The 144,179-nt window shown below is 41.6% G+C and overlaps 1 protein-coding gene across 1 annotated transcript; it reads left to right on the forward strand.

The window, feature by feature from the left end:
• Positions 1 to 18,499: 18,499 nt before the first annotated feature.
• On the forward strand, positions 18,500 to 114,180 carry LOC128839831 (solute carrier organic anion transporter family member 4C1-like). The gene is made up of 13 exons (XM_054033140.1): positions 18,500 to 19,003; positions 29,019 to 29,282; positions 69,895 to 70,089; positions 75,874 to 75,970; positions 77,234 to 77,355; positions 78,635 to 78,750; positions 86,235 to 86,379; positions 89,189 to 89,384; positions 99,498 to 99,651; positions 102,540 to 102,727; positions 106,867 to 106,931; positions 109,423 to 109,560; positions 112,791 to 114,180. The coding sequence occupies exons 1-13, from the start codon at positions 18,778 to 18,780 to the stop codon at positions 112,913 to 112,915; spliced, it is 2,031 nt and encodes a 676-aa protein (XP_053889115.1). The 5' UTR covers positions 18,500 to 18,777; the 3' UTR covers positions 112,916 to 114,180.
• The last annotated feature ends 29,999 nt before the right edge of the window (positions 114,181 to 144,179 follow it).

Here is a 144,179-nt window from a genome sequence, read left to right on the forward strand (position 1 = left end):
TTAAGTCCCAGGCAGACTGCAAAGAGCTACAAAAGGATCTCTCAAACCAGGGTGACTGGGCAACAAAATGGCAGATGAAATTCAATGTTGATAAATGCAAAGTAATGCATGCTGGAAAACAATCCCAATTATACATATAAAATAATTGGGTCTAAATTAGCAGTTACCATTCAAGAAAGAGATCTTGGAGTCATTGTGGATAGTTCTCTGAAAAAAATTCACTTGTGCAGCGGCAGTCAAAAAAGCAAACAGAATGCTGGGAATCATTAAGAAAAGGCTAAATAAGAAGACAGAAAATTTCATATTGCCTCTATATAAATCCATGGTATGTCCACATCTTAAAAACTGTGTGCAGATGTGGTCGCCCCATCTCAAAAAAGATATATTGGAATTGGAAAAGGTTCAGAAAAGGGCAACAAAATGATTAAGGGTATGGAACAGCTGCCATATGAGGAGAGATTAATAAGACTGGGACTTTTCAGCTTGGAAAAGAGATGACTAAGGAGGGATATGATAGAGGTCTATACAATCATTACTGGTGAGGAGAAGGTAAATAAGGAAGTGTTATTTACTCCTTCTCATATCACAAGAACTAGGGCTCACCAAATGAAATTAATAGGCAGCAGGTTTAAAACAAACAAAAGGAAGTATTTTTTTCACACAACGCACAGTCAACCTATGGAATGCCTTGCCAGAGGATGTTGTGAAGGCCGAGACAATACCAGGGTTCAAAAAAAGAACTAGATAAGTTCATGGAGGATAGGTCCATAAGTGGCTATTATCCATGATGGGCAGGGATAGTTTCCCTAGCCTCTGTTTGACAGAAGCTGGGAATGGGCGAAAGGGGATGGATCACTTGATGATTACCTGTTCTGTTCATTCCCTTTGGGGCACCTGGCATTGGCCACTGATGGAAGCCAGGATACTGGGCTAGATGGACCTTTAGTCTGACCCTCTATGGCCGTTCTTATGTTCAAAGCTGATTGAACCAGAGATACTAAACTAAGCCTTTCATTACTAAATTATGACATTGCACCTTATATGGCTTAATTCTGCAGTCCTTGATTTCAATTTGAGTTTGCCTGCATAAAAAAAAGAATGCAGAGTAAGATGTGAAAGCACTGCATTCTTTCTTACCTGCTTTTCCTGGGCCATCTAAAAATAAGAGGAACTCGGTGGGTTAATATAGTTTAATCCAGATAGATCTTCTGGTTATCTATTTTACCTGAATTTAATTACTTTCTTTTTTTTTAAAGAAAAACTTGTCACTTATTTCAAGAAGTAAGAGAGAATACATCAGTTTTGAGAGAATAAGTATATTGTTTAGAAAAACAGTTTATTAATGATTTTTTGTAACCTCATTTGATGTAGTCCATCTTCCTTCAAGTAGATAATCAAATGGAGTCTTGTAATCAGGTGCAGAAACAAAACACAGCAACAGAGTGTCGGGTCTGTGTTGATAGAATCTTTATAAACATAAACCAAGGTTATATAGAATCAAAAGGAATAAAAAGATTTTTAAACCTGGGGGTCACCCTAACACTCGGAGCTTGAGTAGGAAGCCCTGCCTTCCCACAGCATTTTCCTTTTCCCACCAACCCTTTCTTACAGCCCTTCCCCTGATCCCTTGTATATTAGGAAGAACAAGGGAAGCTGCAGTTAGCTCTTGTGTAATGGGGGCAACATAATGCCCTTGCACTCTGTCAAAATACAGTAGTAAATCAGTTAGTTTCACTTTCTTCCTTTATCCTTGCCAACTATATTTCTATTGTGGCTCTCCCATCTCCAATGCACAGCAATATTCACAACAGCTTGCTAAGAAAGGCAGCTGGAAAAAGACCACAGAGGCCCAGTTTTTAAAAAACATGTTTCTAATAAGACAAAATTGCTTATTAGAGATTTCCTGTTATTTTATATATCCTGACATTTGTGCTCTTAGTGCCAACATTTATCTAAATTTTAATTTTGTTATTTTTCTGCCTGAAATATTTTCATGGAAAAAACAGCAGAACAGCCCTCTTTTCAGATTCTCATAATTTCTGATATCAGAAATGTGATGTATTGCATGGAAATAGATTGTTGTGCGATATATGCTTGCATTTTGTTAATGAAATGCTTTGTGATGTTCTTGAAAAAATTGCATGACACCAAATGTTTAAACAGATTGAACCTAAACACAAAAATATTGGGCCGGTCCAGCTCTCACTGAAGTGAATGGGAGTTGTGCCATTGATTTAGATGGGATCTGAAATAGGCCTATTCCTTTGTTTTTCCTCTCTCTGTTGTGGGAAGGAGTTAAATATGAATAGCTAAATATTTAAGCTTTAAATGGCTTCAAATTCAACATGCAAAAGATTTTAAACTATTAATTTGTTCAGAATTAAACTATTTTGTGAATTATTTTTATTATTTACTTTTACTGCAACCCTTATATTGAGTGGCATTTACTCCTTGAATGGGACTTCTTGCTTGAGCAGTGGGAGAGTAGGCATTGTAGACCTGGAACAGATTCTCAGGAATATATTTTCTTGGTCATAGTCTCATTCCTATTTCCATTCCCTTTACACTGCAGTGCAATGGCAAATGAAATCCCCAGCAGAGGGGACTTCTCAAGTGGCTTAAAGGTGGTAGAGCTAGCTCCTACACAAACCACTCCCACCCCACCCATCCACACATGTACTTTCTCCCTGCCATCAGCATAGAAGATGCATCAGGGAAGTTAAAGGGAATATGGAGGTGGAATGGAGCTCACCTTGGTAATTATCAGCTGATGTGCTTCTTTAGGGACGACAGCTAGCTGGACTAAGAGTTATTCTAACTTACCCCAATGCTAGGTCTTCAGTAGCTTGAGAATCAAAGATAGCTCTATTTGGTCAGTTTCACTCCAAAATAGTTTCCAAAAATTCATTTGCTGCTGCTGGTGCTGTGTTGTTAACTCTCTCCAGTAATAGGATTTTGGCCCCTCCTACCATCATGGAGAATCATGGAAAATCCCAGGCCTTCACAAAGTTCAGACCTGCTCCAGGGAAATCTCCTGTGATTGGCTGCCTTCCTCATTTTCTTGGCACCTGGGGAAGAACAGCCACTCCCATTTGTAGCAGATGGTGGGCAGAGTTCTCTCTCACCTCAAGAGCTGAGGGAGGTTTTTGGGTAAGGGAGAAGGAGTATCCAATGTCATTTTCACAGAGAGGAGGAAGCAGAAAGAGCCCATCAGCTCAGAGCAGTCAGTCCCTCCATTCCTCCATTGAAAAATGGGTCAACTCCTCTCTATCTATGTAACACCAGGTCAAGGAAGGAGGAGAATTGCCCCCTTCTGCTAAGTGTGAAAGAGTGGATGGTGAAGAATTCCTGGAGTCCCACCTCACCAGACCTGGTACAGAAGGGTGAGGAGGCCCTGAACGTACACCCCACAATCCTGAAAGAAGGATGAAGGACCTCCACAACTGCAGGAGGAGCAGAGGTGTGCTGGGAGTCAAGGGGTAGTGGTGGGACTGCAGGAGTGCAGAACTGATGCTTTGCTTAATGGTCAGCATTGATATGGAGCTGGACTGCACAAGATTAGTTGATTTGGAGCTGGGGTGCAGAGTTAACATGGGGCTACTAGCATGTTTCATAGATAACTTATGTGGGTCTGTGAGACAGGAAGATGTTGGTCTTTGGTGGCACATCATTAATTGGCATTTTGGGAGAAGCTGAGAGACCTCTGCACCATTAGGGAGCACTTTATGTATATTTTGTGTCACAAGAGGTTGGAAGGTATGGGCTTTGATCTGTGTTCCAATTTTGGAACTCCACACACGGGGGGAATTCAAAAAGCAGAAGAGAGATAAAAAATGCTCTGATTTGACCCAATCACATGATTTTTTTTTTAAACTCTTGGCATTCATAATACTGCTGGTGATCTGTTAGATTATGACAGTTGGCTGACAGAACTTTGCAAATGAAAATGCACTTTTTGGCGCATATATGAGCATTGGTTGGATATAGGATTTAAATTCTGTCCTTGACGTGCATCATCCAATAGTGCCAACACTTTATTACCTTTTAAAAATGTCACTTGTAGTTGAAGCTTTAGACAGATTAGACAAAGTCACCTGACAATATTGCTTAATCACTATCTGCTTTGCTTTCAAATTAAGGGCCTGATCCCAAGAGATTCTGAGCATCTGCAATTTACATTGGCATCAATGTGAGGTGTGGGTGCTCAGCACTTCTCAGAATCTGGCCTTCAATCAACTTTGTTCAAGCAAGATGTTCATGGTTGGTTTTCTAAATCCTCAGGTTTGTTAGTTACACACCATGTATTTTAAGGTCATACTACCAACTCAGCCCTTACCAGGTAGCAATATTTCTTTCTTTTCTGTACTTTATTTCACTCCCTCACAACCTGGGTCACTCTGCATCTGACCATTTCGAATGACCAATGTCTTACTAACTAGTTGTATAACAATTACATGGATTTAATATTGTAGTCTAAATTCATAAGAAAAAGCAGACTTGAGCCTGGGTCTGCCAAATCCCACGAGTGACCTAATCACTGAGCTATTGGCTATTCTGGGCTGAAAAGGTGTGTGTCTCTGCTTTTTCATGAATTTTTTTTAAAGGTTTGGGTTTTGTTCCACATCAGAACAGAACAAAATATCAAAACTGAGTTTGTTGTGAAACTGAGCCAAATTCAAGGCCATTAGCTATTCTTTTTGAACCACAAAACACTTTAATTTCTGAAAAATTAATACCTGGCATTTACCTTATTCTTTGTTTAGACATTTTAAATGGTGATTTTTAAGACTCAGAGACTTTAAGGCCAGAAGGAACCATCATGATCATCTAGTTTGAGCGCCTGCACATTGCAGGCCACAGAACCTCACCCACCTGCTCCTATAGACTATTCACTAATACATCACTTCCTTCTCATCTTTCAGAACTGTTATTATTTTCCAATCCTCTTGACTAGTTTATAATACAAAGCTTGCTTGAGACTTCCTTGTCTCCATTCCAAGATAACTAGGGTTTTTTAATCTCAGAACTCAATATTATGATTTCAACTCCTTTAAAAAGAATCTTTCTATACTTGCAATTCATTATGGATGTTTCAGTTCTTATTTGCATTTGGTAAGTTTGTCAGCATGCATTTCTACATCTGTATACAGAAAGTGGTGGGAAAGTGGTGACAATGTTTCAAAACTATATATTTTTAACAGGTTTATACTCCACATTTATGGAATACTTTTTAAATGCAAGAATTTGTACATTCTTGATGGTGACTAGAAGTATCTTGACTAATGCTGTAATTAGGTCTGGGAGGAAAGCAAGAATTCCAGTTTGCAAAAAAATTGCAGTTTTGATATTTGTTTTCAATCCACATCAGAACAAAACTAGAACCTTTCAAAAATTTTCATGAAATCAACCTATTTCAAAATAGCCTCTCACCTTGAAGGTGGGAGACCCAGGTTCCAGTCCCTGTTCTAAATCAGGAAAAGGGACTTGAAGCTGCATCTCCCACATCTCAGGCCCTAACTACTTTGGTATGGGCCCCTCTCCCTGGATTTGACGAGAAATTCCATCCCAGACCATCAAAACAAATAGATTTCCACAAAGTTTTGGTTTTGATATGCTGGATTTTTTGGATGAAAAAATGTTAAAATATTTCCACTGGCTCTATTGTAATCTGTTTCTGCTTCCCTAATCTTCTCTGTATAGTCATCTATATATCTCTCCTGCCTGTTATTGCTTTTCAGGCGTATACTGTTGGTGATATTCCTTTTGAGCCAGACCATTGAGCCCTAACCTGGATAGTTCTATTGAAAAGTACTATCTGAGCTCAGAGTCATTGTGCTCAAAGATTGTTTGTTTAAGAGTGAAATCCTGGCTCGGTAATGTCAATGGCAGAACTGCCAAGAATATCAGTAGGGCTAGGATTGCACCCTAAGTACGTTCTAAGCTTTGTTTTAATTCCCTGTCTTTTTAAATAAGTTCCTTCAATGGTATTTAGTTCTGCCTTATTTAAAGTGAGGATCACTGTTCGTAATTGTACCCAAGAACCTAGATAGCCCTCTTCACCCTCTTGTTTTTGCATATTTGGATTGTCTCATTTCAACCCTGCTCTGGGAGCACAGTATGTCCTAAGTCTTAAGTAAATATAACTGTACATTTTCAGATTCAGGACTCTGACGAGAAGTGGATTTTGATTTTTTTCTTTTGCTTCATATATACGTGGCTTCCCAGACACATCATCTATATGCAGCAGAATTTGATTTAAATTTCTCTGATGCCTTCAAAAAGTTGGATGAATGGTCTATGGAAAATTTGTGTTGCCACATTATTCCAAATGGCAGTTGAAGTTGAAATGTATAAACATTTTTGAAATTGTCACTTAATATCAGCGGCCAAATTCATGAGCTCACAGCAAGGAAGCATAAAATAACCCTGGAACGTTTGTTAGTAATTTCCTCAGCCAGTCATGTTGTCTTTGCAAAGCAGAAGATTGACCTGTGGGATTTAAACTGACCTTCACATTTCTTGCATCCCATTAGTGACAAGCCCATTTTATGAGATGTTGTGTATCTTGGATCCCTTTCCAAGCTTCTTCCACTTATTTAGAATGCTTTCTGTTCTGTTTAGTTCCTTTTCAAACTTTCCCTCAGAATGACTAGTAATTTTCCATGGGAAATATACTCTGGCTGGAATTGATTTGTCATTTCTTCTGTCTAGGGACCTAATACTATGGAAAATCTTTCCATTTAGGCTTAAATACACCCTTGTTCAGAGGGCTAGGACAAAAGTCTTCTGTCCCAGTCTTAAACTGGACACAACTCTTCCCCTGGACTCTGATCAGTCTTTGGCTTTTCCTTGTTTTCTGGGTAGCTGTGTTCCCTCACAGAGAGAAAGTTGAGCCTGTTCAACACCTAGCACCATGTGGGGCTTCTCCCTAGCTCCAAAGCAGCGCTGCCATGCCCAGTCTTTACAAGGAGGCTTGTTTCCTTGACTGAGGTAAGCATACAAAAAGCAAAACAGTTTTAACTCATTCCTTAGCCTCAGGCTTCTGGGCCACCCCTCTCAGAATCTCTGGCACTACAGCTCCTAGTCTCAGTCAGCTCTGCTTCCCTTCTTGGAGCAATAGCCCCAGGACTGTTTCCCTGAGCCCCTTGCTCCAGAGACCCACCACAGGAGCTAGCGCCACTCCTCTATAGTTATCCCTCCCCACGGCACAGCCTATGTCAGCCCCTCCCTCAACTGCCCATTAACAGCTCTTTAATTGGCTGGATTGGATTCACCTGCTCTGATCCAGAAGAGCTGGGTTCAGTGTATCCACAGGGACCAATTATCCTGTGACATACTCTCCTCTCACATACTCTCCACCTCACTTTTATGAGGTGCCTCCCAAGGCTACACTCATCCCCCCTTGGTGTAAAACATAATATCATTTTCCACAAGTCCCACCCAGTCACCCAATTCTCTGAGTCCTAGAGACCATAGCCAGGGTCCCCTCAAGTGCAAACTCTTGGTCCCAGTCACCTTGCATTTTATGCAGTGGGGGCCAGGGTCACACACTCAGGAGTCAGGCACAACAGATACAGTCCCTGCATAGACTTATTGCCATCTTCTGGACTTCAGGTTCGCTGCACAGCTATGCTTTTCTGTCACTGCATGCTGAGTCTCTACTTCAGTTTCAAGTTTTTGAACCATGAGGAATAAATTATCTCTTTCCTGGTCCGTGAATTGGAGATCTGTGACCAGTTCTTTCTGGAAACTGAGGTTCTGCAATTTGCTTTCTGCTAAATCCAGTGGTTCCATAAATTCATCAGCCCGTGGGGAGGAGTGGGGGGGGGGGGAGGAGAGAGGATAAAACAGGTTCATGGTATCCCTTTTGCTGCACTGGGTCCTGTTTCCAGCCCTGACCCACTATTTGGGCCTCTGCTTGCTGGAGGGGTCCTTCCTGAGTCCCCATGCTAGTTTAACAGGTAGTTCCACCTGGGTTCCCATGTTACCTTTTTGAATTTGGGATTCTGTTTGGGTCCCCATCATATCCTGTGGAGCTTGAGATTTCATTTCAGCCTGCCCAGTGTCCCACCAAGTCAGGGACTCCATCTGGGTCTCTATAGTACCCTCAGGGCCGGCACCAGCTCAGCAAGCAGGTGCTTGGGGCAGCCAACGGAGAGGGCGGCACGTCCGGCTCTTCAGCGGCGGGTCCCTCACTCCCTCTCGGAGCGAAGGACCTGCCTCTGAATTGCCGCCCAAGAATAAAGTGGCGGTGGTAGAGCTGCTGCCAAAGTACTGCAGATCGCGATCGCGGCTTTTTTTTTTTTTTTTGGCTGCTTGGAGCAGCAAAAACTCTGGGGCCAGCCCTGGGTACCCTGTTGAGTTTTCTCTATCTGGAGCTGGGCCAATTCTTCCTGTAGGGACAAGTATTGTTGTTTCTTCCCACCCCCCCCCCGCCCAGCCCTCCCCTGAACCCAGGCCAACTCTTGTTCTACCATGACCAACTGCTTGACGATTTCCCCCTGTGAAATGGTTATGTTGGCCAACTCTTGTTCAACCTTCAGTCCTTGTGAAAGATTGTAATTTCCCTCTTGGCATCCCTTTGCCATTCTTACTCTGGTCTCTACCCCTCTCACTTCCTTTCCTAGTCAGTCCCAGACCGCCTCTGGTTTTGGGTTTCAGAGTAGCAGCCGTGTTAGTCTGTATCCACAAAAAGAACAGGAGTACTTGTGGCACCTTAGAGACTAACAAATTTATTTGAGCATAAGCTTTCACGGGCTACAGCCCACTTCATCGGATGCATAGACTGGAACAAACAGCAAGAAGATATTTATATGTACAGAGAACATGAAAAGGTGGAAGTAGCCGTACCAACTGTAAGAGGCCAATCAATTGAGATGCGCTATTATCAGCAGGAGGAAAAAAAAAGTTTTGAAGTGGTAATAAAGTTGGCCCATAGAAGGTGTGAGGATACTTAACATGGGAAAATAGATTCAATTAGTGTAATGACCCAACCATTCCCAGTCTCTGTTCAAACCTAAGTTAATGGTATCTAATTTGCATATTAATTCAAGTTCAGCAATCTCTCTTTGGAGTCTTTTTGAAGCTTTTCTGTTGCAAAATTGCCACCTTCAAGTCTGTCACCGAGTGGTTAGAGAGGTTGAAGTGTTCTACTGGTTTTTGAATGTTATGATTCCTGATGTCAGATTTGTGTCCATTTATTCTTTTGCGTAGAGACTGTCCAGTTTGGCCAATGTACTTGGCAGAGGGGCATTGCTGGCACATATCACATTGGTAGATGTGCGGATGAACGAGCTGCTGATGGCGTGGCTGATTTGATTAGGTCCTATGATGGTGTCACTTGAATAGATATGTGGACAGAGTTGGCATCGGGCTTTGTTGCAAGGATGGGTTCCTGGGTTAGTGTTTATGTTGTATGGTGTGCGGTTGCTGGTGAGTATTTGCTTCAGGTTGGGGGGCTGTCTGTAAGCAAGGACTGGTCACTCTCCCAAGATCTGTGAGAGTTTTGGGTTGTTGTTCTAGCCCCTTTTGTATGAGGGCTGAGGAACCCACCCCAATTTCTCCCCAGAATTATGGGCCAAGGCAGACCGTTGACCACCCCGACTACAGTCGAGCTCTTCGACCCTGAACCTCCAGCTCAGCTTCTGCAATGGGTAGACTTGGGTCTGACCTTGGATACAGGAGATGTACTGGAAGATGTTACGCTATTTCACTCACCTGAGCTTCCTGAACTGGAGTGCACCCACAGCCTGAGTCTACAAGAGCCTGAACTATGTTCTGCCCACCCTAACTGCTACTACCAACAACAGGACACCCCCGACTTTTGGAGTTGGCCCCAATTGCCTGATCCCACTGTAGTAACAGATTAGGTAATCCCATTCCATAACCTGGGAAATCCTTTTAATATGTCTGGACTGGCCATACCGAAATTATGAAGCAAACCACAAGGCCCTTGATTGCCTACCACCAATATCTCCACTGAACTGCAGGACTACCCAGGACCCTTGTAGGTCCTGTGTATCCCCTGAGTTTTGGCCATTCAAGGTCTTTCCCCGTCGAGAGCTTCCCTGGGTTATGCCCTGGGGAGCTCCTCTCTGTTAACTGTACTGCCCTGGCTGCTCATGTCCTTCAGCCTCAAAGAAGTCTTCATCCAATTCCATAGCTTCTCCCACTGAGGCTGTCTAAAAGCAGCTTACCTAGCTCTGCACCCCTCTGGGTAGAACCTTCAGGCACTACTCCAGGATGGCTTGATACAGGACTTTCTCGATTGAACTGGTCTCTGGGCAGAGCCACTGCCAGGCAAAGTCACATAATTTCTGGGTCACTACCCACGCTTGGGCCTCTCACAGGAATGGTTCTACCTGAAATCTGTGTCTATATGACTCAGGAATCAGCCCTAAAAGGCCAGAATGGTGGCCTTTACACTGGATAAGAGGTGTCTGTTCATTACTTACTTTCTAGTAAGTTGTCTGCGCCTCGCCCAACAGTGCAATGCGAACTGTCCAAGTTGACTCCTCCCAGTCTGCTGCCTTTGCCACCCTCTCAAATGTATGGAGGAAGGCCATGGGATCATCTTCTGGTCAAAGCTTCGCCAGGCCTGGAGCCAACCGGCCTCCAATCCGGTCACCAATCACATTACCAGGCACGGCTCAGCTCAACTGCTTCTGTATCCACTCCTGTTGTTTGGAGTGGACTTCTTGCTATTTCTGTTGTGCAACAACGGGGCCTCCTGATGGTTTTTGTTGATTTTCCATCAGGTGGGTCTGGATCTGCTGCTGGTGCTCTTGTTGGTGCTGTATAGCAGCCACCTGCTGGTGCTGTCCTGCTACTAACAGGCACATCATCTCCTCCATCCTTCCCCTTATTCTGGAAGTTCAGAATCCTACTTCTGGTACCCCATGTCACCAGCATGAGCGTCTCCCCAGCTCCAAAGTATCACTGCTATTTCCAGTCTTTTGCATGGAGGTTTATTTTCTTAACAGAGGTTAATAAACAAACAGAAAACAGCTATTTAACTTGTTCCTTATTCTCAGGGGTCAGGCCACCTGTCCTAGGACTCTCCTGCTCATGGCAGTTTCCCAGTCATCTTTGCTCCCTTCCTGGAGCAACAGCCCCAAGGCTGCTTCCATGAGCCCCTTGTTCAAGGAACCCACCATGGGAGCTAGCTCCACTCCAGTGTGGGCCTTTCCTCCCCAGGGCACCACCTGTCTCAGTCCTCCTCTTAACTGTCCATTAACAGCCCAGTATAGGCCTATGTTCAGCCTAGCCCTCTTTTGTTGGCTGGATTGGGCTCACCTGCAGTGGTCCAGAGGAGCTGGGCTTAGTCTGTTCACAGGGACCAGCTACCCTGTGACAACACCTTACACACATGCTCCTCTTATTTTCTCCACATGGGGTGGTGAGCTAAGTGTGGCACAAGTGCAGTTGAGCCCCAACATTCTTTAAGGGCCAGGTCCCCATCTGACAGAGCCAAATAGTAAGCCTGTAGAAGTCACTAGCAGAGTTTGGACACACGTATCTAGCATCTACTATAATGACATGAAGTTTTGCCACATAGAAAGTTTTTTGTAATATTGATAATTATTCAGATCTGTAATATCTTAACTTCATTGTGAAAAATATGGATGCAATGTCCTCTATAGAAGACCATCAGGTTTGGCTCATTTCTGCTGCATCAGGACCTCTGTTTCCACATTGGAGGCATCTTCCTTAGGTTAACAGGATAATCCCAGTGCTTCGGCCTCCTAAACAAAGCAGAAGTCCTTCCCTCCTAGTGCAAAACAAGAATCTAAACAACACAAATCCAAACCATAAATGAAACTACATAACTTTAAAAACATTATTAATGTTGCAAAGTCAATCATTCAAAAAATAAGAAATGCCCATGCAACTTTCTCATATATCAAGCCCTTTATTTTGTGATACTGTGCATTAAATAAGAGTTATATAAATTCATACATTCTAGGTCTCCTGCTAGGGTAATTTTCTTCATAGTTTCTTATTAAAGGTAGACTCTAGGTTATAAACAATCTGTTTCTTTACCTACCTTATAAACATCTCCTTAAACATTAAGGACTTTTCCAAAAAATTCCCATTGTTGCTAACATAGTTCACCTACACCAGTTTAAGCAATGTTGATAGCTGTAGTGCATACGGTTTTCTCTGTCTTTGACAGGTTCTGGAAGCCAAAATTCTCCCATACAAACATGGCGTTTCTAACTGATTTTGTTTCACACACATGCAGCACCATGACTCAGCAGGAGCAAAAGTTATCCAAGGAACTTAAGTGGAAGCAAATGATTTTTTTGGACAGGGAGGGTAACAGTTAGTTAAAGTCAGACTTACTTCACCTAGAAAAATACTAGATTTGCATGTATTAGGAAAGCTGGAAAACCCCTCAAAAATCCCAGTTACTCCTACAATGATGAAAAGTAAGAACCGTTGTGAATTTCATCTTTAGTTAGCTATAGGGCAGCAAATTAACTCTAAAAGCCTGAACATTTTGAGTGAAAAACATCTAATATGGGAATGAAGTTGCAGTTGGAACTGGTCAAACGATACATCTTCTCAAAGAAACCCAGCACAAACCCAGCAATAAATTCAGTTTTTTCAATTTTATCAGAATAAATTTCCATGTACACTAAACATTCAGCATATGACAGCTATAAATGTGAATATATACAACTATCCAGAATATCCTGGAGCATGCTAAGGAAATAAGAAGCCAGGTAACTTGCAGGATTGGTACAGAAATCACTATATAATCTTTGCATTCTTAGATTTGGTCTACACTTAACATTTACATCAACCTAGTTGTGTCATTCAGGAGTGTGAAAAATTCACGCTCCTGAATGCCATAGTTAAGCTGACTTAACCGCTGGTGTAGACACAGCAAGGTTGATGGAAGCATGCTTCCATCGATCTCACTACCTACAGCAATGGAAAAATCCATTCTGTTGCTGTAGAAAGTATCTATATGATGGTGATACAGCCGCACAGCTACAGAGCTGTAGCTATGCTGCTGTGATGATAGGTGATCACTTGTTACCGAGGATGATCATCTTCCATGGGAGTTATGGGTCCTTGGGCGGCTAATAAGGCCCATCCTTGAACCACAAGTTCTATTACAATGAGGGAAGATGTTTTCAGGGTCAGCAGGAGGCTGTTGATCATGACTGGAAGCCAGTCTCTCCTTCCTCCTGCGCCTCTTGTCCTCTTCAGCTTGTCGGCGAGCAAGTTCAAAATGCAGGGAACCATTACATAGGACTTCTCTCCATTTTAAGCGATCCTGGGCAAGTGTCTCCCAAGTGTCAATGTCAATATTAATATTATTATTATTATTATTGCTTCATGATAACATGAAAGTGACTGTTCTGAGCAGCACTGGCTCCCAGAGTGAACCTTTTAAAGTTCACACTGGAGTCAAACAGGGCTGTATCATCACTCCAACCAAAAAAAAAAAAAAAGTGCTGCTGTAGCATTTATAGTATAGATGTAGCTTTAGTTTAACTGCTTTTCTTCTATTTTGAAATTAATTTTTTTCCAAAATCACCAAGCAAATGCTCTGCTTTGCAGGGCCCAGGTCTGTAAATTAAAAGAAACCTATTCATAGGTCCTGTAATTCTGAAGGTAGCAATTATAATATAGCCACATTCTTAGGTCCATGCTTCTGTCTAATGAGGATTGGAATGCTCCATAGCATAGAATTCTACAGCTGTTTCACAGTCAACCACTAGATGTCAGGTATCTGCAGGTGAAACAAATTACTATTGCCCTCAATCATCAGTTACTGTTTGGTCAGACTATGAACAGAAAGAAATAAACAAAATAATAAATACTCCCCACCTCTAGTGAAGAGAGTGAGTGTGTATCGGAGTAACTAGCACCTTCAAGAAGAAGTGAAGGTAATTAGCTCTTCTCTACAGACTTGTTTAATAGATTCACAATCTCAAAGACAAATATGCTGTTGAACTGTTTTATAAATGAAAAATCAAGGACTATATTAAATGAATTTGGTTCTGTGTAGTTAGCAATGAACTGGCATATAGATCACAGAAAAGACCACCATACTTTCCATAAATGAAAATGCTGGCAGACTCGGCTGAGAAGCTAAAAGCTGAATGAGCATGGGGCTGTGCTCAAGGTCAGAGTGAGGCACATTAGTGAGGAAGCTTGTACACCCACTACTCATGCTGTACCTGTTCTGTGAATAAATGCAAGACTTCATTTTTCAGGGGTGCCAACGTGGCACCTTTTGTAAGTACTACATTTCACACATAAAAAGCAAACAAGTAAATGTTGTGGTAGCAGGAAGTATGCTATTTTGAAGAGCAACCAATGTTTCCTACACAGATGGGAAGAGCACATAAAAAGAAAGAAGGGAGTATTCACCACTACTATCTTGAAATAGAAGGATAAACTAAAAATAATTACATCGGCCTGGTTAACCATTGAAAAAACATAACATTTACCCTACTGTGCATACAGAGCCAGATTCAGCACCGCTGCTTCGGATCAGCATAGCTCGCACAATTAGGTTGCAGGGCAGTGTAAGGCCCTCACAACCCTGGTGAATAGCCTGGGTACAGGAGACCTCTACACTAGACATGCAGCCATCTCTGTGCACCTGGTGCAGGGATTGTTCTGAGGTGGGAAGGATAGAGAAGGGAGGAGGCATATCTGGAACCCTCATACCTGGTGATCCCCTGCTGCCACGAGATCCATCTGGTCCCCAGCAGGACTTAAAAAGGGGACGCACAAGATACCTGTCCTCAGTCTTTGACTTAGTGCAGTTTGACTGACAGTTTTTAATTACTGTGAAAGACTCAGACCAGTGGGGTACAGGAATCTGGTAGAGGGCAAATATACTGGTCATTAGATGAGTAGTTTTCTGTTCCCTGAGTGACCAGAGAAGGGGTTGCACTAGAGTAATCAGGAACCTGCTAGAACCAGTTAAGGCAGGCAGGCTAATTAGAACACCTGGAGCCAATTAAGAAGAAGCTGCTAGAATCAATTAAGGCAGGCTAATCAGGGCACCTGGGTTTTAAAAGGAGCTCACTTCAGTGTGTGGTGTGAGTGTGAGGCGCTGGGAGCAAGAGGTGTAAGGAGCTGAGAGGGAGTGGGTGCGCTGCTGGAGGACTGAGGAGCACAAGCGTTATCAGACACCAAGAGGCAGGTCCTGTGGTGAGAATAAGGAAGGTGTTTGGAGAAGGCCAGGGGGAAGTAGCCCAGGGAGTTGTAGCTGTCATGCAGCTGTTACAGGAGGCACTATAGACAGCTGCAGTCCACAGGGCCCTGGGCTAGAACCTGGAGTAGAGGGCGGGCCCGGATTCCCCCCCAAACCTCCCAATTGACCTGAACTGTGGGTTCTTCCAGAAGGGAAGGTCTCTGGGTTGTTCCCCCAACCCACCTGGTGAATCTCTGAGGCAAGAAAATCCACCAGTAAGTGCAGGACCCATCAAGATAGAGGAGGAACTTTGTCACATTACACAATCCCATACTATTTCTCAAATAGATTTTTTTTTCTAGTCTTAGATACACAGATGTAGCATCCTATAACTATAGACAGCATCCATTTATATGTAAAGTTATATGGGTTTTAAAAAAAGTAAATTAACCTTTTTTTTATATTCTAAAACCCAGGAAAAACATTTATGAAAACAAGCAACAACAATTCATTCCTGTGTAGAATTCCTGGAAAGCTATCCACAAGAAACTTATTACTCAAAACACAACAGAAAGTAAGTGTTACAAGCTTTGTTGTGTTTCCTCTATGAAAAATTTAAAAGTACATAAATAAATTTAAAGATTTATCAAAAATGTGAAACAATTCAAAACATAAGTAATAAAACAAAACAAACAAAAACAAAACAAACAAATGATATGAAGAACTAAGCAGAGGAAAAGAAAAGAAACCGAGAAGGAAGAGAATAATTGTGACAGGATAAGTGGAAGAATATGGGAGTAAAGCAAAGGCATGACTGACGTTACTAAGTTGAATGCAGTGCTGTTGTAGTCCTGTTGGTCCCAGGATAAGAGAAACAAGGTGGGTGAGGTAATCTCACTAAGTTGCCAGTACTGCAAAGCAATCCAGGCAGACCAATGTCTGCTCCCGTGAGGAGTTCTATTGAAACCAATGGGACTCCCCACACATGCGAGTGTAGACATCCAGTTCCATTTGCAAGATCAGGCAGTACTTTGGAAGAGGCAGCAGTAGCTGTGTAATATCTTGTACGAGATTCCAGGTAAAATAGAATAAATTCAGGATATCATTTCTAGCTGATGTAACTTTTTCTATTGTAAACATTATGTGATCCAATATTTCCATTCACTGTGAGAAGAGCAGTGACAAAGGAGGATTCTTTTTAAAAGAGGTAGCACTGTTAAAAATGGCTTTGAAAGATAATTTGGAATGGGTGTATGCACATCTCAATCCAGAAACTGAAAATGATGTAGAGAAATGTACTGCAGTAGATATAAGATTACATAGCTTCTCTGCCGATAGAGATGTTCTATTTTATCATAGTGCCAAAGTATAAGAGATAAATACATAGAGGAATGTTGACATTTGAAACCCAGCAGAAATTGAAAGGCTGCCTGAAAAGTGTCTTGCAGGAATCCAGTAATATCTTTTCAGGATCTTATTTTGTAGTGGATGAAGATGGTGTTAATAATAAATTGTGCCAAATGCTTAGTCAGCTTCAGGGTAGGGTGAGATTGAGATCAGTATTCCATTTGACTCTAGAGGGATGAGAGAGTGGTATAGAGAAGAGTGTTTGTTCAGTCTGACAGGATCTCATCTAAAAAGGGTAGGTGTCTTTCCCCAAAATCCTACTTGCTAAAGGCCAATACAAAGTAGTGGTGTAGCTTCTCTGCAGTTGTCTTGTTTCCCTTAACTACTCCCTGTACTACTCAATAGTCAACCAGCTCTCAAGTAGTCACATAGGTTTCAGTCAGTCCAACTGAAATCAGAGAAACTATTCAGTGACTAAGGATAGCAGAATCGGGCCTTAAGTGATATTTAATAAACAGGCATAAATGCAGAGGAATGTTTAGCTGAGTCTGTGTGAGGCAGGTGAAGGGATTTACTTTCATAGTATCATACTCTGCCTTGGTCTGGTAATGTTATGGTGACATCATCCACCAACTGTCACTCTCAACTGCTATGGAACAGTTTGACTCCAACGTTCCATCTGACTTCTAAAAACGGCCCTTGCTCTAAAAAAGAATTTTCCTTCTGTTTCACAATCCACTGCTCTAAATGTTAGGTTGTCTTTTAAAGCAAAAAGGATTGCTCTTTTACTGCTTTGAATTGTCACAAACCTTCTCTATTTTAAATTGTCTGTCCTCTTGCTATGTGCTCCCTTGAGTTGCTGGGAGTACTTGAAACTCCAGGCTGCTTGCTTAAGGGAAAGAAATCCTGGTTGGGGAGTCAGACATATGCGCTGAGACTTAACCAAGGTCTTTTCTAACACCTGCTGTCTCGATTTTATTCTTTTCTGTGAGTCTAAACTGTTTTGGACTCATGAAAGGGGATGGAGGATCCCCTAGGACAAATTTGTACTGCCCGGTGATGGGCACCTGCTGGTATTGATATTAAATCATCCCTGGACTCCTTCCAAGTGTTCTTGTTCAGAGGGGTAAGATGATTAATTCCTATTCTTTGTAAACAAACTGGTACTACCACTAAACACTTGATGAACACCCACACTTGATGCCTCCACAAAAGTTGTAATACTTCTTCCTTGTTCTGTGTCAGGAATATATTTATAGGCTTATGAGATGCAAGTATCTATCATATCCACCACACAACCAGTCTCTGTGAGTGAACACTGGAAAAACTGTTCTCAGAAACAACAGTTGGAAAATGTTTTTTGGTCAGAAATTGGATTAGTGATTCAGAATGGGTTTCATCCGATCTAACTTTTGGGGCATGAGGAAGGACAGCACCCGGAATAACTACCCTCTAGCTTTTTCTGTCGGCAGCATTTGATGTTCTGAAAGTTTCAATTCCAGCGAGAGACTTTCAGGAGGGAATTCTTTCAGGTACTTGATTTAAAAAAAAAAAAAAAAAAAAAAAAAAATACAATGGGGTTTCTGTCTATCCAACTACAGTCTGATTTCATAGCTCTTTGCAACAATGCCAGTCGCTCACATCCACACCCGCCGGAGCTTATCAGTGGTTGTAGAGCCTACAGCAGTCATCCTAGCTGGGAGTCCAGGCTAGTCCCATCTCCACCGGCTGTTTTTTCCTGACTTCAGACACGCTTAATTACGTAAACCATTATGACTCTGGTAACATAAAGGAGAACTGGGTATTGAGGCATAACCATGAATTTGCAAAACGCTTCCAGTGGTGGTGCGGTGTCATTTTGCAGGTTCCTTGGGCGAAAAGCCCCCGTGCAGAAGAGGGGCGGGGGGCAGAAGGCAGACCGAGAAAAGGCAGCTTTAAAAAGTTTTCTTTCGAAGGCGAGAGGGCTGCTGGCGATCGGCCCGGCCTGGGGCAGGAGTAGCTCCCGAAGGCAGAGGTGCACGAGGCCCCTCCCCTGTAGTGGCCGCAGCCTCCCCGCAGCCAGGGCTGTGCTGGGCACAGCGGCAGGTGCCAGGCAGCAGCCGTAGCCGCCCCCGCTCTTCGAAACCGCCCGAGCCGGCTCCCCAGTCGCAGGGAGGCGCGGAGGCGGCCCCAAGGGAGGCAGCAGCCACCTACCCCGAGTATTTAGAGAGGCCGGTCCCGGCTGAGGCTGCCTCGGGCAGGATCTGAGCGCGGACTGTATCGCTATGAAGCGGGGAGGCATCGCGAACCCGGCTTTCGAGCCCTCCAGCCCCGACCTCCGTCTCAAGCCCAGGGCCAGCGTCAGCCGCCCACGCTCGCCCCCCGGCCGCCCCCCGCCGGAGTGTGAGGAGGGGCCGTGCGGATGGGGCAGCTTCACCCCTAGGGCTCTGCAGCTGTGCAACAACCCCGAGGGCTACCTGAGCGCCTACAGCCTGCTGGCCGTCTTCCAAGGTAACTCTCGCATGAGGGGGGCGATCCCTGGGGAAAGGGCAGCCCTACCGTGCCCCTTGTGGGGAAGGTGGAGGAGAAGGGTGGGATGGGCCAGGGAGGCTGTGGCGGGGACTTTGACTCTTGGGATAAGAGAGGAACAACCGGGGTGTGAGCTCAAGCAGGGTTAGTGTCAGCCTAAAATGTGGCAATCTTGTGACTTCGTCAGGCTCCATGTTATGCATATTCAGGCTCCTAACTAAAGTGACCTAGATAATGCTAGACTGCTTTCCTTCTACCCCTCCCACCCTTTTCTTTACTTATTCTTAAACTTGTCTGAATCCCTGAGTACCTCTCTGGTCAATCGGTTTCACACCCTTTCTTGTGCTACTTATAATATAAGGAAAATGCTCCCACCATTTTTTTAAACATGGCACATAAAAGGGGTATAACTTTTACTTTATATGACTTTACAAAGAAATCAAATGTTAACACAACAATAAGCATGTGTTGGTTAGGCTATGGATAATGTGACTAGCTGTGTTCCAAGCAAGTCAGCCACTGTCTTTCATCAGATTGGTTAGTTTATCTACAAAATTAAAGTATATTTTCAGACCCTGGTATTTGTTGTTCCAACAATGCCTTAGTACTGAAAACCTCCAGCAGTCAAACCTGAGAGTCCAGTGCATCAGTGGGTGTGCAGTCATGACTACACACAGGCCCTGATCCTGGAAACTCTTAAGCACGTACTTACCTTTATGCATCGAAGTTATGCATATGTGTAAATTTCTGCAGAGTTGGGACCATAGTCAGGATAACTTAACTTTTTTTTTTTTTTTTTAAACAAATGTTTTCTAGGTGTCACTGATTCCAGTGGAACAATTTTTCCTGGTGCTTGAGTCAAGTGCTTGAGTCTAGTAATCACTGAGTTCTAGGACTAAATCATAAAACAAAGAAATAGCTGAAAAACTTGCAACATGCAAGCTTATTTTGCTTGTAATGTTCAGTGCAGTTCTAGAGATCAAGAATCACCTTTGGGGGTGGCACCAGCCTCTTCCTAATTGGGGTGAGGGGGCTGAGGAGGGATAGCCAGGAAATTGGTGTGCGTGCAATACATCTTGTGGGCACTGGTCACCCTTACTTCTGCAATTCTCTGCCACCAGCAGCAGCGCATAAGTAAGGGTAGCAATACCATACCATGCCACCCTTACTTCTGTGTAATTTTGGACCTTTGGCTGGGACAGATATTTTCAGTCAGGATTACATTTCCTTAAAACACATTTGTGGAATTAATGATAATTTCACCTTGATCCTGCAAAGAGCCATGCCAGGTAGCTGCCTGAATAAAGCCCCTTTCACTTCATTGGCATGCTTACCAGATTGCACTCTCTCCTGTCCACCAAAAAGAAAGCAGGAGGGGACACTAGCCTCTTGCCCAATATTTCAGTGGTTCTCAACTGGTACGCAGAGGTCTTCCAGGGGATACGGCAACTCATCTAGATATTTGCCTAGTTTTATAACCGGCTATGTGAAAAGCACTAGCAAAGTCAGTACCAACTAAAATTTCATACAGACAATGACACGTATACTCTATATACTTTAGTATATAGAGTATATAGACTCTATATACTAAAGCAGTGTTTTTCAACCCTGGGGCTCATGACTTATTTTAGACTTGTATGGTAAACATGAGAAAGTAAGCAATTTTTCAGTAATAGTGTGCTGTGACACTTCATATTTTTACGTCTGATTTTGTAAGCAAGTAGTTTTTAAGTGAGGTGAAACTTGGGGTTATGCAAGACAAATTACCCTCCTGAAAGGCTGGAAAGGTTGAGAACCATTGGGTTAGAACACTCATAGGACGGTGGTTTTCCACCTGTGGTCTGCAGACTCCTTGGGGGCCGCAGACAATGTCAAAGATTTCCAAAGGGGTCTGCACTTCCACTCAGAATTTTTTAGGGGTCTGCAAATGGGAAAAAAGGTTGGAAAACCACTGTCATGAGGGATATGAAAGGCCTGGGTTAAAATCTATGGTCTTCATAATGTGGAATAGGTCTTTCATATCCCAGGTGAGTGTCCTAAACACTGGGCTATAGAGTCTCTTTCTGGCCTGATGAATTATCAATTATTTTATACAAAGTGGAACAGCTTCAACAGGAGTAGTCAAGAGAAACCCACTCCAAAATACTCCTACATCTTCAGTGAGTGCTTTAGTCACTGGGCTTCTGGGTAAAAAGGCATCTAAGCGCAGTGGTTCTAACTCTAGGAGAGGGTTTCTGCCTGAATCCTGAGTGGAGGGAGGTGTCTCTTTGCCTGGACTTGGGCACTTACCTTCCTCTTCTCAACATTTCCTACTGGCTAGCTTCAGCAGGACCCCCTCAGTGTGCTGGCATCAGTGAATTCCTTTTTTAGGTGTCCAGCTCTCCCTATGCATTGTACAGGGTGTCTAGGCCAGGAGTTCTCAAATTGGGGGTTGGGACCCCCAGGGGGTCACGAGGTTATTACGGGGGAGGGGGAAGCAATCAACCTCCACCCCAAGTCCCGCTTTGCCTCTAGCATTTATAATGGTGTTAAATATATAAAAAAGTTTTTAATTTATAAGGGGGGGGTTGCACTCAGAGGCTTGCTGTATGAAAGGAGTCACCAGTTTAAAAAAAAAAAAAAAAAAAAAAAAAGTTTGAGAACCACTGGTCTAGGTGCTGAACTTGAGGATTGTGAATGTCGCTTGGCAGCATGGCACCTGAAAGTTCAGCACTACAATGCTGAGCCTTAGTGCCCCCTATGAATCCAACCCCAACTGCTCAAAATAGTTTGTTTTTTGAAAAAAGAATAGTCAAGGTTCACAAATACAGTAATAGATAAGGAGGTTTTAGTACAAACACTTTACACTAGATTTTAACACGTCTTACTAAATGTATCACTATGGTATTTGTTTACTTGCATTTCTCTCATCTTGGACTATGAATTCAGTGGCATGTGTTCATAATCCATTTCATACTGCTTTTATGGTTTGTTTTTATTTATTTTTAAACACTGCAAAGGTATGCATAAAATGTCTTCCATTTGAATTGTAAAGAGTAGAAAAATTTTCTGTTCACAAAGGCTTAACATTTTCTAAATCAGGCCAAACTTAAGTTGATAGTGGGTCTTTCAAATGAAAATTGGCAATGGATACGTTTTGCTGAACATCAGAAAATAAACATGTAAATACAGAATAACAGGGAGGAACATTTCAACAATTTCTAATTGTATATTAAACTTGTATCTATGAACTGAGGTCATGCTCTAGCAAATAATTTAAGCGCATATTTAAAATTAAGCATATATTTAAGTGTTGCTTGTTGGGGCCTGAGGTAGTTCTATAACGAAGGCACTGGACTAGGACTCGGAAGTTTTCTCGCTTTGCAACAGACCACCTTGGGTAATTCATTAAGGTCTTGATCTTGGTATCAGAGGTCCAGATTGGTGGAAGGGTGCAGAGCTGTTTTGAAGCTTGCCTACACCAATCTGACTGCATGATTGGGCCTTTATCTTGCAGGCTATGGTTACACTAGGAGAAGCACCTAAATTTGCCAATATTGCAGGCTGGGAATACTGATGTAGATAAGCTTTTCTGTGTTCTCAGTAGTTCTTTAATCTTGTATCCGTTTGACTGCACAAGTAAATGACTATGTGAATTTCTGCAATATGAAACCTTGGGATCCCTCGTGTAAACAATGTAGCTAACACAAATGGAAGCTCTTTAGAAAACTTCCCTTATGTAGACAAAATTATGTGGCTTGGACCCCCATATGTAAAATAGGGATAACATTTCCCTATCTTTACAGGGGTATTGTGAGGATACACCCATTAATATCTGTGAAATGCTTAGGTACTACAGTGACTTTCATAGTAACTCAAATAAATTATGCATAATCAGATACAGTATCTCAATGAGACTTAGACTGCATTTTGAATGGTTCCCTCTTTTTTATAGTAGTGGGATGCTAAGTGTCTTAATTAGAATAGGCCTCCTTCTATCTTCAGCTGTTAATGACATGTCAAAGGCAGGAAGGTCATGATGTCCTCTTTGAAATTGGATGAGGGTGGAAAGGGAGGGAAGAGGAGACTAATCTAGATAAAAGGTGCATCTTGAAAGTTAGATTGTAAAGTTATTGTTTGGTATGAATGTTTGTGTGTCGGGGAAGGAATGGCCCACACTTCCAAGAATACTGTAGTTCTAAGGAGTATCAGAGCCAGGAAATTAAAATGCAGATTGTATTTAACAAATAATACTCCCCCACAGATTAGGAATATGTAGATGCTGAGTTATGGCAGTCCAAACTACTGTAACTCTACTTTGCCCCATTCCACTATGGGAACAATTACTTTAATGTAGTTACAGTTAAGTATTTCAGTTTTCAAATTTCAGAAACCTCAAAGAAGGTAATTCATTGTAGACATGCCACCCCTTCCCTCCCCCCCCCCCCCCAAATACTAAAGTACCTGCCTAATCATTCAACATAGTTTTATATCTTCTGTGGAACTTGTGACTAATTGGTGATGAGCATTGCTGCTCTAAACCTTCTAGATACAGTAATCCTCAACTTTCATCTCATCTAAGCATATAACATTTTTACATAAAGAATAAAACCAAAAATAAATAGCAATTTGTAAAGGACTGGTGTGCATATGTATCACTGCTTTAACTGAAGGCAACGTTGGGCACACTTAGGACTCCAATTTACAAAGATTTTTGTAGTCAAATAGCTGGACTTAAAAAGATGATATTGCAATAGTTAGCAATGGATAGAAAAATGGACAATTTTTTTTTTACCTGCTGTCATTTCAAGTTCAGATGAGGCCTATATTTCTATAGTATAGTAATTTAACTATATACTATACATAATGATTAACTTAATATCTGATTTATGTGGCCTTTGATCAATATAAAAGTGCATAATTGCATCCTAGGATGCATGTCTGAGTCACCATAAATTATAACCACAAGAGTTGCTGCAGTTCACAACTGTGGGAGGGACTAGTAATAGCTCTTCAAAGTGAGTGACAGAATGTGAAAACAATGTCTTCATTGTTTCCAAATAAACTGCTGCCACTCTTGAGTCACTTCTTTCCCTGGACAAATGGAGGGAGGGCTATTTTCACACTTTGGGTAGGACTATTATTGACACCAGGAGTAAGCTGAGAAGAATAAAATTGATACAGCCAATCCACATGTGGCTTCGACAAGCTTTGTGACCAGACATAACTTAATAAAAATATTATACTGCGTTGTTTGTAAATTGTTTTCCGGTACTTGGATGAGTGATTAATAAAACTATTATCCTGAAATTTAAACTCTGGCTGGTCACAAAAATTGTCAAAGCCACATACCAATTGTAAAGGTTCAAGCAGACAGTGACATGACACCAATGCACATCTGAAACACTTAGTGGGAAAGAGGAAGGAAAAAAAAAACCTTTGGCCACTTAGTTATACAAATGGGTAAAAAGTAGGGCCGTTGCGCGATTAAAAAAAAAAAAATTGCACAATTAATTTGTTTAAACATTTTTGGATGTTTTCTACATTTCATATGTATTGATTTCAATTACAACACAGAATACAAAGTGTACAGTGCTCACTTTATATTTTTGATTTTAGAAATATTTGCAAGGTAAAAAACAAAAGAAATATTTTTCAATTCACCTAATATAAGTACCGTAGAGCAATCTTTTTATTATGAAAGTTGAACTTACAAATGTAGAATGATGTACAAAAAACCCTGCATTCAAAAATAAAACAATGTAAAACTTTAGAGCCTACAAGTCCACTCAGTCCTACTTCTTGTTCAGCCAATTTCTCAGAAAAACAAGTTTGTCTACATTTGCAGAAGATAATCATAGAATATTAGGGCTGGAAGACCTCAGGAGGTCATCTATCCCATTCCCCTGCTCAAAGCAGGACAAACACCATCTAAATCATCCCAGTCAGGGCTTTGTCAAGCCAAGTCTGAAAAACCTCTGAGAATGGAGATTCCACCACCTCCCTTGATAACCCATTCCAGTGCTTCACCACCCTCTTAGTGAAATAGTGTTTCCTAATATCCAACCTAGACCTCCCCCACTGCAACTTGAGACCATTGCTTCTTGTTCTGTCATCTGCCACCACTGAGAACAGCCTAGCTCCATCCTCTTTGGAACCCCCCTTCAGGTAGTTGAAGGCTGCTATCAAATCCCCTCTCGGTCTTCTCTTCTTCAGACTAAATAACCCCATTTCCCTCAGCCTCTCCTTGTAAGTCATGTTTCCCAGCCTCCTAATCATTTTTGTTGCCCTCCACTGGACCTCTCCAATTTGTCCACATCCCTTCCATAGTGGGGGGGACCAAAAACGGACACACTACTCCAGGTGTGGCCTCACCAGTGCCGAAGAGAGGGCAATAATCACTTCCCTGGATCTGCTGGCAATGCTCCTACTAATATAGCCCAATATGCCGTTGGCCTTCTTGTCAACAAGGGCACACTGCTGACTCATATCCAGCTTCTTGTCCACTGTAATCTCTAGGTCCTTTTCTGCAGAACTGCTGCTTAGCCAGTCAGTCCTCAGCCTGTAGGGATTCTTCCTTCCTAAGTGCAGGACTCTGCACTTGTTGAACCGCACCAGATTTCTTTTGGCCCAATCCTCCAGTTTGTCTAGGTCACTCTGGACCCTATAATGCTGCCTGCTTCTTGTTTACAATGTCACCTGAAAGTGAGAACAGGCATTTGTATGGCATTGTTGTAGCTGGCGTTGCAAGATATTTGCATGCCAGATGTGCTAAAAATTCATATATCCCTTGATGCTTCAACCACCATTCCAGAGGACATGTGTCCTTGCAGATGTCAGGTTCTGCTCAATAACTATCCAAAGCAGTGCAGACTGACGCATGTTCATTTTCATCATCCAAGTCAGATGCCACCAGCAGAAGGTTGGTGTGTGGTTGGTGTGTGTGTTTTTTTTTTTTTTTTTTTTTTTTTTTTTTTGCATGTGGTGGTGGTTTGGGTTCTGTAGTTTCAGTGTCAGTGTTGCTCTTTTAAGACTTCTGAAAGTATGATCCATACCTCATCCCTGTCAGATTTTGGAAGGCATTTCAGATTCTTCAATCTTGGGTCGAGTGCTGTAGCTATCTTTAGAAATTTTCCATTAGTATATCTTTTTATTTTGTCAAATTTGTAGTGAAAGTGTTCTTAAAATGAACAACGTGTGCTGGGTCATCATCCGAGACAACTATAACATGAAATATATGGCAGAATGTTGGTAAAACAGAGCAGGAAACATAGAATTCTCCCCCAAGGAGTTCAGTCACAAATTTAATTAACGCATTATGTTTTTAACTAACGTCATCAGCATGGAAGCATGTCCTCTGGAATGATGGCCGAAGCATGAAGGGGCTTATGAATGTTTAGCAAATCTGGCATATAAATACCTTGCAATGCCAGCTCCAAAAGTGCCATGTGAATGCCTATTCTTACTTTCTGGTGATCTTGTAAATAAGAAGCAGGCAGCATTATCTCACATAAATGTAAACAAACTTGTTTCTCTTTGCGATTGGCTGAACAAGAAGTAGGACTGAGTGGACTTGTAGGCTCAAGTTTTGCATTGTTTTGTTTTGGAGTGCTGTTTAGTAACAAAACTACATTTGTAAGTTGCACTTTCATGACAGATTGCACTACAGTACTTGTATGAGGTAAATTGAAAAATACTACTACTTTGATCATTTTTACAGTGCAAATATTTGTAAAAAATAATATAAAGTGAGCACTGTACACTTTGTATTCTATGTTGTAATTGAAATCAATATATTTGAAAACATCCAAAAATATAATAAATTTCAATTGGTATGCTATTGTTTAACATTGCGATTAATTGCATGAGTTAACTGTGATTAATCGACAGTCCTAGTAAAAAGTTAAAATAGTAATGACTAGTTTTAATAAAGTAAGTCAAAGATTAATGACTTGCAATTAACATCCTAGTTCTTTGGTGCAGTACCTCTTGTGGACCACACTGTGGACTAGCCTTCACATACTGTAGAAATGCAAGTAGTTGAAACACTGTTCTTTAGCTAATATTTACTCGGGTGCTAAGAACTCTTAGAGTAAGACCTGGGAGTTACCAACAGTATAGTGTCTGGATCAACAGGCTTCCATCTCTGCTAAAGCAACTGTTTTGCTCCTTTAGTAATGAGGAGCCATTAACCATTATTTTACCAGCAATTACATTTAGCACTAAATTATTATCTAAACTCTTATAAATGAATTTGCTTGTTGTTTTAGTCTGTGATTGAACATGGGTAACTAAACCAATGACCAATTACAATAAGAACGTTTAACAGTTTTTTGTAATCAGTTACTGACCTACTTCACTTTTATGGTGTACAGGTATCTAACTCTTGTGAGCCAGTTTCCCATCTTTAAAATATAAAGACGCTTACCTACTTCATATGAGTGCTCAGGGACCTAAGTAGATGTTTGAAGTGCTATACATATGCCAAAAAAATGACAGAAGCAGAAAACCAGCTTGATATTTGCTCATTCCTTTAGGTCATTAAGGCCTCTAGTCACCACTGTGTTTGGTGTACTCCTCTCTTCCCCCCCCCCCCCCCCAGTAAAAAACCCATCACACCAACAGTCTGTCATAGTGGCCTTGAATACTGGAATTCTTCTCCCCTTCCCCCCCAGGACTCCAACATATGAATTAAGTGTAGTAGCTTGGATATTACAGTTCATAGGGTGAGCCCTTCTCCAGTCCTTTTATGCTAGGTGTGGCAATTAAGTCATTCTCCCTGGCCCAATACTGGGCTTTAAGGATTTCCCTCAGTGCAGGAACTATGGAGGCAAGCTGTAAGACTGACTGAGGACCCCTCAGAAGCCTTGCAGAAACGGTTATGCTGGGCGTGGGGCTAGCAGCAAGAAGGGTGTGCTGCAGATGGTCTGAGTAGTGTTTCTGCCTATAGGGCATCCTTGAGAGGCTGCTATATAAGTTTGTGTCTATGCTTATAGCTGTGTGTAAAGTACAGACACTGCATGTCTAGCTAGTACAGGTATATATCGCATGTAGAAGGTGAAGCACTGTTTAGGCAAGTAGAGTACAAGCACTCCTGAACCTTGTGAGTACATACTGGGTAAATACCATGGGTATATAATCACCGAAGCAGTATCTCCTCACCTACACTGCTATTTTTAGCAGTGTAGTATCCTGCTACAGGAGTTTTTCCCTGCCACAGGGAAAGGCTTCTGTAGCTCCCTGCAGTGGGGAAAGGCTCTGGCAGCTCCCTGCTGCCCAGCCTTTCCCTGCTGCCTCTCCCCTGCCAGAGCCTTTCACTGACTTGTGTAGCTACACACAACAGTGTGGATTCAGCCTGCTTTTCAAACAATATATGCCGTCGCAAGAGGTGTGCACTATAGATGTAACCTTAGGACATATACCCTGTATGGCTCTCTACACACCAGAGCAGTACCTCCTCTGTCTATGCTGCTATTTTTAGCAGTGTTACTGTCCTGCTGGAGCCCTTCACTGCCACGTGTAGCTACACAACACAGTGGGGATGCAGCCTGCCTTTCACTGAAACATGTAGCTACACATAACTATGTGCTGCTGCAAGTAGAGACAAGACTTTAAGCGGTCCTGAGAGTCTCTGCAGCTCCAGATCAAGAGGGCCCAATGGTGCCTTGAACCTGAATCTGGATCTCCCACATCCTGGATGAGTGCCCTAACAACTAGGCTAAACGCTAGATGGAGGGTGGCAAAATCTCCTCTCACTAATAGTTTCAGGTCAATCAAAACCTTTCTGTAAACTGTTCATCTGGAAAAAAAAATTGCCCAGTGCTAAGGTCTGAATTAAGTTCTTTGCTGTCATGATCACTAAACTCTCTTTCAAAAGAGCTGAGCGATTGAATGGCAAGATTGAATTTGAACTTGCACGTGATCCAGTGATAAGATTACACAGTAGTTTTTTCAAGAAAATAATACTTATTTGGTTTGTCTAATTGTCTCTCTCTCTCTCTTTCTTTTTTTTTAATAGGTATTGTGGTGAATGGCCTAGTAAATGTTAGTATTTCCACTATTGAAAAACGTTTTGAGCTGAACAGTTCCCTCACTGGTGTCATCTCTGCAAGCTATGACATTGCTTTTTGTGTATTGTCGCTGTTTGTAGCTTTCTTTGGAGAAAGAGGGCACAAACCAAGATGGCTTGCCTTTTCATCATTTATGATAGGATTGGGATCACTTGTGTTTGCCTTGCCACACTTTGCTGCTGGAATATACCAATATGGATCTAAACTTGAAGGTAAGCTCATTTTTGTATTTTTGGAATTTTTCTAACAAAATGCATAGGATAACTGAAAATGCACAGAGTTGTGTTGAATAGAGCCCTATATATTTGGATAGGAAAGCGTATATCTAGATTAGGGTATCAAGTGCAGAGGAACATGTGGGATATGTTCCTTTTTTTGTTTTTTATATCCACATAGTATTGCTTACTGAGGCTTTGGGTGTGCTTACAGTTGTACCCATCTCATAGTTTTTTGTGTGGCTTATTAAGGTCTCTGGGCAGACTGGGCTCCCTACTGATGTAGAGCAATGCCTTCTTTATGTGCTGCAAAGTACCAGGCACTATTAAATTACTGGTGGTGTCTTCTCCATTAAGGTTAAATCTTGATGTTAAACTTCACTAACTGCTACCTTATCTCAATTTTCTGTCTTTAGTAGGGCTGTTGATTAATTGAAGTTAACTCGTGCGATTAACTAAAAAAATTAATCACTATTAAGTAATTGCAATTAATTGCACTGTTAAACAATAGAATACCAACTGAAACTTTTAAATATTTTTGGATGTTCTTCTAAATTTTCAAAGGTATTGATTTCAGTTACAACACAGAATACAAAGCGTACATTGCTCACTTTTATATTTTTGATGAGAGTATTTCAGTTCACCTCAGACAAGTACTATAGTGCAATCTCTTTATTGTGAAAATGCAACTTACAAATATAGATTTATTTTTTTGTTACATAACTGCACTCCAAAACAAAACAATGCAAAACTTGAGCCTACAAGTCCACTCAGTCCTACTTCTTGTTCCGCCAATCACAAAGAGAAACAAGTTTGTTTACATTGATGTGAGATAATGCTGCCTGCTTCTTATTTACAACGTCACCAGACAGTGAGAACAGGTGTTTGCATGGCACTTTTGGAGCTGGCATTGCAAGGTATTTGTGCCAGATATGCAACACTTATTCAGCCTGTTTGGGAGTACTTAAATTGCAATCTCTCTGGGGCAGGACTATCTCTGTTCTGTGTCTTTACAGCACCTAGCACAACAGGGTCCTGGACCGTGGCCAGGTGCTGTGTTAATAGAACCAAAGTCTAGGAAAATTTGGCTTCTAACGAAGTATTGGAAATGGACTTCTGATGTGGGTTGACCGTACAATGTTGAGGAGGGAAAAAGGCAAAGTGTTTTTTGTGCATGTGTGGATTTGTAATTGGATCTACCTCTGACACTACTGCACTGGAGATGGTATTGATCTTTTCTGCGTGTGATTTTATCCCTTCAGAAACTCTGCTCTTTGCTTCTAGCAGGTAATGCTGGGGAAACTTCTTTCAAAGTGTCCATCAGTGTTGAAGTTCCTGTTCTGTGTATATGTGATACACTTCTGTCACCTCATTAAATCAAGATTCTACACTTGATGCTTTCTCAGTGCTTGCTGGATATACACATGACACTTTGTCAGAATACCTAGCACTGTGAAGGGTCAGGAAAACCTTCATGTCATGTTTCTAGGCTGACATGCATTGTGGCTCTGCCATTTTTTTTTTTTTTTTTTTTAATAAAGTGAACATATCCAACAAAGTGATTAAATCTTTCCAACCACCACATCCTATCATGTATTCTCCATCATAAAACTGATTTGGCTGAATTCCAACTTCCTTCAATTCTTACTTCTTTGTAGTGGGGTCTAGTGGGCTTGCTGGACTATACTGGTGCTTCCTTTAAAATATGCTGTAGGCCTAGTTTTTTCACTGAAAAAAAATTCTATACTAAGTTACCATTTATAATTCCGTGCTGTTGTCTAGCATGTCATATCTTGCAAGGTGAAATGGCTGCAGATGCTGTGCACAGGCTATGAAGAATTTCTTAATTCAGGATAAGCAAATGTTTTGCAAATTCTGTATTTCTATTTCATGGTGCATGTGTCCTTAAACTCTACACCCCCCGCCCCCCGTTAGTAACAAAGGGCTGAAGTCCCCCATTATTTGCCTAGTACTCTGGAAACACGGCTTAAGCACATCTAAGCCGATACTTATCAGGCAAAAATGTTCTGTGTAGTAACAAATGATGCTTCTTGCCTTCAGGGCTGAGCATACTTCCTCCACAGTGTCCCCCTCATCTATTGGCTTTGAGAGAGATGTTTGAAGGGACATGTGCTGGCATGGCTTTACTCTAAATGATTTGACTCAGGAAAGCGAAGTACTAAGGTAAACATAAGTGAGATTAACATCAAAGTGTGGTTATGCAAAGTTGTTGAAAAACTTTCACTGATGGTGGCATTCATCATGATTCATAGGTAAGACTAGAGGCTATTGCACATTAGGAAGAAATCTAAGACTGCAATCACACTAGCATGAAATTGTAGACCTATTTTTAAACAACTGTATTTAGAAGATCTTGTTGCCAAAAATATAAGCACAGCACCTCTCCTCTCTGACTTGACTTTTTTTTCCCCCATGCTACATTTCTAATAACCCACCTCCGTCTTTGGTGTGCCCTACTCAAAGCTAGAGAACCTAGAATATGAGGCCCCTGAAGCCAAAAGTCAACTACCTCTGTGGGTAGATCAGCCCCAGAAATAGTTGTTCATCATTAGTCTGTGCACGCTTACTACTGACTTATACCGTCTCCTATTGATATTTTGGAAGGGAGAAAGATAGTAGAAAAGTGGTATTTATTTTTTTTCTTGAAAAATCTTTTGTTTTCCATCTTTCTAAGATTTTTTCCTATGCATGCCTTCACTTGTGTGCACCAGAACTGTTGACGTCCTGATGGCCTTTTTGTTTCAAGGAAAAAATTCAATGTTTGTTTCTAATAATTCAGTTATATATTTGTTTTATTAATCATTTGGAATTTTTACTGTACATTAATTTGTATATCTATACTACTGCTAATTATTCATACCAGGTTGAGTGAACATTGTTAATGAATTACTTAATACCCTTTAGAAGTTTCATTAAGTTCCTCTGAAATGTTGATTAGAAATGTGGTTTGTACAAAGAGGAAACATAACTTCTTCTTTCTTAGAGTACGCGGTGCTAAGAACTCTCAAAGTGAGTATTTAGCTCTGTCAGCATTTAACTTGGTGCTCTTCAGTATGAAGCACAAGGCTAACCACTTGGGGGTGGAGGGGGGCAAGTAGGGGCATAGAGCTTCTCTGGCCCTGGGGTCACAGAGGCAGGGAAGGGAAACCTCCTGCTGGGGCAGGGGAGGGGAGGGGGCAGCAAGCTTCTTCCCAGGTTGGGGGGGGGCAGTGAGCTTCTTGGGGGAGGAGCCACATTTAAATTCCTGCATATGCCCTTTCTAACCACTATACTTACAGTGAATACTTACAATATGCAGTGTGATGTGTAGTTAGTTGTAAGGCCATGAATACAACTGTCTGTCAAACTGTTTGATCTTTGAGGGCCATCTTAGCTTTTATTACAGTATTTCATAAACCATACATATGTCAGGTGTGATGGGTTGGGTCACAGAGACCCCCTTGGGACTCTCACATGGTGTGCTGAGACTACCTCTGAGCCTGTTTTCTCTGCCAGTTTGGGCCCCCAGAACCCTGCATTGTTGAGCCAGACATGCATGCCTGCTGCAACACAGACCCAGGGTCTGAAAACCCCACCCCGCAAAGCTGCAGACTTAACTGAAAACAGCTTAGCAAGTGCTCCTGTATCCAGCACCCAGACACCTAGCTCCCAATCGGATCCAAACCCCAAATAAATCCATTTTAATCTATATAAAGCTTATACAGGGTAAACTCATAAATTGTCTGCCCTCTGTAACACTGATTGAGAAATATGCACAGCTGTTTGCTCCCCCAGATATTAATCACTTACTCTGGGTTCACTAATAAGTGATTTTATTAAGAATAAAAAAGTAGGATTTAAGTGGTTCTAAGTAATAATAGACAGAATAAAGTAAGTCACCAAGTGAAAGAAAGCAAAACCACACACGTCTAAGCCGTCTTAATTACATTAAGAAATTGAATACAGGTAAATCTCACCTTCAGAGATTTTTCACAGCTTAGACTCCTCCTTAGTCTGGGCCCAATCCTTTCCTCTGGTACAGTTCTTGTTAGTTCCAGCTGAGGTGGCAACTAGGGGATTTCTCATGACTGCAGTCCCCATTGTTCTGTTCCACCCCCTCTTTAATAGCTTTGGCACAAGGCGGGAATCCTTTGTCTCTCTCTGGGTTCCCACCCCTCCTTCTAAATGGAAAAGCACCAGGTTAAAGATGGATTCCAGTTCAGGTGACATGGTCACATGTCCTGTGAGACTTCATTACCCACTCGCTGGCGTACATATGTATACAGGAAGTCTTACAAGTAAACAGCCATTTACAGCCAGTTGTCTTGGTTAATGGGAGCCATCAAGATTCCAAACCACCATTAACGGCCCACAATTTGCATAATTACAATGGGACCTCGGTTATATTTCATATTCCTAGTTTCAGATACAAGAATGATACATTCATACAAAGAGGATTACCACACTCAGTAGATTATAAGCTTTGTAATGATACCTTACAAAAGACCTTTTGCATAAAGCATATTCCAGTTACATCATCTCCACGCTTATAAACATATTTTTATAAAAATAGGGAGTGCAATGTCACATCAAGTATGGATAAATAGGTTGTTGCCTTAAAGTGAGCATATTAAATGACTTCTCTAAAACCTAAATTATTAGCTAAAAGCAATTTGAAACATTCCTAATCCCCCTGGACTCAGTAGGAGCGTCTCACAATATAATGGCTTGCATTACAATATTGATCACGTAACATTTTTCAAAGCATGGTAGAGACACTGACTAATCCTTAAATATCTTTGCGAAGATGTTATCCCCACTTACCATGTGGGGAATCTGAGACAAATTAAGTGAATTGCCAAGGCCAAAGAGCAAGGCAGTGCCAAAGTTTGGACTAGACTATTAATTGCCCCCTGAGCTCACTAGATCATGCTGCTTTTAGAAATATAAGGGAGTGAAGAGGGAGGTCAAGGCAGGAGGATAAAGCATCTGAAAAGCTGAATTTTTAGGAGTGCTTCAGAAATCACTCAGTCAGATCTAACTTGCTGAAAAGCATGAGTACAATTTGCTTTGCAGCTATAGATACACAGCAGCATTTTTTTCCAGCAATTTGTCAGATTTCCTCAAGTGTCCTACTTGGAATAGAAAAAATAAGGTACGGGGGCTGGGAGGAACAGATGACATGTTGAGGTAGTTTCCACCTCTTCCATAATACTTGAATGTCATTGTCACAACCATGTATACATCTATAATGACCTTACAATGGGGGCACCTGATAGCACACAGTAGTTAAAGTTGCATACTAAAATGGGGGCAGATACTTGCTTCCCTCTCCATCCCTGTCAGTGTCAGATTACCTGTCAGTGTAAAACTTCATACAGCAACACCTGGACCCAAGTTTTACAGGCAAGTTAAATCTAATTTGTACACTGCTTAACACAGATGGTCTAATGCAGAAGACTAACAAAAATGACTCATTCAAATGTGATATTGTTTTTGTAGTTAGTGTGACAAATTTTCAGGTTTTTTAGTCAGTCAATATTTACCTGAAAAAATTTGCTCTTGAAGTTGGAAGTCAGATGGGATGCCCAGAAGAATGAACATGTTAAGCCTTGCCTCAGTGTTCTAAAGTGTTTAATGCAGAAAAAGGGATAATTGGAATGCATACAAAACTTTGAGGATGCTCCAGACTATTGGGTTTGTGACAAGAAGAAATACTACTTGAAAGAAAGGACATCACTCTAAGGAAGCAAACTTTGTGTAATATAGGGATAACTTGCATAAGAGGAGCTTTCTGGGTATTATATGTGTGCATAGTGGAGTCACCATTCCTTGGTCAGCAAATAGTTGTGAAATCATGTGGCAAAGTGTCATCCCCCTTCTGGTCTACAGCAAGGCTACTACTGCGCTAATTTGCTTTATTACCTCAAGTGCCAGAGGTGGTAGTAGATACAAAACGTTCCTACACTGCCAATGAACCATGTGAGTGTCAGTATACCCTATGATGGAATTTGTTTGCTCCTTTTTAAAAACAACTAGGAAATCACACACACACACACAAAATATATCTAAAGAACATTAAGGCTGAAAAGTAAAACACAAAGTTGAAAAATACTAATATGCGCTTGCTTGGGCAACCTAATTCAGTTACCTTGTGCTTAAAGGCTGTTTCATAAGGTATACACATGTGATAACACTGGGGTCCTCTTCCCCCTGAACTTTTCAGTATATGGGATGAATGGTGTTCACTCCTTGTTTTCTTCTGGTTCAGTGTTTGGTCCCATACCTAATTTACAGCACACTATTCAAACCCTGCTCTGACTACAATATTAACTTCTTTATGGGGTTTTCTGGGCTCCTCCCCGTAGTTCGAACTAACTTTTGTAACATCCTTGTGACATGAGGATGTATTACCTCTCTTTTACAGATGGGGAAGCAAGGCTTGAGATTAAAAGCAGAAGTATCAACTAATTCTCACAGTGCCTAATCTGAAATGGCTAGCATTATATAGCACTTTATATGTTCAAATCACAACTTCCATTGACTTCAGGTGCAGCTCACCCTACAGTCTCATTTGAAGATGTGCTATCACAATAGTCACTAACTTGAAAATGAGGAATGGACGATCTCTTCTGGTCTTCAGAGGTGCATTTATCTGCCCTGCTCGTGAGACATTATTTCTTTTCCTGTACTCCCCTGCCTATTCACTGAAGACCTTCTAACTTCTGCAACAAATGAGGTAGTGGTCCTTCAGCCAATAGCCTCCCTTATTACACAAGTCTGATTTCACCCCAGAGCAGGGTGAGCCTGTGCACTGAATGAAGCAGAGGCTCCTGTGATGATCATGTAATTAAAGACTGTAGCATAATGCATATGGAAAAAGGAGCCAAACTAAAACTGGTCTTGCATTTCCTAACTTTTGAGTGTTTGACTTTGCAACTGTAATGATTTCTTAATGTAGCTTTTTTGCATGTGTAATTCACCTACTGCCCAGAGCACATCGGTCTGATATGAAAAATAAAAAGAAAATGGATTAATTAATTTGCATAATTTTTAAGTATTCTTCATGTATGCATACCTATATACAAAGAATACTGCTTATTGTGCTATAGTCCTACTTACATTTACCCTTATACTTTCAGAGTGATTGTAACTGCACTTTGGGTTTTAATGGACTTGTGGGGACTATGAGCACAAACACTTACCCTGTTTCCCCGAAAATAAGACATCCTCCGAAAATAAGGCCTACTTACAGTTTTGCCTCTCGTTGTAATATAAGGCATCCCCCCGATAATAAGACCTCCCCGATAATAAGGCATCCACCGATAATAAGGCATTTTTCATTTCTGAAAAATAAGACATCCCCTGAAAATAAGACCTAGCGCATCTTTGGGAGCAAAAATTAATATAAGACACTGTCTTATTTTCGGGGAAACAGGGTAGGTGCTGACATAGAATCATAGAAATGTAGGGCTGGCGGGGACCTCATGAAGTTATCAAGTCCAGCCCCCTGTACTGAGGCAGGACTAAGTAAACTTAGACCATCCCTTACAGGCTGTTTGTCTGATCTGTTTTTAAAAGCCACCAATAATGGGGGTTGCACAACTTTCCCTGGACCCCTTTTCCAGATCTTAACTACCTTTTCAGTTAGAAAGTTTTTCCTAAACTCCCTTGCTGCAGATTAAGCCTATTACTTTTTGTCCTCCCCCCGCCCCCCACATCAGAGGGGAGAACAATTGATCACAATCCTCTTTGTAACAGCTCTTAATAATTAAGACCCCCTCAGTTCCTCTTTTTCTCAAGACTAAACATACCTAGTTCTTTTGACCTTTCCTCCTAGGTCAGGTGTTCTAAACCTTTTATCATTTTTGTTGCTTTCCTTTGGACTCTCCAGAACTGGACACAGTATTCCAGCTGAGGCCTCACCAGGGCCGAATAGAGTGGAACAGTTACCTTTCATTCTGTCAGGTTTCAGAGTGGTAGCTGTGTTAGTTTGTATCAGCAAAAACAACGAGGAGTCCTTGTGGTGCCTTCGAAACTAACATATTTATTTGGGCATAAGCTTTCATGAGCTAAAACCCACTTAATCAGATGCATGGAGTGAAAAATACAGTAAGCAGTGTGTGTGTGTGTGTGTGTGTATGTATGTATGTATATATATATATATATATATATATATATATATATAGCACATGAAAAGATGGGGGTTGCCTTACCGGGGGGGGGGGGGGGGGAGGGGGCAGTGAGGCCAATTCAATTACGGTGGAAGTGGCCTATTTTCAACAGTTGACAAGAAGGGGTAAATAGCAAGAGAGAAAATTACTTTTGTAGTGCTAACGAGGCCAATGCAATCAAGGTGGACATCGGCCATTTCCAATAGTTGACAAAAAGGTGTGATTATCAGCAGGGTGAAAAGTAATTTTCCCTTTGCTTCTACCACATGAGCTAAAAGTCAACTAGCTGTTAGCTAAGGCTGTAGAGCAGAGCGCGTACACACACACACACACATGCTCGCTCGCTCTCTCTTCCCGCCCCTCCCCCCTGCCAGCCACAAGATGGGACAGAATACCACAGCCAGGAGGTGTGTGGGTTACATAAGCACCTAGATTCACTGAACACCTAAATTTTCAGGATAAAAGTAGCTGCTGTGCCTAAGTTTTTGCCTCTGGGCATGTGCACTACTGCCTCTAGATATCATTTTCAGCCTAAGCCCCTGGATGATTTCATGAACCAGGGGAAGATAGGTGTTAGTCTGCCTAAATCATGGGTAGGGCCAATTAGATAGGCATGCTCAGAGGTTGCCTACTGGAGCAGATCCTATTCAAAATCAGTCCAGAGGAGAAGGTAGTGTGCACTGGGCTATGGGATAGTCTGATATGATGCTCCCTTAGTCTCTCCTATTGAAGCTGTTCCACTGAGGATAACTAGCAGAAGAGTGGATTGGAGCAAGGGGACTGGACCCTAGGTCTCTAAACCACTGGGCTATTGAGTCAGTCTTTCTCTCTAACTATGAATATGTAATAGTCGTTGGATGATTGCAGGAACTCTGCATCAGACTATATGATAACTTAGTGGTTAGAGCATGCTCCTGAGAAATGGGAGGTCATTGTTCAAATCCTTCCCATTGTAGCTAGGGGAATTGAACTCAATGTCTTCCACATCCCAAGTGTGTGTGTTAACCACCAGGCTAAGTGTTGTAAGGAGGCAGCTATACCAGCTAGTTTACCTCTAGCTGTTTTGTGTGGTGCAAGGCATACCTAATTTCAGGCCTGGTCTGCACTAGGAATTTACTTCAGCATAGGTACATCTTTCAGGGGTGTGAAAAATCAATACCCTTGTGAGATATAGCCATACTGACCTAATCCCCGGTGTAGACAGTGCTAGGTCGATAAAAGAATTCTTCTGTCAACCTCGCTACTGCCTCTTGGGGAGGTAGATTATCTATACTGTTGGGAAAATCCCTCCTATTTGCATATTTATTGTCTACACTGAAGTGCTACAGAGGTGCTGCTGTAGTGTTTTAAGTGTAGACAAGCCCTCATTCCTGTAAGAAACACCTTAGGTACCTAAGCCACTTGACTCCAGGAGATGAGTTCTTATTTGTGGATTGCTAAGCAAAGATAGGTGTCTTCTTGCTGTCTGACATGTGCTGTATCCATACTGATCATGAGTACTTTCACACCCTTGGTAGACTTTTGAGGGTCTATTGTGCACATTACTCTCTGCCTTCAGCCTCTGTCCTGAAGCAGAATGCAAAGGGGCTCCATCTGGAAGTTTTGCCCCAAGGGCAGAGCTTTTTCTTGAAGGAATAATATTTGAAAGGGCTCCACTATGCATCTGAATATTTGAATTGTCTCAAATTTCTATGCCATATCAGGGCCACTGATAGAGTTACTGGGTCTGTAGCTAAGAAACCTATTGATTATAGGACCTCAACTGTGTACCACCAAGGAACTGCTTTTAACTTTAAAAGTGATCTAAAATCCATCTGTATTGGGAGTTTGTCCTGAAAATTGGGGTGCCACAACAAGATTTCTGTAGATTTGGGTGAGAACACTCATTGATGAATGGGGTAATGAACACCTCTCTGATCCTCCTATGCAGATCCTTTTCCTAAAGTGGAGTGGGGAGTCTAGGGCCCCTTCTACTCTGGTGTTGTATCTACCAGGCAAAGTATTAACAACTTCAACAGAACTTTATTTACAGTGCAAGTCTCTTCTCCAAGCTGTAGCTGCACACTCTGTAACTCTCAGCCTCCTCAACTCCTCCCCGCTCCTTCCTGTTTCCTGTCCTTTCAGACTCCCAACAGCCAGTGCTCCCAGTTCTAATAATTACAAGCAGCATCTAAACATCACATTCCCTCCTCTCTTAAGAAACTTTCCAAATTAAAATAAACATTGTTGTTCTAACCCCAGGAACAAATATGAAACAAGACACTATACTGTTGGCAGGAATATTACACTGAAAACACTGTAGATACTACATAACATAGTCTTTAGTCCAGGCAGGTGGTCGTCTGAGTCTGACAGGCCGTCTCTCAAGCCCCGGTTTCAGTGCAATGTCTTGTTGTGTTGGTTCTACAGTGAAGTCATCCAATGCAGACTGGGTATTGGCATAATCTCCTCTTGGTGCATAGGCAGGTGCAAGATAAGAGGCATTCCATACCTGCCCATCAGAAAGTCAATAGGTGTAAGGTCCCTTCTTCTCTATGATTTTAAGAGGAGCTGTGAATTTATGGTCCCCTTTGCGTAAGATTCCAGGTTTTCGTATTCTAACAAAGGAACCACACTCAAACTTTGGTTCGTTAGCACCCCGCTGTTTGTCTGTGAAAGCCTTAGACTTTGCTTGGCTCTGTTCAACTGTCTTTCTCACATCATCCTTGTTTGGAGCATCAGGTCGTGCCTTTAACAATCCAGCAATGTTCAGTTTAGTAGTCATCTGTTTCCCATGAAGTAACTCTGCGGGTGATCTTTGCGTTGTGGCATGTCGTGTAGCCTGGTATGCTTGCAAGAAATCAGTAGTGAAGGGTATCCACAATCACCCTTCCAGTTTAGCTGTTTGCGAACTCTCTTTCAAACTTCTGTTAAACCGTTCGATTTCTCCATTGGCTTGAGGGTAATATAGGGATGACCTCCTGTGTAAAATGTTCCTCTCTGCTAGAAAAGTTTCAAACTCCAGGAAAGTAAATTGACTACCATTATCTGAAACCAGTTCTTTGGGGTTACCTTCCTGGCTAAAAACTGAAGAGAGAAACTTAATTACTTTAGCAGAAGAAATTTGCGGTGTAAACGCTACCTCAGGCCATTTGTTGAAATAGTCTATTAAGTGATGGTATAACGACAGTCAATTGGAGCAGTATCAAAGGGTCCTACAATGTCAATTGCCACTTTTTCCCATGCAGATTCAGGAAGAGGAACAGGCTGTATTGGAGGGTTACATGTCACTGCTGTCTTATCAAGCATTTGGCAAGTGACACAGGATTTTATGAGTGCTTCAGTTTAAGAGTCCATCCCTGGCCACCAATACAGACCCCGTAGTCGTTGTTTGGTTCTGACAATTCCTTGATGAGTATCGTGTGCCAGGTGTATGAATTTTGACTGTAATTCTTCTGGCACAAGTAGCTGGTGTGTACCTCATAGCACACAGCCATCGAGCAAAGGAAGTTCATCCCAAACTCTAAAATAAGGCAGCAAAACTGGGTCAAGGTTTTTAGGGTTACTGGGCCATCTCTTTGTCAGAAATTACCATAGTTTTCGTTGAATTGGACACGCTGAACAAGCAGCTTGAAATTGTTCTCTTGTAACTGCAGTAAGAGTGCTTGTAATAAGCGCAACTACTATATCCTCATCCTCTGGTGGACCATCTGGTGAAGGCAAAGGCAGGCGAGAGAGGCAATCAGCTACCACATTTTCGTTTCCAGGCTTATATTCCAGTTCATAATTGAAAGACAGTAGTCTTGCAGACCGTCTAACAATATGATATCCTGCTCTTCCCAGCCCTTTCGTGGTGAGCAACGTCGTCAAAGGGCTGTGGTCTGTGCGCAACTTGAACGTGCGGCCCCACAGGTAAGTTCTCCATTTTTCAGTAGCCCAGACACAAGCAAGTGCTTCTTTTTCAACTGAGGAATATTTTCTCTCAGCATTACTTAGTGTCCTTGAAGCAAATGCAACAGTCCTCTCAGTGTTGTCCTCATGAAGTTGTGTGAGGACAGCCCCAAGTCCATAATCAGAAGCATCAGTAGTTACAATTGTGGGCAATGCGGCACTGAATAATGCAAGTACTGGACTATGTACAATCAAGTCTTTCACCCTTTCAAAACTAATTTGTGCATCCATTGTCCACACTAAGGTTGAACTTCTCCGTAGTAATTCTCGTAACGGTTCAATGACAGAAGCATAATTGGGAATGAATTTTGCATACCAGGAGGTAAGACCCAAGAAGGAACGTAAGGTTTGCAAATCTGTTGGAGGAGGAGCATTTGAAATTGCCAGGATATGATCTGGATCAGGTTTTAGTCCAGCCTGTGAAATTGTATGCCCCAGAAAGGAGAGTTCAGTTTGTCTAAATTTGCATTTGGACCTATTGAGCTTGAGGCCTGCTTTGCTGATGCAGTTTAGTACAGACTGCAGGTTATTGTCATGCTCCTCAGTACTATTTCCAAACACAATAATATCATCCAAATAGCACTGAACTCCATGTTGATTCTTCAGAATCAATGACATCATTTTTTGAAAGGCACTTGGGGCTGATGCGAGACAGTATGGAACACGTTTAAAACGAAATAGTCCCTCATGTGTAATAAATGCTGTGAGGTCTCTGCTATCTTCATGCAACATAACCTGGTGGTATGCGCTCTGCAAATCAAGAGTAGAAAACATCTTTGCCCCACGGAGTTCTGCAAATACTTTCTCTATGTGAGGAAGAGGATGGCTGTCAATCACAATAGCTTTATTTGGCTCCCTTAAGTCCACACAAAGGCCAATGTCTCCACCCTTCTTCTGCGTCACTACTATAGGTGAAACCCATTCCGAGGAGTTAATCTCTTCAATAATGTCCTTTTGAACAAGTTTTCTAAGTTCCTCTGAAACAGCTTCCCTGACTGAAAATGGTAAGCACCGTAATTTCTGTCGTACAGGCAACACATTATTCCGCATTTTAACTTTATGCAGAAACCCATAAGCACAGCCGAGTTTCTCCTCAACCTGGAGTTGGGTCTGTGACGGGTTGGATCATAGAAACCCCCTTGGGAGTTGCCGCCTGATGTGCAAAGACTACCTCTGCTCCTGTTTTCCCTACCAGCTCAGGACTCCAGCACCCTGTCTTGCTGGGCTAGACACTCCCGTATGCTCCAACAAAGACCCAGGGTCTGAATCACTTGCCCCAAAGCTGCAAGTTTACCTGAAAACAGCTCACAGAAGTGTGCTTGTCTCTAGCACTCATATGCTCAACTCCCAATGGGGTCTAAACCCAAATAAATCCGTTTTACCCTGCATAAAGCTTATGCAGGGCAAACTCATAAATTGTTTGCCCTCTATAACAATGATAGAGAGAGATGCACAGTTGTTTGCTCCCCCAGGTATTAATACATACTCTGAGTAAATTACTAAATAAAAAGTGATTTTATTAAATACCGAAAATAGGATTTAAGTGGTTCCAAGTAGTAACAGACAGAACAAAGTAAGTCACCAAGCAAAATAAAATAAAATGTGCAAATCTATGCCTAATCAAACTGAATACAGATAATCTCACCCTCAAAGATGCTTCAGTAAGTTTTTTCTCAGACTGGATACCTTCCAGGCCTGGGCACAATTCTTTCCCCTGGTACAGCTCTTGTTCCAGCTTAGGTGTTAGCTAGGGGATTCTTCATGATGGCTCCTCTCTCTCCTTTGTTCTCTTCCACCCCTTTATATATCTTTTGCATAAGGCGGGAACCCTTTGTCCCTCTGGGTTTCCACCCCCCCCTCACTGGAAAAGCACCAGGTTAAAGATGGATTCCAGTTCAGGTGACATGATCACATGTTGTTATACCAATAGAATAAAAACCAGCAGGATCTTATTAAGAGGGATAAGGCAAAGATGCCACATTTATTGTAAATATACTGATAAAGCAAAAGATAAAAGTAAACAACGTTGTTTGACTACTTATTTCTTATACATACATACACACATACATATATATAAAGAGAGTGAGAGAGAGAGAGATTCATTCACACAATCATTCATTCAAGTTCTGTATAGGTGTTATAGTTACCAGCCTAGAAGTTGCTCATGCCAAGTTACTGGCCAGGTATCTTGGTCATGAGGATGGAGCCGAGTCTGTGTCAGGTGCACCTGATGCTCCTGGAGGCTGGCAGCAGAACCAGAGACTCAAAGTCATCAGTCTTTAGAGTCCCTTCTTATAGGAATTAATTCCTATGTTAGTCTATGGGAGCTGTTTCATCCTGCTGTTGCTGACTCAATCAGCAGATGGCACACATTCCTGTCCATGTGGCACATTCCTGGTGGCTCCACACTGTCCAAAGTTTGTGTTTCTCATCCTTCCAGGTGATGGGGTGGGTCCCAGTTTACCCTCCGGGGGTTTCTGGTCATCCACTTGACACATTCTTCGGCCGATGGATACTCCTTTTCTAGGCTGGCACCTCCCTAACCATCCATGTATATCAAGCATTCATCAGCATACATTCCATCCCTTAACCATATTTTAATTTACTGTCTCCACCACTTTGAGTGTGTGCTAATTCATTTGAGACTCCCGGCCCTTTAATCACAGAGGGTGGGGATCTGTCCTAGGAGCAGTTGAATGAAGTGAAAGACACTTAACAGCTTATATGTTTGTTTACATTGTATAACAAAGTCAGTTAACTTGTTTGTAAGTTTTACATAGTAGTAAAATATCTTTCACAGGATAGATATAATCAATGGTTTCTACAGACAGCTTACAAGTTTTAACAGAAGACCCAAGAGATTTTTGTACTTGGTGAAACTGTTGGATTTTAAAGTATGGGGGCCAAATTATGAGGGGGTCACTGTCACTTGGGGGAATCACTGTTAGTACCTTCTTTAATATCCCTACAATGTCACTGCAAGACTTCATTACTCACTTGCCAGCACACACATATACAGGAAGACTCACAGGTAAACACAGCCATCTGCAGACAATGGGAGTCATCAAGATTCCAAACCATCATTAATGGCCCACACTTTACATAATTACAATAGGGCCTCAGAGTTATATTTTATATTTCTAGTTTTAGATACAAGAGTGGTACATTTATACAAATCGGATGATCACACTCAGTAGATTATAAGCTTTGTAATGATACCTTACAAGAGAGCTTTTGCATGAAGCATATCCCAGTTACGTTATATACACTTTTTACCATATTTTTCTAAAACTATCCCAGTTACATTATATTCACTTATTATCATGTTTTTATAAAACCATATAGACTGCACAACGTCACAGGGTCCCAGCTGAAACTGGGGTATGTACCGCAAGAGTGCTTTGCTGAGGAAGATCAATTCGTCCATTAACTACCCTGAGATTTAAAGCAGCTAATAAATCTCTGCCAAGGATAGCAGTGCCTTTGTGGACAATGTAGAACTCCGCAGTTACACAGCGATCACCAAAAGTAACTATTGCTGGCAGGCAGCCATGTACTGGAATATGTTTTTTCAAATAGCATACCAAGTGAAGTTTGGGTTCAGTAAGAGGCACATCTTTAAAGTAATGCAAATAGATGGATTCAGGTAGTATAGATACTGCTGAGCCAGTGTCCAACATTAGCTGAATAGAGTGTGAGTTGCCTGAGGGTATGGCAGAAACATTTACAGTGCACTTTATCTGTTCTGGAATATGTGCAGTAGTGATTTTGTCTGCACTCAGCACAGTAACATCTGGTATTGTAACTGCATGCACCTGTTGATTGAACTGGCTACTGCGACATACTTTAGCAAAATGCCCAATATTTTTGCAATGATTGCACTGAGCTACTTTTGCTGGACATCCTGTGTGGCTTGCAAGATGTTGTGGGGATCCACAGTGAAAGCATGCTTTTACTGTATTTTGCATTCGCTGATTCAGTGCCTTTTCATTAGTTTTCCTTTTGCAATTGTTTGTCTGCAGTGATAGTGAACTTTTCTGCAAAGGAGTCACAGCCTGGACTGAGCCTCTTGTACCCTGGCTCATTATTTTGGCTTCAGCTGTAGCTGACTCAATCTGAGTAGCAATGGTTATTGCTTTTTCTAGTGTAAGTTGTGGTTCTAGAAGTAAGCGTTCTCTTACATGAAGCATTGTTGTTTTCTCAATGAGCTGTTCTCTAATCATCTCATCTGCCATATTCCCAAAGTCACAAGTTACAATCAGACTCCTCAGGGAAGCCATATACTGCATTATAGTCTCCCCTGGTTTCTGCTCACGCTGGCGAAATCTGTAGTGATTAGCTACTGCATTCACTTTTGGCACAAAAAAGTTCTTTAATGCAGTGAGTGCAGTCTCATATTTATCATCTGCAAGGGGAAAAGTGTAAAATATACTGTCTTTTTAAAGGCAGTGGATTAGCAGAGCACGCTTTCTTACTTCAGAAATCTCTGTAGCACTGATTGCAAGCAGATAAGTCTCAAACATACGGATCCAGGCAGTAAAAGCAATTGGAGGCTCACCTCGGCTTTGCAGAAAGGGTGCAGGTGGATTCAGAGGCAGAAGATCCATCCTCGTCGCCAAAATGTTGTATCCACCAGGCAAAGTATTAACAACTTCAACAGAACGTTATTTACAGTGCAAGTCTCTCTTCTCCAAGCTGTAGCTGCACACTCTGTAACTCTCCCAGCCTCCTCAACTCCTCCCCGCTCCTTCCTGTTTCCTGTCCTTTCAGACTCCCAACAGCCAGTGCTCCCAGTTCTAATAATTACAAGCAGCATCTAAACACCACAACTGGCAAGTTTGTGCCCAGTAAAGTAGCTTTGAGTGCTGTAACTCCTGAGGTGTATGCATTACCAAGCCACTTAGTGTGCAGAAACTGCACAGATGTAGCGCTCTAAAAAAAAACCACCTCGACAAGAGGCGTAGAGTTTTCTGCGCCTTGGCTACAGTGCCAGTGTAGACACCATGGTGATTACAGCACTGCGATTGGCCTCCAGGAGGTGTCCCACAATACCTGTTCTCACCTCTCTGGCCATCGGTTCGAACTCTACTGCTCTGCCCTCAGTTGACCAACCGTCACCCCTACCCCGTACATTCCTTTGCAAATTTGAAAGTTCCCTTACTGTTTGCTCGGTGATGCATGCAGTGGTCTCAATGCATCTTTCCAGGTGGCCATGCTTGTTCCACGCACCAGGTGATCCCCTGCTTGGAGCAATGCAGAGCTGCTGGACCTCATCGGCATTTGGGGAGAGGAGGCAGTGCAGTCACAGCTGCACTCCAGCCATCAGAATTATGATACCTATGGACAGATTTCTAGATGCATGATAGAAAAGGGCCACGACCGGGACACATTGCAGTGCAGGGTCAAAGTGAAGGAGCTGCGGAATGCCTACCACAAGGCGTGGGCAGCAAACCACCACTCCGGTGCTGCATCCACGAGCTGCCGGTTCTACAAAGAGCTGGATGCGATACTTGGTGGTGAACCCACCTCCACTGTGAAGTCGCCTGTGGATACTTCGTTGGCTTCATTGCCAGTCGAGAGTGCACCGAGCCAGGAGGAGGCAATCTTGGATGAAGAGGGGAAACCAGAGGCAGAGGATGACTCGGAGGCCAGAGATGCATGCAGCCAGGAGCTCTTTTCTACCCCAGTGGAGCCTAACCAGTCACAGCAATTGGATCTTGGCAAAGCACAAACAGGAGAGGAGGCCCCTGGTAAGTGGATCTGATTTTTGGGAATTGCTGAAGCGAGTTGTTGGGGGCAGCAGGATTGTAGAAAGCAGGCTTGTCTCCCACCTCATGCCTAGTTTGAGCGGCAGAACAGGCTGTTCATACACTCCCTCACTTCATGTGAATCTCCCTCAGAGATCTCCAGGAAACTCTTGTGGAAATACAGGGAAATCCGCTCCCGCAGGTTCCTCAGCAGAGCTGCTTTGTTTCTTGCCCCATTAACGGTAACTTTCCTGCGCCACTGTGCTGTCATGGGGGGAGAGGGGGCAAGACCATAGCTGCACACAGACTAGCTGCATAGGGGCCAGGGTGGAAGCTGCAGGCTTGGAGAAGACCCTCCCTTGATTCCCTGCTCACCCTCAGCAGCAAGATATCTTCCATAATGATCACCACCTGTGGAAAGTGTGGGGATAGGAATGATTATCAGGCACCCCCTACAGTGCTGGCTCTCCCCAAGTGCCCAAGAGCCACATGCCCAGTGTACAGCAGGGTCCGGAAAGAATGATTTACCCTGCCCCTGTGTCTACGCACCATTTTGGGGGTCTTGTGGCTTATTCAGCCAGTTAGTGACAGGTGTGTGAGTACTGGCTGTGTTTTAAAGCATTGAAACAGTGTTGTCTGTGTTGCAAACAATACTGCTTCTGTAAAATGTTGCACTTAAACTTCAAAGAGATGACCTTGGAAGCACAGCCTCCCTCCTTGTTATCGGTGGCAGAACAGTTTAGAAGAATTAGAAAGCGTCCAAGAAGAACTAAGGAGGACTTTATGTGTGAGGTTATGATGCACCCCGCCGCTGAGAAAAAGGAATTGAAGCAGTGGCGGGACAGTGAGAAGAAGGAACGAAAGGAGAACGCGGCACACCAGAAAGAAGCCATGGAGTGGCTTTTAATAGTTATGGAGTGCCAAGCGGACACTCTCCAGGCAATACTAGCTCTTCAAACCGAGCAGCTCTGCGTCCGCCCTCCCCTGAAGCCACTGTCGCAAAACTCTTTCCCATGCGCTCCTCCCCCATCGCCAATACACTCTTATCAGCCTCTTGGCTCCACTCTCTACCCGCAGCATTCCACTCCTCCGTCCTCACATTCCAGCACTGTGGACTCCCAATGCCCACTGCACTCAACACCCATCCATCTGCAGTTTGGCCCTGCTGAAGTATAGCATCCGCTGCATCGTACTCCAGAGGAGAAGATTGGGTATGATCCCTGGACATACACAAACCTGTAGCCATCCTAGGACCCCTCCTCCTCTTGAGACCTTCCATTCCCCCATTCCCCTCTCTGCTGATGAATTTTTTCATTTGACTCTCTCCTCTGGTGGTTGTCTTTCAATAAAAAAATTGTTTCTTTGAAAGCAATCTTTATTTTATTAAGTGAAAGCAAAAGGAACACTGCAAAGCAACATATAATTATGTTAAGGCCCCTTCTTGCATCATGTGCACCAATCACCTCCTAGCATTACAAGCACTGCAATCACAAGCATAGCAACAAATATTACTGGCTTTCAGCTTGAAATTGCTGCCTTAAAGCATCCCTGATCCTTCTGGCCCTGCACTGTGCCTCTCTAATAGCCCTGGTCTCCGGCTGTTCAAACTTAGCCTCCAGGCACCGAGCCTCTGTGGTCCAGCCCTGAGTGAAGCTTTCACCCTTCCCTTCACAAATATTATGGAGCGTACAGCACGCGGCTATAAGCATAGGAATATACGTCCAGCTTCCCATACAGGCATCGCTAGCAGGCTTTTAAACAGCTGAATGCACACGTCACAGTCATTCTGCACTTGCTCAGCCTGTATTTAAACCATTCCTTGCTGTAGCCAGAAAGAGGCAGGGCAGGGCACACAGTACACAAATCATTGAAAGATGGCGCCAAATGCGGATGGAAGCACAGGGATTGTTGGGATGCAAAGCAATGCATCACAGGGCATTGGGACAGGACCCAGGATGCCCCACGACCCCTTCCGTCTTCCCACAAGTTTTACTGGCAAAAGAGAAAGAGGTGCTCTGTGGGATAGCTGCCCAGAGTGCACCACTCTGAATAGCGCCACAAGTGTGAACATGCTATTGCGCAGTGTGAACACACAACAGCGGGTTTCTTTTGGCGCTCTCTGAGCAGCACTCTAACTGCTGGCGCTGTAACTTTCCCAGTGTAGACATGCCCTAAGGTTTCCCTGTCCTGCCCCTGGGTGCCTCAAGCTGATTGTGAGGAGCACTCCTGTTATCACTTTACCTCTTTTTTTTCCCCATGGCTGCTGCAGCCCTACTGGGGTTATCAAGGGTCAGGAGGAGGGCAAAGGTCATAATAGAGTGGCATTGGGATCTTCACAAGAATATTCCCTCAATCATGCTCAATCACTACCACCATATCCTAAAAAACAAAAAATAAAGCAAAAAGAAAAGGGAAATTCACTATACCGAACTCCATTAATAGAGACAAAGAGTCCTGTGGCACCTTATAGACTAACAGACATATTGGAGCATAAGTTTTTGTGGGTGAATACGCTCCAATACGTCTGTTAGTCTGTAAGGTGCCACAGGATTCTTTGTCGCTTTTTACAGATCCAGACTAACACGGCTACCCCTCTGATACTTGACTCTATTAATAGAGTTAAAGTTTGCTGACAGTGCTTTGTATCCTTCCAAAATGTCAAATGCATTTACCCTTGGTGTTCCTCCCCACCTGCAATTAATAGTAGGCTGGGGCAAAATCAATCTTGATTTATCAGTAACAAAATCTACCATCTTCTGTGGTGTGACAAGCAAAATGCTACACCATGTTTCTGCTTCATACATGCTTATTGACCCTGTCTGTATCAGGAGAAGCTACATTGATCATGGGGTTAGCTGCAGCAAGATGCTAGAGCTTGCAATGTCATCTGATGAGAGATGCAGCTTTAAATAGAAGATTTAGAGATCTCTCTGGGCTATGACAGGCAGGAGCTCCAAGTAAATGATCACAGTGGCCTTCTTGACTCCAAAATCCAGAAGTATGAAAGGCTTTTCAAAATGCCTGTGGAGTTTTAAGCCTGCTAGAAAGCCTCTGGAAATAGCAGCCAGACATTCCACTAGGTATGTCAGGAAGATGGGAAAATACACGTTTCATCCTCTCCTAACACTTGCATAATCTCAGTGTCCTTCAGAACTCCTCTGCACCAGCATACACACAGTGCTATGTACCCTCTATCTGCTGGGTTGAACCACTGCCCTGATGAGTTCTATTAGTGTGGTGCCACACATCGCTGTGCAACCAAGGCTAAGTTGGGGCTAACAGAAGGTGACACCCCAGAGGAAATTCTTAGGACATGGATGTGAATAGATGTTAGTACAGGGGTGGGCAAACTTTTTGGGCCAAGGGCCACATCTGGGTGGGGAAATAGTATGCAGGGCTGGGCAGAGGGTTGGGGTGTGGGAGGGGGTGCGGTGTGCAGGAAGGGGCTCAGGGCAAGGGATTGGGGCAGAGGAGGGGTGTGGGGTGTACGAGGGGGCTCAGGGAAGGGGGTTGGGGTGCAGGAGGGGTGTGGAGTGCAGGAGGGGGCTCAGGGCAGGGAGTTGGGGTGTGGAGTGCAGGAGGGGGCTCAGGGCAGGGGGTTGGGGTGCAGGAGGAGTGAGGACTGTGGGAGGGGGCTCAAGGCAGGGGGTTGGGGTGCAGAGGGGTGCAGGATGCAGCAGGGAGCTCAGGGCAGGGGGTTGGGGTGCAGGAGGGGTGTGGGGGTGTACAAGGGGCTCAGGACTGGGAGTTGGGGTGTGAGGTGCAGGCAGGGGCTTAGGGCAGGGAGTTGGGGGGCGGGGTACAGGAGGGGTTCGGGCTGAAGCCCCGCTTACCTCAAGAGGCTCTGGGGTGGCAGCAGTGCACACCGGGGCCAGGGCAGACTCCCTGCACGCCTGCCCTGTCCCTGGCCCTGCACTGCTCTAGGAAGTGCTGCGGCCCCATGTGGAGGGCTCTGCGTACACTGCCCTTGCCGCGCTTCCAGGTACCTCCCCCGAAGCTCCCACTGGCCGCGGTTCCCCATTCCTGGGCAATGGGAGCTGTGGCAGGTGGTGCCTGGAGGCAAGGGCAACGCATGGGGGCTCAGGGCTTTGGATCTGGCCCGCGGGCCATAGTTTGCCCACCCCTGTGTTAGTATCTAGCAACTCTTTGGCCTGTCTACTGTAGATAAAGTGGTTGTGTATAGGTTGTGTGTAGCTAAATCCTGTTTGCTATGGCTGATGTCAATTCTATCTTTATTCTAGTAAAGACAAGGCCTAAGAGTAGTGGATGTGTGTAGGCACTCTTGTACAATTTTCACACTGCCCTCCAATTCCTTGAGGGTACAGATGTCTCTCATGGGCTCAGGGCTTCACTCAGAGAAGTCAGAGTTAAGATTTTCTGGGGATGTAGAATGAACATTACCTTAGCTCTATTTCTTAGTTTTCAGAAAATTGAATACAGGTACATTTGAGATTCCAAAGGATACAAGGCACCGACTGTCAACTTTAACTCTATGTTAATGAAGTTTTTGGGTAATGAATTGTATTTGCACTATCCCTGAATTTGGAGGATGAGGTTAGGACCTCAGATTTTTACTGAATCCGTTCCCACACCCATTTGTGGTGAGTTATTTTAACCCCAGGGAGCTCTTGTTATACTACAGTAAAATATGTTCTCAGTACTACATGAGTTAGTACTTGCAGTTAAAGGTACCTGTTCTCTCTGGGGGATGGCATTTAGCTGCCATGAGGAAGTTTATGATTAGTAAACTTTGTGTTCAATGAGATCTGCTTGAAAGCTTTTGTGAACATTGGTCTCTGTGGGAATGTATTTGAATGGTTGAAGGTACCTGTTCTCTCTGGGGGATGGCATTTAGCTGCCATGAGGAAGTTTGATTAGTAAACTTCGTGTTCAATGAGATCTGCTTGAAAGCTTTTGTGAACATTGGTCTCTGTGGTCATTGGTCTCTGTGTATTTGAATGGTTTTCACTATATGCCAGCTTTTACTTTTCTTAGTGATGATAGGGGTGAGGTAATTTGGTCAATTCTGGTCAATTATTTGAAGTCAGTGAATTCTGCTTTTGAACTGAAACTCCAGTTTATTGTAAAAGAGCTATATAGTGAGAGAAAAATATTCTAATAAGCCAGTAATGGGTATTTTTTAAAAATGAGCCTATTATGGGGTTCAGGAGAGGAAACTTCTACACCAGATTCTGAGAGGAGAACAATTGACCCTTCTTATCTCTATGCCTACCCTCTTCCTTCTTAAGGTCAATTTTCTTGTTACGCTGCAATAGTTGTCAAATAACTCTTTCCCCCATCTCAGAAAGTCCTCCCCAGATTCTGCACATGTTGTGGGGAGATAAGAGAAGAGGTGCTCGATTTTTGGGACCTTTAACCATTCCAGCTCCTACAGTGCATGCAGGTGTTGTGTAAATCTGTTTTTGATTTATTGAATTGACACAGAGGCAGGGATTTTGTGTAGCCCTAGCTGTGAAGGATGCAGTCATGTGAAGCCTTATACAAAAAAGGTGTGTGAACATGCCAAATCGAACCGTTAATGAATAACTTTCCCTGGTACTTGCCCAGTTCTGGTGGGCTTTCAGAGAGTGAAGAAATATAATTAGTTTTGAAATGATATATATGCGTTTGGAGGTTACTCCATCTCCATGAAAGCCTTTCACCTGCTCAGTGTTTCATTTCACAGTAAGGGTTAATGAGGAAATGTAGTCAGGAAAGCATTGAAGTTAGAGTATGCAGCATTATGCAAAATTTTAATTCGTTTTAATTTTAATAAAATTTTAAAAATAGTAATCTTTTCATGGGTTTTCTAATTCAGAGAAGTAAATACAAAACCCAAATTATCAAAAGAATTTTGTTTAGAATACACCCGCATTTTTATTTGCAGAACATGTATTTGTGTGACTATATCCAGTGGTTAGGTTCAAAATTATTTCAAAGTAGATCTGCTGACTCTAGTCTATAAGAAAATGGGAGAATATACCAACTGTGAAGATGGATCCCTTTTAAAAAAGACCCTTTAAAAAAAATGGAGGCCTTTTAAAAAACCCTTAAGTGTCCCGAGTGAAATCTCTACATGTTTCTTCCAGAGCTACTGATTTTTGTGACTGTAACTTTCCTGGAAAACTGGCATAGGAAAGGAATGGAAAAGTGAAGACTAAACAATGAAGAGATGGCAGTGCAAAAATTAAGGGAGCATTAAAGATGGTCAGACAAAAACTAAGCATATAACCTATTATCTTATATGATATACTTTTTTAAACATTTCTTAGCTTTGAAACCAACCAGAAAGAATGTAGCTGTGTGTCTAAACACCCACATCCATAAGATGTTATGTCTGACACATCTCTCACCCTTGAACAGGCAATATCCATTCTTACTTATATTCTTAGTCCAATCCAGACCACAACATACACTAACAGTGGGGAAACTAGAATTTCCTACCCTTGTGCTTTCAAAATACTAGTCATGCTGATGTATTTACAATGAACTAAACTTACATGTTCAAATAAGTATAGAATGTATTTCTTTTTTTTAGTTGCTTGCATGTGTCAGAATACTATATTGTATGCATTTCCAAATCGTATGTGTTTGATATACCTACTAATAAATATACCTAATACTGCCTCATGAAGTAAACCCATACTATGCTCCCTATCCCAAAATAAAGAACAGAGAAATTTTGAATGATGCTAGAGAAATTGTAATGGGAGTTTTGAGAGGTAGTTCTCCAGATGAAAGAGGAGTCACTACTTGACCCTTCAACTATCCCCATATTGAGTGGTATAAGTCATCTCTGCCTCCTGTTTTGAGGTAAAATTTCTAGACACCATTAATTGCTTCTTGGAGCAGCTAGTCCTAGAACCCACTATGGGAGAGGCAATTCTTAGTTTAGTCCTAAGTGATACACAAGATCTGGTTCAAGAGATAAATATAACTGAACCACTTGGTAATAGCCACCATAATGTACCGTATATACTTGTTCATAAGCCAAATATTTTTGGTAAAAAAGTGAAGCATCAGAGAGCGGGGGTCGGCTTATCAATAGGTCTACACCAAAATTTGATGATTTAAGTTCTATGGAATTATTGAATTGAATATCTAATGGTGTTTCCCAAACTTGGGATGCCGCTTGTGTAGGGAAAGCCCCTGGTGGGCCGGGCGGTTTGTTTACCTGCCCCGTCTGCAGGTTCGGCCGATCGCGGCTCCCACTGGCCGCGCTTTGCTGCTCAAGGCCAATGGGAGCTGCTGGAAGTGGCGCGGGCTGAGGGACGTACTGGACGCTGCTTCCAGCTACTGTCCAGGATGCCTGTGTATGGCTTCATGAGCCATGGGAGCAAGGGGTAGACTGGGTCTCCAAGGATAACTATTGGCATTTCAACATCCCCAACAGTAAGTTTTCTGGTCTGGGAAGTAAGTCCCTTCTTGCAGCTGCTCAAACAGCCCAGAGTTCCTAAATATGCGAGTGTCATGCACCTTTCCCGGCCATCCCATGTTGATGTCGGTGAAACGTCCCTTGTGATCCACCAGTGCTTGCAGTACCATTGAGAAGTACCCCTTGAGGTTTATGTACTGGTTGGCAAGGTGGTCCGGTGCCATGATAGGGATGTGCGTTCCGTCTATCGCCGCACCACAGTTAGGGAGTCCCATTGCAGCAAAGCCATCCACTATGACCTGCACATTTCCCATAGTCACTACCCTTGATAATAGAACATCAGTGAATGCATTGGCTACTTGAATCACAGCAGTCCCCACAGTAGTTTTGCCCACTCCAAATTAATTCCCGACTGACCGGTAGCAGTCAGGCATTGCAAGCTTCCACAGGGCTATCACCACTCGCTTCTCAACTGTCAGGGCAGCTCTCATCTTGGTATTTCTGCACTTCAGGGCAGGGGAAAGCAACTCAGAGTTCCAGGAAAGTGGCCTTACACGTGCGAAAGTTTTGCAGCCACTGGGAATCATCCCATACCTATAACACTAAGTGGTCCCACCAGTCTGTGCTTGTTTGCCGGACCCAGAATCGGTGATCTACTGTATCAACCAGACCCACTGCTTCCATGATGTCCCAATTGCCACACCCGTGCTTTCAGGAATGTCTGTGTCCATGTCCTCCTCACAATCGTCCTCGTGCTGCCGTCTCTTTGCCAGGTTCTGCACATACTGCAGTATAATGCGCGAGGTGTTTACAATGCTCGTAACAGCAGCGGTGAGCTGAGCGGGCTCCATGCTTGCTGTGCTATGGTGTCTGCATGGGAAACCCAGGAAATGATTGTCTGCAATTGCTTTCAGGGAGGGAGGGAGGGGAGACTGACAACATGTACCCAAAACCACCTGCGACAATGTTTTTGCCCCATCAGGCATTGGGAGTTTAACCCAGAATTCCAATGGGCAGTGGAGACTGTGGGAACTGTGGAATAGCTTCCCACAGTGCACCGCTCTGTGAGTTGATGCTAGCCATGGTAGTGAGGATACACTCCGCCGACTTAATGCGCTTAGTGGGGATGTACACAATTGACTGTATAAAATTTATTTCTAAAAATTGACTTCTATAAAATTGATCTAATTTCATAGTGTAGACATACCCTAAGTAATTGCCCTGTTTTGTTCACTCCCTCTGAAGCATCTGGTAGTGGCCATTGTCAGAAGACAGGACACTGGGCTAGATGGACCATTGGTCTGACCCAGTATTCTTATGTTCTTATAAGAAAATAGGATTCTTATATAAAATCTTGTAAAGCAGAGGTTACTAAAATGTAATGTAATATGGTGCATATCTAATAGCTGACAAAAAAACAATCCAACCAAATCACCTGAAGCTACTTGTGTAAATGAAGAACAGGAGTACTTGTGGCACCTTAGAGACTAACAAATTTATTAGAGCATAAGCTTTCGTGGACTACAGCCCACTTCTTCGGATGCATATAGAATGGAACATATATTGAGGAGATATATATACACACATACAGAGAGCATAAACAGGTGGGAGTTGTCTTACCAACTCTGAGAGGCCAATTAATTAAGAGGAAAAAAAACTTTTGAAGTGATAATCAAGCTAGCCCAGTACAGACAGTTTGATAATAAGTGTGAGAGTACTTACAAGGGGAGATAGATTCAATGTTTGTAATGGCTCAGCCATTCCCAGTCCTTATTCAAACCGGAGTTGATTGTGTCTAGTTTGCATATCAATTCTAGCTCAGCAGTCTCTCGTTGGAGTCTGTTTTTGAAGTTTTTCTGTTGTAATATAGCCACCCGCAGGTCTGTCACTGAATGACCAGACAGGTTAAAGTGTTCTCCCACTGGTTTTTGAGTATTTTGATTCCTGATGTCAGATTTGTGTCCATTAATTCTTTTGCGTAGAGACTGTCCGGTTTGGCCAATGTACATGGCAGAGGGGCATTGCTGGCACATTATGGCATATATCACATTGGTAGATGTGCAGGTGAACGAGCCCTTGATGGTATGGCTGATGTGATTAGGTCCTATGATGATGTCACTTGAATAGATATGTGGACAGAGTTGGCATCGGGCTTTGTTACAAGGATAGGTTCCTGGGTTAGTGGTTTTGTTCAGTGATGTGTGGTTGCTGGTGAGTATTTGCTTTAGGTTGGGGGGTTGTCTGTAAGCGAGGATAGGTCTGTCTCCCAAGATCTGTGAGAGTAAAGGATCATCTTTCAGGATAGGTTGTAGATCTCTGATGATGCGCTGGAAAGGTTTTAGTTGGGGGCTGAAGGTGACAGCTAGTGGTGGTCTGTTATTTTCTTTGTTGGACCTGTCTTGTAGGAGGTGACTTCTGGGTACTCGTCTGGCTCTGAGCTAGAATTGATATGCAAACTAGACACAAACTAGACACAATCAACTCCGGTTTGAATAAGGACTGGGAATGGCTGAGCCATTACAAACATTGACTCTATCTCCCCTTGTAAGTATTCTCACACTTATTATCAAACTGTCTGTACTGGGCTAGCTTGATTATCACTTCAAAAGTTTTTTTTCTCTTAATTGGCCTCTCAGAGTTGGTAAGACAACTCCCACCTGTTTATGCTCTCTGTATGTGTGTATATATATCTCCTCAATATATGTTCCATTCTATATGCATCCGAAGAAGTGGGCTGTAGTCCACGAAAGCTTATGCTCTAATAAATTTGTTAGTCTCTCAGGTGCCACAAGTACTCCTGTTCTTCTTTTTGTGGATACAGACTAACACGGCCGTTACTCTGAAACTTGTGTAAATGAGACTCTCAATTCTATTTTCAACTGCATTGAAATTGTATATGCAGAGTGTGAGGCTAGGTCTACACTACGTGGGAGGGGGTTGGACCTAAGATAAGCAACTTCAGCTACGTGAATAGTGTAGCGGAAGTTGCGTATTTTAGGTCGACTTACCTGGCTGTGAGGACGGCAGCGAGTTGACCGCTACCGCTTCTGCTGTCGACTCCGCTTCCGCCGTCGACTCCGCTTCAGCCTCTTGCCGCGTTGGATTTCCGGAGTCGACGGCAGAGTGATCAGGGATCAATTTTATCGCGTCTTCACTAGACGCGATAAGTCGATCCCCAATAGATTGATTGCTACCCGCTGATCCGGCGGGTAGTGAAGATGTGCCCTGAGATCCAAATAGGGTCTTAACTCTCATTCCTTTCTCCATCTGTCAGTTCTTATTAAAAGTGAAGCTTCTTATTCTTAGTGGTTCTGGAAAAAGCAAATACAATCCCATTTTTCTTTACCACAAGGAGTTGGGGAGGGAAGAAGGAATAGTCCATGTTTACAGTGGTCTCATAGGCTGTTCAAATATGCACTTTACAAATGGTATTTTTAATGACTGCAATCCTGTAACACCTTGGGAAGATGTTATTTTGGGCTTAGTAACAGGAAACATTGTCATCTAATGTTTAAAGCAAAAGAGTTGGAAGATTTGGACTCTATTTCCAGCTTGGTCCCAGTCTTTCACTGATCTTGTGCACATAATTTGGGTCTCCATTTTCCCCTACCCCCCCCCCCCAAATGATGAGTACTAGCAACTCCAAATAAAGAGAATGGAGCAGCTGGTGCCCAGAATACCTTGGAAGAGAAAGCCCTTAGTTTCTCCATCTGTGGTTATTTTGACTTGCAAAACAGCGCTATTAACACAGTATCTCACAGTAGAAATGCAAATTGTTGTGTGGTATATACAGGGTGGTATTTCCAGAAGCATTTAGCATTGACCTAATTTTGTTAGTATTAAAATCAATGGGAAAATGCCTATTGACTTTAATGGGAGCAAAGTTAGGCCAACATGGAATATTCTGGGAAAATCTCTTCCCCATTCCCTCCCACCAGTGTATTATTCATCCTCTGAGCAAATCCCCCGGCTGATTCCTGAAGATTCCAAAAATGTGACACTCCCCAACACAGACACACTTCTCCCATGTTCTGCACAAGGTGTCTCAATTTAAAAATTATTGGATTATGAAACCTGAACCACAAATTCTTCTGACCATCTAATAGCCTAGTCTACCTGCTGCAGCACAGGAGGAGGCAGATGTCTGAAACAAAAAATCAAACAAATTTTCTGTTCTTTCCAAGTCATGCTAAATAATATAATATATATGGAGATATACCTATCTCATAGAACTGGAAGGGACCCTGAAAGGTCATTGAGTCCAGCCCCCTGCCTTCACTAGCAGGACCAAGTACTGATTTTTTGCCCCAGATCTGAAATCTGCCACCATGAACATATCACACCAGTCTGTTGGTGCTTCCCAACTTCTGAATTTGATATATAATTCACCATTTTATGTAAATAATCAAATGCTGACAAACTCCTAAAATAAAGTACCCCTACAGACAACTAGGCCTCTTTCCTCCCTACCTCTAACACTAAGAAAATAACATCACTGGGAGTTCTTCTGGAATTTTAGGGGGCAGGTAAATGGAGTTCATTTAAACTCTTTCCTCCCCAATCTGATACAGGATCACATCACCAGACTTCCATTAAAAGCATTCCTTTCTCTTGCTGTAAGCTTATGTTTTATTGCTATCTTCCAGCCAAAATTAGGAACAAACTCCCTTTCAGGAACTGGAAATTGTTTTTACCTACTCTAAATTAGCCAGAAGGGATACCATGGTAGCAACAAAACATTCTGTCAGGTGGGCTGATAATATCACCTCTGGGATTCTTCCTACTTCTTTAGGCTAGCAGAGTCAAAAGATTGATGATCAGTTCAAATTCTGATCTTGATGGTAGTGCAGTGTATAAGCTGACTTGAAGTGTGTGTGTTTATGTGTGTTAATCTTAAGTGGCTAGTAATAATGGCCATGGCCACAAACATAATATGTTTTACAGGCAGTCCTCGGACTTACGACACAATTGGTTCCTGAAAATTGCATCGTAAGTCGAAACATCATAACTCGTAACCGTAATCCACTTCATTGTGGGACCAAGCATCATAAAGTCTAAACCAATTGTCCTAAGTTGAATCAGAGTGTCAATTCAGAAATGTCATAAGTGCCATTCGTCATAAGTTAAACATTGTAAAGTCGAGGACTACCTGTATTTTCAAGTAAAAAATTATATATATTCTATGTAATGAGACTTTGCACAAATGTAAAAGCCTGGGGGCAGCTAAAATCAAAGATGCTGCAAAATGAGAAACATCATTGTTAATACTGCTTGGATCCCTGAGAATATTCACTTTATCTCAAATCCCATGGTTTGCAATAAAGGAAGCGTGCTTATGCAGCCTTCCTGAAATTGGGCTCTTCGGCACTTGCTGAGTATGTGAAGATCTGTTGTTTGGGACAAAGGGTCCAAAAAGTGTTTGGATTTTTCCCTGTATGAGAGTATTTTGTGGTGAATTTCAATTTTATCTTATTTAAAAAATGAAAGACAGCTCTTTAATTTCAGAAAGCTGGAGATCCACTGTTCTAATAAAACACTTCTCCTCCTCCTGGTTGGTGGTGGAACATTTGTTGGACTTCTTCAGTTTCCTTTGCTGAAGACCTGATGCAAAGCTCATTGGGGCTGAGTGAATTTCCATCAATTTCAGTGAATTTTGGATCTGAGAGATATACAAGCCCCATGAGACACTTCTTCAAACTTATATCCCCAGACAATGTGAGGTTTTATTTATTTAAAAAGACTTCTAATACAGCAAATTTTTGATTTATTTCTTTAAATATCTGTATATCATATTTGCATTTGTATGCTGAATTAATCTTCACACTGAAATTAAATCTGGGCATATTTCAGCCAACTGCAGAACACATTAGAGGACTTTTTAAGGTAATATGTTGTTACCGTAGCAAAACACAGCTCCTCTAATTGGCTTATCAATAATTCTTATGCTTTCTTTTGCAATAGCAATAATGTTTATACTACTGATATAAAGCTAAAGAGAAATAAAATACATAATATACTTTGCTTAAGTAAACACTTGATACAGTTTAAGTGGAATTCTAGGAATCAGGAAACAATCTATTTAGAAAAGTAGCTAAAACAAGAATCCAACACCCAGGCTAAAACTCCTGTTGCTAAGTTTGCAAACTACCTCAGAGTTGATATTAGACAATCAGAAGTTTGAGTGCTCCTTGCCCTGTGTGATTAATAGAGGGAGTGTGTGTGTGTGTGTGTGTGTGTGTGTGTGTGAGAGAGAGAGAGAAAATATAAAGCTAATACGATCCATTGGATATTCTGTCCTTCATACCTACATATTGTATATGGAAATGGATTAAAACAATTTCTTAACTCAAAGTGAAACAAAAATTATAAATTTCAGCTTTCTATAAATAGCACAAGAAAAGAATTTCTAGATAAAATCCAGAATCTGTGACCTTGTTTAGAAGTTTTCAAACAAGTAAACTTTAAAATGGTCTAGGGTAATTGCTTCTTTATTGGAATAGCGGGTTTAAGTTGCCTGGGTCTGAAGCATGCCAAAAAAAAAAGGGGAGTGGGGAGTGTGGGGGATAGAGCCGAAGTACCTGGAACAGTGTTACAGGTATTGATAGACTAAGTTAGGAGCTCCCTCTAGTGGCCTGTCTTCTTATTGTAAGTTGTTTTATTTTACAGTTAAATAGATTCCAGTGATTTGCATCATGTCATTCCCTGCTTAATGTAAACATTGCAATATAAACTATACATAAATTTAAATACAGGATTAAATATCCTTCTAAAACTCCATGTCAGATGTCTCCTTTGTCATCTGAGAAATTTAAAATATTGGAATTTTAGATATAATGTATTTAACGGTCTGTTCTGGTCAGTTAGTTTAAAAACAATCATTGATGCCAATCTTCCCAATCTCTACCCTTCCCAATTAATTATGTGTGTACTTAGTGTGATGGAGGTGTTCAATGGTGAGGGTACTAGCTAGGACCATGGGAGATGAGGGGTCATGTTCCAGCTCTGCCACAGACTTCCTCTGTGACCATGGGCAAGTCAGTTAGCCTCTCTGTGCATTAGTTCTCCATCTGTAAAATGGACAATAATGCTCCCCTACTTCATAGGAGTGTTGTGATGATAGCTAAACTTAAAAAAAATTGAGATACTCAGACACTGTGGTGATAAGGGCAATATAAGTACTTCAAAACAGTGGTTCTCAAACTCGGGCCGCTGCTTGTTCAGGGAAAGCCCCTGGCAGGCTGGGCTGGTTTGTTTACCTGCCACGTCCGCAGGTTCAGCCGATCGCAGCTCCCAGTGGCTGTGGTTCGCCACTCCAGGCCAATGGGGGCTGCAGGAAGCGGCGCCAGTACGCCTCCCGGTCCGTGGCCACTGGGAGCTGCGATTGGCCAAACCTGTGGACACGGCAGGTAAACAAACCGGCCCGGCCTGCCAGGGGCTTTCCCTGAACAAGCAGCGGCCTTAGTTTGAGAACCACTGCTTTAAAATGCTTATAATTGAAACTAGGAAATTCTAGGATGGCTTTTCTTGTCTTTGTTATTAAATATGTGCATGTTGAATCAAAGAGTATAAATTCAAATGAACTAAGTTACCCATCTTCAGCATGGCCAATTATTTAAAATAGTATTTAATTAATATTAATATTGTATGTGGCTTAAGTCAAATTTCTCAGATCTCTTCTTAGTGGACAAATGTCTTCATTCCAAAAACTACTTCCAAAACTAGCATCAATTGATTACCTTTTTAGAAAACTCAAAAAGGACTCCAGGAACTGAAGGGGAATAGAGAATGAACTATTCTCTTGCCCCTGACCTTTTCTTACCCCAGATACCATGTTAGCTGCAGTTTACAGCTGGGATACTTTGGAGTGGTGTATCTTTTCTATGGCTGTGGGACTTCAAATTTCTGTGCTCTATATTATAAATACCTTTCAAAAGCACTAAATTCACAGATGTGTAAAAAGAAAAACCTAACAAATCTACCAAATAAAAGATGGGACTGAGGAGGGATGATTTCAACTCTTCTTTCTAATCAGTGTTTTATATATAAGAAATTACTTGGAACATATTGTGGCAGGTGCTCTGTAGTCTTAATTGTTTTGTTTTTTTTTCATTTTTTGTTTAGTTTTGTAATGAAATGTTATGATAGCTCTGTTATCAGACATTGCATTTTGCATCTGTAAGCAATTTAGAACTCTGGATGACCTTCCAAGAGGATATCATGGGTTTAAACATAAAGAAAGCATATATTGAACTATTCCATGGGGCAGCACTGTAATCTCAAGAGTCTCTTCAAGATGTAGGTGTAGTGCAGTGATGATGGTGCTGCTTTTGAATTATGAGGGAGAAAAAGAGATTCTATGGAGAAAAGGCAGTAAAAACTGGCAAATAAAACTAGCTGTAGGATTTTCACAAAGGTTGGCTGATTACTTAAAATAAGTAATTTATCTTGGTTTAGTCTCAATTTTAAATTCTCTCTTCAGAATATAATCTATAATCTGTACTCATTATTAACTATTCAAGGTGTGTGTGTTAACTCAGTGATTTACTGATAAGGAGTGCCATGTGACATTCCTGACTGAATAAATATAAAAGCACTTCCAGCACACATACCCTCTTGCAGATTTTTAGTACATACATACTTGCCAGCGAGCTGAGTGAAACTTTGATGGTTGAGTCACAAATTCCTGAAAAATGACTCCTATTAGAAATGCTGATAACCTTAACTGTGAAGGTGTAAATAATATCATTATAACGTAGTCTACTCCTGTGGTTCTGAAGATACAAAACTGGAGCACTAAGACTAACAGTCAAGATAAAGCATCCTGGGGGCATGCAAGTTCAGAAGAGCCAACCGACTGTGAAGGAGATATGTTCCTAGTGAGTTCACAATCAATGACACAGACCATATGTCATTAGATTGCAGCATTTTTACTTATCAAGGATGGAGATGGAAAAAGAAACTTACATGCAGAACTCAGTCCTATGAAGAGCTCAGAATCACAATTTAAAATACAATCCTTGATTATTATACAATAATATATGCATTCTGTAATTATGCAGGTGATTCAGTGAGGTTTGTTAAAGGATGAAGGCTACTAAAAAAATTGCTAGTAATAGCTTGTCATATAGTGGCAAAATACTTATTGATTTTGTTTACATTAAGTACCTTCCAGCCATCCACACTGTTTGAATATCTCCTGATCTCTACTTATCCTCTCAGCTGATGGACTTTTTTGTGTCCTACTGTGCTTCATCAGCTTCCTACTAAGGAATCATTTGAAGCTGAAGGCCATGGGTTTAAAGATGTGAGCTTTACTTCTAAGCACTAGAAAAAAAGTATATAGAGTAGTACTTAGTTGAACGTGGTTGGTTGAACATCTATCCATAGCCTAAAAGATGTGAGCTTTACATCTAAGCACTAGAAAAAAAGTATATAGAGTAGTACTTGATTGAACATGGTTGGTTGAACATCTATCCATAGCCTTAAATATTGTATAGCTTTTTCATATTATGAAGCAACAGAATTACTTGGGACAAAATATACAGAGCATCCACCATTTACTCTAGTTAAAACCAGCAAGTGGCCCATTTATGCCATGTCCCATACTGCAGAAAAAAGTAAACCCCCATGAAGGTCCCTGCCAACCTGATCTGGGTGAAAATTCATTTTTGGATTGTTTAGTGGCCTATGTGAAATCAGTTTAGTAAGTAAACAAAACTGCTACTACATGGTTTTAAACCCCTTCGCTCATTTCTGCCTCCTCTCCATTTCTCAGCAGTGTCATTAGAAAAATCACAAATTCATAGAAGCAGGAGAAAGAACACCCTCTTAGCTTCATGATGGCCTTTCTAGAAAAGGGATGAATCCTATTGATTGAGCATTGTGGAGAAGCTTGCACTAGCTTTGCCTACTCAAAGCTGTGTGTGAAAGGGAGGGCTTCATTCTCTAGGTCTCTCAATGTTGACAATCATTAAGTTTTTTACAAAAAGAAAGAAAACAAAACCAAATGTTAGTGAAAATGACTCCCTGCTTTCCTCCCAATCACACCCCTCTTTTTCCCAGTCTTCATTCTCCCTCAATAGGAATGGCACATTCCTGCTCCTAAAGACAAGTTTCTAAATGCAATTAGATTTAGTGTCAAATTGCTAAACATTATGTAAGCCTCATTGTGTGAAATAAGTGTAGGAGTTAGTAACCTATGAAAATGGTTAATGTGCCTTAAGATATTAAAAAAGCTGCAAATTTTCTGTAAAATAGTTCCATTTTTAAAAAAAAAGTGACTTGAGGGTAAATTTATTTAAAACCAAATAACTACGGTGAACATCTTGATGTTCATTTGGGTAAATTTTCAGGATGTGCTTGGCACAAAACTATATATTTTTTTAGCAATATCCCATAAATAAAAAATGTGTGTCATTATATGGCAGATGGTTGCAAATAAAAACACAGTTTTTGATATAAGCAGAGTAATCCAAATATTTTCCTAAAAAAGCCCAGGACCTTGGCTCCCCTTTTGTAAATGTTTTAATAAATATCAATTTAGGTTTTATTGATAGATTAAATATTTTGATTGCAATAGTTAATTGGATATATTTAGAGGCAATTATTGTGCATTACCAAATAGTGAAATGTATATATTGCTTAAGCTATTGGAATCCTGGGAATTCAAATGGAAATTGTTCTTACTGTAATGAAGATCACAGCTTATGATGATGTTCTTTAAAGAATTGACCACAAAACAGCATCTGTAAAGGACAAACAAAACAATGTACTTAAGACAGAAAATTGCATTTAGATATCCCTGTTTGGCTGGGTTTGGGCTAAACTGACTACATAGACAGTTCTCCCAAAAGTAAAGAAAGCAAAGAACAGATGTGGTATACATTCCTTTGCCCTGTTCACATAGAAATATTCTGATGCTAGGAACTTTAGGCATGTGAATCTTCGAAAGGGAAGAATTTGTCTCCAAATGCTAGTTCATGGTGTAATAAAAGTTCCGTTTAAGTTTTCTCGGCCAAAATTTATGTGCACGTAATGGGAAACCGCATATGATCTGCAGTCTTTCATTTATCTCTCTTGTGCACAGCTATAAGTATTGTGCACTCTAATGTGCCTTCCAAAAATCTAAATTTAATGATTTTAGTATCCTCTCTTTTGTGTTTAATTTACTTTTTTGATGTTAATATAACTATATCCAACAATGATACCAACATCCCTTTGTGTCCTTTGCCCACTCCTGTCATTGTGGTTTTCTCCTATCTTGCCTTTGTGTGTGGAATGATCTAGTCTGTCTCAAGCCCCATTTTTTTCATTAGTCTTCCATGAGAACCTACTTCTCCATGACATTCACACATGGATGGTGGAGGTTGGGGAAAGGAGGAGTGAAAAATAGGCCAATTTTTTTTTTAACATAAGTATCTTAAGTAGTTTCCTCTTTTGGATCTCTGAGGACATCTTGTGTCTCTTAGGTCTGTCTTCTAGATTATTAGCTCTCTCTGAGTCAAGGACTGTCTTGATTATTGTTCTTGAGTAATGCCAGACACTATCTGCTGTTCATATATATAAAATAATTCAATTGGTATACCAGTGAGATTATCTTTCAATTCGCTAGAATTTAGATAAACTTTATCTATTTGATGTGTTTATCTAGCATTAATGTATAATTACAAATATATTCTGGGTCATCATATATGAGGAGATATTGCAGTACTTATGAGATGTTAATGCATACTGTAAAAGTAAAATCTTTACAATGTATCCTGCTATAAAAATAACACTTCATGTACTACAGAATGTAGTTTTAGAGACATTGTATGTATTCATTTTGTCTAAAGTTAGCCTGAAGTCAATTGACTTTAGATTGAAAAACTACATACACTTCCATAAAAAAGGCTTTGAAACGTATTGAATTGTATTCATGTGCTGTTTCTAATATCTTTTCAAATGCCAAAAGATCTTTTTTCATAGTAAAGAATACAAGATTTATTGCTTAAAAACCTGGGTTATTTTGCATTAATTAAAAGGGCTAAAAATGTTTCTAATGCTCTATTCCTGTTCAAAAATACTACTGGAGGAGAACAATAACCTAAAATATTGATTTCAGAGTAGCAACCGTGTTAGTCTGTATCAGCAAAAAGAACAGGAGTACTTGTGGCACCTTTGAGACCAACAAATTTATTTGAGCATAAGCTTTCGTGGGCTAAAACCCACTTCATTGGATGCATGCAGTGGAAAATACACTAGGAAGATATATATATATATAAAAAAACCACACAGAGAACATGAAACAATGGGTGTTACCATACACACTATAACAAGAGTGATGTGTTAAGGTGAGCTATTACCAGCAGGAGAGAGAAAAAACTTTTTGTAGTGGTAATCAAAATGGCCCATTTCCAGCAGTTGACAAGAAGGTGTGAGGAGCAGTGTGTGTGTGTGTGTGGGGGGAATAAACATGGGGAAATAGTTTTACTTTGTGTAATGACCCATCCACTTCCAGTCTTTATTCAAGCCTAATTTAATGGTGTCCAGTTTGCAAATTAATTCCAATTCATCAGTCTCTCGTTGGAGTATGTTTTTGGCCAAACCGTCTCTACGTAAAAGAATAAATGGACACAAATCAGATGTCAAGAATTATAACATTCAAAAACCAGTTGGAGAACACTTCAGTCTCCCTGGTCACTCGATTACAGACCTAAAAGTCACAATATTACAACAAAAAAACTTCAAAAACAGACTCCAACGAGAGACTGCTGAACTGGAATTAATTTGCAAACTGGACACCATTAAATTAGGCTTGAATAAAGACTGGAAGTGGATGGGTCATTACACAAAGTAAAACTATTTTCCCGTGTTTATTTTTCCCCCCTACTGCTCTTCACACCTTCTTGTCAACTACTGGAAATGTGCCATTTTGATTACCACTACAAAAAGTTTTTTTTCTCTCCTGTTGGTAATAGCTCACCTTGACACATCACTCTCATTATAGTGTGTATGGTAACACCCATTGTTTCATGTTCTCTGTGTATATATATATCTTCCTACTGTATTTTCATAGAATCATAGAATATCAGGGTTGGAAGGGATCTCAGGAGGTCATCTAATCCAACCCCCTGCTCAAAGCAGGACCAACCCCAGACAGATTTTTGCCCCAGATCCCTAAATGGCCCCCTCAAGGGCTGAACTCACAACCCTGGGTTTAGCAGGTCAATGCTCAAACCATTGAGCATGCATCCGATAAAGTGGGTTTTAGCCCACGAAAGCTTGTGCTCAAATACATTTGTTAGTCTCTAAGGTGCCACAAGTACTCCTGTTCTTTTTGCTAAAATATGGATGCTCACTGAGGCCTGGTCTACACTACGGGGGGAGATCAATCTAAGTTATGCAACTTCAGCTTTGTGAATAATGTAGCTGAAGTCAACGTACTTAGATCTATTTACCACGGGGTCCACACTATGCTACGTCGACGGGAGATCCTATCCTGTCGACTCCCCATTCAGGTGGAGCACAGGAATCAATGGGAGAGCAATCTGCAGTCGATTTAGCGGGTCTTTACTAGACCCGCTAAATTGACTGCCGATGCATTGATTGCCACGCATCGATCTCCTGGTCCATGTAGACAAGCCATTAGAGGAATTAGTGCTGAATTATTCCCTCCAAGCGCAAGGATTTGCCACTTCAAAGAGGGAAGAGCCAGTTATTCCCAGCTGCCCCTGAGGTTGCCTTCCTTTCTACAGCATGCTTTGAGGGACCATCCCCCTATGGCAGCTTCCTTAAGAGCCTTACTGCCATTGAGTACTCTACATCCTTCCACCATGCCTCTGCAGCTACCTTACTTCTATCCTAAGGAGACAGGGATGGTAATACCCATGCCATTTTTATTAGTGTTAACTTCTGCATGGGTTTCTGCTCAGAAACCTGCCATGCCCCAAGAGCTCCTGCCCCTCTCCTACAGTGTAAATTGAAAAGAGCATTGGGCACAAAGTCTGTCAACAAATTCTTTAAAAACTGAAAAATTGCTTCACCTGACTTAATGGACAATTTAGTAGGAAAATACTGCTCATTGACCAGACTAGTGTATGAAGTTTCAATCTAAAATGAATTTATATGGCATCTTAAACTCCTTTTTTTTTTTTTTTTTTTTTTTTTTTTTGAAGAAAGGAGTTTGTAATGGAAAGCATGACAGACTTCATTGTAGTAGCTTTTTCTGCCTAACTCTTCAAGAATTCATGTTAGGTTCTGAATGATCACTAGATAAATTCTCTTCTCTTCTGATGCTGAATGTATGGCTTGCTTGTTCGAGAAATACTGTGCCAGCTACATTGCTCCTTTGCTAGCACTGGTAGGGTCAAAAAGTACCCTTGGGCTTAATTCATAAAACTCCACTGTAGAAATTGGTATTTAGTCATGCTTCTGGAGGGATGATTCTGAAAGTTTGTTCTGTATTCTGTGGATAAACATAACCTACTTATATCACTTTCTCTTTACTGTAAGTAAAGTAAGTATTTTTTACAATAGCTGAGAATTACCCAGTACAGCAATTCTGTCAAATGAGTGGGATTTTTCCTCTTCAGGATTGCACATGTGTATATACAGACATTTGCAAAGAATGCTGCACATACTTTTGTTCTATTCTGTCAAATAAGATTAAGGCTGTTCGATGTCTGTGGAAAAGCAGTAATACTCCAAAGGGAAGGAAAAGGGGAGAGAATGCATTTAAGCAAGGAAAAGCTAACTATTACATATAACTAACTTTTAGGTACCTGAAAAAAGTTGTGCATTAACACAATTCCTCCTTCTGCCCTGTGTGCATGTGTAAGAGAAATCCCAGTAATGTAGTTTCCTAATTCTAGGAGTTAAATCAATGACATTTGTTGTCATGGGGAGATTGCTAGGGCGTAACCTATTAAATAGGAACACTTCCTTACAAACCTAATTCTTCTCCCTGCCCTATTCAGGGGAGGAAGAGTGGGTGGTTGAATCTTTTAAAACAGATTTTTCTTATATCCCCTACCCTCAATCTCTAAGACTTTTAGTTAAGCAGTGGAGGGCTAGAGGGTGTCTTAGTACCTATCAGTATTGCTCCATATCAGCTGGAGCACTGATTAATAAACAATAATCTCTGTTTTAAACTATACATTTTTCTAGTAGAGAAATAGCCTCATTTTTCATATGGAATATTGTGGCACAGAGATGCTCAGTGACATGTCTGATGTCTCACAAGAAATCTGTAAGAGAGCTGGGATTAGAAGACTAGGAGTTGAGCAATCCTGTGCTATTAACTACAGCACATTACATGGTGCTTCCTTACCTTTATAAGCACAAACTATATGATGAATCAGTCAACTGTACTTTATTAATGTCTCTATAAATGTGTTTTTTAGATACCTGTCAAGTATCAGGAACTAGCAATGCTAACTTCACGTGCAATACCAGCAAAGAGTCTTCACTCTCCAACTACCTCTATGTCTTCATCCTGGCGCAGCTGCTACTGGGAGTCGGAGGAACTCCCCTGTACACTTTGGGCACAGCCTTCATTGATGATAGTGTCCCAAAACACAAATCTTCTCTCTACATAGGTAATATTGTTTTAAAAATTAAATTGGTAGCAAATGATTGCTGAATGAACACTTTATAAATATTGTAATTAAAAAAATCTGCTAGTAGAAAGTGATCATAAATGTTGTAAACACAACACTTCTCATTAAGGAGCTGAAGTAACAGATTTGCTTGCTGACAACTTTTTTATATAGAAATTGTTTCTGCAGTGATTGCTGTAATGGTTGGCATGTAGATGTTTTGGAAACAGACAAGGCTATGCTTATTGTCTCGGCAGGTTGGAAATTTGCTGACTGGCTATTTTATTTGTTTAATAGGGTGGGTCAGGATGAACCCCACGGTATCTTGAACACTTCACCCAGCCTCTTATTTTCATATGTAACCAACTTGATGAGATGAGAAACTGAGGTTTTAACATAGTTTAAACTTAAGCAGTTTAATACAATCTGTAGCTAAAGTTGGCATCTGCTCTCAAATTAAAAGAGTCAGGAGCTAAAACTGTCAATTCAGCAGCCCCATCCTACCGTATCATTTAATGGCTGTATCATGTTCCCTTGTGAGTATTTGGTCAGTGTGAGAAGAAGTGCTTCACATGAACATAACACATTCTACAATTGTGTATTCAGGTGAAGGTTCTATGTGGGGATTATGGCAGAGCAGGCCTTTACTTCAGGCATAGAACAAAGAGATGGTTTACGCACACTTTCAGTATTCACCATCCTCCCTTAAAACTATCTCATGTCTAGTGTTCTGTATAGCATTTCTTATGCAGCTACTGGTTTTACTGTTTTTAGTCTTTCTCCAGATCAAGGGCAGCTTTAGCATGGGTTCGTGCTTTCAGCTGCACCCACAGAAATCATGAAACCAAGGGAGCAAACATACATTTTCCCCAGCCCAGTCTGGAGGTGAAGCCCAGGATAGGGAAGGAGACTGGAGAGCGAGACTGCCCTGCATTCACCCTGCAGTGGCTCCTGTTCCATGGGGCTGGGCCCAGCTCCCTTCTCTGGGTGCTGTGACTTGGTGCACTGAGTTGTAGCACCACTCAGGATTAGCCTGACTTCCCCCCGTTATGATCGAGGAATGGCCAGGACAAACCTGAGTGGTGCTACGACCTGTACACAAGGCCGTAATACCACTTGCTCAAATTTGGCCCAGCCACAATTCCGTCATGCTGGAGGGGTGGTTGGAGCAAACCTGAGTGGTGCTATGACCCCATATGCAGGGTTGCAATGCCCAGAGCAGGGAGCTGGGACCAGCCCTGTGGAACAGGAGCTGCTGCTGCAGGGTGAATGCATGGTAGGCTCACCTCCAGGCCCCTCATTTTTCCTCTTCATCATGATGGGATTAGGGTTGTGGTGCCAGGACGAGGGGTGCTTCTGTGGGTGGTTGGTGCCTCCTCAGCAGCTTAGTGTAATGCACCCTTTGAATCAAGAGACTACCTCTGCTCCAGACTGTACTCTATGACAAGGCAAGTCACATATTTTTCCCTCTCTACTTCACACTGGTTCAAGCCTTCCTCCACACTTTCCCAAAGAATTTCTTCATTCACCATATTTTACTTGTGCATTCAGCAATCACTTCTTTCCTCAGGTTAAAAAAGAGTACATTAATTGTGTTGAAAAATTGCCCAAGGTTCTCTTAATCTGCTACAAGACAGTTCATGTAACTAACTCTATAGTTAGATATAATTAAGGTTTCAGTTCTGTCTCCAAACTTCCATCCAGAATACTTAAATCTATAACCCCTATTCCACTGGCTCTAGGCAAGTCTTTGCAAGATTTCCTCAAAACGAATCAGTCAGTCAATTAAACTTGTACTGTACCTTGAACTTTAAAGTGAAAGTTGTTCAAAATTGTTTATGATTACATAATTATTCTAAAGAGTGGTTCTGAGTATTCTAATCTGGTCTCTTTATTTTTTGTCAGACCTGTTAAGGTCTATTGGGCTGCTCATGTGATTAAGGGGGAAAAAATGTGACCCACACTAGAATATTTAACAAGTCTCTGTAGGGCAGGAAAGTGTTGCAAAAATATTCCAGAGTAGTTTATTTTGAAATCAAAACAAAACGTACCTGCTTGTTAAATCTCATCGCTAGCTTTAAAACCAAATCTAAAGTGCCAACAGTGTGTGTGAAGAGTTGGTGACACGTGTCTAGACTTCAGATTAACATGTGAACTTGTAGAAGAAAAAAGTAGTGTCAGCTTAAAAAGCAGTCTATTTTAATAACACAACAAAACTAGAAGGGAAATATAGCAAATGGCTAAGTAACTAGGTTAATCGTTCCATGTTTGAGCTGATAATTTATTACTGTACACAGGGATGCATTAATTTATTACAGGATGCCTACAGGATATTTTTGCTTTTCCTGACAGATTTAGTGTATGTTTTATTATGTATTGTGTTTGATTTTGAATTAAGGCATCTGTTTTTAGTTAAATCTTTGTTAGGCACAAAAAGGCACTCAAGCATGATTTTTTAGGTATTTACCAAATTTATTTTAAGAGTTAAGTTACATTCTTTCTTTTCCATTTGTACATTTAAGTGCATTCCAAAACAGCAAAACCAAAGTTCTATCTGGTATGAAAAGGAAAGTAACTTGATTTCTGCTGATATTTTAGGATGTAGTCCAGCAGTTATTAGGCAGGTAAAACTCCCCACTCCACATGCTCAGAGTTTAGAATGAGTTCCAATTCATGATCATAGGTCCTTAAAATCTTATCCTAAGTCTCCTGGATCTAAGGGACCTACCAACTTGGGGAGAAATCCTGGCCCAACTGAAGTCAATGGAAGTTTTGCAGCCGACTTTAGTAGGGCCAATATTTCACCCTTGTTATCTAAGGGGATACTCAGATACTGTTGAATAGCTAAGAAACCCAGTCCTATCCCTAACAAATTCACTCCAGAAATTTCAGTCTACAAGGAAGTTGCATAGCTGGGCCAGCTCACTGATGCAGCAAAATTGAAAAAATTATAAAGAATTTTAGCAAAAATCCTTTCTATGTAATCAGCCACGAATATTTGGTTGAAAGTTAATGTGTGTCTCTGTACTCATCTGTGCCTATGATACTCTGATATTGTGGCTATTAGGCCTAAAAAGACTAAGGGTATGCTTATACTGAACAGAGAAAAAAGTGTGTTAACTCAGATTAGTTAACTTGGGTTAAAATATCAGTGAAGACATAGTAACTTGGAGACATCATAACAGCTCAAGTTAAAGTATATAGGGATGAACTTGAGCTGCTGATACAAGTTAAAAGAAGAGTTGTCGTGTCTTCACTACTATTTTAATCAAGTTGACTAATATGGGTTAGCTAACCTGAGTTAAGAAAGCATCTCTTTACAGTGTAGACCTGCCCTAAGGCAAAATCAAGAAAGCATGCTGCTTGTTCTTCTCCTCTCTAGCTTTGCAGGGAAAGAGAACTGTCTGTGTTGCTTCTCTGGGTGGACAAAAGAGCTCTCTTCAGTGAGACTAGCTACCCCTGCCTCTGCCTCCTCCCTCTTCAATGATTTAGCAAGATGTGTTGAAAGCATACAGTGCCATTGCTCTTGAATCAATCAGACCTAAAGGAAACCGGGAGCTGTAGACTTTACTGTGCTTCAAGTGTTAGGGATATTACTGCTGCCAGAGCTGCTAACACAGACACCTGACTTCTGGTCATGGTAGATTTAAAAAAATAAAGTACATTTTCATTTTACTTCTATTATGCTTTTATTTAGAATTTCCAGGCTACATGTATGTTCTCTTAATAATTTAAGCACTCAAACAGACTGGTATTTTTTTACTTTAAAACATTTATGTTTAAGGCTAAAAATAATAGACATGCTACCTAACATGGCAAGGTTCAAGTGCTTTGAAACACATAGAGAGAAGTAGCCATATAATTCAAGCACTTAGCTATTTGCTCTGCAATTCTTTCACACAGTAGGGATGCAAGCTTTCTATTCCATATAACACAAATCTCTTTGCAGGCAAAATGCATGCAGTAATATAAATCTGGCATTGTGTAAAGGCAAAACTACTTTTACAGATTTGAAACTGTTTTGAGGAAGAAGAAAGCCTTAAATAATAGGTGTGTGCAGTATAGTGTAGTTGTAGCTGTATCAGTCCCAGGATTTTAGAGAGACAAAGTGGATGAGGAAATATCTTTTACTGGATCAACTTCTGTTGGTGAGGAAGACAAGCTTTCGAGCCACACAGAGCTATTCTTCAGGTCTGGGAAAGGTACCCTGAACATCACAGCAAAAAGGCAAGGTGAAACAGATTGTTTAGCATAAATAGCTATCTCATATTGTAAGGGACAATTCAAGGAGAATGGCCCATTAACATCTCTGCAGTCCTAGAACAAAAAGAGAAAGTTAGTAAGTTACAATGGGGGCCTCATTGTAGTCCTCAACAGTGATGACTACATTAGTGAGGTCAAAAGACTACTCTTCGATACTACCTACTCTAAAGAACTCAAAGATGACTCCCACACCACAGTTTACCCAGGAACTTAAGGATATCATCAACTCCTTCCCCAACCAACTCCAAGAGAAACTATACAAACTCATCTCCCATGACGCACCCCAGGGACCTTCTACATGCTTCCCAGCATACACAAACAAGGGAACCCAGGCAGACCGATCATATCTGGCTGTGGCACTCTTACTGAAGGAATATTGGGACTCCTAGAAACCATTCTCAAACTACTCATCACACAAGGGCCAGTTTCCTCCAGGACACAACTGTCTTCCTCCACAAACTGCAATATTAACAGCCTCCCTCAGAACACCATCCTTGCCAGCATGGATGCCACTTCCCTTTACACCAATATGTCTCACAATCATGGCATAGCTGTCTGGCTCAAATATTTACAAGATAATGGACAACCCTCAGATATCACCCCAAACACATCACCAAACTCATCCATTTTATCCTCACTCCTAACCATTTTACATTTACTAACAAATACTTTACCCAAACCATGGGAATAGCCATGGGTACAGGATGGCTCCCAAATATACCAACCTCTTCATGGACCACTTTCATGAAGAATTTCTGGATAAATGCACCATGAAACCAGTGATCTACCTGAGATATATCAATGATATTTTTATCCTCTGGACAGACGGTTTAAAATCCCCCATAGATTTCCACCACAACTTCAACTACCACCATCCATTCATCAGACTTTCTCTAGAACACTCCCACACTAGCATCAACTTCCTGGACACCACAATCAGTTTCAACAGTGGAACCTACTGACTATCATATACAATAATCCCACAGGTCACCACACCTACCTTCATCGATCCAATAACCACCCCAAACACAGAAAAATATCTGTTATTTACAGCAAAGCACAGCATATGCTCTGAGGAGAAAGTCTGGGATACTCACCTTAACACACTTAAAACCGCCTTCACCAAACAAGGACACTCCACCAGAGAAATAGATTGCATCATGGAACGGGCCACCCAAATATCCAGAAGTTGATCCAATAAAAGCTATTACTTCACCCACCATGTCTCATAAATAAGAGTTGTAAAAGATCATGTTAAAGATATTAATAATATAATTGACAAGTGTATATTTTGATTTCTACAGATCTTTGATTTCTATAAATCATTACACTGAAAGTGTAACTGTGATTGTTCCCTCCCCTGAAAATGCCATGGAATTTATATTTTGTATTTTATTGTGTGTCTATGAACTTTTACTGTTCTCTACAGGCTTAATTTTTTTCTTTAACCTTACATTTTAGAACTGTATGTCCTGCTGAGACATGAAATGGAAAACATTTCTTCTTTTTCTTTCCCTTTAGGAATTGGCTATGCCATGTCATTGCTGGGTCCTGCCCTTGGCTATGTATTGGGAGGGCAGCTGCTTAATATCTATATTGATGTCCCTCTTCAAACAAGGCAAGGCAGTGTTCTAGATTTCTTCTGTTCAGCCAACAGAGTTCTATTTTTATTAATCCCTTGTTCCTAATGGTAATCTACTAAAATATTTGGGTACTTCCTATGGCTTCATTGAGGATTATGGATTTTGCCATGAGAGGGGAAATAGCTGAGCTCCTCTCCATATAATAGCTCTTTCCTTCAGAGAACATAAGATTGTTGTTCTTGTGGACTTTTTTGAAAAACCCTCTGACCTGTTAGGCAACAATCTAGTCTTCCCTAATGACTTCCAAGAAAAGAGACCTAAACTCTAACCTTTTCTATAGAGAAAAGTTACTCCTTGATAATCAGGAGCATGAGTTTAGTTCCAGCTTTTGGAGATGGTGATTACTACTTCTTTTGTTTATCAACCTTAAAATAAGCCCAAACCTGCATTCTCCGCACATGAACATTTTCTGTCCAGAGACTTCCTTTAGTGGTGATATGAGGAGTGGGATCTCACGTCTTTCATTTCAGGGATTATGTTGCAGGATTTCCACAGTAACATTAGATTTAAAAAAATCTGTATGGGGTATCATTCCTCAATGATTTAGGACATAAACCACTAACTTCTTGGGATTAGGAAGAAACCTCTCCCATGGGCATGTAATTGCATAATTTTCCATTATGGGGGGATTTCTTTGAAGAATATATTACTGAAATGCAGTAGGATACAGGAGTAGATGATCATTGGACTAATCCAATATAGCAATTCTTACAATCCTGATTTGGCTGAGTTATAGTTACTGTTTGCTTTTGCATTTTCCTGACTTTTGTGACTTAAGTTGTGCAACTTCAACATGATGAGACTAGTATCTAATTCACATTTGCCTTGTGTAAAAATCCACTGATGGTAAAGATATTCAGAATTGTTTTGAATAGTATTAAACGTATATTTAGTGATCAGTGATGTGGTGGTGACATTGCACTTTACCAAGATCTGTTTTTTCATTGCTCCCTTATTAGTCAGTCCAGTACATTCTGGTTCAAGAGTCTCCATTTTGACTTGATTATATTTATAATGTGCTGAGTGCTTTATTATACAAAAAAGTAAAACAATAGAATTTAATAGGTCCCAAAAACAATGAGGAAAAAGCATGGTACTGGGAGGCTTTCTCCTAGTGCCATGGGAGAAACTGAATGTATAGCTTTTAAAGCCATAATAATTTGTGGCAATATACTGTGTGACTAGTAAGATGTTTGTCATTATTAAATCTGCATTTTCCAAATTAATATATTTTCTAGCACAGAGATTGATCCAGATGACCCCCGGTGGCTTGGGGCTTGGTGGATAGCATTTCTCTTGTGCTGTTTTGGAACATGGCTTTTGATAATACCTTTTTCGTGTTTTCCAAAGCACTTACCAGGTAAATGTTAATTATTAATCAACCAACTATTAGGAGGGAGATTGGGCTTGTGGCTAGAGCAATGGACTGGGAATGGGCACTCTGAGGTTCTGTTCCATTCACTTGGCTTACTGTGTGATGTTGAGCAAATAATTTAATTGCTCTGTGCTTTCAGTGTACCATTTGTAAAACAGGCATAATGCCTTGTAGTTAGGGTATTAGTTAAGCCTTGTGTAACAGGTAAGCAGTGAAATCCTAGAAGGCTTGTTGGGCCAGAGGAAGACAATTGACTGTGGGAGGGTTTTTGAAAGGTTTAATGGGAAATAGGACTGGGGGAGGATTGAGGGTCTAGTTGAAATAGGCTGAGGGCAAGGGAAGTAGGGGATGTAATTATATGGAGATATACCTATCTCATAGAACTGGAAGGGACCTTGAAAGGTCATAGAGTCCAATCCCCTGCCTTCACAGTAAGACCAAGTACCATCCGTGACAGATTTTTGTCCCAGATCGTTAAATGGTCCCCTCAAGGATTGAACTCACAACCCTGGGTTTAGCAGGCCAATGCTCAATGATGTGGTGGCTAAAGTTTTCAAAAGAAAATGTGTCTCACATTAGGCTCCCAAGTCCATATTAGGTGTTTAAATAAATGACCTGACTTTGAGTGCTGAGCACCCAACAACTCCTACTGACTCAATTAGTCTTGCATTGCAGCCTTTGATTCAGATTCAACCTCCTGCCTTGCTGTATAGGTGGAGCAGTGCGGCATGGATCCAAGTATCCTAGGACAGGGTTATAGATCTCAGGAGCTTTATAAAGCCTTTTCTGTTAGTACAGCTAGTATAACAAAGAGGACAAGCTCTTCCCAAAATATTTTTTAAAAAACATTCTGTCTGTGTGGGGAATGACAGAAAAAAGGAGAGAAGGAAGAGGAGAGTTATAAGTATGGGTGCAGAAAGGTGATATGGATGGGGTAAAATGGCCAGGACAGGGTTCAATAAGTCTGAAATTTCTTTTGATGGGCCTGATAACACCAACAACTCTCATGCTTGCCGTTGACCTTTTTTCAGTGATACTCTAAGCAGAGCTCTACTTTCCATAGGAATGCATTATAGATCTGCTTTTCATTCTGCATTGTTGTAGCATCATGTAGCAAAATCATGTAGCAAAATCTACATGATGTTTCCTTTTTTGGGAAATGGAGCATTTGTTGTAATACTGCACTTTAATTAAAAATAAATTTGTTACAAGCTCTACGTTACTCATTATTTTCATTGTATAAAATAAACTTGTTTTTCTGTAGGTACAGCAAAAGTACAATCTGAAAAAATTTCTGAAGCTCATGATGATGGAAGTGAGGCATTTGTTGAAGACAGGAATATTGGGAAAAATTTTAAAGATTTTCCAGTGGCTCTTTTGGTAAGGTAAACAATAACGTCAATGCAAGATTTTTAGCTGTTCTTTGCATATTACGGTAGTTTACATAATTTTGAGATACTTTGACCTACTCACAAATGAGCGAACAGCTTCATAAACATGTAGAAAACTCACTTCCTTTTACACAGAGGCTTGCACGGGAAATATTCCAGTACTGTTTTGGGACAAGACTGTAGGAATAGATACTGGACAGTGGCAAACATATACATGTTACATTGTGATCTTCTATTTGTAGCATAGAGTATAATTTTAACCACAGTCAAGTGGTGTTCAGGAAACTTCCACCCCTTCAAAACATGGAGTTTTGAATGAGCTTCCAAGTCTGTCACTGAGCCATGTAATCAAAGTATCTTGTTTACTCTGGGAGAAGACTGGAATCTTTGAGTCATGTTTAGAAAACCTCACCCTGAAAACTTTCTTCCAGTCAAAAGAATTTTTCGGGAAGGAGGGGCAGTCAACAGTTTAAAAGAAAATCAAACTTCAGATGTTGGATACAACAGAGCTTGTATGAACTATGACATACCTCCTTCTCATGGGAGAATCAGATGTCTCATGATAATCCATGCAAAGACTTTCACAACACATACAGATAGCAAACTCCTCTGTAGTGCAAAGGCTCTTTATCTAAAGTGGGTTAAAAGAGCTGGATTAGTATTTTTTTTCCATCAGGAGTCAGGCTTATATGAACCATCCCTGTATATCTCTAGTTACTTAAGGAGACTAATTTTAACAAGACGTGACTTCTAAGGTTAGACTGACTATACTTTTTCAAAGCATTACTCTTCCATCATACATTGGGCATGAATCCAGGTTTGACCTTTCTGTTACAGATGTACAGCAACCTATAAACCTTAAATTATGGGATTTCTCTCTAAATACAACATATGTATTTTGGATGTACTATGCTTTGGAGTTTCCAAAAGAGTGTTGTTACTGTTCACTTCTGTTACTTCTGTATCATGAGGAATCTTTGCATTTAACTGATCTTTGGCTAATTCTTGACCACATTAGAGACTCATGCCTGAATCTTTTGTCCTCAAGAGTGAAGACTGCAACTAGTCTGTTTTTGGAAACAGACAACTATTAATAACTTGTTCTCTGAGGATGAAAGGTGTAATGGATCCACACTCTCCCACGCACTTTCAGTGCAGAGGTGTGGGTACAGCTTTAAAATGTTTTTAATGCTTTCCCCCTTTTGCTCAGAATAGGAACTGATAGAGTAGAGCAAGGATAGCGTGTGGTAAGAGTGGGATTTAAGCATCTTGTAAAAATAATGTTATCTGAGTTCTCACCGCCCTTGAGCCAAGCATAATCCCAAATCTGTAATTCTTTTGCAGATTAGACAACAACATTAGATATGTAATTTCTCCTTCCTGAGACTACTACCTACGTTTTACAATCTCATTCTTGCATCCTGGGAGGGGAAACATGTTAATGAGTTCTAAAGAGGTTAAATAAGAAATGGAACTAGTTAGACACCTTTTCTTCTATAATTCAAAAATGAATTTTTAAAGACAATTTCATAGAGCATGTCTCAATATTGCATTATTTGACAAGATGGTGGATTTTTAAAAAAATACCATAGATAATGCTGTTGTCTAGTTACCTTTAGTGATGTGTTTTCTTTAACAAAAAAGGTATGCCTTAGAGGAGGTTTCATTTCAATTAAAAAGTTCATTTAAAAAATTCATTTAGTGAAAAAACTTGAATTGTTCTTTGAGTTACTGCACATGTGGATCCCATTTATTGTGTCCATTGTGCCCAGCACAGCAGTTTGGAATGTTGACTCCAGCAGTATCTAGTAGGGATTGCGCATGCTTCTGCTGCAGGTCCCCCCGCTTTCCACCATTTGAAGTCATAAAGGGCACAGTGACCCCAACCACCATGCAGTTCCTTTGAACTGCCAAAGGCAGTGAGTTGGAACAACATAGTGTTAGTCTGTAGGAACCTTGTTACTTAGTGATTAAACTGATTGTTGATTATTCTTTTTTTTAATAAATAGGAGTAAGTGTTCTGGTTATTGTTTCTTTTAGCTTGTCGGTAGTTGATTAAAAATAGAGAGAGAGAAGCACACAGTTTAAAGCAGAACATATATTTCTGGGTATCAAGCCATGTCTCTTCTCTGGGGGGATTTTTCTTCTAACAGCCACAACAAATATCTTTACTGCCTGGGTAAGGAATATATCATTGCTAAGTGTGCGATTTGCAAGTCCTTCAAGAAGCACAAACCAAAGGAGAAGCAGACTGGACTGACACTTTTTCTTATAGAAAGGTCCATGATAACAGAGGCTTCTTTTTTCATAACTCATCCTTCCAGCTCTCCTATGACCGGAGATGTGACATCTGATTCAGGAGCAGTTAAGAAGACAAAAGGAATTCAGAAAAATCCATCAAAGCAGTCAGGGATCCTTGCTGCCTGAGGACTGCGTGGCTCTGACTTTATACAGAGTTGTTGTAGCTGTGTTGGTCCCAGTATATTAGAAAGACTGGGTGGGTGAGGTAATACTTTTTATTGAACCAACTTCTGTTGGTGAGTGACACCTGAAAGCTTTTGGCTCTGACTCTGTTCTTTTCCTGGTACTGAGCCCTGTCTCTGGGGTCAGGACTCAGGAGTACAGAGGTGGTCTTCTGAGGAGCCCTTGCAGCCAGTGAGAGAAGAAAGCAGGACCTAGGCAGTGGTGCCACACAGTAACAGAAGGCCAGTGCAGACACCTTCTCTATGTCTTTGGCAAGGAGATCTTTAGGGAAGAAGATCATCTACCTTATTTAGTAGTACTGGAGCGCTGGTGAGTAACCGTTCAGGCATGCAGGAACAATCCAGCTTCACTGACTTACCCTTCCAACAGAGCCTGCAGTGACTTAGCCCTCTAGCATGAGGCAGCAACCTATCCCTGAGCCAAGATGGGGTCAGATGACTCCCAGGCTCAGGTATTTCAGTTTGAGTCTCTGCATTCATTACAAGACTCGAGATCCACATTCAGATCACTTGGTTTATATACTACTATGTTTAAAAAGAAACAGTTTCATCCTCAGTCTTCAGTCTCTAGATGTAGAAACATGTAGAATCATCTTCTCCTCCTTCTCACCAGAGGCCTTCTGAGCAACTCAGAAGGAGACAGATATCAGAAAAAGAAATTAGTTCCACTTTCTTCTTCTATAACTGATCAGTTGAGTCAGGCACATCAAACAACACATTTGATGCATTGGCTAAGGATCTTGGGCTAGTCTACAAGGATCTTTACCCTTTTACTCCAGCATTTGGTTTCCATCCTTCTGATTTCCAGGAGCCTTGGGTGATGGTCATCACAGATCAATGGGTCCTGGTCATCAATGATGGTTATGTCATTCATTTTTAATCCTTTCATCCCACCATTCTAGTCCCTTTTCAGGGCCACTCTCATGAGAGTTTTGTTCCAGGAGACAGATGAACTAATTCGGTGGCACCGTCACTCTTTACTGATCATGCTATATGCACCAATGACTTCTTTGATGGCTGTTGGGTCCGATGCACAAGTGACAGTCCACAGGTAGGGCACATCCATGCACTAGCACTAGCAATGCTCTGAATCCAAGCAGCATATTCTTTCCTCCTCTGATGCCAGTCATCACAAAGCTTGATCCAGTACACCTCGCAGTGCCTCGCTCTATTTACAAGTGGACTCTGCCAACCACAGCAGCATTCTGCCCTTCTTTCCAAATCATCAACAGAGATTCCAAAGATTCTAAATCATCTTTGCAAGCATCCTGAAATCTGTGCAGCAGTCTGCCTCTCTTTCTAGACCCTTCGTGAGTGTGAGAGTACAGCACTAATTAAGTTAGGGGCAATAGAGTTAGTGCTTCAGGAATATATTGGGAGATGCTTCTATTCTCTTTATTTCCTCATACTGAAAAAGAAAGGAAGTTTGTGCCTGATTCTAGATCTCAGGAATCTCAATTAATACATTCAATGTGCCAAATTCCATATGGTAACTTTCATTTCTTGTTATCCCTGCTGTAGATCCCATGGATTGGTTCATTGCCCTCAACTTACAGGATGCTTATTATCATGTGTCAATATACTCCCCTCCCCACAGAAAGCACCTACATTTTCTGGCTCTGGAGAGTCATTACCAAATGAGAGTGTTGGAATTTTATTGGCACTGAGAGGGTATTCACAAAGTGTCTATCAGTAGTACCAGCCCATCTACTCAGCCAAGGAATCCACATTTACCCTTACATAGATGTGCAGGGGAATTCATGAACACAAGCGTAGTCGCAGGAAATAAAATTATTCATTTAATTTCATCCCTCGCCCCCCCCCCATGTATAAAGCCTCATTCAAAGACCAGGGGGTCACTATATTAATGCACACAGCAGTCAGTCATTGCAGTACCAAAAATTAAAATACTGAAAATGGATGCCCCCCTCCATCCACCGACTCTCCGCTTGCTTCCTCACCCCCCCTCCCCCCAAGTATCAGGGGCGGCCGGTTTATAGAAATTTTGGTGGTGCCCAGAACGCTCAGAGCCTGCCCCCTCCCCCAGAACTCTGCCCCCCACCTACCTAAGGCTCTATGAGGGAGTTTGGGTGGGGGGGAGGAGGTCTGGGGTGCAGGCTCTGGGTTGGGGTAGGGGATTGGGGTGAAGGACGGTTGAGAGATTGGGCTGTGGGATGAGTCTGGGGTGCGGGCTCTGGGTTGGAGTTTGGGTGCTGGGTACAGGCTCCGGGCTGGGGCACAGGGTATGGGTGCAGGATCGGTGGAGGGGGTGCAGGCTCTGGGAGGGAGTGCAGAGGGCTGGGTGCAGGCTCTGGGCGGGAGTTTGGGGACAGGAGAGGGTATGTGGGAAGAGGTGGGGGTGCAGACCCTGGGACGGAGTTTGGGTGCTGGGTGCAGGCTCTGGGCTGGGGCAGGCCCTGGAGGTGTAGGAGGGGGTGAGGGGTGCAGGCTCTGGGATGGAGTTTGGGTGCTGGTTGCAGGCTCTGGGATGGGGCAGGGTGTCTGGGTGCAGGCTCTGGGACAGAGTTTGGGTGCAGGAGGGGGTGTGTGGGAAGGGGGTGGGGATACAGGCTCTAGGACAGAGTTTGGGTTCTAGTTGCAGGCTCTGGGCTGGAGCAGGGCCTCTGGGTGCAGGAGGGGGTGAGGGGTGCAGGCTCTGGGCTGGGGCATGGGGTGGGGTGCAGGATGGGTGGAGGGGTGCAGGCTCTGGGAGGGAGTGTGGAGGGCAGGGTGCAGGCTCTGGGACAGAGTTTGGGGGCCGGAGAGGGGATATGGACTCTGGGAGGGGGTGGTGGGTGCTGGGGGTAGGGGACTGCCATTACATGTGGCTTCTTTCCTCCCATGCTGCCCCTCGCCATAGCCTCACTGGGGCTGGGGGACGCAGCTGCCCCTTGCCCAGTTTTTACAGGAGTGGTGGCGGGGGATGGGGAGGCGGATCACAGGGTCAAACACTCACTGAAGGCCCAGCAGCTGCTCAGATGAGTGAGGTCCACTGCAGATGATCCTGTCTCCCACTGGAAGCCCCCTCGGCATCTCCTCCAGGTGGGTGCTGGAGGAGGAGAGGGCTGCGAAGCACGTGTGCGCCTCCTCCCCCCCCCCTTGATGTGCAGCAGCCGGCTGCCTCAGCCTGCTGCTGGCATCTCTTGTTGCCATAGGCAGCAGCAGCTGAAAGAGCCGCGCGCAGCTTTCATTCTGGCAGGGTGTTCCAGGGCTGCGGGGGCGGGGGGGAGGGGGGAGGGACTCGCACAGTGAGCCCACCTATTCACCCCCCTGCGGGCCGCCCAGTGAGCCCACGTGGGCCACATGCGGCCCGGGGGCCATATGTTGTGCAGGCCTGCTTTACACATTAGTGTCAGAGAACTGAACGCTGCCAGAGTGGCATGCCAAGTATTTCTATTGCAGATCAGGGGAAGCAGTCTATTAGTCCTTACAGACAACAAGACAGCAATGTTCTAACTCAGCATGCAGGGGGAGCCCACTCTTCTTCACTCTGTCAAGAGGCAATGTGGGGAGCTCTGAATTGACAGCTCAATAGATCTAGAAGTAGCTTATCGGCTGGGTGTACAAAACAACCTAGCAGACCACCTGAGCTGATTGTTTATGAGTTACCATGAGTGGTCTTTTCAACCAGATGTAGCCAGATACATCTTCCAGCTGTGGCGGTTTCCACAAGTAGACATATTTATGACAAAGTCTAACAGAAACTGTCAGCAGTTGTGCTATCTATGGGGTCACAGCCTGTGTTCTGTGACAATTGCCTTTTTAACAGCTGTGGTCAGGCAGACTCATCTACAGTTTGTCACCAATCCTGCTCATTCACAGGTTATTACTAAAGATGAGAAAGGACTAGGCTAGAGTCATACTTATAGCCTCAGCATAGTCCTGTCAACACTGATTCTCCATTCTATGGTCAAGACTTATGGTTCCCCATTTGAACTGCTGGCTACCTGCTCTCTACTGCATCTGTCAATGAAGGTGGAATTTTTGATGGTCATTACCTTGGCAAAAGAGTAGGGAACTTGCATGCCTTAATGCTGGGGCCTCCATATCCAGTCTTTTTTAAGGAAAAGATTTACCTGTGTCTTCATCCAAAGTTCATCCTAAAGGTGGTTTCATCTTACCATATAAACCACCCAATTTATTTGCTCGTATTCCATTTGAAGCTTCATACAAGCAGGGAGGAAGAACATTTGCACACCTTGGATGTCAGAAGAACTCTAATGTTCTACCTCGACAGGCGCTTCTGTAAATACTCCCAGCTGTTCGTAGCAGTGGCAGACAGAATAGGAGGACAATCAGTTTCCAGCCAGATAATTTCTTCCTGGATGGCATCCTGTATATGCCAGAGTTCTCATGCTGGCAAAATAAAACCACCTACAATGAGGAGAGGTAATTTTGTCAGTGGGAGACATTCTCCTACCAACAAAGCGCTGTCCACACCGATGCTTTTTGTTGTTAAAACGGTTAGGGGTGTTTGGTTTTTCACACCCTGACCGACAAAAGTTTTAACAACAAAAGTGCAGAGTAGATATAGCCTATCTCCTTGCTTTCCCCTAATCACTCAAACTTTTGGCCCCAAAATCCCCCCCGCCCCCCCGCAAGAGAATATAGTTAGAAATAAGAGGATGCAAAATAAAGGTGAAACTTTGCTTTCTCTTGTTATTTAGCCTTCCTGGCAATATGATCTCTTCCTTTGGGAGGCTTTAGCACAGTCTAATAGATGGAAATCGTATCACTCAAACATCTTAAACTAGAATCGACAATTCATGTGTACTGGAGAAAAATAATCCTTTGAGACTAATTTATGATAAATCTATTTCAGTTGTGGAAGAGTAGAAAATCATATTCAGAATTTCAGGGCTTGTAATACTTTGGTTTAAAAGTCTTGGGTATCAGCACACATTTAAAATGTTATTTTTAAACACATTCAGTAATAGTAATACTATAGTGAAGGAATGTACAGAATACTAAATAAACTTTTCCCTCCCAGATACTGCTGAAGAATCCTGTGTTGATGTGTTTAATAGTAGCTGCTTCTACAGAAGCTTTAGTTGCCACTGGCTTTGCCACATTTCTGCCAAAATTTATAGAAAATCAGTTTGGACAGTCATCCAGTTATTCAGCTACACTAGGAGGTAAAGTGGCTTTTCAATTTTTTAAACTCTTTAAATAAAAATATCTTGTGCTATATATATTGTACTGCCTATGTTCATTAGCTGGCAGAGGAGAGAAATTAATTTGGGATTGGTATGTACTTGCAATTGTAGAGTTTCTGTAACCTTTAATATATAAATATTTTTAGCAAAAATTGGTCTTTTTATTACAAAATGCCAACTTCAGAGCAGCAGTGGACTCTTTCTCACACCGTTCCACTCAGTGCCCTTGCCTACACTAGGACATCTATCACCTGTAGTTCACTAGTGGTGCAACTCTACCAGAAGAAGCTGTAGCATCAACAGAACTCCAGGCATTTTTATCACTCATTGTAGGGATAGACGGTGTTGTGATAATTTGGCCTACAAATTTACCCTAATTGTGAGCTCAACTGTAAAAAATGAGTGTAAATTCATAAATGTCACAATAACCTGTAACAACAAATGTTGATGGGAAGTGGTGCAAAACAGAGACAGACTGAATTAGTCAAAACAAAAAGGCCTGCTGATCCTCAAGTACCATGTTAAGATCATGCTTGATGAACAAGAAAGGTGTGGAACCAGAAATCAGTGAATCAAAACTGGTATGTTGGAAATTAAGCCTATTGGTGGCCAAAATAATGGGGGGATTGTCTATTCCAACCACCACTCCATTCCAACCACCACTTCCTTCGAGGAAGACTTTGGGAAGAAAAATCGGCCACTGGCATGAACTTCACCAGCATAGTTGCCACCCCCACTGTCTCCAGTGACCCTGGATCATCTTCATCCTAATGCTGAATGATGTCCTGAGCAGATCAGACTGGAGGGAGGGAGTCAGATGACACTGCTATCTCCAGCAGTTCTGGCTGAATCCTAAACACCACCTGGGATGTGAGACTTTGTCTCTCCCACTTCTCCCCAAATGTATTCTTTTTCCTTTTCTACCTTATTTCTTCTCTTTCCAATCTCTCTCCTTTTTACTTCTGTCTAATTAGAATCTGGCTTAGCTGGCCAACACTGCATATTTGGCAACACTGGTTTAGATGGGTCGGGAGTTCGGGGGGGCTGTCAGGGGGTGGAGAATGGTTGGATGGGGCGTGGGAGTCCCAGGGGTCTGTGTGGGGGTGGGGGTGTGGATAAGGGTTGGGGCAGTCAGGGGACAGGTAGGGGGTAGAGTCCTAGGGGACCAGTTAGGATGTGGGGAAGGTCTCAGGAGGGGGCAGTCAGGGGACAAGGAGCAGGGAGGCTTAGGTAGGGGGTGGAGTCCTGGGGGGCAGTTAGGGGCAGGGGTCCCAGGAGGGGGCAGTCAGGGGACAAGGCGTGGGGGGGAGGGTTGGGGATTCTGAGGGGGCAGGAAGTGGGAGGGAGTGGAAGGGGCAGGGGCGTGGCTAGGGCAGGACAGGGGCGGGGCTCCTCCCGTCTTCTTTTTTGATTGTTGAAATATGGTAACCCTACAGTTGGCACGTGACCAGGATTTATCTCCAAATGTGGTCCACTGGTTAGATCATTAGCTTCCCTGGCCCATGCTGGGTACTGATGGGGAGTGCGACGTGAACGCTGGTTTATGCCCCTCCATATTAAGTAGGCTGAAGTCTCCATATACCAAACCCTGAACCTTGTTTAAAACTAATGTTGAACAGTGGCTATATTAACACCTTGGATTCTTTGACTCCATATATTCCATCTAAATTAATTCAACAGACAATATATAAATAAAAATGTCTTGAGTCCTGTTGACATAACAGTCTCCACCTTTGCTACCTCTGGTGAATACCATTTATGGTTCAATTGCATGGAGCAATCTGAAAAGCAGTGTGGTTAAAAAAGACAATTAGGCTTCTGGTGTGCTGAGTCCACTGCCTAATTGTTAAGATTTTGTGGGCATTACGGAAAAGCAGAGTTTTAAGGAGGTTAATAAGAGAGTTTTGCAGATGTTGATGGGAAGCTCTTATAAAACATGAGGGGCAAAATGAGAGAAAGCACAAAGGTGCTTGTTTGAAAATTTAACAGTGTGTGATGGTGGCTGGCATCATGGGCTGAGCAGAGGGGAATTGGACCCTTTTGGTTATCAGTGAGCTACCCCATACCACAATTACTGCCCTTGGAACCTTTCAATCTGTTGCTTCTTTGACCATAGTGAAGGAGTTCCCTGCAGGAGTTGTTACCTCAGTTGTTGCTGTGATTCCACGTATCCCATTTAGCTATCACTGCTGAAGGTACTTACTTCTACTGCTTCGTTGCCTTCCTGGCAGGTCTCATCCTTTTATTTCTTCTTGTTTTTTTTTTAACCCCAGAAATTCCTCAGAAAATGGGGTAGGGAGATTGTTTGACAAGGGGTTTAGAGGACCAAAAAGCCCAATATCTGCACATCCTTAGAACTCATTATGGAAAATCTTGTGCTTAAAATAGCAGTAAACTGCATGGAGGAAGGTTCCAGATGACTGAAGGGTGCACTAAAAAGGTGCAGACTTTGAGTGTGTGAGGGAGTGCTATATTAATCTGATGTATCTACCACAAAATCTAAGATTGGGCTGTGCCTTTGGCAATAAGAAGTTTGAAACAACAGCTAAATAATTAGAGGCCACAGATGCATGCATATAAATCTAAAGAGAATCATTTACGTTATTTTTGTGAGAACTGTTATAAAAGTTTAATCATTTCTTTTGAAAGTCCAGTAATATAGTTTGAAAATGATAAAAACTCAGGATACACCCTGATAAATTTTGATTTTTCAAATATGAAATTATCCTAAATTGCTTAATTATGTCTTGCATTTTTGTGTAATTGCTGGTGTCTCATTTTCCTCTAGGGATTATATTAATTCCAGGAGCAGCACTAGGCCAAGTCATAAGTGGCATCTTGGTTTCAAAGTACAAACTGGATTGCAGAAACATAATCAAGTTCATATTAGGCACTTGCTCAGTGGCTCTACTATTGAACACAGTGTTTATGTTTTCTAAATGTGGGAATGAACCATTCGCAGGTGTCTCTGAAACATATAATGGGTAAATATATTTTAATGTACTCTTGGGCTTGGTAACAATGTTTAAAATGAGTAAACTGTTTTACATTGCATAAATACACTTTTCAAATGGTCTTGTTTAATTTTTTTTAATGTCTGAAAAACATACTTTGAGAAAGTTAAGAATTCTCTCCATAGTTGAGTCCTGCTAGCAGTAGATGAAAACAGGAAAAATGCAAAGTTCTTGTGAGGTTATATGTCCAGTAAAAGGGTCTGGCAGGCTGACTCTGCTCAGCTATTATTTCTCTGTCTCTTGCAGATGTGGGCAGCTGTTGTGGTTGCTTAGGTTAGATGTCTGTGTTTCTTTGGAGAATGTTTTCCCTCAACCCTCCTCTATTTCTGTCAGAGGTTGGTTAATTTATGCAGGTTTCTTTCTTGAGAGAGATTCCCATCCCCTGCTCTTTCACTGAAGTACATTGAAGGATGGCACAGAGGTTGAAATCCTAACTTTGTAGACCATTCGCTGTCAAAGTAGCAATCAGTGGCCCTCCAGTTCTGTTGTGTACCATTGTTTCTTAAAGACTGGTAGGCTTCAGCTCTCAGAGTAGAGAGAGACTTAGCCTTGTAGTTTTACCTTTCCATGCACACCTGCTTCTTAGCTGAAAGGCATTTTGAGCGCAGCAATTTAAATGGTAAATTGATCTTTTTTTCTCATTTGAGACCAGGTACCATTGTGTCAGTCATTTATGCCAAGTCATGCAAAGGGCCAGGGCTCTGGCCTTCCTGGATAAAGAACATGACCAGCAGGGCAACCCTAGCTGCTGAAATCTAGACAAGGGTGGTTTTGCTCACTTGGGGTATATCTACACTGCCCACAGGAGCAAGCCTTCTAACCTGGGTCGACAGACTTGGGGTAACATGGCTCACGTTAGTGCTATAAAAATATGTGTGTAGAGGGCACTTTGAACTTGTGGCTTGGGCTGGAGCTTGGGCTCCAAAGTCCATCCCCCCTTCCTTAGCTTCAGAGCCTGAGCATCAGCCTGAACTGCAACTTAAAAGTGCTGTCTTCACAGCTATTTTACAAGCCCTGCTAGCTCAACTCTGTTAACCCTGGCAGGTAGTGTTGCTCATAAGAGCTGTGTAGACGGTGTCACTCCCTCTGTGTATCTCCCTTAGTTGTCTGGACTGCTTTCTGGAGACAGAGCTTGATTAAGCCTTCTTAGCCCTGATTTAGGAATTCTTTCATTTTTCTGAAGTGTCCATACCTCCTGTGCAGCTTAACATTTTGCTTCTAATTTTATCAACTGTTTTTCTTTAGTTTGGGAGGGGTGCATCAGTGTAACATGGTCTCTTGGGTCAGATGCTCCTCTTGACTTATTCTTCCCTTCTTTTAGTCTTGTATATCCTCTAATGGATACTGTCCTGTAGTATGGTCAATAAAAAATCCAGGTAATAGAATGCTAAATTGTATTCAAATCAAATGAGAGCTACCTTTTTCCTATCCAAATTAGGCAAAAATCTCACCTGCATGGGATAGAATTCTAGTCTTAATGTGGCTTCTTCTGAAAAAAAAAATATGGAGGAAAAAGGATCAGTCAGAACAGTGTTAAACACTAAAAAATACATAAAGTTATATTTTAACCTTATTTTCAGAACAACGGGTTCCAGAGAGTGTACTTATAGGAATTGTTTTAAATTCCAGTGGGTAAGTAAATCTACACGGGTAGATAGTGATAGCAGTATTTTAGTACACTTTTTAATTGTGCTTGGGGAGTGTGTTTGCAAATAGAGTATTTTTGTTCTTTATTATTACAATAGTGCTTAGATTCTGCAGCTGGGATGGGGCCCCATTATATTACAAACACAATAGGAAGTGATAGCTCCTGACCCAAAGAACTTCCATACTGAGTAGACCAGACTGAATCTGTATGTGTGGGTTGGGGTGGGGGAGTGGAATAGAGGTGGAGTGACTTGTCTAAGTAGAGTCCCACTCAAGTGTCCTATCTACTGGACTATACTAGCTGTATTTGAAACTTTCAATTAGTCTGATTCTATGCTTATATCTATAAGGATTCTGGTCTCTTTCTGTTAATGGATTTTGACTTCTTGAGCAACTTCAGCATTTCCATTTGACACCCAGTCTCGCTATCCTTCTATAAGGATAATCAGCTTGCCTTTAATGTATAAGAAATTTTGTTTCATTCCAGAATACCTGTGTGTGTGTGTGTGTGTGTGTGTGTGTGTGTATATATATATATATATATAAAATATTATTATGTGCAGGTGGCTGCATGAAGCGAAGAGAAAGCAAGTGGTGTGTCCTAGTGTGCTGGACTACTTCGGTGCTAAGCAAAACACCTCAAAATGATCATAGTTGATGATATCTACGTTATCCATCTTGTCATTGATGCATTAGAATGTGAACAAGTTTAATAAATTCTAACATAGGATAAGGGAGGCAAAAGTTACAGTTTACATTGTTGTACTTGAAAATTACTTGGTGTTTCAATAGCCTTCTAACTTTATATTCTAACACTGTTGGTCTTTATAAAAGTATAACATATGATGCTTCAGAAGAATACTTTTAGTATTGTTATTATTTTAATTTTCTATTCAGAAGGCCCTTTTAAAAATGCAGTTATTAGATCAAAAAGCTATCCATTTAATGAGAGATTTTCAAAGGCACAAATAGGAGATGAGAACATGAGAATGGCCATACTGCGTCAGACCAATGGTCCATCTAGCCCAGTATCCTGTCTTCTGACAGTGGCTGGTGCCAAATGCTTCAGATGGAATGAACAGAACAGGGCAATTATTGAGTGATCCATCTCTTGTCATCCAGTCCCATCTTCTGGCATTGAGATTTAGAGACATTCAGAGCACCAGTTATGTCCTTGACCATCTTGGCTAATAGCCATTGATTGATCTGCCCTCCATGAACTTATCCATTTTATTTTGTGAACCAAGTTATAATTTTGGCCTTCACAACATTCCCTAGCCATGAGTTTTACATGTTGAGTGTATATTGTGCAAATAAATACTTTGTTTTAAAATTGTTGCCTATTATTTTCATTGGGTGACCCCTGGTTCTTATGTGAAGGAGTAAATAACACTTCCTTATTCACTTTTACCACACCATTCATGAATGTATAGACCTCTATCATATCTCCCCCACTTCATCATCTCTTATCTAAACTGAACAGTGCCAGTCTTTTAAATCTCTCCTCAGATGGAAGCTGTTCCATACCCCTCCTCATTTCTGTTGGCCATCTCTGTACTTTTCCCAATTCTAATATATCTTTTTTGGGATGGGATGACCAGAACTTCACACAATACTCCAGATGTGGCTGTATCATGGATTTATATAGTGGCATTATGATATTTACTATCTTATTATCTATCCCTTTCCTAATCATTCCTAACATTCCATTAGCTTTTTTGACTGCCACTGAACATTGAGCAGATGATTTTAGAGAACTATCCATGATGACTCCAAGATCTCTTTCTTGAGTAACAGCTAATTTATAACCCATCATTTTGTATGTATAGTTGGGATTATGTTTTCCAGTGTGCATTCATAGAATCATAGAATATCAGGATTGGAAGGGACCTCAGGAGGTCATCTAGTCCAACCCCCTGCTCAAAGCAGGACCTAATCCCCAACTAAATCATCCCAGCCAGGGCTTTGTCAAGCCTGACCTTAAAAACCTCTAAGGAAGGAGATTCCACTGCCTCCCTAGGTAACCCATTCCAGTGCTTCACCACCCTCCTAGTGAAAAAGTTTTTCCTAATATCCAATCTAAACCTCCCCCACTCCAACTTCAGACCATTACTCCTTGTTCTATCATCTGGTACCACTGAGAATAGTCTAGATCCATCCTCTTTGGAACCCCCTTTCAGGTAGTTGAAAGCAGCTATCAAATCCCCCCTCATTATTCTCTTCTGCAGACTAAATAATCCCAGTTTCCTCAGCCTTTCCTCATAAGTCATGTGCTCCAGCCCCCTAATCATTTTTGTTGCCCTCCGTTGGACTCTTTCCAATTTTGCCACATCCTTCTTGTAGTGTGAGGCCTAAAACTGGACACAGTACTCCAGATGAGGCCTCACCAATGTCGAGTAGAGGGGAATGATCACATCCCTCAATCTGCTGGCAATGCGCCTACTTATACAGCCCAAAATGCTGTTACCCTTCGTGGCAACAAGGGCACACTGTTGACTCATATCCAGCTTCTCGTCCACCATAACCCCTAGGTCCTTCTCTGCAGAACTGCTGCCTAGCAGCTTGGTCCCTAGTCTGTAGCAGTGAAAGGGATTTTTCCTTCCTAAATGCAGGACTCGACAATTGTCCTTGTTGAACCTCATCAGATTTCTTTTGGCCCAATCCTCTAATTTGTCTAGGTCCCTCTGTATCCTATCCCTACCCTCCAGTGTATCTACCACTCCTCCTAATTTAGTGTCCTCTGAAAACTTGCTGAGGGTTCAATCCACGCCATCCTCCAGATCATTAATGAAGATATTGAACAAAACTGGCCCCAGGACTGACCCTTGGGGCACTCCGCTTGATATCGGCTGCCAACTAGACATGGAGCCATTGATCACTACCTGTTGAGCTCAATGATCTAGCCAGCTTTCTATCCACCTTATAGTCCATTCATCCAGCCCTTACTTTAACTTGCTGGCAAGAATACTGTGGGAGACCATATCAAAAGCTTTGCTAAAGTCATGGAATAACACGTCCACTGCTTTCCCTTCAGCCACAGAGCCAGTTATCTCATCATAGAAGGCAATTAGGTTAGTCAGGCATGACTTGCCCTTGGTGAATCCATGCTGACTGTTCCTGATCACTTTCCTGTCCTCAAAGTGCTTCAAAATTGATTCCTTGAGGACCTGCTCCATGATTTTTCCAGGGACTTAGGTGAGGCTGATTGGCCTATAGTTCCCCGGATCCTCCTTCTTCCCTTCTTTAAAGATGGGGACTACATTAGCCTTTTTCCAGTCATCCAGGACCTCACCCAATCGCCATGAGTTTTCAAAGATAATGGCCAATGGCTCTGCAATCACATCCGCCAACTCCTTTAGCACCCTTGGATGCAGTGCATCTGGCCCCATGGACTTGTGCTTATCCAGCTTTTCTAAATAGTCCTGAACCACTTCTTTCTCCACAGAGGGCTGGTCACCTCCTCCCCATACTGTGCTGCCCAGTGCATTATTTTGCACTTGTCAACATTCAGATATTCAATGTTCGATACTACAGTTTAAATATGATAAACATATTTTCAGTTTGAAATGCTGCTTTGAACATAAATACTCTTTATAATTTTTTTTGATAGTTCTTAAAATATTTGGAATTGATACATGTTTTAAGAGAGTAGTTGAGGACCCGATGTAGGAAGAAACAGCTTGTACAAATGTTTGTGGCAATCTGCATATTGTACTGATGATTAGCCAAAAAAATCCTATTTGATTAAAGACGGTACCAGCAAAGGGACCTTTTAAATGTGCAGGCTTTCACAGAAAGCTCAAGTGGTAGTAAAAACACTCATTTCTGTCACACAGAGTCTCTGAAGAGATTTAAATTACTCCTGTTTCATAAACAGATAAAAGGACACACATTGCTGTGAATCAAGCAGAATAATAAAAGAAAATATCAGCTATCCTGAAACTCAGACAAACTCATCAGCAGCCAGTTATTCTGTCATGGAGTGACAGAGCTAGAGGCAACTCCAATTGTTTGAGGGTCTGCCAAACAGCCAGATGGTGTTGTGGAAAATAAATTCCATGCTCTGGTACCTAGGGATTCTAGCTTCCATTTAAAGATAAGCATAAACATGAGTGATATGCAATGCAACTAGGTAAATGACTTCTCAATATTTCGTTCCCATTTCCCATCTTTAATTTTAGAAAAGGGCTTAATATGTTGTCAGAACAATATGGTGACAAAAATAGGACCTTTATTTTGATTAATAATTAAGAAAGTGCTGTTCTATCTTTTCTGCCTTTTGCTCTTTCTGCCATAAATTGAACTCTTTGGTGGTCCCAAGTGGCTCTAAACCAAGTACAAGCAAGTGAACCCATGTGCTCCCTACAATGTGCATGAAAGAGGTGTCCTAAATGGTCTGGGAGAGCCGGGATCCTAGATATCAGATTTAGCCACTTCTGATGTGCTGAGGAATACCCAGGAACAATGTCATGTAACTGCAAAAAGTGAATAGTGAAGAACATCAAAAATTGTAGCATAAGTTGGAAACAGAGAAACTCAGATACATTAACCTAGGACAAATATGCCTCATTCGCTTTATGTGCATTATCAGATGGAGTTCACTTTATGTGAATTATTTTGGGGCAGTTCTTTGGCCTATGGCATACATGAAGTCAGACCTAATGATCACAATGGTCCCTTCTGGCCTTGGAATCTATGAATCTGTCTGTATTAATATTCATGAATTAAAGTCAAAACTCTTTCGCTCACACATATAATAGGAAAATGACACAAAACAGAGTTCCACCTGTAGGCTTATACAACTTATAATAGAAACAGTAACTAGATTCATAACTGAATAAATCAGATACTTTCAGGATACAGTAGTCTAGTGAAATATTCTTATGTTTTTTTAATCTATTAAAACATGAAATAAGACACACACATCATGAAATGGTGACTGCCCACAAACTACTAAAGAAAAATGTGAGAATAAGAGCAAAACATTTTCGTGTGTCTTACATGGTTAAATGCAAAAACACAATAATGCAAATTTAAGGTTACACACTTAAGGCCGGATTTTCAAAGGAGCTGAAGGGAGTTAGTTGCCCAATTGCTAACGAAATTCAAAAGAGTTGGACACCCAACTCCATCTTACTACATTGAAAATCACTGGCTTAAAAGTCATGAAGTGTCTTTTAGGGTTTTAAGATTAAACAACCTTAAATTTCACACAACCTGCTTCCTTGCACATATCACCATAGTATCTGAGTACTCCACAATCTTTAATCCTCAACACCCTGTTAGGTAGGGAAGTACTACTATCCCCATTTTACAGATGGGAAACTGAGGCAGAGAGAGACTTGCCCAAGAACACACAGGAAGTCTGTGAAGGAGCAAGGGATTGAAGCTAGCTCTCCCCAGCCCCAGACTAGTGTCCTGTCCACTGCCAGGCTGTTCTAAAAACTCACATCTTCTGACTTTTCGATTCCTAATTATAGAATCTTAATGCTGCATCAATTTACAGTAGATTTGAAGTTAATAGTTCTTTTGAATATTCATTTTTAAATCTTTTTATATTCACATAGATTTAAAGTAAAGAAAACCACTTCAGTGAGCCAACTTTAAACTTTTTCTTCAAATAAGGCATTTTGCTAGTCTTGCTAAAATCTAAAGTGAAGCCAACTTCAAGGAAAATTAGTACAGAAGTTTTAAAATTTTGAACATGTAACATAAGAAACCTGGATTTGGAAAGTGCACATTTAACTATGGGAAGAGATTATACATGGAAAACTCTAGCCCAAAAGGAAAAGAGAATTTTGTTGAAAACTCTGAATGCGTAAAACAGAACTATACTGCAAAATCTTTTGTATCCATAACTCTACAGTATCTTTGTACTAAAATAGTGAACTGCTGTGGACAGGTGCAGCTGAACCATTGCCGATGATTAGCAGCAGGTCTATAAAAAGCCATTCTCTCTTCAGCATCATTGCAGCAACCATAATTGAATCCTGCATAGTTGTTGCAATGATGTCGAAGACTTTTTGTCTGTCTCAACCCTCACAGCTAAACTTATCAGCACCATTTCAGCTGCACTCTTTTCTGGCATCTATTGGCAACAGTTAATTTTTATGTTGTCAATCATGTTACCTGTCAGAGGGCTTGGTCTGATAAATGACATATAAAACGATTGGGAAAGAAAAGGGGATTTAATAGCACTTCTTCATAGGTTCTTCGAGAAACTTTAGAACAATACACAGCTAAATCTGTAGACATGGTAACTAGTAGAGATTCTATGAGCTTGTGGGAATTTAATCACATGACTGACACCCAATTTGAATGTGGTGTGGCTAAATCCCTAGGTACTGAACTGATGACTCATTCCTCTGCGAATCTCTCTTTACAAGAGTGTTTTGACTGATGCTTGAGTTGAAATTGAATATAGTCCCATGAAGTTGGGAAGTAGGTGGGTGTTTATTGTTTTGTTTGGAAATTTTGAAGGCAGCCATCATAACAAACACTACCTCTTTGTAGAAGATAAAGATACTTTTATGTCCTTTTCCTTTGTATCAGTGTAATACCAATCTTTCTACACCTATTAATGCTGAAAATAATTCATTGTAAAAATTTTGAGTTAAGACACACAGAAACAATCCTTGACACAGTGCTGATATCATTTTGTGTTCTGATTCTCACCAAGAAAACTTAATTAGCAGTCGTGGTGATTTTGTACAGTTGAAATGTCAAAATGGTTCACTTGAGACCATGGATGGAAATAATGCATTGTGCATTCTCAACTCTATTATGGTAATATCTCAGGAGAAAAACCTGCCCCACCAACATCCCCTTCACCTCCTTGAGCTCTTGAAGAGAATGAATGTGGTGAAATCACTGCTGTACTGATGGCACGCTGAATGCCAGTCTCTGTTTGGCAAAAACTACACATTCCTATGAGGATTGTTAGGGTCAATCAGCTGGTTCCACCAGTCAAGTTTTCCTGGAAAAGTGGTGGAGTAAAAGCTTCCCCCTCTTGCTTCAGTTGCATTAGAGTCCATGTGCACCAAATAAACACAATAGTCTTTTCCCTATGTGCCTGGATTTTCTCTTTGATAGGAACATTGCTAACTCCGTTTTCAGTATATTTTTGAAAAATTGAAGATGTCTGCAGAAAATTCTTTTTGTATAACTATAAAGAACAAAGACATGTTACCATTCAGTAAAATGACTGAATGCTTCTAGACATATAACTTTGATGTAGCATTCCACATGCAGTTTGAATGCTGTGCATAATAACTTCGTTTTATAGCTAACTGAACTCTCACTGGCAGGAGAAGTGAATTTCCCTTTTAAAGATTCATTTATATCTTTAAAGAGCCTACTTCTAGAAGCACATAATAAAAATAGAAGTTTATAAACTGACCCAAATTTTTCCCAATTGAAATTGGAGGGTGTTTAAGTGATAGTTTGGACATGAACATAGTACCACTCACTTTAGAATATAGCTTGATTTTTAAACTACTGTTTCAGTAGAACTAGCTGTGAAACAGCTTATAATGCAAAGTTGTTTAATGCGCTATTACCATCAGGAAATTCAAAATCATTGTCATCCTGTCCCATCCTTGTGCATTAGGGGAAAATCTTTCTAATTTACTTCTCATTAACAGTTTAATGTTATAAGGCTGTGCATGAAGGTTACTTCAGCTATAGATCTATAGTAAATTTACCGCTCTGGAAGTGAGAGGACTAAACCTAGAATATGCAGCTGTAGTACACAGGAGTTAAAGAATTCCTTTATCTATGTTACCAATTCCCAGAGCAGCTGTGCAGCTCTGGGACAGAGCTTAGGTGTTGTCTTGCCACTATGCAGTTAGCAAATGTAGCCTTCTTGGTGTTTGAACAATCCAGATGTCATCTGGCTAAGGGACTAATAAAGCAGCAGATATCTGAGAGATGGATCATGAGTCAGACTGATTTAAAGGAATAAAATCAACATAATACTTGATCAATAAAAGCAGTAAAAATGGCTTATATTTTACAATATCATTTTCCACATTATCTTTCAAATGTGTTTTTTCTCTTGTCTGTAGCTGTGTTAATGATCCACAAAAACAGCTAGGGAAGCTGAATATACAGAGTATATAATAAAAATCACTAGACAAAGTGCTGTCAGATGCACTGAGTATACAAACTAGAATTTTCCTCTTAATATTTCAGTATAATAATTTTAGGTATTACAATAAGTATAAATTTTTCAAAGAGAAGTGTGATCTTTACGTTTGTAATTAGTTTGAACTTTATTATGGTAGTAATGTATGTTTGTGTAGAACTGTAGATTAGTGAGCATATGAGCGTTCTATTACTGACTCATGTCTCTCTATTCTCTATTGTAAATTATTCTTAAACTGAGTTAATGAAATATATTGTTTACTCATTGCCTGTTTAATCTTTATCTTACAGAACAGGCAAATTACAGAACTTGACTGCACCATGTAATGCTAACTGCAACTGCTTACGCTCCTTTTATTACCCAGTTTGTGGCAGAGATGAAGTCCAGTATTTTTCTCCCTGTTTTGCAGGATGTACATCTTTTACTGTTCAAAAAAGGAAAAAGGTATTTTTTATGCTGTCTTTAACAGGAAAAAAAATGCACAGTTTATCCTGTATCTTGTTTCTTAGCAAAATTTGTATGCCATTTTCAATTATTATTAAAAGTAAGAGAATTGTTTCCATTACAACAAAACAGTGAATCAACATTAGCTTTATAATACATAATTGTTAACTAAAATAAGAAAAAGAAAAGAAAACCCAAACAAAACCCCCTCTCTGAACCTATAAATGAATGAGCGATCTAGTGTCTCATAGTTGTTAGCATAGGCAAAGGATGCTATTGTGATACTGCCAGTCCTCTAGCCCTGATCACCAGTACCCTACTTACAGTAGGGCTAGCAATGATAAAGCTGCTCTAGTGGGAGTGGAAAGGTTGGCTAATGTAGTGATAACTTTTGTAGTAGGGCAGCCTTCCAGCTTTTTATTTGATATTGTAGTAGTGATATACTCATTCTCGCTAATATTGGAAAGCTGTGTGAGTGTTTTTACTGGAGGTATGCCTTCAGGTTATTATTTTTTACTCTTGTATAAAGCAAGTAGACAAGAACTGTCATGAGGGAAAAGAGCATTATGTTTCGATTAAAGTTTATATGACAGATGAAGCACTTGTTTGGCTGGAAAGGTTAATTCAAACTGCTCTTTGAGCCAGAGTAAGTGACAAGCCTTGAGGCTGGAAGACCATGGTGATGACAAAGCTGGATCTAATCTCATCTTCATAAAGTACAAATTCTCTTTTCTTTTCTATATCTGTTCTCCATTTTGTTCCAAAAGAAGAGTGTACAATTCTTTGTAGATTATATGTTTTCTGTGTTTTAGAGTTTTGCAGTTACCGCAAGCAACAGAGGGTCCTGTGGCACCTTTAAGACTAACAGATGCATTAGAGCATAGGCTTTCGTGGGTGAATGCCCACAGATCCAGACTAACACGGCTACCCCTCTGATACTTTGCAGTTACCACAGTGTGTTTTATTATAATTTTCACATTCTGTCAACTACTTCTTCCATCTCTAGGCTGCTGTAACTTATGCTGGAGCAAATACAGCTTGTGAGCCAGGAAGCCATAACTGTATCTCCTAGTAGCTCCATCCATTTCTGTGCCAAGGGCATCACTAAATTCCCCTGCTTCCCTCAGATCCTTCAATTTAGCTTCTATTTGCAATATAAACATATTTAAAACAAACCCCACTCACCCCACCCTCCTCTCCCCACAAAATAGAAAAGGGAAGAAGGGGAAATGCCTTAAAATAGTGTGTGCCAAACACACATGCCCAGTATGTTTGCTTCTGTATCTTACCTTTTCCTCACTATCCCTCCTAACCCCCAACACACAGACACTTCGTGTATTTAGATTGCAAGTTTTTCAGAGGCTTTGCCTTCCTTCATTTAAGTCATGCACTATGCCCAATAATAGTGCAATATAAATAAGGTATAATACATGATTGACCTCACTGGAATGTACCAACATCCTTCTGAAGAATAGGAAGCTATATGAGAAAGAGCATTCTACAGTTTCTAACCCTTTGTGTTGCTAATGAGTGGAGAATATGGAAGTCGAGACTGAGAAATATGAAAGTAATCCAGTGAGTATTGTACTTGAACAAAGACAAGATATTTAGATTAAGTTGAAACAGGACAAAAGCTGAACAGGCACAACACTGGAGAAGAGGTAGCCACTGCAATAATGCTATCCTTCAAGTGCCATATGTGATGATATCATTATCTTTAAAATACAGCCTGGAGGTGCCAACTGAGATTAGTGCCCCATTGCCCTAGCCACTATATAAACAGATAATAGACAGTTTTTGATTTACAGTCCAAATAGAAAATACAAATGGGGGGAAGTTTTTGGCAGAGCTGGGAAGTGAACCCAGATATCCTGAGTCCCACTGCAGTGCCTTAATTATAAAAGGCCATCCATCTTCTCTAATTTACCTTTGGGAATTAAATTAGTGGAAGAGGAGAGGTTTGACCAGGAATTTTATTGAAAATATTAATACTAAATCAGCCAATGCTGACAGAACAAGTGGCTCTTTGAGAATCTTGCTGGATAAAGTGTGTGTATGTGGGAAACCTTCTAGGTTATAGACAGACAATTGCAATTTAGGAATAAGGGTTTGTTAAGGCAACTGTTAATTTTATTAGCCTATGATGAAAAAGGATTATTTAGAAATTAGGACTAGTACATAAAAGGTGTCCAGACAAAAAAGCATTCATAGTTTCAGAATTTTGAATAACTTCATATTGCTAACTTGTAACAAGAGGGTATATTTGTGAGAGTATAGGACTGTCCTGTTTTGGGTTGTTTATTCTCAGCTTTACTTTTTTCTGTAAAGTGCTTGAAACTATCCACCGACGAATTGAGGGGATACCAGCAAAATATTCAACTTTTCATGTTCTCAGTTACTTATTCTCTCCCTGAGGTTATGTTTAGTGCAAAATGAAGTAATGCCTAATTAATAATAAAGGGGAAATTTAAATTTAAATTAATCTAATCTAATAATTGGTCTGGCAAAAAAGGTTTAATGTCTAAATACAAAATATCCCAAACAGCGTTCAGGAGTAACTATTGTTTGGGTAATAGGAGACCTCTTTTGGTAGCTTGCCAGCCCAGGAGGAAAGCAAAGTAATAAGTGGAGGAGAGAGTTAGTCTTTACAGTTGGAGGCATGTAAGTGAGTATAGTTATTGTCAAAATTAGGTGGAATAACCAGGATAGTGTGGCTGAAAATATCACAAAATAAATTAAGGGTTCACTAAGTCATACACTGTCCTTGAAATAAGTAAGTATGTGTCAATGGGTGAATGTCTGATCACTACTTAATCTCTATCAATTACTATAATTTACAATTTTACATATTTTGAAATAACACTGTTTGCTGTGTGCATTACTTGTAGACTTACCAAAACTGTTCCTGTATTGGGATGCCAAAAAGATTACCTGACTCAGAAGAGGTCCCTTTTGAGGCTCTGGCTGGGAAATGCCAAACACAATGCACGTTCTTGCCTCTATTCCTGGGCTTTTTCTTTTTTGCTGTTGTTTTCACTTTTATGGCTGTTACTCCAACTACTGTGGCCATCTTCAGGTATTTGGTTTTTATACTTTTCAAGAACATATTCCTGGCTCCACAGCAGAGTATAAACTTAGCATGGAATATTTCCTTCCCCAGACCTGAAGAAGAGCTCTGTGTAGCTCAAAAGGTTGTACCTTCCACCAAAGAAGTTGATCCAATAAAAGATATTACCTTACCTACGTTGTTGCTCTCAGTGGCAAGGAAAGTAACTATTCTGACAACTTGCAAAATAAAGATTTTAAATAGTTTTTATTCTTTTTATACAGGATCAGCTCTATAATCAAAATGTGTAAGGAGTGCTTTGCACCCCTGTCTGCTACTCCCTAGACTCTAATAATCACTGTGTAGTATATAACCAGTTTTAAGCAGGCTAAGCCCTTTGAACATTAGATGAAGAGATTACTGTCATCTGTAGATTCTCTACTGTTTCACAACACTTTTTCCCTTATAAAAATAGAAATAGTTTCCTTTCCACTTGGTGGCACTACTTGTAGCACACGATTCCTTTTTAAAGGGGGCAGATCACACTCTATCAATAAGAGAGAGGAAAGCTAAAGTCTGTTTATCCTCACACCGTCCATAATCTCATTTTTGATGAAGCACCTGGCCTTGCCTGCATCACTGAGACATGGTTCAGTGCCACCCCCAACCCTATCTTAACACAGCTAATCTTCTCATGTGTATGTTACAAGCCAAGACAGTATCCAGAATGCACCAGATAAGCGAAAGTGGAGTAACAATCCAGTTACCCTCCAGCCTCTGATACTGAAGACATTCCATACCCAGAAACAAAAAGTGCATTCATGTGGTCTGTGAGGCAAAAGGACAAAAGGAATTCGGGAATTATATTGGTTTACAGACCTCCAGGTGAAAACCTCAACAACTTCCTGGATTAACTCTCAGATACGTGGCCCAGGATGGTATTGGAATCCCCAGATTACTTGTCTTCAATTATCTCAACTTTCACATGGACAATCTCAATGATATGGTAGTACCTTAATCTCATGGCCTTCTCCTCTTCAATCAGCAGGGCAGAATTGGAGCCAGCAGAACTATTTCTCATATTGAATCAGCTAATCAACCCAGATTGCATAACTCAGACACCAGACCCAAGCATCAACCACTTCGAAGAGCTGCCAAAATACTTCATTGATAAGATGGAGTGGAAGATGATGATATTCATGCTGTCCACCCTTTTAAGTGAGAAACCATGACTAATGTCATCAAATTGGTGACCAAACATTGATTGTCAACCTCCCAGTCAAAAGACCAACAAAATACACCTACCGCTTCAGGGCCAATGTACTAGGCAGATTGAACCTGGGGGAGAGATCTGCCCATTGAATGTTGAAGGCCTTTTACGGTCCATGTGCGGCTTCCTGGAGAAAGTGCTGAAGATGAGCAACACCAACATCCTCACCCTCCAGGAGACCCATGTTGCAAGTGAAGTAAAAAGCCCATTGCTATAACATCAACAGTATAAACTTATAGCCAGCAATTACCACCCAAAATATGGGTTGGCAATCTACATAAAGCGGGAGATCAATGAATATTTGGTCCTACCTCCTACAGAGTACAAAGAAACAACTAGAATCTCTATGTACATTGGTAAGCTTACTGTCCTTAACATATATACATCAGCTCTGCCAACTGCACAGGATCTATGCAGCAAACACTGCAGGCGAAGAACTGACACATTGGGCATCGGCAAATGATATGCTCCACCTTTTTGATGTGAAATGGTATGTCACTTTCCACTCTGCAAGATGGAGCAGAGGATCCTGCCCTGACCTGATGTTCATCTCTAAAGATGATACATTCCCCCAATGCTGAAGACTTTTGACCATTTTACTATGCACCTAATCACCCCTGCAAAGAAGAATAACTCCCATGGACACAGGTCATCGTACACCAATGTTTCTCAGCAACTGGTCCCTGAATCAGTGCTGGTCCCCTAGATCACCCTGATATAGTTTAGGAAGGCAGCAAGCTGGTCCCTGATATCAAAAAGGTTGAGAAACACTTTCATATACTCCTTGCTGGACTGCAGAGATCCAAGATCTCTTCTGCAAATATGATGAGTGTAGCGACCCAGAAATTGGAAAATCTCTCCTGGTATTACTGGATGTAGCAAGACGGAAACTGTGGCTCAAGCAGACATGCCTGGAATCTGTTGAGACACCTGGGGGCTGCAAATCCCACACATGTCACTAAGTCGCAGTTGAAAGTCAATGCCATTGCTGCTAAACTTTTGTGGACATCAAAACAGCCAGTGGATAAACAGTATCGCAGACAAGTCCTCAACTCTAGCAGGTGTTGTTCACATGTGCTTCATTGTCCCAATGGTCTGGACTATTCACAAGTAAGGAGATTGATCCGGTCATTTCAGCCATGAAACTGGGAAAAGTAGAGGGAAAAGATGGCATCTACCACAAGTTCCTGAGTTCAGTGGCATGGAATTGGCTGACGCAACATTTCACCAACATCCTGGAGACTGGTGAAATTTGCTGCTTGTGGAGAGAAGCACTCCTAAAGCCTGGAAAATCTGCAGATGACTCTTCTAGTTATAGGCCAATTTCCCTCATGAGCACCAGCTATAAGGTGATGGAGCGTATGATTTTGAACTAAATTGGGCCCACATTTCAAAGCCTTCCTCTTTTGAGAAAGCCTTCCACCATAAGTGACACTCACAATTTGAACATCCCTCTTGTTCCCAAATCCCTGCCATACACACACTCTTCCTCCCCTACTCCAAGCAGACTCCTGACCCCATAAAGGGAGAGGTGCTAAAGATTCCTAGAAATCTTCTGAGGACTTTGCTGTTGCTATTGATTTTTATGTGGAAGCTGCTCTGATTCTATGATGATGAGTGGCAGTATAAAATTCTAAGAAACGTAGGTGCATGTTAACCACAACTTGGTTGTCTTGCCAGTCTCTGAAACTCAGATGGTCTTTGATCCTGAACACACTGTGCTAGAGACTCACTAGATTCCAAATTAATATGTAGACCTAGAAATGTGTGGGGCTTACCTTCCCATTGAAATGAGACTTCATTAATAACTTGTTAAAGCAGCTGTTCACCCATGCAGAGCTACAATATGGATGTTAATAAAAGTCATAACATTCAGAGCATGATAATTGCATCCCTGTTCTACAACTTGTAAAGCCTCATGGCCAAATTTAGAAACAGTGCATTAACATTTTTACTATTTAAAGCTCACAAGTTACTTGAAAAGCACATTAATTTATAGAATAACTTCATATACCAGAAAAAGTACTATTGTAAAGCTGAGATAGTGGGTTAACACACTGCACTGTACTGCATTATCATGCTTCATTGCACTGACCTTCTGTTCTTGGTGCTCCAGCGTGAGTCCACACATGGGAGTTGCATTGACAATTTGATTGTGTTAGTCTGGAGGCAGAGAAAGGGCAGCTGTGTTTGGATTGGGGAAAATAATGGGAAAGCAATATTTGGTGTTTGTGTTATCATGCTTCTCAAAAATTACTTGAGATTGCTCAAAGCCTATCCCTTTCAATTATCAGTGGCATAGATTTTACTGGGATGCTGGACTGTTAGCAGTAAGGTTCAACCAAAATGGTTTATTTATTATGCTTGCTGCTGCTTGTTGTGTTACCTTATGTAATGCAATATGCTGATGCAAGACAAAATCTACAAATAAGTGCAATATCTGCTGATTATACATTTGGTCCAAAGCATTAAAAACCCTATACTATGTATTTAAGCATAGTCCCCTACCACATCTCCACTTCATAATGATTAACCAAGACATAAGTAATGTGCGTGATCTTGAACTGAATCCCTTACTTTGATTATCTTGTGTAAACACATTGGGAAAAAGACTATGATGATTTCTCCTGCCAAAGCTGTCTGTGCTTTATTGCAGAAAACTAGTATAGTATATAATGCATAATGATATATTATGGAAGTTGATTTTTGTCTCTTCTGTCAAGTAAATTCCATTTAAAGTTTTTAGGTTGCTTAGACTCCATATACAGACCAAAGTATTAACAGATAATGTCATTTTTCAAAAGTCCAAGTGTAACTTACCAAAAAAACAAGATGAAAAACATCAGTTTAAGTTAAATTTACATTTGATAAAGCCCTTAAACTGCAATTTTGTTTGCAGGTGTGTGCCAGATAAACAGCGTTCATTTGCTCTGGGAGTGCAGTCAGTGTTTCTACGATTAGTAGGTATGACATTTATTATCTTTTGCTTAAATATCTGTCCCAGCATAAAATGTCTAATTGGAAGACTTCCTTTTCAAATACCCAGACTGATTAATTTTAAAGAAAATGTGTATGAATGAATTTGCTGCAGTCTCTCTGTCTGAAAGATTAGGCCAAACTCAATCTCGAAAAAGCTTAGAATTCATTATAGGAATTCAAATGTTGTACTTTACTTGTTTTTAGCATTAATGCTGTCTTCTCTATAAATAGTTGTGCAAAGAGGCTAAACGGGTATGCCAAAGGAAACAAATCCCAATTGCAGAAGAAGAATATTTAAACTTGCATCCTCTTAACAAAAGCAACCCCCCTCCTCCCAAAAAAATGCAACTCCATTCTTTGAAAAATGTCACGGCTTTTAAGACTCCACCAATCAAAAATCTGTGGTTCATCAACTTCACTTGATGATATTGAGTTCCTTTAGCCACATTTTTATTATATAATTTAACACTGATGAAAATGACAGCACTTTAGACGTTACATATAAAATGGTAATGAATATATGAAACCTGCTGCAGTGTTTTGTGTCCTTACTTCTAATGGGTACGAATGTACATTTTAGAAGTCTGGCAGACTGATAATCTGCATAATTTCGTCATTCATTTCCAAACCCCTTTTAAATAGTTTTTGCTGACTTTCTATTTTCTTTATTAAATTCTTTTTGGGGGTAATTGATGCGGATGCAGAAACAGTGAGACACACATGCCAGAGTATGGTTAAATGTGGAGGATGCAACTTTTAAAAACTATTACACAGCAAAGAACCTCTCCAAGTACTAGCAAGGCCATTCCAGTATGGAAGTTAACTAATGGCCTCAAGTTCTACAATGCTGAGGGTGGGTATGAGTGCATTACTCCCCTACACTCCAGGCTTGCATGGGGACCCTGGCAGGAAGCTAATGTCCCAACCCATTTACCTCATCCACACTGGAGGTAGGAGAGATAAGATGCGGGGAGCCCTACCCTGCACAAGACATGGAGGCATAACCTCTTACCATGCGATGTTGTACTCAGGGCCTGTTGTAATAATTGAGCCTACAAATTTACTTTAATTATAAGCTCAGCTGTAAAAAGTAAATGAAAGTTCATAAAGTGTCACAGTCTTTCAAATTAATGTTGATGGGAAAAGTTTCAAAAGGGAGATGGAAAAAATAAATTAGTGCAAACAAAAAGATCTAGTAATATAATTCAAGGACTGTGTTAAAATCATGCCGGGTAAACAAGACAATGTGGGACTGGGAATTAATGAACCAAAATTGGTGTGTTGGAAACTAGTTCTATTTGATGGATAAAATAATGAGGCGTCTTTTAAAAAAGAGAGAGAGAGAGATTTTAGGGAGAAAAACTGACTACTCGAGCAAGCTTCATCATCAGGCTGCCATGCCCAATGTCTCCTAGGATCCAGGGCCTTCATCATTCTGGGCTCAAGAGATGTTCTGACCAGACCAGCCCCTTCCAAAACACCCCCCAGATAACATCACTACTGCTACCAGCTCTAGCTAAATGCGAAATGGTACCTAGAATAAGACAAAATAAGAATTTAACAGCCACAACAACAGCTCCAGCCCAGCTCAGCTAACTTTTCTTCCCCCCATCCCCCCAAAAGACAGTTATTATTATCTTTAATACCATCTAATAGACTGTTAGCCAAGGAAGTTTTTTCCCCCCCAAAAACCTGTGCCTCTCAGAGAAAAGGGGAGTGAAAAGATGTTGTAGAACTGAGAGGGCTGGTAAAAATAGCACCAAGGAATTGAGAGCTTTTTTCCCCCTGGCCACCAGGTAACTGTTTACTGAGCTGCATTTCTTAAGATCAGTACACCAGATCGTTTGGAACTGGAGTGACAGTACATGTGTGATGACACAGTGTTCAGTTACATATTGTACTGTTTGTCGTCACTTAGAGGTGGACAGGGGTTTTGGAATAGATTTTTCTATCATGTGTAAGGGGATAGCTTATGTTTCTACATGAGCACTGTCAGGATTGATTGTATAATTGAAATACTAATTTACATAATGACTGAAATACCTGAAAGGGCTTAAAAATTGTACATATTGGATTCCTAACGTATAGCCACCTCGTGGGTGGGAGGTGACAACAAATGAGCACACAATACTGCAATGGGAAAGAGAGTAAATATTGATCCAGGACACTAGGGCAAACTCCTGTTCCTATAAAAAGTACTATAGTATCTTTAGCATTCATATGGAGCAGATGGCACCTTAGTTTTTAAAGTGTTCTTTGCAACAACGTACAGCAAGTTGCATGGTCCTCTCTGTATCTCAGAAGGATAAAGGGCTAAAACAAGCTGATGAGATTTGAATGTCTGGTTCTATAATCTAGCTACACAAAACTTGATGCTTCAATCATGAACCTGACCCACCTGGCCTCTCACTCTATGAATTCTGTTGATTCAGTTAAGACTCTTTCAATTATCTTTGTACACATGTATCTCTTCTAGGCACTATTCCTGGACCAATTTTGTTTGGTGTGGCAATAGACAGTACCTGTACTCTGTGGGATGTTAATAAATGTGACATTAAAGGAGCCTGCTGGGTCTACGACAACTCAAAAATGGCCTACATGCTGATTGGTATAAGTAAGTGACTGCATATTTGATATGTACATAACACAAATGAGTGTTAAAATCTTTAATAGCAAAAGGCATAGCTATTTTGAATTTCACTGCCAGATGACAATTGAGGAGTAAGAAAATAGCCTAATAAGACTATGTAATAAGTTTACATAGTACTCAGCACTTTGCAAATAGATAAGATAAGTTCCCTCTTCTGAAGGAACTACTATTTAAATAAGACATGACAGTCAAAAACCAGGCAAGACAGAGGACCACAGTTTGGTAGGAAGTGTGTGGGGACTCTTGACAATTGAAAGAAACAAGGAGGGATTGTTTGAAGAGTTAGGTTTTTAAAGGTAACCTGAAATTTCTTTTTTTCTTAGGTGGCTTGTGCCCTTTATAGCTTCCTTATAGATGAACAAGAGCCTGAAATATAGTGGGATTTGTGTGGTTGTCCTCCACCTTTCCCCCGTTTTTTTGAGGCAGGAGGGGAGTTCCTCTTGCTGACTTCCCTAGTTTGGCTGGAAGATTTTTAGAGGTCTCAGATAAATATTGGCATTTTCTCACCCTGTAGTTATAATTAAACTTTTAACAAATACATATTTTCTCCCCAGTGTTAGTTTAGCATTGCAGTTGAATGAGAGTTCCAAAGAAGAACAAAAATAGACCTTCGAAGATTCTGACTAAAAATAATTTCCCCTCTCAATTAATAAGCTTTTCATCTGATTATTTTAAAGGTACTCAGGTACCTTTTGACTTCAATGATAGCTGCAGGTGACCATCCCCTTTGGCAATGAGGCAACCTGTTTAGGTGTTTAAGTTTAGCTACCAATGTTTGAAAATTAAACAAACCAAAAAACAAAAACAACCCCCCAAAACAACCAAAAAACAACCAAGCCCTCCCCAACAGCTTTAACAAATACCTTTCAAGCATTATCTTTTTAAGCTATTGATTTTATTTAGGAAGTTTATCAAGTTTACAAATCCTTGCCATATAAATAACAGAAACAAAACAATAATTACAACAGCTAGCTTTTGTCTTTATAATGTCTCTTTAAACATCAGATCTTTCTATTTAACAAGGTATTACCATCATTATGACATTTAGATCAGGCATATCTATCAAATGTTAAGTAAAAAATAAAAAGGTATGTGGTTTTTTTGGGGTAGGTGAATATACTTTGAGTATTGAATAAAAAGTAACCAAATATCTAAGTATCTATCAATTCTCTGTCTATTTTGCTGGGTATATGACTAGTGTGTTAATGTATGTGTTTCCATGACTTCCACCTCCCATTTCTTTAAGCCATTCCTCTATGGTTCGACTGTTTTTCTTTTCCAATGAGATGATACCAATAGCCAACCAGCTACTAGCAGATGACAGAATAATTCTTCATTTCTTCTAGTGTGACCATTCCCACTAGAGAGCCCCAGGAAGAGTACTAACAGATCATTTGGTAATAAATATCCAACGTTTGATATTTGATTATGGATTGTATCCCAGGACTCTCTAATGAATGGACATGCCCACTATAGATGCATAAAATCTCTTTCGCCACAATTTCTTAGACATTTATCCCTATTCAGTCTATCTATATTTTTTAACCTGACTGGTGTGAGGTACCATGAAACAGTATCTTAAAGAAATTTTATTTTATTGTGCTACAAACTGAGGTTGCTGGTCCTCTTTTCCAGATCAAACCTCATTCCTTTGGGATAATTTCCCTATCCAGGTGCTTTTTTCCAATGTGTCATATGTGGATTTTTTTTGTTAGAAAAGTTGTCTGCAAAGATTAATATAAATTAGATTTTTTTCCCCTAATTGATCAGATGCCATTGCTTCTAAAGTTAGCTTTATGTATAAAACAGGTTTTCTAAAAAGTGGAGAAACATAAAGCCTGACTTGACAGTACTGGTACCAGGGGAGAGTGGGCCAGTTAAAGTTAGTTTTGATCTCTAAACAAGTTAGAAAAGTTTCTCTACTGAATAGCTGGCCAACTTTGTGTGACCCATAACTCTCCTAATATTTGAAGCTCTCTGCTTCACGATTTGGATTGAGATCTGGATTACATTGTACATCAGGAGGAGTGAGGAAAGAAAAAGAGCACAGACACAATAGTTTTCCCTTTGCACATCACCTTTAAGGAGGTAATTGAGGGAGGATATAGAGGACACTTGATGAATGAGGACATGAAGCTAAGAATTGGAAAACATGGTGAGCAGGAAGTCAAAAGAACTGTGAAGAGTGTACTTGAGAGGAGGATGTGTATTCAGGAAGATTATTTAGAACACCTTAAGTGAGGATGAAGAGTTTTAGTACAGTGCAGCAGGTGACAGGAAGCCAATGAATGGACATAATCGGGGGCACTGTAGTTAAAGAAAGAAGGAAAGATTATTTTATTGTCTTGAACAGCCTGGAGTGGAGGAGAAGAACAGAATTCTAATGAGTATTAAAGTTCTCACAGCAAACGAAGACCAAAGGGCAGATGAGGGACCTGATCCAAGGCTCCTGGAAGTCAATGGAAAGACTCCTGCTGTTTTTAGGGGACTTTTGATTAGCTTTGTGAATAAGCATGCTTTCTGCCATTAATGGGTACCATAGTATGGAGCTATAGTTTTGAGCCAAGTTTACAGTAAGACTTTTAACTTAGAAGTAAATATTTTTAGTTCTTTGCTTTATACCTTTGTGGCACTCTTACGAACTATGGGGTCACACATTTATAGTTTCTGTAGGCCAAACTCATTGCACTCATCAAGAGATCATTACATCCCTGAATTTCCCCTTACATTCCTCTGTGTCAGAGGCTCTATATCCCACTCATCCCCCATTATTATTTGTTTGGGAGATAAGTCATCCAAGTGTTAAACTCTATTGGGAGGATGAACCGTGATGAGACAGGTATTGTTATAGGAATTAACGGGTGCTGCGGGCCAGGTGTTCGATCTGTAGACAGTTGCAGAGGTGTTTGAAGCTGGGGCTGTGCTAAACAGATGACAGGGTCTCCATATGTCTCCCCATTTCCCCCCTTTTGGTTGTCTGATTCCCCCCCCCCAAATCAATAGTTTTGTAGTCATAGATGTCTAGATAATTTTGAAATTGAGCAAATGGGATGTTTAAAAGTTATGGCATGACAGACAGAGAGTTGCCATCAAGTTGAATGTAAGGCTTTCACAAACTCTGGCAATTAACATTAACTATATGTATTGAAAGTTGATCTTCAACAATAAACAAGTTCACTTTTCTTCATATAAAGGTGCAGCTTGTAAAGTCATCACTATCCTTTTTATTATTACTGCATTCTGCTTATATAAACCCCCACCGGACAATTCTGCAACTTTGCAAAAGGATGCTGAAATGGTGTCTGCTGTTCACATGTAAAACTGTTATGAGAAAACCAGGAACTTTAAAAGAAACCAAGAAGAATATGCACAGCTACTGAAAGATAAGCTGTGTGACAGCTTCATGTTGCAAGTGCAGCATTATCTGAGCATGATTTAGTTCTTAAACAGCTTTAAATGATCTTAAATATTTGTGGATATTTTGTGTAACATTAATTCAAACTCAGGAAATTTTATATTTCAACAATGTACCTTTAGATATCACAGGAAAGAAATTGGGTTATTAACACTTTTATTTTTAACTTTCTATATACCCAATCAAAAATACTGTAAATATAGAAAATGTCTTGTAATTCATTAAGTTAAGCAAATTGCAATATTATCAGTAGAACACAAGAAAGATGACATAAAAGCCGAACTGGAATACCAAAAAAATATGAATAATTGTTACTGCCTATAAAGGCAACCGTACACCTTAAGAAGACAGACTTTAGGACAACAAAATAGTAAATGGGTGTATTAAAGGGAGCTGTCAATGTTTACTTTAAACTGGCAGGAATAACATGTATCAATGTTTTGGGCTACTAAACAACATTTAAGATTTGATTGATGTAAATTTATTTATACTATAGTTTTTTGAGTAGGAACAAATAGAAAAAAACAAGCACTTCTGTTTTCTCAATCTATTTTGAACAAGTTAGGTTAAAAGTTTAAATTGTGATAACTTTTTGTAATCTTAAATATATTTGTAGGAAAAAAAAGCAAAGAGTAGTTTTCATTATAGGAAAACTAACAAACTTGTAATTAATAAATGTTTGTTCAACTGGGTGCCTTAGTATTTGAATTCAGACAATATCCAAAAGGATGATGTCAAATATTCTTGTTATATTTTTTTTAGAAAGCTTCATTTCTCATGATACTCATGACACTCTGGAAATTTTGAAAATAAAATCTGTTTTCCTAAAATGTTTTACTTGTTAGATGTGTGCTAGCTCATTATTTTGAGGTTACTCCTAAGTGCTCTGCACTAATTATTTTCTAAAAAAGGGGTTTAATTATTTTTGCTGAATACAAATGCACAATGAAAGACTATGCAAACACATTGATAGAAAAAAGTACATCCAGTTGGGGTCTTGCAACCTTGAGTAAACCTTTAAAATAATAGGGTGTGTATCTGTAGAAAACTTAAAATAAGGTGTACATGTCTTAGTAAACAATAATTTTTTAGAGTTAAACATTTTATTACATGCAAATCTATTCGATTTAAATATTGTTTAACTACGGTGAAATAAATCTATTTTTAAATCTGGTATATAATGCTGTTTTGTTTTTAATGCATATGAGATGTTATTTGCTGTGTGGGTTGGCTTCAAAGCTTCTGCTTCACTTTGAAGTACCAATAATGAATTACATCTTCACCTTCTACCTAACCCATGTGTGTCTGTGTGCGTTCTGTGTCTTGGTACTATGATGGGTACACTGACTGAGCCTTTGGGATTCAGAGGAGGAACCGTTTTGTGTCAACAGCCCCTGCCACCCTGTGCTGGATCCTGGGGAAAGAAACCCACTTACCCTTTCTTATAGGCCTTTATCAAGGACCACTACTAGTCGGTAAACAAGAGGGTTTGTTTGGCAGATGGATCCTATTAACCTGCCACTGAGTAACCATGTAACCTGGGACTAGCCAGGCATCCACAACTAAGGACTGTAGCTCAGATGGCTGGAAAGCATAATTCTCTGCTTTGGACTATCTCTTCCTTCTAACTGCAGCTCTAAAAGACGTAGAAACAGAGTCTGGAATCTAAGATAGAGGGTCTCATGGTGGATCTTCTGTTTTTTGTTAGACTATTCTGTTAACATAAAATAAACACAGCAACCAGGATGTGGCGAAGATACCCTCCACCCCATTTATTGGCCACAAGCGTCCAATGTCTTCATTGGGTGATGAGAGAGTGTTTTTGGTCTAATACTTGCCCACAGGATAATGTTTACATAACTTTTTGATGTGCATAATTATCAGTGTGATCACATATGGTCCCTGTGTTCCCTTGCACATAATGTGTGAAGGAACAAAACTAATTCTGAACAGAAAAGGGAGAGGAAGGGATGTGCTTGTGGTTAAGGCATTGGGCTGGGTCTCAAGTTCAATTCCCAACTCTGCTATGGACTGCCTGAGTGACTTTGGGCAAGTCACTGAATTTCTCTGTGCCATCAGTAAAATAGGGATAATGCTACCTCTCTCCTTCCTGTATGTCCTGTTTATTTAAGCTGTGAGCTCTTTGGGGGCATGAACTGATTCTTTCTATGGATGTGCATACTGCTTAGTGCAATTGGGGGCATGGCAATTCAAGGAATTAACAATAACTAAAGGATAAAAGCGCAGGTGGCTGGACTAGACAACTTATCAAGGTCCCTTCCAGTTCTACATTTCTATGATTCTATGAGGCATAGAGGAGAAAGTGAATTGTACCTTATGTTCCCCTTCTGAGGGAGCTGCCTGCACCTTCAGTTGCCATTGGGATGAGTTCCCCAGGCGGAGAAGGAAGGAGTTGTACGCAGATGCACAAAGACTCTTTCCTCTCAAAGCTGTATAGTTTGTTGAATATGTCATCATAAGTTGCAATAAGTTCCCAGTACATCATGTGATCAACCAGAGGCAGTGCACATGCACTACAGAGGACAAAATGAGCAGCAGTCCTCCAGTTCTGCAGTAGTGCCTGAAGTAGCATGGAGACCCAAACTCCATGAGATCCCCTGGGTTTAGCTGTGCTTTTCCCTTTGATCTTGGCTTTCCTGGCCAGTTCTAGGTAACTTTACACTGATCCACTTACATAGTTACAGCTCCACACTTCTCGAAGTGACTAAAGTTAGCACTCCAAATCAGTGACGCTTTCCTGCTAAGACCTCCTTTTCTGTGTGTTTTTGTGAGGGAGGGATGATCCATTGTTTGAGCTGATTCATTCTTTTATGTCTTGCTGTAACTCCCATCTACCCTTTCCCCATTTTTTCCACTATGATTTTATGTGTGGTATCTAAATGTAGATTGTAAACTCTTTGGATTACCCTGTGTCTTGCTATCTGTGCTACAAGTCACCTAATATACATTTTAGATGAATTGAACATGAAATTTCAATTTTAACATATCACAGATCTTAGTAAGCATCCCCTCCTGGTAACCCACTAGGATTGCTATGAAGGAAATGCAAACCTCTGTGCTCTGGGTGTTTCAAGCTCCTGGTGCCTGAACAGAGTCCAGGCACTGCTCTAATCTCAGGGACCCTGAGCACATACTCATTGCACAGACCTTTTTTCTGGCAACCCCATCCTCCGAGTGTTGGAGCCTGCTGTCAAACTGCATATCCCCACTGGGCGCAGTGCTAACCCTTCAGATTCCCCAGTACACAAACACACCCCTCTCCCAGAACACTATCCCAAAAGTGTAAGACTTCTGGCTTACAGTTTAGCTCCCTGAAGCATGCAGTAGTTCTGAAGCAATCAACACCCATGCACTTTTCCCATCTAACATCTTAATGCTCTGTTGTATTTAATCATGTAAAGCACAGGAAATTAAAGATCACACAGCTATACAAAACATCCTAAGTATAAAGTTCCTCACCAGCTCACCCTTCACTTGGGAGACTTGGGGGAACCCTCTGTGTTCCATCAGCCAGGCAGGCAGAGTCCTCCCCCCCCTTTCCTACCCTGCTACTGCAGCAGCCTCTCTCATCATAATCTGGTGCAAAAGCCTCTCTTCCCCAGTTCCTCCCTATGAGTCCCTTTGTAGAGTCTGCTGGGGTCACCTGCTTCGTTTCTTCTGCTCTAGGTAACTTTCCATTACTCCTCCCCCCACCTTCAGACAAGAGGAGAAAGTGTCTTCTCCCATCTAGAGTGAACCCATTGTCCCCAGGTGTTTACTTTGAATGGAGAGAGGAACAATAAGTGCTGTTCACTCATCCTTGTCTATGGCCTGGCAGAGACATGACACAACCCTGTGAATGCACGGTGGATCTACATAGACATATGCTTTTCGTGACAGTAATTTCATGATTCAATTTAATCACATCATCCACCATTTTGGAAGTGTTACAGACAGAACTTCCTAATCGTACCATATGTCATACAATTGACACACTTGTGTGGCTTATAAAAGCTGCTTGATGTATAGTGTTTTTGGTTAAAATGCTTTGATCCCTAAGAAAGGTGAAATCTGCCAAAAACTACTATTTTTTTTTTGGTATCTGGAACTCTGAAAAGCCCGTAATTTTTGATTTGTGGATTCTTGACATAAGATTGCTTAATAAAATAAAAATCTATACTATCTGTAGATATATTTTTGTTTTTAGGGGCTCTCAAAAATTGTCCAAAATTTGCTTAAAAAATCTGCAGTTATAATTTCTCCAAGCTGACATCTTAAAATCCTGCACAGACCATCTGAAATAGTTCTTGATGCATATAGTATTTTCCAGTGAAGTAAGCACTGTCTTGGACAAAGAATGTTTTTCCTTTCCCTAAAGCAGAAAATAAATTTGTACTTTACAGTATACAATTCTGCACTCTTAGCTCAAGAAAAACCTCATTAAAATCAGTGGAGATTTTACCTGTTATGGCTCCTTATCACTTAAAAAAACCCTTTTGGTCTTGCAAAAGCCAATCTAAACTGTTTTGTACAATAGATAGAACTTAATCTATTACAGAAATGCAAGTTGGTACCTGCTGAAATTACTTAATATCATTGTGGACACCAGCTGGATATTTTTTTAAATATTATGTTCCATTTTTATGGTGTTCGTTTGGCATCCAAAGTTACACTAGAAAGGACAGTAAAACTGAGAAATAAACTTGGAAGTACTTGTAAAGTCTCTTGTTCAATTTGTGGGATAGGGCACCACCATCAGGAATTTTAAATGGTTGCAATATCTACAGTATGGGGGGAAATTCTTACATTTTAATTATTTGCAGAAAAAAATCAAACAGAAAAAAACCAAACAAAACAAAGTTCTGTAGCATTTTATCTTGGAAAGTGGTCTTCTGACTCAGACCTCTGAATACATATAAGTAGAAAGTTAGCTGTGTTGGCTCTTCAGAGCTAATGGAAATGCTAGCCACTGCTGCTTCCGTTGCAGTAAACAGTCATGCTCTTAGTTGAATTCCCAGAGAGATTTTGGGCAGTATAGGCTTGGGGTGTTTGAGAGGTATTGATTGTTCATAGAAGGATATTGATAAATTGGAGAGGTTTCAGAGAAGAACCACAAGAATGATTAAACGATTAGAAAACATGCTTTATGTTGAATAGATTGAGCTCCTTGAGTGTATCTTAACAAAGAGAAGATTAAGGGGTGACTTGATTACAGTCTAAATATCTACACGAGGAACAAATAGTTAGTAATAGGCTCTTCAATCTAATAGAGAAAAGGTATAACAATCCAGTGGTTGGACATTCAAGCTAGACAATTCAGACTGGAAATAAGGCATACATTTTTAACAGTGAATAATTAACCATTGGAACAATTAACCAAGCGTTATGGTGGATTTTCCATCACTAGCCATTTTTAAATCAAGCTTGGACATTTTCCTAAAAGATATGTCCTAGAAATAGTTTTGGGGAAGTTCTATGGCTGTTATACTAAAGGTCGCACAAAATGATCACAATGGTCCCTTCTGATCTTGGATCACAATGGTGACTCTTTCAGCAGTTTTAACTTCATGAGTTTATACAGGTCAAAAACCTGGGCAGGATCAGCCCCTTCAACATTGATGTGGATGCTAAAAATCCATAATTAGTGACTGACAAAACATCAGTAAGGAAGCAAGTTGTGACAGGATGTACAAACCCCGCAACAGTGAAAAAGGGGGAAAGGAGCAACTTTGAACTCAAGTATCCCCATGCTGCCACACCTGTGAGGCATGCCAATCTTGGAAGAAGAGATTTAAAAAGGAGAAGGCAAGATTAGAGGGACCCAGATGCTTGGGGCTGGCAGAGCTGGGGTAGATGGAAGATTTTTTTGATCCCAAGTAAAATCATTCTGGAAGAAGATGAGTCTATTAGGCCTGGTCTACACTATGAGTTTAGGTCAAATTTAGCAGCGTTAAATCGAATTAACCCTGCACCCGTCCACACAACGAAGCCATTTTTGTCGACATAAAGGGCTCTTAAAATCAATTTCTGTACTCCTCCCCGATGAGGGGAGTAGCACTGAAATCGACATTTCCAGTTCGAATTAGGGTTAGTGTAGATGCAATTTGATGGTATTGGCCTCCGGGAGCTATCCCACAGTGCACCATTGTGACCGTTCTGGACAGCAATCTGAACTCGGATGCACTGGCCAGGTAGATAGGAAAAGCCCCATGAACTTTTGAATTTCATTTCCTGTTTGCCCAGCGTGGAGAGCTGATCAGCACAGGTGACCATGCAGAGCTCATCAGTACAGGTGACCATGCAGTCCCAGAATCACAAAAGAGCTCCAGCATGGACCGTACGGGAGGTACTGGATCTGATTGCTGTATGGGGAGATGAATCCGTGCTATCAGAACTCCGTTCCAAAAGACGGAATGCCAAAACATTTGAAAAAATCTCCAAGGCCATGATGGACAGAGGCCACAACAGGGACTCAACACAGTGCCGTGTGAAACTTAAGGAGCTGAGACAAGTGTACCAGAAAGCCAAAGAATCAAACGGGCGCTCCGGGACAGAGCCGCAGACATGCCGCTTCTACACTGAGCTGCAGGCAATTCTAGGGGCGGCTGCCACCACTACCCCGCCCCTGTCCGTGGACTCCGATGATGGGGTACTCTCAGGGTATGTCTACACTACGAAATTAGTTCGAATTTATAGAAGCCGGTTTTATTGAAATCGGTTGTATACAGCCGATTGTGTGTGTCCACACATAAAATGCTCTAGGTGCTCTAGTCGGCGGACCGCATCCACAGTACAAGGCTAGCGTCGACTTCCGGAGCATTGCACTATGGGTAGCTATCCCACAGTTCCCGCAGTCTCCGCCGCCCCTTGGAATTCTGGGTTGAGATCCCAATGCCCGGATGATGCAAAACAGTGTCGCGGGCGGTTCTGGGTACATGTCGTCAGGCCCCTCCCTCCCCCGTCACAGCAACGGCAGACAATAGATTCGCGCCTTTTTACCTGGGTTACCTGGGTTACCTGTGCAGACAACATGGAGCCCGCTCAGCTGAGCTCACCGTCACCATATGTCCTCTGGGTGCCGGCAGACGTGGGACTGCATTGCTACACAGCAGCAGCTGCTAACTGCCTTTTGGCGGTAGACGGTGCAGTAGACTGGTAGCCTTCATCGGCGATCTGGGTGCTGGCAGCCGTGGGGCTTGCCTTTTGGCAGTAAATGGTGTATTACGACTGTTAGCCGTCCTATTACAAGTCGGGTCATCGTACGTTAGCAGAGTCTTCCCTGAGCAGCCGATTGTGCAATAGGCCTGAAGACCATCGTCATACACCGCCCCGTATTTGCTGCCAAGCACCCAGAAAGATGCCGAGGGCTATCAGTCACGCTGCACCGTCGTCTTAAGATGTAAAAAATAGATTTGCTCTGTATTCATTTGCTTCCCCCTCCCTCCGTAAAATCAACGGCCTGCTAAGCCCAGGGTTTTCAGTTTAATCTTTGGGGGGACCATTCTGTGTGACAGTTGTTTGTGTTTCTCCCTGATGCACAGCCACCTTTCTTGATTTTAATTCCCTGTACCTGTACCTGTACGCCATGTCATCACTTGGCCCACCCTCCCTCCTTCCCCTAGTCCGTCAGATACTACGTTTGCGCCACAGCTCAGAGAGCCGAGAAGCGCCTTTCGCGCCTTTTCTTTGAATTCTGGGTTGAGATCCCAATGCCCGGATGATGCAAAACAGTGTCGCGGGCGGTTCTGGGTACATGTCGTCAGGCCCCTCCCTCCCCCGTCACAGCAACGGCAGACAATAGATTCGCACCTTTTTACCTGGGTTACCTGTGCAGACAACATACCACGGCAAGCATGGAGCCCGCTCAGCTCAGCTGAGCTCACTGTCACCATATGTCCTCTGGGTGCCGGCAGACGTGGGACTGCATTGCTACACAGCAGCAGCTGCTAACTGCCTTTTGGCGGTAGACGGTGTAGCATGAGTGATAGCCGTGGGGCTGGCAGCCGTAGGGCTGCATTGCACCAGCCCCTTGCCAGGCGATGGTATATTATGACTGGTACCCATCGTCGTCATACTGGTATGGCTGTCAATCATGGCCACCTGGGCAGACATGCTACTGTTTCGATGATGATGGTTACCAGTCGTAATATACTATTTCCTGCCAATTGCCCAGTATTGTCTGCTAAGCACCCAGAAGAGGCCGAGGGCGATGCTGGGTGCTGGCGGACGTGGGGCTGGCAGACGTGGGGCTGCATTGCTACACAGCAGCAGCCCCTTGCCTTTTGGCAGATGATGGTATATTATGATTGGTACCCATCGTCATCGTACTGGAGAGGCTATCACTCATGCTGTACCGTCGGCTGCCAGCTTAAGATGTAAAAAATAGATTTGTTCTGTATTCATTTGCTTCCCCTTCCTCCGTGAAATCAATGGCCTGCTAAGCCCACGGTTTTCAGTTTAATCTTTGGGGGGACCATTCTGTGTGACAGTTGTTTGTGTTTCTCCCTGTTCCTGTACCTGTACGCCATGTCGTCACTCGGCCCTCCCTCCCTCCCGCCCTCCCTCCTTCTCCTGGTCCATCAGATACTACTTTCGCGCCTTTTTTCAGACCAGGCGCCATAGCTAGCACTGGGATCATGGAGCCCGCTCAGATCACCGCGGCAATTATGAGCACTATGAACACCACGCGCATTGTCCTGGAGTATATGCAGAGCCAGGACATGCCAAGGCGAAACCCGGACCAGCCGAGGAGGCGATTGCAGCGCGGCGAAGAGAGTGATGAGGAAATTGACATGGACATAGACCTCTCAGAAGGCACAGGCCCCAGCAATGTGGAAATCATGGTGTCACTGGGGCAGGTTCATGCCGTGGAACGCCGATTCTGGGCCCGGGAAACAAGCACAGACTGGTGGGACCACATCGTGCTGCAGGTATGGGACGATTCCCAGTGGCTGCGAAACTTTCGCATGCGTAAGGGCACTTTCATGGAACTTTGTGACTTGCTTTCCCCTGCCCTGAAACGCCAGGATACCAAGATGAGAGCAGCCCTCACAGTTGAGAAGCGAGTGGCGATAGCCCTGTGGAAGCTTGCAATGCCAGACAGCTACCGGTCAGTCGGGAATCAATTTGGAGTGGGCAAATCTACGGTGGGGGCTGCTGTGATCCAATTTGCCAGGGCAATGAAAGACCTGGTGATAGCAAGGGTAGTGACTCTGGGCAACGTGCAGTCAATAGTGGATGGTTTTGCTGAAATGGGATTCCCAAACTGTGGCGGGGCCATAGACGGAACCCATATCCCTATCTTGTCACCGGAGCACCAAGCCACTGACTACGTAAACCGCAAGGGGTACTTTTCAATGCTGCTGCAAGCCCTGGTGGATCACAAGGGACGTTTCACCAACATCAACGTGGGATGGCCAGGAAAGGTACATGATGCTCGCGTCTTCAGGAACTCTGCTCTGTTTCGAAAGCTGGAGGAAGGGACTTTCTTCCCGGACCAGAAAGTGACCGTTGGGGATGTTGAAATGCCTATCGTGATCCTTGGGGACCCAGCCTACCCCTTAATGCCATGGCTCATGAAGCCGTACACAGGCAGCCTGGACAGTAGTCAGGACCTGTTCAACTACAGGCTGAGCAAGTGCCGAATGGTGGTGGAATGTGCATTTGGACGTTTAAAAGCGCGCTGGTGCAGCTTACTGACTCGCTCAGACCTCAGCGAAAAGAATATCCCCATTGTTATTGCTGCTTGCTGTGCGCTCCACAATATCTGTGAGAGTAAGGGGGAGACATTTATGGCGGGGTGGGAGGTTGAGGCAACTCGCCTGGCCGCTGATTACGCGCAGCCAGACACCAGGGCGGTTAGAGGAGCACAGCAGGGCGCGGTGCGCATCAGAGAAGCTTTGAAAACGAGTTTTGTGACTGGCCAGGCTACTGTGTGAAACTTCTGTTTGTTTCTCCTTGATGAACCCTCCAACCCCCCCCCCCCGACCCAGTTCACTCTACTTCCCTGTAAACCAACCACCCCACCCAACCCTCCCCTCCCGCTTGCAGAGGCAATAAAGTCATTGTTTTTTCACATTCATGCATTCTTTATTAGTTCCTTACAGAGGTAGGGGGATAATTGCCAAGGTAGCCTGGGATGGGTGGGGGAGGAGGGATAGAAAAGGACACACTGCATTTTAAAACTTTAACTCTTATTGAAGGCCAGCCTTCTGATGCTTGGGCGATCATCTGGGGTGGAGTGACTGGGTGGACGGAGGCCCCCCCACCGTGTTCTTGGGCATCTTGGTGAGGAGGCTATGGAACTTGGGGAGGAGGGCTGTTGGTTACACAGGGACTGTAGCGGCGGTCTCTGCTCCTGCTGCCTTTCCTGCAACTCAACCATACGCTCGAGCATATCAGTTTGATGCTCCAGCAGACGGAGCATTGCCTCTTGCCGTCTGTCTGCAAGCTGACGCCACCTATCGTCTTCAGCCCACCACTTGCTCTGTTCATCCCGCGATTCAGCCCGCCACCTCTCCTCTCATTCATATTGGGCTTTTCTCATCTCCGACATTGACTGCCTCCACGCATTCTGCTGTGCTCTATCAGCGTGGGAGGACATCTGCAGCTCCGTGAACATATCGTCCCTCGTCCTACGTTTTCTCTTTCTAATGTTCACGAGCCTCTGCGAAGGAGAAACATTTGCAGCTGGTGGAGGAGAAGGGAGAGGTGGTTAAAAAAGACACATTTTAGAGAACAATGGGTACACTCTTTCATTACAAGGTCGCATATTTCGGCTTGCAGGCAGCCATGGCAGGCCACAGTGTTTTGGCTTTTTTAACCTTCTTAACATGCGGGAAAGGTTGCAGACAGCAGCGCATTTCCCATATCAAGGATGAATTGGGCTGTCCATTTAAAATGGGGTTTCAATGTAAAAAGAGGGGGCTGCGGTTTCCCGGTTAACATGCGGCACAAACACAAGTAAACCACCCCCCCACACACACACACACGATTCTCTGGGATGATCACTTCACCCCTCCCCCCCACCGCGTGGTTAACAGCGGGGAACATTTCTGGTCAGAAGAGCAGGAACGGGCGCCTCTGAATGTCCCCTTAATAAAATCACCCCATTTCAACCAGGAGAGCTTTCTGGAGATGTCCCTGGAGGATTTCCGCTCCATCCCCATACACGTTAACAGACTTTTCCAGTAGATGTACTGGCCGCGATTGCCAGGGCAAATTAATCATTAAACACGCTTGCTTTTTTTTTGTAATGTTTACAAATAGTTACAAAGTTACACTCACCAGAGGTCTCCTGTGTGCCCTGAGGGTCTTGGGTGAGTTCGGGGGTTACTGGTTCCAGGTCCAGGGTCACAAACATATCCTGGCTGTTGGGGAAACCGGTTTCTCCGCTTCCTTGCTGCTGTGAGCTACCTACAGTACCTCCATCGTCATCTTCCTCGTTCCCCGAACCGTCTTCCCTGTGTGTTTCTCCAGTGAGAGAGTCATAGCACACGGTTGGGGTAGTGGTGGCTGCACCCCCTAGGATCGCATGCAGCTCCGCGTAGTAGCGGCAAGTTTGCGGCTCTGCCCCGGACCTTCCGTTTGCTTCTCTGGCTTTGTGGTAAGCTTGCCGTAGCTCCTTAATTTTCACGCGGCACTGCTGTGTGTCCCTGTTATGGCCTCGGTCCTTCATGGCCTTGGAGATCTTTTCTAATACTTTTCCATTTCTTTTACTGCTACGGAGTTCAGCTATCACTGCTTCATCTCCCCATATGGCGAGCAGATCTCGTACCTCCTGTTCGGTCCATGCTGGAGCTCTTTTGCGATCCTGGGACTCCATCACGGTTACCTGTGCTGATGAGCTCTGTGTGGTCACCTGTGCTCTCCACGCTGAGCAAACAGGAAATGAAATTCAAACATTCGCGGGTCTTTTCCTGTCTACCTGGTCAGTGCATCTGAGTTGAGAGTGCTGTCCAGAGCGGTCACAATGAAGCACTGTGGGATAGCTCCCGGAGGCCAAAAACGTCGATTTCCGTCCACACTACCCCAATTCCGACCCGCAAAGGCCGGTTTTATCGCTAATCCCCTCGTCGGAGGTGGTGTAAAGAAACCGGTTTAAAGGACCCTTTAAGTCGAAAGAAAGGGCTTTGTTGTGTGGACGTGTCCAGGCTTAATTCGGTTTAACGCTGCTAAAATCGACCTAAGCTCGTAGTGTAGACCAGGCCTCAGTTGCCATGCCTGAGGATTTTGCTGACAGGGAAGATGATGAGGAGGATGAGGTTGAGGAGAGCACACAGCACACCATTCTTCCTGACAGCCAGGATCTTTTTCTCACCCTGACTGAAATACCCTCCCAACCCTCCCAAAGTGGTATCCTGGACCATGAAGCCATAGAAGGGACCTCTGGTGAGTGTACCTTTTTGTAAATATAAAACATGGTTTAAAAGCAAGCATTTTTTAATGATTCACTTGCCCTGAGGACTTGGGATGCATTTGTGGCCAGTACAGCTACTGGAAAAGTCTGTTAACGTGTCTGGGGATGGAGCAGAAATCCTCCAGGGACATCTCCTGAAGCTCTCCTGGAGGTACTCAAAAACCTTTGCAGAAAGTTTCTAGGGAGAGCAGCCTTATTCCGTCCTCCATGGTAGGACATTTTACCACGACATTCATAGGTGGCCGTTCCTACTGGGCTGTTTGCCTGTGGCTGAAAAGAAATCCTCCCCACAGTTTGCCAAGTGGTGGGGGCGGGGAGGGGCATTGACGCTGAGCTGTTTGCATTTGGCTAGCAGGAATCTTCCCTGATACGAGCCACACGGCTGGGGAAGGGTTAAAGTGATCATCACAGAGAAAAGGATGGGGGGGCTTCACGCTGAGCTGTTCGCGTTTGGCTAGCAGGGATCTTCCCTGATATCAGCCACGCAGTACGGTGGGGGGAGGGTTAAAGCAGTCATCCCAGAGAAAAAGATAGGGCAGGGGGTTAGTTTGGTTTCTGCTGCTGCACGTTAACATGAAAACCGCAGCCCTAAATGGACAACTCAACGGGCTTTGCTTGGTATGGGAAAGGAGGGCACTGCTGTTATGAAGGTTGCAGAAGCTGAAAGACTGGCTTACCATGGCTGCCTGCAAGCCAAATTCTGTTGCCCAGCATGTTTGATCTCTAACACCAAAGCCGCAGGCACTCAATATAAGATGCAAAAAATGATCTTGTACCAAAATCACATGTGCTATGTAATGTGAATAGTGTTGTTCACTGTGAAAGAGTATACCCATTGTTCTGTAAAATGTATCTTTTTAAATACTTCTCTCCCTTTTTTCCCTCCCGCAGCTGCACATGTTTCAAGCCTCCCTTCTCCATCCCAAAGGCTATCTCAGATAAGGTGGCAAAAAAAACCACACGCGCAATGAAATGTTCTCTGAGCTCATGCAGGCATCCCGCACTGAAAGAGCTCAGCAGAAAGTGTGAAGGGACACAATAGCACAGGACAGGAAAGTGGCCAGTGAACGTGAGGAGAGGTGGCGGCAGGAAGATCAGAGGAGGCAGGATGCAACGCTGGAGCTACTGCGGGAGCAAACGGACATGATCCGGCGTCTGGTGGAGGTTCAGGAACGTCAGCTGGAGAGACTGCCACTGCAGCCCCTGTTTAACCGCCCTCCCTCCTCCACAAGTTCCATAGCCGTCTCCTCACCCAAACGCCCAAGAATGCAGGGCGGGGAGGCTCCAGGCACCCAAACACTCCACCCCAGTGGACAGAAGGCTGTCATTCAACAAGTATTGAAGTGGCCTTTTCCTTCCCTCCTCCCACAGTGCACCTGGGCTACCTTGTGAGTTATTTCCCTATTTTTATAATCAATTAATAAAGAATACATGGTTTTTAAATGATAGTGACTTTATTTCCAAGCTGTGATCGAAGGGGGGAGGGCAGTTGGCTTACAGGGAATTAGAGTCAACCAAGGGGGCGGGTTTTCATCAAGGAGAAACAAATAGAACTGTCAGATGGTACCCTGGCCAGTCATGAAACTGGTTTTCAAAGCTTCTCTGATGCACAGCACTTCCTGATGTTCTCTTCTAATTGCCCTGGTGTCTGGCTGCGGGTAATCAGCGGCCAGGCAATTTGCCTCAACCTCCCACCCAGCCAGGGATAGCTCAGTGGTTTGAGCATTGGCCTGCTAAACCCAGGGTTGTGAGTTCAATCCTTGAGGGGGGCCACTTAGGGATCTGGGGCAAAAATCAGTACTTGGTCCTGCTAGTGAAGGCAGGGGGCTGGACTCGATGACCTTTCAAGGTCCCTTCCAATTCTGGGAGATGGGATATCTCCATTAATTAATAAAGGTCTCCCCCTTACTCTCACAGAGATTGTGGAGCACACAGCAAGCAGCAATAACAATGGGGATATTGGTTTCGCTGAGGTCTGAGCAAGTCAATAAACTGCGCCAGCGACCCTTCAAACGTCCAACTGCACACTCTACCACCATTCTGCACTTGCTCAACCTATAGTTGAACAGCTCCTTCTACTGTCCAGAGTGCCTGTGTACGGCTTCATGAGCCAGGGCATTAAGGGGTAGGCTGGGTCCCCAAGGATAACTATAGGCATTTCAACATCCCCCAATGATTATTTTCTGGTCTGGGAAGTAAATCCCTTTAAACAGACCAGAGTTCCTGAAGACACGAGCATCCCGGCCATCCCACATTGATGTTGGTGAAACATCCCTTGCGATCCACCAGTGCTTGCAGCACCATTGAAAAGTACCCCTTGCGGTTTATGTACTGGCTGCCAAGGTAGTCCAGTCCTAAGATAGGGATATGTGTTCCGTCTATCTCCCCACCACAGTTAGGGAATCCCATTGCAGCAAAGCCATCTACTATGACTTGCACATTTCCCAGAGTTACTACCTTTGATAGCAGCAGCTCAGTGATTGCGTTGGCTACTTGCATGACAGCAACCCCCACAGTAGATTTGCCCACTCCAAATTGATTCCCGACTGACCGGTAGCTGTCTGGCATTGCAAGCTTCCAGAGGGCTATTGCCACTTCCTTGTGAACTGTGAGGGCTGCTCTCACCTTGGTATTCTTGCGCTTCAGGGCAGGGGAAAGCAAGTCACAAAGTTCCACGAAAGTGGCCTTACGCATGCGAAAGTTCCGCAGCCACTGGGAATCATCTCAGACCTGCAACACTATGCGGTCCCACCAGTCTGTGCTTGTTTCCCGGGCCCAGAATCAGCGTTCCATGGCATGAACCTGCCCCATTAACACAATGATGTCCACATTGCCGGGCCCCGCGCTTTGAGAGAAGTCTGTGTCCATGTCCTCATCACCGCACTGCCGTCACCTCCTCACCTGTTTTTTCAGCTTCTGGTTCTGCATAAACTGCACGATAATGCGCGAGGTGTTTACAATGCTCATAACTGCTGCAGTGAGCTGAATGGGCTCCATGCTTGCCATGCTATGGTGTCTGCTCGGGCAGTCCAGGGAAAAGGGCATGAAATGATTGTCTGCCATTGCTTTCACGGCGGGAGGGGTGACTGACAACATTTACCCATAACCACCCGTGACAAATTTTTGGCTCCATCAGGCATTGGGAGTTCAGCCCAGAATTCCAATGGGCAGCGGGGACTGCAGGAACTGTGGGATAGTTACCACAGTGCACCGCTCGGAATGTCGACGCTTGCCACGGTACTATGGACGCACACCGCCAAATTAATGTGCTTCGTGTGGATGCATGCACTCGACTTTATACAATCTGTTCCCCAAAATTGACTTCTGTAAAATCGGAGTAATTTCATAGCGTAGACATACCCTTAGAGTGGGAGAATGGATACAAAGTAGGAAAAGAAAAGAGTAGAAGCACAATCAGCAAAAAAGCAAAGCTGAGAAAGAAAATAAACCAAAATGTTATAATTGTAAGCCACAGAAATAAGATTAGGCAACATTAACCCTGTGAAAAGTAGCTGACTGGATTAAAACAAGCACAGAGGTATTGTAAGAGCCAAGAGGCTGCAAGCTGGGGATCTTTTAGTTGAATGTAAAAATTAAGAATAAGCTGATAAAGTGCTAAAAACTAAAATGCTGGAGAAAGATAAAATAAGTTGCCAGCTACCAAAGGATTTGACTGAACTGAAGGGGTTAATATATGGAGTGCTCTTAGAATTGACCAATGATGAGATAATCAAAAGCATAGGAGAAGGTAAAGTGTTAGCAAGTAAGCTATTAGTTAGTAAACGAGGAGAGAAAGCAAGCATTCAGCAGCACTGCTAATTACAGTTAAGAGAGGGATTCTACCTGAGAAAGTAACACTAGGGTTTCAGATATTCAAAACCAAGCCATATATTCTCCTCCACTAAGGTGTAAAGTGCCAACACTATGGGCACATAGCAACTGTTTATAAAGGGAAAACAAGACGTGGTAAATGTTGGGGAGAGGATTCCTATGAAAAATTGTATTGAAGAAACAAAGGTCAAATGTACTAACTGCGGTGGTAATTTCAGTCTGGCACAGGGAGGATGTGTTGTGGCAAGACAAGCTAAAGAGATACAAAAGACAAATACTGTTAATGTATCTTATGTGGAAGCTGTAAGGAGACTCAAGGCATCAGGTGGAGAAGGAAGAGACAGTCAGCACAGGAAAAGGGGAACAGTGGACACAGCCTCATTCTATACAAACTATGATAAACACTGGGAGGAATAGGTGATGATAAAATGAAAAAAGTAATGAAAAAATTTTAATGCATTTATTATAAAAGTGACAAATTGTACAGAACCAATGGAAAAATCAGGAAATTAAAATTCACAGTGGAAAACACTTGTCTGTTAGCAATTTGTCAATAGACTGCATTCATGCAATTTTGAATGAGGTTAATGTTGAAATATGACTAGTATGTGAAACACAATCTTTTGTTGGAATGCTCAGAGTCTGATGGCACATAGACAAGAACTAAAAGAAAATATTCAGGAAATGAAAACTAAACCAGATATCATATATATTCAGGAAACATCACTGGTTGAAAAGCCTGTCTTTAAAATGCCAAGGTTTGTGTCCTTTAGGAAAGTCTAAAAACTAGGAAGAGAAGGAGTCATTTTTACTTTCAAAAGGGAAAGATTAAACTACAAAGCAGTAGAGAATGAAGAAGTAAGCCTAGAGTATAATGCTGTTGAGATCCCAATGCAGAAGAGAAATATTTCTTGAAAGGATTTATATCTATAACCTGCATGGGGAATTAAAAAGTTCAGAGCTACAAGAAATAGCGAAGAATGCTAAAAACATATATTATATGCAGTGACCTAAATAGTCATAAATTGTGGGGAAGTAAGATAACTGAGAAAAATGCCACAGGCTATGAAAACAAAACAAACAAACAATCTAGTGGTTTTAAACCATGGCACCCTAACTAGCTTTAATGCAGTAAATGGTAGTTTTTCTGGTTTAGACCTGGGAATTATAACAGCAGATATTGTAAATAAATACAACTGGGAAATATATAAAGAAGGAATGAAGAATGATCATCTTCCTATACTTCTTACTTTTCATGGGCAAGGTAAAGTTGAAGGTAATGGAAAATTGCCTACTGTGATGGGGTTTACAGACTCCACGGTAAAGTAAGAGAAGTAGTGAAACACTATTGGCACAAGAAGATCCCCCACCCCTTAGCAGCTACTGGGCATGTGCCCTATGGAGCACCTACTTAAAAGTGAGCTCTAGCAGGCGAGACTAGCTGCAAGAAGGCAGACAGGCTTCAGCTGCTAAGGCAGAGCACTCTACAGGGAAAAGACTGGGACTATGAGTAAGGCCTGGCTGGAATCCCTCTGACTAAAGAGGGACAAGTGAACTCTGAGGGTGAGCTGGGAAGCTTCTCCACACCCCTAGATGCAGCCCTGACACTATTGAGATGCCCCTCATTTTTCTCCCCTTGGGCCCTGGGACAGGACCTGGTGGAGAGTGAGAGCCCAGGTCTCCCTATCCATCCCCTTTTCTCCAGCCTCCTGAGAGATCATGGGGGCCTAAGGGGGTGATAAACTGTGGCTTGGCTGCCAGGCCCCTGGACTGCTCAAAGAGCCACCTCAGGGTTTGCAGAGAGTCTTTGGCTATGGCCTGCCTGCCCCTGAGCTAAGCCTGCTACACCCACCTGAAATTTTAAGAAAGCTAAGTGGAAGCTATTTACAAGAAAATGTACTGAATTCATGAATACACATTGTGTGAGTGATGACAGAGAATTTCAATGATAATATGATAAAGGGATTAATAGCAGCAGCTACTGTAGCTGTATCCTATGATTACTGAAGTACATAAAAAATAAAAACTCACTTCCATGTTGGAATGAGGAGTGAAAAGTGGCAGTTAAAGAAAGGAACCAAGCCTATAAGAGAGCAAAAAATACAATGAATAGTGAAGATCTAATGAAGTATAAAAGGAGAAAGAAGAATTTAAAAAAAATCAGAGTTGGAGGAAGTACTGTCGGGGGTAAATAAAGATAGAGACATCCGAAATATTCGGGCACATTAAACAAACGAATGAAATTCAGACCAAGAGTACCCATATTCTCACATGGTTAGAAGTTCTGATAACAAGAAAGCAGAAGTTTTAGAGAAACTTTGAGGGATGAATGGAGAAAATCAAAGTGCAGTTTTCCACCAGATTAAAAGACAATTAGTTGAAGAAGGTCATGATCTATTATGTAGTTGGGGTAAACATGAAGATACTGAACTGAATGAATGCTATTGATATCAGCATGAATACTTCGCAAGGTAAAGTGAATATATATAACAATATTTAAATATCTCTCTGAAAGTAGTTTGAGGATTCTCTTGGAATTATGTAACACAGGGGGGGGAGGGGGGGAGGGAGGAGGAGGTGCATTACCAGTACAATAGAAACATGAAGTAGTAATTCCAATACCAAAACCAGGAAAATTATCCACAAAAGTGGATGCCTATAGACCAATAGATGTCCTGTCTGGGTAAAATTATGGAGAGAATGGTAAATGAAAGATTGGTTGCCTCCTTGGAAAACAATGAAATTATAGATAAGGTGCAGAGTGGTTCTAGGAGAAGAACTTGCACCATTGGTCACATTGTTATATTAGAAACAAATACAAAAAATATGAGGCACAAGGGTTTCATGACAGCTGGCTTTCTAGATATTGAAAAGGTGTAAGACATGCTATCAAGGGGAAGGCTTGTTGTACAAAGCAGGTGCACTAGGGATAAGGGGATGACTGTCTGACTGGATTAGGGAATTTTTGAGTAAAGGACCATGCAATGTCAGAGTTGGGAAAGTTATGCTGACTATATACAATATTTAAAAGGGTACACCACAGGGAGTTTTATCAGCCCAGCCTTATTTAATATTAAACAGTCTCCCAAAACAAGTAAGCACCAGGGTTGGTTGTCACTCTATTCACGTGATTGTGCTCTGTGGATTAGGTGCAGGACTATTGGGGTGGCAGAAAAGAGAATCAATAAAGCATTACGGGAGATTTTTGACTGGGGAAATACATGGGGTTTCAAGTTCTCCATGGATAAAAACAAAGGATTGATATTTACAAAAAGGAAACTTACAGAGGAAGGTAAACTGTATCCATATGGAGAACAACTAGATACAGCTAAAAGGCTAATTTCCCAGGGATAATATTTGACACTAAGTTACTTTGGAAAGCTCATATGAAATATGTTAAAAATAAATGTACAGGAAGGATTCACCTGCTTAAAAGTCTTCCTGGACTAAGGGGGGTGGGGGAGGGAGGGGAAGAGCGCCAAATGCTATACAGAGCCTTAATCAGACCAGCTGTTGACTATGACTGCCAAACTTTTGAGTCAACATCAAAATCAGAACTTACAAAATTAGATGTAATACAAGCCCAGGCACTATGAATTGAAAATGGTGCATTAATTACAACACCTATATGTGCAACATATAGCTTCTAGTGAAATGCCAGTTGCACTAAAAATGAAACTACTGGACCTAACTTTCTGGACCAAATTGGAACTGTAATAAAAATACAAAATTTGATTAGTACATCAATAAGTCATTTGTAGGGCATTTGACTTGGTATTGCATGACACTTTGATTAAAACACTAAAGATATAAAATTAATATGGCACACATTAAAATGGAGTAAAACCTGGCTAACTGATAGGTCTCAAAATGTAATTGTAAATGGGGCATCATTATGGAGTCAGGTTTTTTTCCTAGTGGGATATTGGGGATTATTCTTGGCCCTATGCTAATTAACATTTTTATTAATGACTTTAATTTATGAAGAAAATATAACATCACTGATTAAGTGTGCAGATGACACAAATTAGAGTGGTAAATAATGAAAAGTCAGGTCATTGATACAGAGCAATTTGGATTGCTTAGTAAGCTGGGAGCAAGCAAACTATGTATTTTAATATGGGTAAATATAAATGTATACATCTAGGAACAAATAATATAGGCCATACTTACAAGATGGGGGAGCCTATGCTGGGAAGCAGTGAGCCTGAAAATGATTTGGGGGTCATGGTGGATAATCAGTTCAACATGAGTTCCCAGTGGAATGTTGTGGCCTAAAGGGCTAATGTGGTCCTGGGGTGCATAAACAGGGGACTCTTGAGTGGGAATAGAGAGGTTATTTATATTTGGCACTGGTGTGACTGTTTGGAATACTGTGTGCAGTCCTGGTATCTATAATTCAAGACGGATGTTGATAAACTGGAGAGGGTTCAGAAAAGTGCCATGAAAATGATTAAAGGATTAGAAAATGTGCCTTATAGTGATCGAGCTCCTTGAGTCTAATTTAGCTTAACTAAGATAATGTTACATGGTGACTTGAGTACAGGTTGTAAGTACCTACATGTTGAATAGGTATTTAATACTGGGCTCTTTTAGTCTAGCAGAGAAAGTTATAACATGATTCAATGACTGGAAGCTGAAGCTAGACAAATTCAGACTGGAAATGAGGTAAATTTTGAACAGTGCGTAATCAATCATTGGAACAATTTTCAAATGTTGTGGCGGATTCTCCATCACTAACAATTTTAGAAAAGCATTCAATCTTGATTTAAAAAGATCTGCTCTGGGAATTATTTTGGGGGAAGGTTCATGGCCTGTGTTAGACAGAAGTAAGACTAGATGATCACTATGATCCCTTCTGGTCTTGGACTTTATGAAATCTTATTGCAGTTGGCAAGGTCACCCTTCTTTGGCAATTTTACTATAAGACCTCTCTTCTACTGGGCTGGGTTCTTTTTGTTCATTCCATATTCTATCCAAAAACATAAGTGAAGTCTTAAGGGCTGTTTCATCACTTGCTTTAAGCATCTCTACCATAATATCCTTTCCAGCTGCTTTCCCATTTTTGAGTTTACTGATGGTTTTTCTAACTTCTTCCATTGTCATATCTCTTAAATCAATATCAGGCTCTTGTTGTTCTTCATCACATCTTTCTAGCCATTTGGTTGGGCTTGGTCTATTTAAAACACCCTGCCAATGTTCTGTACATCTTTTCTTTTGTTTTGCTTCTGTTCTAATAGGGCCTCCAGTACTGCTAACGCTTCCTGTTAGCTGTTTGGTTGTCTTATGCAAGGTTGCAATGTCACCTCTTTGACTACCGCCTTCAGCCTCTTGAGATTTTTCTATGAATATATGCCCTTTCATTTCTTTTTAGCACTTCTGATTCTATCTAGAGCTCTGTATTCTTCTTGCCACTTGCTCGCCTCTTCATGTCTTAGCATTCATGAGTTTTTTGCTTTACACTTCTCTTTTCCACTGCTGCCCAAGTAGCATCACTAATCCATTGTTCCCTTTTAGATTTTTTTATTAGAACTGCATTGTACTTTCTAGATGGTACCCTCCATTTTCCCACGAGTATCAATTTCTTGGTTTTCTTCAGTTGATTCCATTAGAACACTGGTTTTCAGCTTGAACACAAGGACGGGTTCACTTTTTGTGTTTGGGTCTTTCAATTTTGCACTGCTGATGCATGGGCTTTTAACCTTTTTATTCTCTTTAACTTGATCATCAATTTAGTGATACTCAGATTATGGTCACTGGCCACACCTTCTCCTCTGTATGCATGTACATCTGCCAATGAGTTGTGAAACATGCTCAAAATGGAGAAGTGATCTGTTTTTTGTTTTTGTCTTTTTTTAAATAATACCATCTGGGGAAATCCATATTGCTTTGTGGACTTCTTTATGAGTAAATATTGTTCCACCTGTCACTAATTTGTGCACATTGCAACTAATCATTAACCATACTGTTACATGTTCAAAACCCTGCCACACTTTCCTATAATTTTATCCAACTCATAATTGTTACTTCCAACTTTTGCATTAAAAATCACTCATCGTCACTATGATATCACGTTTCTGGGACCTCTGTGAACACATCCTGTAACAAATCATAAAAGAACATCTTCCTTTTCTGTTTTTTGTTGGTTGGTGCATAGCATTGCATTACTTTGAAGAATCAAGTCTGAAAGTGAGCTTTGAATTCTTTCATTGACTGACTGATTCCCACTCAGTGCCTGCTCTGCATCATTCCATATTAGGATTGCTGTGCCAGCTTCATGTCTACCAGCTGTATTTCCAGAATAGATGATGGTTTTGTTTCTCTAAAGGATAGTTTGTTCAAATTTGTCCATCTACATTAACTGATTCCAAAGACATCAAGGTGATGGCTATCATTTTTTCTTTAATTACTTAAGCTTCTTAAGTAGTTTCATACATTGTTCTCATGTTCAAAATCTGATTTTCATTACTGTCCTTGAGCAAGGGACTTTTCAGAACATGGGCTTCTTTATGGATTTGACTGATGCCTGTAGTATTCTTCACTTGAAGTTGTTCTTTCGTTTGAGGCTTCTGCATACTGATAGGACTCCTGACGTTCAATTCTGTAGTAAGTTTATTTTTTACACGGTGGGTTACCAGGCCCAAGCACAACCTTATGGCTGCTTGGTCATTATTCACCCACTGGGGGACACTTGGTAGCTTTGGATGCCCTGAGAGTTTATACCTACCTAGCTTGAAATGGAAAGGTGAAATTTATGTAGATAAACACATCAGTTTCATGGTGGTCATTTTTGCTGTGTAAATAGTAAAACTGTTTAAATATTCCACTGCATAGATGATGTAATGTTTCAGGGCCTATCAACCCTGCTTTGTGGTTCTCTCATCTTTTCTACAGCCTCACTATTTTGAGTCTTCAATTTGTCTTTGCCTTTCCTTGTCTCTTCAGCTATTTGTTCATCTTGTGTTCCACTCGCTGGTTTTTCTGCAGCTCCTCTTTTTCTCCCATTCCAATCCCTTCCTTTTTCCTGCAGGTAGCCAAACAGCAACTATACATGGATCCATGTGGATATGTTTCCTAGGAAAAGAAATATTGCTACAAGAATAGCATATCTGGCTGAATGTCTAAATAAAGGATAACAAGTTGTGCTGAACTAGAAGAATGGAAATAACGTGATCTCAAAGGAACTGCCATTCAGGAATGCTAGAACTTGCCAGCTGCTGTTACACACCAGAGGTCCTGTTGAAGGACAGTAACTTGACTCAAAAAACATGTTTCAAACTGATTCTTAGTCAAAGTTCGATGTTGGTTTGGTCTGATAAAGTATAAGAAGCACGATGGGAGTGTCCAAATTGCAAAAACTAAGTAAATAGAGTTTTGTTTCTTCTGTGGAGGCCTTGAGAAAGGTGGTAATATATGAAACAGGCTTACTCTGTGGAGAGAGGAACCAAAGTGTAGTACCCTGATACTGGAGAGCAAGTGTGAAGTGTGTGTAATCTACTGAACTTGCAATCTTTTGTCACAACAGCAGCAGACATCCCTGATAACAGTTTACTACCTTTGCTGTTCTCTTTGGTTTGCCAATAGATGCCTCTGTTGTTTCTGCTAAAAAGACAATCTTATTCTGCATTGGATGGAAAGTTAAGGTCTTTGGAACTCAGAGCATAGACTGCAGTAGTCACAAAAAAACAAAAACAAAAAACTCCATTATGAGAGGTATGACTATTGTCTTTTGTCCGGTTGCTTTCTATTCTTGCAGTAATAGCTGCTTTTTTGTTGCAGTAAATACAAATATACTTGGTTACATGCTTTTTCTTATTATGCCTCTCTTGCAGAATTTCATCTCTCAGAAAAAGCACACGTGTACATCACAGTGAATTTTAACTATCTTCATATTGTTTAAACTTAGTAGCATTTTTGATACAAAAATCCTGGGGCATATAGGTTCAGAGTTCTAAATATAGGCAAGCATGCCTACTCAAACCAGAATTTTTACTGGCAAACTGGAAACTGCATTTTTAGGAACTTGCGTTATAAAGAAGTTGACTCTTTCTATGGGCTAAAATAAAAGTTTGGGGGAATTAAGGAACTGTTATTTTGTGATGTGGGGTATAGATGAAGGAATAATGGATACTTGGGCACCTGTATCTAGTAGAAACTGGACCTCCTGATTACCAAGAGTAACTAAGGGAAAATACGGCCTTAAGTCACTAGACCGAGCGTTGGCCACCATTACGCACTCGGTCTCGTGCTGTTTCCCGGGTGTGGGCCCTCTGAATGGTCCTCCCATCCCAAGGTTATAGCCAGCTCTCTCTGTTGTATGGGGCTTAATTTACGAGCAGTATCCTTGCTAAGCCCTCCTTTATTGAGTAAAAAACCGAAGATCTTTCGTTCTATATAAGAACGTTCGGGATACTTGGACTTGGTTCCGGGGGTTACTATGCCCGCAGCCACTATGGGTGGTTGGGGAGTAGGCCACTTTAAGCAGTCCATAGCTGGAATAGAGAGGTGACCAGCCGTCCCTGGAATCCCCGCATCCATAGCAGCGTGCTGGTGTCCCCTAAGGGGCTACTGTCAAGTGTCATGTCTATCCCTTGCTCACGTATGGGGATGGCGGCTGGATCGGTGACATAACAGTAGGCCTGAAACGGGCAAAGTTGCTGCTGTGCTAGTATCAAATTTAAGGGGTTTGTGCAGGATCCCACCAGATGAGGGATGCCCCTGCAATGGTAAAAATTAAATCGCGAGGGGTAGAGATCCCACTAGAAGGAAGCTGAAACGCTGCGGGGCTATTCTGTATCTGTAGATAGGCGGCTGCTGGTACTGAGATTGGCCAGAGAGGAGCCATTAAAAGTAATCCGCGGCCTGTTCCCCTAGACCAGGCAGTGCTCTGGGCCATAAGAATCACTTCCTCCTGGTCAACTAATTCCTGGCCATATTCTAGGATGAGCCATCCTAGCCAGGTGAATACCGGCTCGTTTGGCTCTCGCTCCGTATCGTTAATAAACTCCTTCATTTCTGCCTTACCACGAGTGTGCCACTCATAAGTAATATTTCGTGCCCCGGTTTGGTCCACTTTAGTGCGTGTTAACTGCACTGGCATAGCCTTAACAGGACTGGGAGCTATTACTTCGGGAGTTGACGATGGTAGAGCTGGGTATAAACTGGGAGCTGCCGGGTATGGTGGAGGGGAGGATTCAGGGATTTTAAGATCTGGTAGTGGGGGAGGTGGGGTCTCAGGCAACGGTTGGGCCACACTGGGAGTCTTGGGGGTTTCATTCATCTCTCGAGCAGTGGAAGTTAGAGCCCCCATAACAATGGTCAATTTATCTAGAGCCAGGCCTAGGATTTTGTGATAGGCACTGGCGACAACTTCTGATTTATACTGGTCAGGACGAAGCTTCTTAGATTTTTTCCCACCCTCTAATTCCTGAATGAGCTGAATTACTAGCTCATGTGCGGGGCCCCTGCTCGGGAGCCTTGGGGGGTTAATAGTGAGTGGACAGGTGCCTCCAGCCGCCTTTAAAATCTTTTGGGCATCCTTCCACAAACATATTGAATCAGTCCCAGCACCAGTCCCCTGACTTGGTACAAGTCGGCCGATAACTGGCCTCTGCGAGGGTTAGCCAAAGACCCATATGACATGTCAAAAGACAGCCTGCAGCACTGACAGACAGACTAACAGTATAAGTTTGGCTCGAATAACCGACTCCAATAATGCAATTCCAGCTAATTGCTTCAGAATTCCCCCGATCGAATAAAACATGATGCTGGAGATGATTAAACTCATCATCGGGGGTTTTGTCAGTGACCTTAGTTCACCACGGACAATTAAAGTGCGCTGGTGACAGGGGGCAATTTTCCTCCTCACTCGATCCTGTTCGTGATGCCATGTCCGAGACCAATGCAGGTTCGAATGAGTGTTCGAGTGAAAGAGGAAAATTGAAACGAAGACAGATTGCAATTCAAAACAGGTGGTTGTTTATTAATGGGGAATGAATTACAACTTGGGCTGGGGAGGAGTACTTTTACCAACTAACAATACTATCAGAATAAAAATATTCACACAACTCTAATTAACATAGGAAAAAGTCATTAACCAAAAGTATCACGAGAACAACAACATATATGTAACTTGAAACAGTCTATTTACATCCAACAACGAAGAACCGAATGATTTATAATTAACTGTTCACTAAAAACCCAGAACAAACATACAAAACTGAATAAACTGTGTATGCATTAATCGAATCCCATAAAATACACCAACTGACCACAACAGCAATTAATACAACAATTCGTCCCCTATATACTATATGTGAGATTTGGTACCAAGTGAGGGAGGAGAAAAAAGGAAGAGGCCAAGCAAACAGAATATTTACAAACATTAAAATGTACATACCACACTCCAGGCACAGCTGACCAGCAGTACAGACACCAGGGACATGACGAGATTAATCCGAAATGACATGACACGAGCCGGCTAAATCCGGAGGAGATCCTGGCTGAAAGGGTGATCAGGCCTTTCAGCTAACACGCGGACACTCCTACTGATTTTAGCACGGGACATAGTTTTATTCGAAGACCCTTACTCATGCCAGCATTTGATGGGTCCCCAGCTCCTACACCAACCGGGTTCCGAGCTGGTGCCCTCTATGTCAACAGGTACTGCACCCGGCACACTAAGCTTATGCATACGACACGCCACTATCGTAGCACATGGTACCAATGTAACCTACAATTGACCAGGCAGAAAGTTCGAGAATAGGCATACAGCACCACGACGGTGCACATGACACCAATGTGTTGCACACGACACCAGTGTGACCTACTGACCGACAATTGGCCATCCAGACGCCATGTCTGAGCATACGGTTGTGACAGTTTCCTTTTCCATGAATGAGACAGAATGATGAAATGCTTAAAGTTAGAGTTGGGGGAATAATGGATTTTTTTGCTACACTGGAAATTATGAGTAATTGAAACATTCTGTTACAAAAGTGTTGACAAACTTAGAATTTTGGGGATTTTTTAAACTGAAATGATTCAGTTAAACTGACACAAATTTGCAAAATTTTGGTGTTGCCGAATCTGTATTTTTCTGCTGAAATGTTTTTTGCATAAAAAAATGTTGCCTAGATTTACTTAAAATGACAAACAAGTCAAGCTCCACAATACTTAGCAGGCATAGATCTTGTCCTGGTTCTCTTTTTAATTGTAGACTAAGCAGAAGAATAGCAGTAAAAGATTCTGCAGCAAATGAAACAGGCTGAGCTACAGATAACGCAAACACCAAGGTAATTACCTACAGTAAGTGAATTGAAGCAGTTCCAGTGAGATATTGGTGAATAAGCATATTAAAACTGCTATAATAGGAGACGTGAAATGAGACAAAAGAAATGAGGGATGAAAATGTAATGCACGAAAGAAAATTCATACAGGAGATTAAGAAAGTATACATTGCTATTGCTTCATTCTGAGTGTGAATGACCTTCATTTGAAATGTTTTAAGGCAGTTATTTGTACCTAAGGAAACATAAGCAAGCACAGTTGTTGACTGCACTGAGGCTTAACCCCCCTGGAAATACATTAGGTACAGTATAGATGTCATAGTGCATAATGTGATAACTAGGAGAGAGAAGAAGCCATAGACTAAATTCACCGAGACGTTTCATTTTCTGGTGCTGTAAAGGTGATTTAAAATTTTGTAGAGCTTAATTTTTCATAGATACACAAGTTCTAAGTTAATATTTCAATATTGCCACCAGGTGATGAGTTCACATGGTGGATTTTTCTGCTAACAAAGCCTACTTTTTCTGTGTATTTCTGTAGAACTGTTTAGGATTTTCTTGTGGGTGTGACTGCTTTTGTTTGGCTCTGTATTTTTCTTATAATATGAAGCAATATCATGCTGAAGTATTCTCCCCCCTGGCTGAATTCCCGTGCATTCCTTCCTTTGACCCAGAAATTATTTCTGTTTATCCTCTTGTGCATCCATTAGAGTCTCTCTGTTGTTGTCGTACATTCTTGTATCCTTCTTGGCCAAATGCATTTTTCAATACCTTTGTAAACAGCAAATATATCTATACACTTGCAAAACTGTTTCCTACGAACTGGATGCCAGATTTAAAATTTCTGTTTTAATCATTGATATTACAACCACTGCCAGTTCAGGAGATCAAAACAAGTTTTAAATCTAAAAATCTCCACTCAGATAATACAAAATTTGAAACTAAGCTACTTAGCCCAAATTCAAAATGATTCTGATTTACAATCTACTATTTCTCTCCTGGTAAAGTTAATCCTATTAAATGAACAGACCAAAAAAAAAAAAAAAATTGCTGGACAGCATTTTTATTAGTACTTATTGATGGTGGCTAATAAATAAAAATGTGTTCTGCACTGTGCAAGATGTGGAAATAAAAAAAGACAGTACTTGCCCAAACAGCTTACAGTCTTGGTTTGATCCTGAAAACGTAAGCAAGTGCTTAAGCTCGTAACAGCCCCACAGGCTTCAATGGAAGTGTTCACAGGCTTACAGCTGAGCATGTGAATAAGAGTTTGTAGGATCAGGCCATAATATGTAAGTTCTGCAAGCTGCTGAAGTGAGAGTAGGGCCTGCTAGTTTGGAGCAGGTTACAGCATCAGGGCCCAGACAGACACACACAACATGAACTAGGAAACCCAAAAGGAAGAAGTAACTTTTAAAGAAAATTATCAAGTCATGCCTCAGAAGAGAAGTGAGTCTTTTTGGGCAAGAATATATTTTAATTTTGAATATATTTTGGGAATAAATGTTGCCTTCTACAACACTTGTTCCAGCTGTTAACAAAGATTTAGTTTTCTAGGTACAAACTTCTGGGAACTACATTTTTACATTGGTCTTTTGTATCTAGTTCTTTATTCTCTTACCGTCTTTATTAGCAATGTCTCTGAAGAAGTATATTGGAGAGTCTCCAATACTGAAACTATTGCCTAATTTAGGTTAATTTCCATAAAATGCACAAAGATTAATGAGAAATATTGTAATTTTTTACTTTCTGTGCCAATTTGGCAAAATTTGAGATTATACAAAAGAGAAAAATACACCTGACAACCCTCCTCACCTTTGCTGAGCTGGAAAACGACTTTATATTCAGTTAGGCATAAGAGAAGTTAACATTACAGGAGCAGGAGGCATTAAGTCTTTCAGGCCTGGTTACCTGATTCTTACCTGATTCTTTTGTTCTCATCTGTCAGCTATTGTTCAGGCACTCAAGTGGACATAATCCATTAGCATCTTCCATCTTGTGGCTGGATTTGTAACATCTGCAGTCTGAAAATCTAACTGGGATGAGCATGCTCTAGACTAATTGATGACATGAACCCAAAGAGTGCCATTGAATGGTGAGACTATTAGGACCTGCACTCTGAATATCTCAACTGTAACTCATTCTTTCCATAGTCCTCATCAGGAGGTCCCCAAATGAGCTAGTTTCAGCTACAGCTGAGGGTGCAGGAGGTAAATCAAAGTCCTCCTTTGTCTCCCTAAATATAGAGAGACCATCACAAGCTGCAAGCCTAATGGCCTCCTTTCGCCCTCCATGAGGAAAGCAGCAGCCTTGGGAAACCCCATATGCAAACAGAATGTTGGGAATCATTAAGAAAGGGATAGATAAGAAGACAAAAAATATCATATTGCCTCTATATAAATCTACGGTATGCCTACATCTTGAATACTGCGTGCAGATGTGGTCACCCCCTGTCAAAAAAGATATATTGGAATTGGAAAAGGTTCAGAAAAGGGCAACAAAAATTATTAGGGGTATGGAATGGCTGCCATATGAGGAGAGATTAATAAGACTGGAACTTTTCAGCTTGGAAAAAAGATGACGAAGGGGGGATATGATAGAAGTCTATAAAATCATGACTGGAGAAAGTAAATAAGGAAGTGTTATTTACTCCTTCTCATCACACAAGAACTAGGGGTCACAAAATGAAATTAATAGGCAGCTGGTTTAAAACAAACAAAAGGAAGTATTTTTTCACACAACGCACAGTCAACCTGTGGAACTCCTTGCCAGAGGATGTTGTGAAGGCCAAGACTATAACAGGGTTCAAAAAATAACTGGATAAGTTCATGGAGGATAGGTCCATCAATGGCTATTAGCCTGGATGGATAGGGATGGTGTCCCTAGCCTCTGTGTGCCAGAAGCTGGAAATGGGTGACAGAAGATGGATCACTTTATGATTACCTGTTCTGTTCATTCCCTCTGGGGCACCTGGTACTGGCCACTGTTGGAAGACAGGATACTGGGCTAGATGGACCTTTGGTCTAACCTAGTATGGCTGTTCTTATGTTCTTATACTCACTACTCCTTTCCCAAAGAACAGGGTCTAAGGCAGAAAAGACCTCTTAGGTATTCAGAGAGACCAGCACTGAACCTAGCAGCTTCCTCTCCTCATTGGGAATAGTAGCTGGGAGGAGCTTTCTAAAACATGGACTGTAGACTCTCATTTGTTCACAGCTTCACTCTTCCCCATCCTACTATTGCGGTCACCCAAATTCTCTCTCCTTGCCTACTCTCATCCTACTTTTCTGTCTCCTTTCCCATTTTTTTCCTTCTGATTTTACCCACCCTCTTCCTTCCTTCCTCCTCCCTACTGTAACCTCCAATGCTCTCCCACCTCCCATGTCAGTTTGGTTGCATGAAAAAAATAAATATCCAATCAAAGCTTTAAGAACATTTGAGACTAACATGGCCCGTACCTGCATCCTCGTGTTCACTTTGCTTGTGTAAGAAGGGAGACCCTCCATCTGTGTCTTGTCCTTTCAGAGTGTAAGCTTTTCAGGTCAGGGATTTTGCCTTCCTCTATATTTGGGTCCCTGAATCTTTGGCTTGTTAGAACTACTGCTGTATACATGATAAATAATAATGCCAG

This window comes from Malaclemys terrapin, chromosome 6 (assembly GCF_027887155.1).
Source record: "Malaclemys terrapin pileata isolate rMalTer1 chromosome 6, rMalTer1.hap1, whole genome shotgun sequence".
NCBI lineage: Eukaryota > Metazoa > Chordata > Testudines > Emydidae > Malaclemys > Malaclemys terrapin.

What these genes read in the sequence shown, in the direction of transcription:
- LOC128839831 (XM_054033140.1), top strand. Translation starts at nt 18,778, where the DNA reads ATGAAGCGGGGAGGCATCGCGAACCCGGCTTTCGAGCCCTCCAGCCCC. An exon ending in CCTGCTGGCCGTCTTCCAAG is followed by an intron (nt 19,004 to 29,018) that starts GTAACTCTCGCA and finishes TTTTTTTAATAG; the next exon opens with GTATTGTGGTGAATGGCCTA. An exon ending in GTCTCTGAAACATATAATGG is followed by an intron (nt 89,385 to 99,497) that starts GTAAATATATTT and finishes TTTATCTTACAG; the next exon opens with AACAGGCAAATTACAGAACT.